Source organism: Trifolium pratense, linkage group LG1 (assembly GCF_020283565.1).
Source record: "Trifolium pratense cultivar HEN17-A07 linkage group LG1, ARS_RC_1.1, whole genome shotgun sequence".
Taxonomy (NCBI): Eukaryota; Viridiplantae; Streptophyta; class Magnoliopsida; order Fabales; family Fabaceae; genus Trifolium; species Trifolium pratense.
In genome coordinates, this window is record NC_060059.1 from 14793433 (window position 1) to 14937611 (window position 144179).

Sequence of the window (144179 nt, forward strand, 5' to 3'; positions counted from 1 at the left end):
TGTACAATACAACTATGTTATCCTTTTTGTCTAAATTTCAGCTTGTTCATGTGGAATTTGATCAGGGGGTTCTGGTATATAGACCGAAGATAAATTCTGACAAGAATGAGGAAAACAGCACGCACCATCAATCTTCTAGTGCAGAAGCAGATTTGAGACAGCATTCTCAGCCACCACCAAGGTATCTCTTTCTGTAATAGCTGTCATTGTGTATCTTCTGTCGCTGTGTTAGAATTTTAGTCTCATTCTGTAGTTATAAAGCTAAAAGAACACGGTGGGAATAAAGGAAAAGTAAGAACAAAAACAAAATCTTTCATTTGGTGTAAAACTTACACCTACTGATCATCCTTCTTTCTGAAAGGGACAATACATAAGTTATGCCTAATGTCGACATTAGAGGTTTATTGACTATATCAGTAGTATATTGCTCTTACCAGTATTGAGATATTTGATTTGTTATGACCATTAGATCTAGAGTTCACTCAACATTGTGGATACTTGTTTTTGACCCCGGAATAGATTGTTTCAAGAAAACTTATATGGTGATGTAGGTACTGGTTTTCTCTAAAAACTATAATATTTTGACATGAAAAGCTTTGAGGCAGTCATGCACATTTTTAGCGAAGAACAACACCCATAGTACTTTAGCTAAGTTTAGTCCATTGTTTAATCTTTGTCATCTGACTCGTCAAATTCCTCCAAGTCTTATTATGGAAGCATACATAAGTGATTTCAATTTTTATCCCTTTCTATTTGGTTACTGCATCTTTGTGTATCTTGTCTTGAATCATGTTATGTATCAGTCAAACTAAAGTTGATCATTTGTGCATTCATTTGTTACCTTCTTTGTTTGAATGCAATATTGCTCTAGCAACTAAGGAAACATGCCAAATTCACAAATGGTGGTTCATTCATAGCTGGTAGGACATACTACTCATGAATGAGGCCTCAATTATTTGAACAATTTCATTACATTATCTGTCTTGTTTAGCTCTCTTAAGTTCTACATTGGCGCCACAACAATTTCTGAATATCAGTCACTTTCTCTGCTTACTTTTAAAATAGATAAGTAGCTTTGACTGAAAATAGCATAAATGGATAATTTATTCATGCTTGTTTTCTCTTCATTATTAGATTTTTGCCACGACGTTGAATAGCTTGAAGCAATAATCATGGAAGGAGTCTGACTTCTCAGAGCCCGATTGTGAATTTATAACCTAGTTAATGGATTATTTCTTTTTAGGTTGAATTGAAATAAAGCTTGGAAGTGGATGCTCACTTGAATTGGTCTTGATGCTAGAGTTTGTAAACCATACTGATTTTATGTCGTTTCTCACTAAGTGGTAGAGCTCAGATTCTTGTATATAGTAGTAGAAAATTGTGGCATATGAATAATTGCATCATGCATATATAAACTCAGTGTTGCATAATGTTAGATAAGGATCTTTGGTGGAATCTATCTGGAATCCATATCCATATTCACTTTGTATGATTCCTTTAAATTTATCTTTCTTTAAAAATTTATTGAGAATTTTATCTAAATTAGCTCTTAGTTGAAGACTGTTTCCAGAATATATAGTATTCAAATATGCGCCATTGCTTTTCAAGTTGTATCTAAATTGGCTGCAGTTTGTGACTATATTTTGGATCTGCATTGTCCCAAAGTGGTTCACCGCAATTTTTTGGATGGTTCCACCAGTAAAACCCGCGATACAAACTAGTATGGTGTATTATAAGCTCTGCATTTTGCACTATTAGTGTTCTCCAAATAAGGCACATAATATGATACTAATGGGAGTGTGAAAACTTTGTGTTGGCGTCATTGGATTTAATTCTGATTATAGTGTAACAGTTTTATATGTATTGTCAAAATGTTAAAATAAAATTTTCACTAGCACATCTGCTAAGGAAGAATTCTAATCTTTTTCAGAAGAAATTGAGATTACCTTGTTCCTTGTAGTGTTACAGTATTGCAATTTGGGAGTATCTTTTCCCACTATGTTTTCGAAGAGCAAACTTTGCCAAGATCATGTTGGATAAGCTTTTGGAGAGTAAAAGTGATTTTGAAGACTTGAATAATTGATTTTAGTATGTTTGGAGTTCTCAGATTATAATTGATTTTGGCTCTAAAATTATTTCTACTTGAATTTAGAAATTACAGCTTATTTCTTGAAATGTAATTTTACACTTAAATTAACTCACTTTCACGTGAATATTTTCAAACAATAACCTTAAAACACACTTTTACTTAAAACAAATCTTACAATTAAATTTGTCATCTTAGAAGAATAAAACACACTAGTGCATGTAAGCATGTTTTATTCTGCAGTGACAAAATTTGATTTTAAATTGATCGATTTTGTAAAATTGATTTTACATAAAAGCAAGTTGAATGTAAAATGGTTTTTTTGTTACAAAAATGTAAAATGGTTTGTTTGAATACATTTATGTAAAATGGTTCTTATAACAAGTCTCGTGATATTTATTTACGGTTCATAATACAAAATTGCTAACAACACACATGGCTTCAATCATACTAGTACAACATGAAAAGTTCATAAATAATTAAACACGAATAAGTATGACATGCATTTATTAACTCATTAAATGTATAGTTTAAGTTAGAAATTGACTATAAGCAATCATAAATTATTGAGTCAGTATGCATATATCATGTAGTAATTAGCATTTTTGGGGAAAGTTATAAAGAGGGGGTGGGTGATCAGGGCTTAACCTGTACAGAACTACATATCAGATACGACTTAAATAAAACACATTACATGGCTCAACTTCAGTTCTAATTTCAACAAAATCATGACAATTTTTTCTGATAATAAATATAAAAATTTGTTGTTTCAACATCACACTCATTGTCTCAACAAGATCTTCAATAGTTTTTGCCGTGGATGGCAAAGGTCCAACCGCAGCAACTGAATACAAGTGTGTCCGCTAAAGTAAGCAATTAAACTTCCTATGTCATATTGACTTTGTTCAGCTGACGACTTTCTTTAACACATCTTCAGCATGATGCTCAAAATTTGGTAAGGCCCAGTCATGCTGCGTAATGTCAAGATTGTCTTTCTCAACACTCAGACCCTGAAAACAACATTAAAAGGAAAAAAAAGTAAGATTTGAGAATTCCTTTGTTAGAGACTAAACTAGGTTTCCTTTGGCACAGATAGACCTTTACTCTGTTTGAACAGACAAAGCATTTGTCATATTTTAATGTATTTTCCCATTTTTCAAAGAATCAAAGTTGCTGATGAAAGTGCAAAGCCAAGGGGAAGTGTATCGTATCCGGACCCCTTTGATTGTATATCTAATCGCAAGGCAAATTAACCAAATACTCAGCTTCTTTTTAACTTTTTCTTATACACTTAGTAGAATGCACCTACATTTTGCTTCTCTTTGTACAAGTGTTCAATTTTAACTTCAGTATCATCCTCGGTGAAAATGTAGTCATTCTACAAAACCTCAATGGATACTATATTCCCCCTTTGTGATATGCAGAAAAGGAGGGGGAAAACTATTCGTGGAATAAAACTATAATTTCCAAGATGGATTTTCAAAATCATGAGAAGTATACAGTAAATCATTCATATTTGTACCTTTGAAGGATCAAATCCGAATCCACCACCCATTTGCATCATTCTTTGTGTATCATCTACAGCTGCATGAAAGAAAAAAAAAAAAAATCATAATGTGTAACTAGTGTGTATCCAAAATCCCAGTTAAAATGGAAAAACCGATAAAATCTGAATAGTAGTAAAAATTCATATTATGAAATTGATGAGATAATTAAAAATATAGATATAAAAATGCTCAATGTTCAAGTCATTAAATACAAACCATTTTCTTCCCCCAAGATGAGACTAAACAATCCTCTTAAGCCAAACAGATTGAGGAAGTACCTGAAATGCAATCACGACAATTAAAACAAAGTACGAGTGAAACAGGTAAAAATCTATGAAAAAGAAGATTACCAAGAGCGACTGCTGACGTAGCTAACATCAACTGTGCTGAGGTCTATCCCATTCTGTAACATGGACCTAAACCTCTGTGTCAATGGAAAGGGTATCTTGGCTGCAAAAAAATTGAAAATATTTGAGAAGCAAATAATAGAAGCAGGAAATACAAGGGTGTTCCTAGCAGATGACTATATAATAAAACAACAACTAAAGCCTTTTCCTACAAGCCATTGATATCGAGTTATGTTCTGTCTGATGGTATTCTGTACTGTTTCCTTGTAGCTTATAGCTCACATATAAATCTGATAGTTATCTTGTCTGCTCTGTCAATTAAGGTTTAGTTGAATAACTCGCAATAGCTGTTACTCAGTAATAGATTTTTCATTTAGGGGTTTGCACTGTAGACTCACATTGTACCTGTATGCAAGACTGATGCAATGCTTTCTCATTCAAGAAATAATCATATCAAACTTGAGAAATGCCCTTGATCTCTCGTTCTCTCTCAAATACTCTCAACTCTCAGATTTCTTCATGGTATCAGAGCTTGAATAAGCTTCAATCATGGCGTTCGATTCCTCAACTCTATTGTTACTCAATCTGTGCTACTTCGTCACAAGCTTAGGCCAAGTCCTTCAACAATTGTCAATAACAGACAGAGTCTGTTCTAGCCTAATCCTGGTAGCTTCCGTGGCCAATCATATTGTGGCCGTGGAGGAACAGAGTTGGTCAGGCCACAATACAGTGTCAAGTTTGTTCTAAGTTCGGTAAAAGTTATACATATCTATGATGTTTCATGGTTGTAAAGATGGGGGACACAGAGGAGAAAGAGGAGGGGGGATGGGGAGGGGGAAGTGGTGCAGGGGCAACCTTGGGATATGCATAGTCTTCCGGGTTGACTGCTAGAGGAACTGTTGGTTGGGGTGGTTGGGTTCCAACATATGGACACACAAAGGAGACACAAAGATTGCTGGGAGGTGACAGGCGGCGGCCAGGGAGAGGGGTGGGGGCAGAGGAACGGAAGAAGGAAGAGGGGAGAAAAAGGAAAAAATCTAGCAAGGGAGGTCTTTTGTTAAATCTAGTGGAACTTCAACATCCAACGGCTATGAAACGAGGTCCATTGTGGACAGCCTATAGCGGTAATCTATGATAGTATTCATACTTAAAATGTGAGACTTTGGTATTTATGTGTTAGAATATTAGAAAATATCTTATATCTTTGGTATTATATTAGTGTATCTTCAGTTATTTCCTAGGATTAGTTTATAATCTTAAGAGTATTTATCTAGCAGGATTAGATTTTATATCATGTATTTTTATTATGATCTGTTCCTGATTTATGATTGAGTATGTGTAACACTAGAAATAGGGATTAATGTTTAGTCTATGGTATCAAGTTAGAATTAAGTCATTATCAATAATATTGAAAGTTCTTATTATTTTCAATCCTCCTTTTATCTACTTCAACATTGTGTATACTCTGGTTTTTCCTATGATTTGGGATGTGTGCGTCTTGCTCAACTTGCATTTTGTATACTCAATTTTAGTTCAATAAAATTGCTAATTGTTTGTTTTTTAGGCTTATCACTAAATCAGTAACTTCCCTTTTATTTTATCTCACATCCTCCCATTTAAGACTATATATCATATGCAAAAGGCATGTGTCGAGATAACATCTTTTGGATATGTTAAGCAAGCATCTCTTGAACCAAGAGAAAAAAACTAAGTATCAAAGTTGACCCTTGGTACACACTTATGGTTATTGGAAATTTTTCTAAATTTCCACCTTGTATTCTCAAACTAGTTGCTACAATGTAAGCAATCCACTAGGTACTCTATCATATGTCTGGTTTGATTAATTGATATTTTTCCATCAATCTCGGTAGCAAGTACACGGCTTCCATAGTCAATAAGTCAAGATAAATATGTGCTTATCAGGATGCAAACTGTATATTTACAAACAAAAAATCCGGCATCGCAACACCGTAAAATGACAGACATAAAAAGATCTTGAAGGATATGAATTCATGTAAAGAGAAAACTACCAATCTACCATTATTAAACAATGAGGGGAAAAATCAAGTGTTAAAAATTACCTGCTACAAATCCAGAAAAGAAAAAGTTCACAAAAGCAAAAGTAAGAGTCTGCCCAAAAAGAGTAAACAATACAAATTAGTACGGCATTTCATAATTGGCAAAAAAGTATAATAATAAGCAAGGAATATGATCCAAAATCTAATGAAAGAGTAGCATCAAACTCTAATTAATCTCAACACCTGAGGTATGATCATCGAAAGATTTTTCTTCATCATATCCATAGCCATGTTCGGATCAGAAAACATCTGTGCTTGCGGATTTGTCGCTTGACCCTTCGGAACAAACAACAGACCATTTTCCTTTAACAAAAATTGACAAACAGTTAGTTGACTGTTGAATTAGTTAAGCAAACGGTTCTGTAAGTTACTACATAAAGCTTGTGATATAGGGTCTGTTTGGATAAACAACTTATTTGCAGCTTAAAACACAAACATTTATCATGATAAAGTGCTGATATATAAGCTTAGGTAAGCTGTTTTTGGGCCCGTTTGGAGTGGTTTATTTTTGAGCTTATGTGAAACAACTTATGCAAATAAATAAGCTTTTATGTATTATTATAAGCTTTTCAAGGTAGTTTATGAAAAAACAACTTATAAAGATACAATTTTTATTAGTAAAAACTTACGAATTAACATAAAAGTTTATTTATTTGCATAAGCTATTTTCATAATCTCAAAAATAAGTCAACCCAAACAGACCCATAGTTATTTATTAACTTCTGATGAGTTTTAGAGGTGTTCTAAAAATGTCAAATTTGAATCAATTATCCTCTCTAAAGGATCCAAAGAAACAAATTTTAAGCACAAAAAAGCTTAGAATCCAAGAAACCTCACATCATATAAACTAAGCAAACAGCCATTACATTTTACTTCAAATTTCTACCAAATAAAAAAAAACATAAATTTATAATATAATACACTAAGCAAACAAACCTCATTACAATAATAAAGCTTGCGAGCACGAAACGCCTTGGAAGGAATAAAATTAGCCGCGGTACGTAAATTCCGAGCTCTAAGCATCACTTGCCTGTATAAACATCATCACAGAATTCATATAAATATCAAATTAAAAAGAGCTTAAAAAAAATCAAAATCAAAAGCAATACAATCATGTAAAAAATAAAGGTCGAAATTACCCTTCTCTGACAATTTTGGCATCAGGAGTTTGAGAAGAACGCATAAGCTTAGAAACAATATGGCGGAGAACACCGATTAGAACCATAACGACAGATAAAGGTATCAAAACCCAATCTCTGATTGCAGTATCGAGAACAAGATCTTCCGCCATTGAAAGTGAAAACCCTAAATCTGAGTATATGGAAGATCGGGAAGAGGGGAGAAGATCGATGATGATGTTACACAGCCGGATAGTTAAACAAACAGTTTCACTTCACGGTGTACTTTTGACTAAAAACCTCTTTCCATTATATGTGTTCTATTTTTTTGATAAAAGTATTTGAATTTAATATCATAAAAAATAAATAAATAAAGTATTTGAGGCTCTTTTTTTTTAATCATATAACATTTAGTAAAAGAAGATACTATGGAAAAGTCCTTGCTACCCTTGCTTGCCATTGTTAAAAAATTGCCACATTTCTATTGTAAGGACAATTCAAGTCATTGTGCATCAAAATTATATCAAATAATAATTTTTTTTATAATTATTCAATAATAATTTTTTATTATCTTTATATTTTTTTTATAAGCTTATTATTTTTATATTGATTGTATTCTATTATCTTATATTCTTCTATATATTTTTTTTAGTGAAATTACAATGAAAATATAAACTTGCAATGTGGTTAAAAGTAATAAAAATAAATCAGCAATTTTTATGGTAATCGATTTTAATATATTAGTAGTAGACTATATTTTTAACAATATTTAAGGCTCATTATATATATATTTCGATCTATTTTTTTATGTAAAAGAGAACAAATAAAGATTTGTTACTTGACCAAAAAAAAAATCGTTACTTGATGGATTAAAATTTTTTTTGTTAGAGCACCAATATCGGTTGACAATTGGTGTGACTACACATAAACCAATGAATTTGTGTCAGTGTGTATTGAATAATTGACAAAAGTTAGGGTGGCCAAAGTTGGCACCGTGGTTATGCATAGCAACGGTGCTTTGCTGCACTTCTTTACTTTTGCATTTTATTTATTTATTTTGTAAGTTAGTAATGCACAATTTGGATATACAGTATAGTGGGGTCAGTGGGACCCAATTTAGAATTTTTGAAGAGTGATATTGATATTTAGAGAAAATAGTTGAGTTGTTTAAAGAGTGGAAAAATATAAAATAATATTAAAAAATGAGTGGGGCCCATTTAGGCAAAGTGAGTGGCATGGATGTACATGCTCTTACTTGATTGACGAGTACTCCAACCAACTTTACTATTTCAAATCAAAGCTTTAGCTTGATCTCATAAGATCTTGCTTAGCTGGATCTCCGTATATATTAAGTATTGTTATGCTTAGGTGGCCATAGACTTACCAAAAAGCAAAAAAAAAAAAAAAAAATTATGTTACCGTTATGATTAGCTAGCCATAGACTTACCAAGAAGTCAATAAATATCTAAAAACATTACTACAGTTCTAATAGTTAGTGAATCAATCGAGTGAAACTATCTTTTCCAACAAGAATGGAACTTCTCAGTTCATTGAAGAAAGAAGAGATTTTAGAGGTCCTCTCTCATAGTGGCTTCGGTCATTGCTGTCAAACTCTTGTTCACGATCGAATCATCATAACCCTTCATAAAAGTAACAATCTTTTCCTCTGTTTTTCATTATATGTTTGTTTCTGCAATTTTTTTTTTGTTAAATGAGTTTTTTTAGTACTAATGGTGAACTTAAGTACTGCTATGCTTAGGTGACCATAGACTTACCAAAAAGCAAAAAAGATTTGTTTTATTTATGTACTATTATGCTTAGCTAGCCATAGACTTACCAAGAAGTCAATAAATATCTAAAAACGTTACTACAATTGTAATATTTAATTATAATATTCAGTGAATTAATTGAGTGAAACTATCTTTTCCAACAAGAATGGAACTTCTTAGTTCATTGAAGAAAGAAGTGATTTTAGAGGTCCTCTCTCATGGTGGCTTCGGTCATTGCTGTCAAACTCTTGTTCATGATCGAATCATCAGAACCCTTCATAAAAGTAACAATCTTTTCCTTTGTTTTTCATTATATGTCTGTTTCTGCAGTTTTTTTTTTGTTAAATGAGTTTTTTTTAGTACTAATGGTGAATTTAATGTAACGTTTTTATCTTTTCAATGTAGGAAAGCGCGGTGAGATTTCATATGAAGATTTGGAAGATATTAGAAGGAAGAGTCTCAGGAGGCATAGCAGTCGCAGACACAATTTTGATTATTTTGATTTATCTGATTTGGAGAACCAAAAGAGCTTATAAGATATTCAGAAGTTCACCGAAAAAAAAGACTTCACCTACATTGAAAGGTTAAATGGGAGAGACATAAACTTGTTACAGGGTCTTGAACTTCACACTAGTGTTTTCATGTGACTTCTCATGAATCAATTTTGGATCATATGACCTTTAATTTGTACTATTTGTTGTTCAGAAACTTATACTTATTTTGATCATCAAAAAGGTAATTTAAATACCACAAATTCATATACACTTAAAAATCCTTTCTTGTTTTAATGTATGGTTTTTATTTAACATTTGTCTTATGTTGCAGGATTTCTATTACCTTTAGAAAGATGGATGAAAGAAAGTTGCCCTATAATTTTTCACCTGATCCTGAGCTGGTGGGAATCAAGCCACTTATCAATTCACCTCCAAACAAAACCAGAAAGGAATTCAGAAACACATGACAAAGTATAGATTGATTAATGTTAGCTAGTAAACCAATTGTATTAGTTAGTTAGTCAACTTGCATTACAAGCAAGTTAGCTTTTGGTTAATTAGATGAGTTAGTTAGGAGTTTGTTAGAACTTTAGAAGCTAGCTCATCTATATATATAGCTCATAACACTTGTACACTTGCTTAATTCAATCAATCAATACAAATCCTTCTTTTATCTCTTTGTTATCATCTTCACGCTTGAGCTCGTTATCTCCAACAATGGAGTTTTATCTTACATTTTTGTTGTTATCAGTCACATACTTTGATATGGTATCAGAGCGTCTCAATTGAGAGCTCTGCTGCGCCATACTTCTCACTTTCTTCTTCTTCCTCTTCTTCTGTTTTTCTTTCATTTCTTGCTTTTGATTCATCATGGTGCATCGTTCCAATAATAATGTGGAAGAAATTCCTGCAATTCCTGCACTTACCGATCCATCCCAAAATCCTTACTATGTTCATCCTAATGAAAGTGCCACTGGTGCACTTGTTTCTCCTCTTCTTGATGGCAAGAACTATCGTTCATGGTCAAGATCCATGATGGAAGCTGTGATAATGAAGAATAAGCTGCGTTTTATGGATGGTTCTTGTCCTAAGCCAGATCAATTTGATCCCACCCATGAGCCATGGATTTGTTGCAACAATTTGGTCTTATATTGGTTGATGAATTCCGTTATCCCTACTATCTCTCAAAGCCTCGTGTATACTGACACTGCGTCTCAAGCATGGGATGATCTGAAGGCACGATTCGCGTGCACCAATCGGGTACGAGTTTCTTCTTTACAAAGGGAAATGTATGCTCTTCGTCAAGATACTTGTTTTGTCACTGAATTCTTTACCAAATTTAAGGGTTTATGGGAGGAATTAGAATTGTATCGCCCTGTCCCTGATTGTACTTGCACTTTTCGTTGTATGTGTGATGCCATGCGAAATGCCAAGAAGTTTAAAGAAGAAGACTTGGTTCTCTTATTTCTCACTGGCTTGAATGATCACTATTGTATGGTAAGACCATATATTCTTTTAATGGAACCTTTTTCTCACTGGCTTTGATGTCTTTGTTGAGATCCAATACAAGAAATGCAGGAGAAGGGTCTTCTCAAGTGAATAACATCACCAAGGTCATTGTTTAGGAACACATGGATTTTAGATAGTGGAGCCACGGATCATATATGTGCCTCATTAAGTTGTTCACCACATATAGAAAAGTTAAAGCTATTCCTGTAAAATTACCTAATGGTAACACAGTTCTCACTGATATAGTAGGAGATATCAGCATTATTACTGAGCTTATTTTGAAAAATGTCTTATATATGCCACATTTTAGCTTCAACCTCATATCTGTCTCAAGAGTTGCACAAGATTTGGACGGTATTTTTGCCTTCACTGATAACCTGTGCATCATCCTACTCCCCATGGACATAAGTCCATTGAAGGAAACTCTAAATGAAAACTTACCAGACCTGACATTCTTTTTCATCATTTCATCAAAAACTACTTTGGCTTCATACATTTGTCTTGCCTTAGCTAGGCCATCCATCAATACGCAGTATGGCATCTGCATACAGATCCAAACTAGGGAAATAAGACAGTAAAAAAGAGAAAACATAGAAAAGGTTAAAAGGATCTATAATTTATGATATTAATTTAAATTTAGGCACAATCTTCGTCTTAAATTTAGGCACAATAAAAAGTCAATTTTTAGATAAGAAATAAAAAGCAGGCAGAGAATATTAAAGACATGGAAATTGATAGTTCCCTTTTATTTATAAAAAAAATTATTGCTTCAAGCATGCAGAATTCAATTAGTATAAGGAATCAGAGAACCATTACTGAAGTGAAAAATACTGTAGATTACACCCTTGAAATACATTTTAGCATTTATTATAGATAAACAAAAACACAAAAACAATGGAGGAAAGAATTACATACGGTGCTATAGGTAACAAGATCCGGAAGTAGACTGTTAAGAATATAGATAGTTAGTTAATCAACTAGAGTTAGTTGATATGTTACCAAGTTGGTTATGAGGTTAGAAAGTTAGTTAGGGAGTTAGTTACTCCAAATAGTCCTATAAATAAGCTACTTCATTGTACATTTTACTCATTCTTTTATCAATCTATATTCATTCAATATGAATTTCTATGAGTATCTTTCTCATGAATACTCTTATGCACTCTGTCTTGCCGACATCTATGATCTTTATCCCTTTGATTCCATGATTCATAACATAGACCATCTTGTTTCATCTGCTGAAAGAGTTTAATGGCAACTAGTTAAGAAATCTTGAATTATTAATTTTTTCTCATTTCACCTGTTAACACAACAACAAGATTCTGGCATTGAGAACTGTTAACACAATGCATCCAAGTACTTATAAGAGCACCTAAATCCAAATGATGTTCATTTTCCAAAGGTGAGGGAATGTTGTTGTCAGTTGTCACCGCTCAGCACCGATAAACAAATAACCTTGTGAGTTGGGTTAAGTGTTAACCTTCAACTTGTCTGATTAATTTGGTACACTGGTAAGGGTCAGAGATATTAAGGAGGCCTCAAAATGACTTCAGACAAGTTCGGGATTAACGACTTTCAAAGGTTCAACAACAAGAAAAAAACTTGTAAAACGGAGCTACCTTTTGGCCAAAATAAAGAAGAAAAAAAGAACCACTCCATAACCACCTGGCATCAGTATTATAAGTACAATTAACATCCAAATTGTCAAAACTAAAAATTATTTCTTAGGAATGAAATTTTTGAAAATGAAGAATTGTGTAGTAGTGCATCAACAGACGTACATTGGTGAATTACTAGAAAAATTTGAAATGAATGGTTGCAATTCGTTGTCAAATCCATCATAGACAAATTCAAAACGTGACGAGTGCAACAATGAAGAGAAGGTTGATTCAACCATGTTCAACAAATGGTTGGCTTATTGAGATATGTGTGTAATAGTAGGTCTGATATTTCAGTTTGATCTGCTAAAAAATAGGGGACTGGACAGGACAACTTTTATTGTACCCTGTTTGATTTGAAACTGGTTATGGGACTGGACAAATTAGGTAGCAAGGGACAGGACAAAAACAAGATTTTTTGTCCCTTACTAAATCACGGGACAACTTTTTGTCCACAGTACAACTATAAAAAAATACGAAAATACCCATTTTATTTTCGAATATAAAAAATATTATCGGCCTATATCTCTCCGGCACAATTTTGTCCTGTCCTGTATTATCTTGTTCTGTCTCGTCTTTGTTGTTTTACGAATCAAATGCATGTGATTAGTAAATTTATGCATGATCCTAGAAAACCTCATGTGATAGCTGCTAAGAGGATTTTTTAGGTATCTCAAAGGCACATTGGATTATGGCCTGTTATTTCATAATGGTACAAATGGAGAAGGGTGTACCTTAGTAGGATATTCTGATAGTGATTGGTGTGATGGCATAACCGATAGAAGGAGCATATCTGGTTATGTGTTCAAATTCAACAATGCTGCAATATCATGGTGCACAAAGAAACAACTAGTGACTGCACTATCATCTATTATGAAGTTGAGTATATTGAAGGGACTTTTGCAACATGTCAAGCAATGTGGCTAAATTCAGTGATAAAAGAGGTTAAGTGTGAACCAGTGAAGCCCTTGATACTTAGAATTGATTAGAAAATTTGCTATAAACCTTGCTAAGAATCCAATCTCCAATGGCATGCACATTGATACTTAGAATTGGTTGTTAAGTTAGTTTCTTAGAGTATAGGGCTTTTGAGAATCTAAGGGGAAGGGGGATACGATGAAGTTTTCTTCATTTTTACTAATTTCTTTATTTTAAGGGTTGGGTTAAAAATTATATGACCCCATCATGACTTCATAAGCTTGTACAATAATATTGACATCTCTGTTTTTTTTTTTGGTAGAGTATTGACATCTCTGTTTTTCTCCTACAATTTTATAATTATATATACTCCCTCCCTCTATTGCTTTTTAAGTGTTATTTTGAATACTCTCTTCGTCAGGCACGGATCAAGCCAGGGGTAAGCAGGGGCTTGAGCCCCTCCCTCCCTCTTGTTCATTAGCTTTTTATATACATAAGACTATGAATATTATGAATGAATATACATGGACAATAAATTGGTTTAAGTGAATAAGAATCTTATATCTTTTAAGCAAGTAGTCAGAGTTCGATCTATTTATGTTTTGTGTATGAAAAAATTTGGTTGGGTTGAAAGAACTACATTGTGTACTCCAGAGGATTCTCAATATATAGAGATTAGTCACTGCTAAATAATGGTAAAAACTTCGTACCAATAACATTGTAACAAAAAAAAAAAATTTCTTTCAAGAAAATATTAAAGCCACTAAAAATTAGAAAACAATAGGGAAAACTTTGTATCAATAACCTAGTAACCAAAAAAAAAAAATTAATATAGATTTTTCGGCCCCATTTCTAGATCCGTCCCTACTCTTCGTACCACAATATAAGTCACTTTGCCACTTTTACACATATTAAGAAATGTAATTAATGTTGTATGGAAAAGATCGAGAAATAATGAGTTGATTTACAAAATTGTCCTTCATTTATGGTATGGAAAAAATAAATTGAAGAATTGAAAGAAGAGAGGGTAATAAATAGTTGAAGGTATAATATGAAAAATAACATTAAATGTTTCATCTGTAATGTAAAACAACTTATAATTTGGTACAAATTTTATCCTCAAAGTGACTGATAATTTGGTACGAAGTGAGTAATAATAACACCAAACTAGCGAAATATATTTTTGTTCATTTTCTTGTTATTATACCCTTATTTTAATCCACTAATAAATTTCTATTTTTTTCACACACTTTCTCTTTTCAATAAATTTATTATATTATGTACCAAAAAATAATAATTTAATATGTTATTTTTCTTTCTTAACTAACTTTAGTTTTCCAAAAATATAGAATATTAATTAGTTTTATTGAAAAAGATAAGAATAATTGACAAATGATATAATTGTCAATTGTACTCTTAAAATACTAAAACGACAATTAAATAGGAACATTAAATCCATAGTTAGGGAGTATTGACATCTTTCTTTTTCTCCTACGATTTTTTAATTATATATAATTTTATCTATACAAAACAAGAAAATTGCTTGGTAAAAAAAAAAAAACCCGTATTTTCTACGGATAATGACACTAGCAACAACATCATTTGGATGGAGAAAACAAGATTTAAGTTGTACTTATTAAGCCTAAAAAGGCTAGATTATAGTTTACAATCAAATATAGAAATACATCTCACTATAGCTGTCATGAACGTAGTAAGGTTGTTTTTTTTCCTCAACTATATATAGTATTAAAATGAAGATTTTTCTTACTCAATAAATAATTGTGATTTTTTTTCTTCCACAGGAGACAAAAAATGAAGATGTTATCATCTTTAAAATTTATTCTTACAATCTTGTCTATTGTTGTTTTGCTTTCCAATTTGTCTCAAGCTCAAGGTTTGCTATTTCTCTTCTTTTGTTTTACAATAGTTTTATATTTTTTTTGGTAGAATTGTTTTTTTAATAATTTCTACATAATATATATATATATATATATATATATAATCTCTACAATGCTGTAATTACTAATTAACTTCTCAATATAAATGAATATTTTATTTTTAACGTATGGAGAGATAAATTTTTATAAGAAAAAAATCTAATCAAGGACAAAAATTAAAGATCCAATTTTTGTTTTGAAATTGGTAGGGACATCAACATTTTATATGGATGAGTCGGGGTTCGAACCCCGAACACTCTATTTATTCATCTTAAAAATGTGAAATTTCTAGCCAATAGGCTACCTGATAAAGAAAAAACTATTTTTTATATAGAGAAGTTAGATTTTAAAGTTTATAAAAGAATTTTCTATAAATAGTTGTTTTATTGACAATAATTATTAATTTTTTTTGGGTACAAAACAATAATTGTTACTCCTTCCGGTCACTATTATAAGCAAAAAATCATTTTTTAGGTTCATTGAAAAATTGATGTATTCAGCATATATTATGGACTAGATACATCAATTTTCCTGTAAATCTAAAAAGTAATTTTTTATTTATAATAGTGACTAGAGGGAGTAATTATTTTGAAATGAACTCAATATATGTATTTTGTTTTCTATTAAATCATATTTCCAACACTTATTTTTCATATATTACAGATACACATCTTAAAAAGAAATCATCACTTCGAGGTGACTTGTTAGCCGGTTCTAGGCCTCCTGCTCCAATACAGGTGCTCATAATTAAGTTGAATACATTATTACATTAATAGATAACATAGTTAACTAGCAACTTAACGCACGGGGACGCGCTTTCAAGAAAGGATTAGCAACGCATCTTATTGTCTGGTGGTCTTTTACTTAGTGTAATCAATTTGGATATAATAATATTTAATGCTTCTAAAAAAAATTGTTCAACAAAAATAAAATAAAAGAGCTTATATTAATTCATTAACATGTAATAATGGTTGAATATTATAGATAGGAGAAGAATATCATATTTCGTTCAAGAGGTCTCAAAATTCTTCAAGTTTTCCGAAACGAGCATCATTTCCATCTGATTTTCTTTTTGGTGTTGGATCTTCTGCCTTACAGGTAAATGTTCATAATTTGTAGATTAATAATACCTTCAAATTTATTAAGTGTTTTTTTCCACTGCTAGAAATAAAAATTAGCAACAAAAGTTAGTAACAAAAAAATATAGTAGTTTAGTATATTGTACTAAAGCTAGTTATGCATCTAGTACAAAAGTATTGAAAGATCTATTATTAGCATAAAAATGTACAAAATTCGTCAATAAATTTATTTATTTTTTTGTCAAGTAGTGATTGTTGGATCTCAACATCCTACAACTATTAATTGACTTGAACTTGTGAGACGATTCATCATTTACTTTGTTTATTCCCTAGTTAGTGACTAACAATTATACAAAGAAACATAAAGTTACAACATTTTTAGACTATTAATTGGAAAACTTAGGTTTAGTTACAAATTCAAATTTAGAGAGAATTTCTCGTTTTTTTCTCTCTAAATTTCCTTCATTAATTTAATTTAATTTTTCGTAGTAGTTTTTGAATGGTTTAAATAATTTATCATTAATAAGTTATAATTGTTGATTTTTTTTTTGATAATGTTAATTGTTGAATTTAGATTGAAGGAGATTCTCTAGAAGGAGGAGGTGGAAAGGGAGTATGGGAAGATATAGTTGAACGACACAAAGGTTAATCAACTTTTTTTTTTTGATAAAAAAGGTTAATCAACTTAATTTGCAATATTTATGCTATCAACATTTTGATATGTTCTTATCTTTTTTTTAAAAAATAAAATAAAGATTAATATGTTCTTATCTTTATTTAGAGATAATATTACACAATACATATATTAATATTATGCGTGACATGCTCAAATAATCACATCAACTTTAAAAATGAAAAGAAAAATATCGTGAAAAATAGTTAGACACTTAGAAAGAAACAGATAAAGAATTACACATAATTATCGAGTTTTTTTGTCTTACCCATTATTTATTTAGTTTGCTTCCTTCTTTAATAACCTGCAGAAAGGTTTCTGGATGCTGATAAAGTTTACACAATGATTGAACATTACAAAAGATACAAGGTGAATAAGGATTTAGTTTTCGTATCATATATCTTCTTTTATCGATCATAGTCTCATATATCTACCAATTGTTGTGTTCTAATTTTGATTTTTTTCTTTCTTATGATTTTATAGGAGGATGTGAAACATTTGAAATATCTTGGAGTGAATTCTTACAGAATGTCCATTTCATGGAGTAGAATTTTGCCCGGTAAATTTTGAAAATAAAATAATATGTTAGGGATGTCACGGGGCGGGAAGTACTTTATTACACAATTTCTCACCATTTAAAATGATCTTCATTCCCATCCTTATTATTCCCCACTTCGAAGTATTCTTCCTCCATATCCCACCTTCTATGTAATGTTATACTAATAAGCCCAAAAATAAATCAATCCAGACGGCCCTTAATAAGTTTTACAAGAAATAGCGCAATAGTTTCACTTATATTTTAACAATATTTTATAACAAATTTTTAAATAGTTTATTCTAAATAAACTTTTTACCTTAATACAATGACAAACTTAAATATCGAATAAAAGTCAATAGACTCGTGCGAATGCACATGTCTCTAAACTAGTAACATATAATTATATCCCCATACCCAAAACTCCTTCCGAGGATTTTTTCCTCCATTCCCATCCACGGAGATGGGGAAAATTTTTCCGTTTACGGGTCCCAAACGGAGCAATTCCCATGGAAAACCTCATTTACAAATCAAATTTGATTTAAGTTTGATTCTTGGATGAAACAATTTTTGGTCAAACTTTACTTACCTTGTGGTCGGCCGAACTCCGAATTACTAAGTTCCCTTCCTTAGAAACTGGGTTAACACCAATTCATTTTACTATATATTGCTTCCTTGTCGAATATATTTAACGGTAACACTTTCTCATTATTTTCAACAATCAAATATAGATGGAACCTTGAAAGGAGGTATAAACAAAGAAGGTATCAACTTTTACAACAATTTGATCAATGAGTTACTTGCAAATGGTATGAACAAAAAAAACCATATTCCTTTGCATTAATTATATTTATCGAGAACTTTGTTTAAATACATGTACATAAATTTATTTGTATTTGTTTTACAGGTATTGAGCCTTTTGTAACTATTGTGCATTTTGACTATCCAGTAGCCATTCAACAAAAGATTGGTGGCTTCTTAAATCACACTATTGTGTAATTAATCAACTTTCAATATCATTTCATCTCAACATTCTATTTTAAAAAAGATAATAGGTGTTTATCCTTGCAATACTCTTTTTGGTTTACCCTCCTATAATGTAAAAATTCTCTCGTTGACCTCTCTCGTGAAATATGTTGACTTAAGATTCCATAAAAATCATGACGTGGCATGGTCAGCGAGGCAGTCAAACAAAAATCCGCTAACATTACATGGGGCAAAATGATGAAATCTTAAGTAAACATATTCCATGAGGGTGGTAAACGAGTGAATCTTCACATTACAGGGGTAATCCAAAAAAATAAATATTATAGGGGCAAAACCAAAACTCGCCCACATTGCAAGGGGTAAACCCCTATTAACCGTTAAAAAAATTATTATTTTTAATGTGAATTTGTCTACATAAAACTTATAGAATTTTATCATGCAAATTTGTTTATTTAAAATCAATCAAAATTCAGGAAATATTACAAAGATTATTGTAATCTACTATTCAAAACATATGGAGATAGAGTAAAGCATTGGACAACAACAAATGAACCACAAGTCGTGGCTATCTACAAATACATGCATGGCTATGATAATGATGCTGCTGAACCATGCCAAGATACAAGAATATGTTCACAAGCATATACGGTCCTTCATAACTTCCTCATTTGCCATGCTACAGCAACACATTTATATAGACAAAAATTTCAAGTATGTTTTATATATTATATTACAAATATAGTATAAACTTCATTTTTTAAAGTTAGTATAATATCTTTATATCGTGACCTTCAAGTCATTCAGTGAAAAATATTATAAAACTCGGATAAAATTCCACATTTGACATAATATATCAATAGTTCAACAAAAAATCTTAGTTTTGTCTTATAAACTAATTCTTAAAAATCTCAATTTTGAACAAAAATCGCAGTTTTGTCCTAAACAAACTCCTAAAGCGACCAAAATTTTTGGCCAGAATCCGGACAACTGCCCAAGCTTTCTGGGCCTTGGCTTCGCTATGAAGTCATTGGTGGTAATGAATTAGAATGTTGAAAGAGTATTACGAAAAAGGTTTCCAATTAAAATCTCTAACATTTGTCTATAAAAATCATCAAAAATCATCAAAAATGCATTAGAACGTTTTCTCTTATGGCTTGACTTTGATTATATTGAGGATTTAGAAGGAAAAAAATGTATGGTTGCACAATTTTAAAAGAAATTAATAGATTAATTTGACATTAAATATTATTAGAATGAAACTAATTTGTTTATATTAAATAAATTTAATTAGGTTATGTTAGGATGTTTTTAAATTTCATCAAACATTTGATGCAGGAAACACAAAGAGGAGATATTGGAATTGTTATATCATATCAAGGTTTTGTTCCCTATAGTTCAAAACCAGAGGATGTGGCTGCTGCTCAAAGACTAATGAATTTCTGGTTGGGATGGTTAGTGAAATTAATTTACCATATGAACCACACCTCTATATGTTGTATTAACTTTTTCAAAAGAAAACCAAGAAGGAGAAAGTTAATCATTTCACAAGTTCATCAAAAAATAAATAAAAAATCATTTCACAATAGTTTTTTTTTCTTATTCGTATCTGACGGACATATCACAATAGTTGATTTAAACTTTGTCCTTGAGGTTACAAGACTAAACACTTATCATGGAACTTTTACCTCATAGCTAGTCATTTGTGTTATGTTAATTACTAGTGTAATGTTCTCCAACTTAATTCATACATACATTATACATACATACATAATAACATCGAGTTTTCATATTTTTGATCGAACAGGATTTTAGAGCCATTGTTTTATGGAGATTACCCACAAATTATGAGAAAATTAGTGGGGAATAGGTTGCCCAAATTCACTAAAAAGGAGAAACATATGATCAAAGGAAGTGCAGATTTTATAGGAATAAATTATTATACATCTCAATTTGCTAGATATGAACCAAATAGAACAAAGATTAATGGTCTTGACAATTTTGATGCCTTTGCTACTACATCAGAAGGTAATCTAATTTTTCTCGCACTATATTTTAATTATTGGATAAGCAAAAGAAAAAGAAAATTACACAATCATATTTACTAATTTTTTCCCTCTATTTCAAAATTGTAGAATTTAATATTGAAGGAAAACCCCTTGGTCACAAGGTGAGATAGTTATGAATAGAAAAATGTTGTACCTTAAACGAATGAGATTAATTTAATTTTTTCAATGACACTTTTATTTAATGTTTAAAATTTGTAGGATCAATACAGTGGACGTTATGTCTATCCCAAAGGATTGTATGATGTTTTAATATTTATAAAGGAAAAGTACCAAAATCCTATCATCTACATCACTGAAAATGGTTTGTGGAATCGCTATTGTATTTGTTTTTAAATTTATCACATTATAAATTATATCAATTAGGAAGAAAAAAATTGATATTTAAATTTTTTTCCATAAAAGAAATTAATCAATATTTTTTTATTTGAATTCCTCTTTATAAAGGTACTCCTTCTTCTAACAATCTAAATCCATTGAAAGACGAACATCGAATTTCTTATATTACAGAACATATAAACGCTACTAAAGCAGCAATCAAGTAAGTAATCCATTTTTATCTCTGTCATTCTACAAGTACATACATATATAATAAACTCTGGAAGATATGAAACTAATTTTTAATATTTTCATCAATAGCAATGGTGTAAAAGTTCGTGGTTACTTCGTCTGGACAGCATTCGATACCTTTGAATTTGAAGCGGGCTATTCTGGATATTGGGGACTTTATCATGTTGATTTTAATAATAGTCTGAAGCGTATACCAAAGGCTTCTGCTGAATGGTATAGAAATTTTTTGAAATCGAATGGTGGACACTAAAACATTATTGAGCTTGGTTTTAACCAAAGATGTCATTTGAGCAAAACATAGAAAAATAAAAATGATTACGAGGAATATTGTATTCTTTATTGTACAAAGTTACTAAATACTTGCACTTTGGTAGTTTAGATTTTTATGCTCAATTGAATTTGTGTAACCTAAAATTTGACAAGTGGATCATAAAGAATTGTGTGCTATATTGTGTCTGACATAAACAGCTTCAAATTTACATTAAAACATATGCAACCAATAACCAAGAAATTGTATATATAATAACAAAAAATATCCATAACGTAATTATATACGAGATACAAATTTCTCACAAAGTATAATGATATTACAAACGACTTAACTTCTACACAACAACAAAGAAAAACTATAAAGAATTCACACACTTCCACATAGGTCAAAATTATTGCATTGTTGCCAATAACTTTAAGAACCATTATTAGCTTACCATTTTCAAAGGTATAGGCACAACAATATCATATGCTGATAAATATGATCTAATTTAAGATGCTGCAAGTTTGGTGTTTGGGTTGAAAGGAAGCTGCTCAGCACATGTAAGGACGTCATGGATCCCAGCTTCATGTAAGGACGTCCTTACATGTGCTGAGCAGCTTCCTTTCAACCCAGCCGACACCAAGAAGGTCAAGATAATATAGGTAATGGGAAACGATATTGCTCATTGATTCAACATCACCCTGTCCACAAACACCTTCGCCATAGAGAATGTTCATTGTAGCACCGAAGCCAGGAACCCGTTTCCCTAAAGTGTCGTTCTTGGTAGGCTTCCAGTTGCCAACGCAGCCTGGAAAGCAAGTGTTGCATTCTACTCTAACTCTATGTATTCCGGATGTTCAAGTAGATTCACGTTCAGAGCTTTTCCAGCAGCTTCATAATTGTAGTTCCTATATTGATGGTACCAAAAGTTAAGTCATAAACCATGCCAACCTTTTAAGATGTGAAAAAATAAATACGAAACCAATGTTTTTCTTAATTCCTATTCTACATTTCAAGGTTCTGTTTGGATAAATAAATTAGACACTTTTAGCATAAGTGCTTATCATACAACTGCTTTTGCATAAGCTATTTTTGTAAAAAAAGATAAAACAAAGCCAAACTATTTCATATATAAGCTTATTCCATAAGCTATCCTAGAGATCTTTCGAAAATAAGCTGAAAACAACTTATGGACATAACATAAGGTCTTTCCATAAAAAAACAATCACAAGTGCTTATTCCAGTAATCAATAAATAAGCTTAAATAATCTAATCCAAACAGAACCCAAAGCAGGCTCCATTACACATACAAATACAACTGCTTAATATGAAAGTGCACATGAAATTCTGGTTTCAATATGCGCATGAATTTCATCTTTATACGCTTGACAATCATGCTACTTAGGGTCTGTTTGGTTCAAAATAGGGGGAGGTGAGGTATTTTTATAGAGGGGAGGGGAGGGAAATTTTTTAATTACATATGTGTTTGGTTCAAAAGAGGGGAGAGGAGGGGAGGTGAGGTATTTTAAAACACTGATATTTTTAAAACTAATATCTCTTTATTATTACATCAAAACAAATAACACATTTTTCAAAGAAAAAAAAAATCACATACACGAAATGGAAAAACAAGCTCCAACTCCTTTGTTGGAATCTGCATCGAGTATAAATATTCACTCAGGTCTGCATAATACCTGTGAATTTTTACGCTCTATTTACAGATTATATATAGAGGCATAAACAAACTTCCACATGTAAATAACCAATTGAAACCCCTACTCTAAAATCTATACGTTAGTAGTCAAAAACTAGTGACTGCTATGAACAATTGCCTTGAATTGATCCTACTGTCATCATTAGATTTCCATCTTCCATATCATCTTCTCAATGCTGCAATCTTGTGATTTCTCCAGTGCAACAACTTTGGTTCGATGTACTGCAAGTGAGTTCTTTCCTCTTTCATCATGAGGAAGTTCACAAGCTTCACTAGTAGAACCTGTCTTCAAATCGGCGGGGGGATGAAGCAATCTAAAGAGAGACCTGGAACATTGACAGAGATGGGGATTTTTGACGTTATCTCAAGGAGTATAGGCAATACACACAACAAAGACCTAATAATAAAAATGGTAATAAGGATAATATTGGAATTCTAAAATATATTGAAGATAATTTTGTCAGTTTAATAAACTTTTAAAAAGCTTCCCTCCCCTCCCCTCTAAATCCCCCCAATTTGGGGGGAAGCGAAAATTGAGTTTAGGAGGGATTCTGCTTACCTCCCCTCCCCTCATATCCCCTCCTAAAAATTAAACCAAACACAAAAAAATTAAAATATTACCTCCCCTCCCCTCCAAAACCCTCGAACCAAACAGACCCTTAATCTCACCATTGATCAATTATTGCACTCATAATATCTTTCAAAACTTTGTAATGATCAATTAACTCATATCTTTCTTGAGGATGATTTGATGGATCTATAATTGAAGGCTTTCACTTCTTTTAATCATGTGGGTCAAATGCGACAGTTACAGAACAAAGTTCAAGCCAATACTTTTTAACTAGATCGAGTTCAACGATCACAATTAGTGAGGTGCTTTGAATGAACTTATTAATTTTAATATTTAATATTAATTAATCTATTTATTTGGATTGGGCTTTCTTGTTTAAGGACTCCTCAACTATATGTTTTGCTAGATACACCACCCTTTTATCAACCCGCATCCTTACGATACCACTTTGAGCCGGGGTTGACCTTGTAACTTGTAAGGAAGGTGAATTGTTTTTTTTTTTGGTTAAGTAGTATGAAGATTTATCTCCCCACCCGTTTCTTTTTTGGTTGACCTTGTGCTTTTTCGAATTTGAACTAAAAAAGCTTCGGAAAATGCATTTCGAAGTTTTTATACAAGGGAAAAAATAGAATAATGGAGGGTAGAAAAAAAACACAGCGGGTGGGAAGAGAAAAATTCAACTAGTATAATGACATGAATTTTATCAAGTGAATGAGTGGAGCATCCAAAATTTGAATTTAGCTGAATTATATTTACAGAACGGTGAATTGAATTTCTATCCCACGGTTTAATGTCGGCTTGAAAAAAAAGGAGAATTTTTATCCTCCAAAATAAGTGTTGATTGAGAATTGTTATTGTTCATGCACAAAAACATTGGATACAACATGTGAGGTGTTTTATGGAACTGCTTAGATTGCCAAAAAACAAATCTTAGGAGAGCTAAAAAATTATTATAAACTGAGCATCTTTTTGGTCATCAAAGCATATTATGTTGTCATCCATCGTCTATTACCTATTGTCTAGTACAAGTACGACCGCTAAGTGTGGAGTCTATTTGATTAGGGAATGAATTATTTTAATTAATAATAAAAGAATGTAGGAAAATTTACTTCATGACCTTAATCTACAATTTAGTTCTTTATTATATTTTTTTAGGTCATTTTATGTTTGAATGGGAACCATTGTTTTGGAGTGTTCTAATCTAATTTCTAGTTTTAATAACAATGTTATTGCACATGTTAGGAGAGAAGCTAATCAAATAAGAGAAACCCACCTCAAATTACCCGATAAAATGGTTGTGATTCACTAATCCCAACTTCAAGTTCTAGTTCCAGCCTCGTTCTTCCATCCTTTCCGATACCGAGTCTTCAACTCCAACTCCGATTCTAACTCCTCTGCTGCAAGGTGTCAATAACAGTTCCGGGATTCGACGAAAAGTGAAATCCTCAACTAGAACAAACGAAATCCGAAACCAGTTTTTCTGCACAAACATAGCAACAGTACCTCAACTTTCAAAATTTAATTTAATTTAATTAAAATACCAAACGATGTCCGATTTGAGTAAACGACCACTCATTGGAAAACTTAGGGTGTCAAGATTACAAATATAATTTTTGTTTTGAGGGTTAACTATCCAATTGGTTCAGTTTGACAAAAGATGGGTACTGGTACAGAAATAGAGCAGAAAACTTTTCTCAAACTTGTAGGTAGATTTTCTCATTCTATACTTAATGAAATTTAACAATTCCGGTGTCAATCCTGTAGTAAATTTTGTCTTCTTTACACTAAATTAAAAATCATTAGCATACGACTTATATTCAGAAAGCTATGCTAAATTTACCACAGCTACACGATTTTTCACATAAATCTTTCTTCTTCCATATGAACTTGCAACCCAAACATATACAATCTACTAATAACCAAAACAAATCCATTTTAACTTATAAAACCCCTTTCTTCTATTAATTAGGGCCTTAGAGTTTGGCAACCAATGAAACAAAATAGAGATGTGGTTTGATTCTTCTTACCTTAGAAATTTTAGTGAACATCCAAGAGGCTTAAGGAATTAGCTACGAGTTCTTCCAAGTTCTTCAAATCCATTATGAACCATGTCATCCTTCTTGTTCCACCTTTTCTTCAGTTCCTACAACCCAATCAAAATTGCCTGTGGAGTTTTAGTACTTGAACACTATGGAAATGAGGAGTTCGGGATGAAGTTTGGAGTTTGAGTGAAGGAGAGTGAGGGTGAGGCGAGTTTGGAGTTTGAGTGAAGGAGATTGAGGGTGAGGAGTTTGGAGTTTGGAGTTTGGAGTTTGAGTGAACGAGAGTGAAGTTTGGAGCTCAGCAAGGTACGGGGATCGATACCCCTTCATGAAGAAACAAGCAGAATCCAACAACAAGGATAGTGAACCAACCAAAATTTGTAGCAACTTCATGGTCAATGCATTGGCTATATATGGAAAAACGTTGTACAAATTTTTAGTAATTGAAGAAGTAGATCATTTTGTATATTCTATCATTGTTATTTGTTGTGTAGGATTGGTTAAATCAGTGTTAAGCCATTAAACAAACAATACTACATGGTATACATGTAATATTTTATGAAAATGAAAACAAAAAAAATGTAGCAGAAACTGGTAAGAAACAGCAGAAGTTGAAAAAATGAGAAAAAACAGAAGTTGAAAAAATGAGAAAAAACAGCAGTTGAAAAAATGAGAAAAAACAGCAAAAACATGGAGATGCGGGGTATCGATCCCCGTACCTCTCGCATGCTAAGCGAGCGCTCTACCATCTGAGCTACATCCCCATTTGACGTTATTTCTCTGTATTTACAGTAATTGTAGTGTTTCTAATAAACAATACTCTCTCACTTGCTCAAAAGTCTCTCTATCCTTGATAATCTTCTTACCCTTAAACTTTAATCATCAATGGACAGCCTTATTAAAAGAAAAGAGTCTGCCACAAATTCAAACACACTAGTAATTTTTTTGAAAGGAATAAAAAGTTTACTATCACAACGCTGAGTACCACCCTTCAATGAATTTGCAAAAGTCCAACAAATTAAGTTCATAGAAGTCGTCATTTTAAAACATGATACCTATCGTCAATTCAATTTCATACGAGCTGTCATTTTATAGTACAATATCGTCAATTCAATTTCAACCGAGCCACACAATACCGTCAATTCATTTCATGTAAGACACAATACCATCAATTCAATTTCAATTGAGCCATCATTTTAAGTCACGTTACCGTCAATTCAATTCAAAATTGTTGCAAAATATACCTTGAGAAAGAACTGCAACTTTCTAGAATACCGTTAATTCAATTTCAACCGAGCCATCATTTTATAGCACAATACCGTCAATTCAATTTCAACCTAGCCATCATTTTAAAATTTTGTATCCAAAAGCAATTAGGCATAATACCATTATCCTTCAATTCAAATATCATTTAATGACATTCGATTTCATGTAAGACCAAGATTGTCAAAACCAGACCGGACCGGCCGGTCGGACCGTGAACCGGAAGGTAAAGTGGTCCGTTTAAGCCTGAAAAACGGACAACAAAAGAACCGGTAAAAAACCTTTCGAACCGGCTCGGAACCGGGCCAAACCGGTGAACCGGTCGAGGCGGTTTAGCGGTTCTGGTTTTTTTTTCTTTTTTCAAACGGGTCAAAACACAGTATTTTTAGTTGATATTTTTTTTTAAATGAAAAACACCATGGACGAAACAAACACTCGAGGAAAAGGAAAACAGAAACAATGTTTTATTTTTTATATACATGATTTGTTTAATAATTGATAAAGGTTTTATCTCCATGATTGATTTACAATTAACTTATAGCAAGAGTATGGATTAGATGGATGAAATATCAATTTTGTTGAACTTTTTGTTGAATTGGGAAGCTTGAGACTATTAACCATGGTGAGTGAATATTGATACTAGATGGAGTTTTGTTATGTACACAAGCATAGTACCAAAAAGAAGAAGAAGAATAAACAAACAGAGAAGGACACACTTCATCAATCAAAGAAATTAGAGATGAGTATTAAGAGAATATAGAAAGAAATTAGGCATAATACCATTATCCGTCAATTCAATTCAAATATCATTTAATGACATTCGATTTCATGTAAGACACAATACCATCAATTCAATTACATTTGAGTCAATCTATTAAATTACAATGCCGTAAATTCATTTTCATATTAGCCATCATTTTATATAGCACAATACCATCAATTCAAAGCCACACAATACCATCAATTCAATTTCAATCGAGCCACACAATATCATCAATTCCATTCATATAAGACATAATACCGTCAATTCAATTTCAACCGAGCCAACATTTTATAATTTTGTATCCAATAGTATTCGGGCATACTACCATTATCCTTCAATTCAATTCAAATATCATTTAATGACATTTGATTTCATATAAGACACAATACCGTCAATTCAATTTCATGAGTCATTCTTCTAAGTCACGGTGCTGTCAATTCAATTTATAAATCAAAATATCAAATTTTGAATTCAATATCAACCAAGCATAATACCCATCAGTCTTCTTCCATTTTTCCGAATTTAGAACCGTCAAGTTCAAATATTATATTTTCCAATCAAGGGTCATTATCCAACTATTTTTTTTTGGTAAGAAAGCTAAAGAGTACAAGGGAAAAGAAAAAAAAAAGACAAAAAAGAAAGACTAGTCTCTTTGGAATAAAATTCCTAAAGCATCGTTTTTGAGCAGATCTTGAACGCCTTCTGGAGGACAGTCATAGTTAGTGAAATCAGCATCCGAGGAGGCTCCTAATTTTGCGAAGAAGTCTGCGCATTGATTACCTTCTCTAAGAGTGTGACAGAGGGAAACATTACTTTGGGAAATCAAATCCTTTATGTCCTGGATTAAAACTGCATGCATATGAAACTTAACTTGGGGACCTTTTATGAGGTTAATACAGTGTAAAGAATCTGAATAGCAGACAAGTTCGTCAATGCCCATGTTTATGGCCAACAAGAGGCCCTTGTAGATAGCATAAAGTTCAGCATACAAGATATCAGAAGACCCTTGAATGTAACCAGAAAACCCAGCCAAATAATGACCAAAAGTGTTTCTAATGATTCCACCAAAACCTGATCGGGTTGGGGAACCGAGACAACTTCCGTCAACATTAAGAATGGTACAAGAAAAATTGTTGTTGTTCCACTTGATAAATCTATCAACTGAACCACCATTAGAAGTGATAGTGAAGCAATTCTTGAAAGTTTCAACCATAGACCTGATGTTAAAGGAGAGTCGGCTCAAGGACCAAGTTTCGTTATTGAGGCTCATCAAATTGCGGTGTCTCCAAGACCACCAGACACCTGCTGAGAAAATGAGAGAATGGGTCCCGACGGTGCCCATCTTGATCCAATCATAAACGTCCATGTTAGAGAAGAAATCTGGGTTGGTAAACCCAATATAGTGCCAAAGGCTACGAGAGAACTCACAGTCTCGGATGCAATGAAGGAAAGTTTCATCTTGGAGGCCACATCGAACACAAGAAGCAGAGGGGTTCATCTTGCGGTGGTTAAGCAAGGAGAGAGTGGGCACAGAGTTGTGGCAAGCTAACCAAAAGAAAAATTTGATCTTTTCAGGAAGATGGAGCTTCCAGATCCAAGTCCAGGAATGCGAGGGGTTAGAGGTTATTCCTGGGTCTTGTAGTGAGAGAAGCCAGTCATAACCGCTTTTGGTAGTGTAAGAGCCATTTTTGTTGTTGGTCCAAATGAAGGTGTCTTCAATGGAAGCATTGAACTTCATGTGACTGTTATTGATGGTGTCAAAAATCATTGGGGGGAGTTGAGTATAGAGGATTTGGGTGTGGGGGTTGCCTGAGGAAAGCACGTCCCTAACCGAGAGTTGAAGGTCATGAATATCAATATAAGGAACAATAGTCCCAAGACGGCCGAATTTGGTCCAGTGGCTGAACCAAAAAGAGGAGGATCCTGAACCAGCACGCCAGGTGTAACCATCTTTTAGGATGTTTTTAGCCTGAATTATAGAAGACCAAGTTGGAGAACCGCTAGAAGAGTTGCTGGCGAGAAAAATAGAAGGCCCATCAACATAATTACTGGAGAGAATATCAACCCAAAGCTTTTTTGAATGATGAACCATGTCCCACACCAATTTCCCCAAAAGAGAGATATTAGCTTCCCTTGCTGGTCGAATACCCAAACCACCATATTGCTTAGGACGAGCAACTTTATTCCACCCCACCAAGTGAATTCCTTTATTGTTGGAGTCTCTCCATATGAAAGTACGAGTAGTTTGGTCTATGCTATCACAAATGCTTTGAGGAAGCCAAGCAATTTGCATGTAGTAGGTGGGAATAGAGGTAAGGACAGAAGATGCTAGTGCCAAACGACCCGGTTTGTTAAGCAGTCTGTTCTTCCAAGAAGCAAGCCGAGATTGCATTTTATCAATAATAAAGTGAAAATCACTTCTCTTGGCTCTCCCTTTGAGAATAGGAAAGCCTAGGTATTTGTCAAGGGAACTAGTGCTCCTGATGCCAGATATGGAGGTAAGTTTGTTGATCTTGGCCTGAGGGATACCTCCAGAGTAAAAAGCTCGAGACTTCGACAGATTAATCTTAAGACCTGAAGCTTGGCTAAAGCGGGCAAAAAGGTCATTTATGAACCGAAGCTGAGAGTTTTTAGCCTTAGTGAAGAGGAGGACATCATCCGCAAAAAAGAGGTGAGACAAACGAGGCCCGTTATCAGATATGTTGATAGGGGTCCAGGCACCATGTTGGACCGCATCATTGATGGCGATTGATAACTTCTCCATGCAAAGAATGAACAAATAGGGAGATAGAGGATCTCCTTGGCGGAGGCCATGCGAGGGCTTGAAAGAAGGCATTTTGTTCCCATTCCAAAGAAGAGAGAGATTAGAGGAGGTGACACAATGCAGTATAAGACGGATAATATCGTCGGGGAAGCCAAAATCGTGGAGGCAGGTTTTAAGAAAATCCCAGTTAACATTATCAAAAGCTTTCTCAAGATCGAGCTTAAAAGCAACAAAGCCTTTCTTCTTTTTTGACCTTCTCATAAAATGGATAATTTCCTGTAGGACGATGGCATTATCAGAAGTACCTCTACCTGGAAGGAAACTACTTTGACAGGGACCAATAATGGAGTCCAGGATTGGCCTTAGGCGAAGAACCAAGACTTTCGTGATGATTTTGTAGACAATGTTGCACAAGCTAATAGGTCTAAAGTCTTTGAAGCTTGTTGGCGGATCAACTTTGGGAATGAGAGTTATCAAGGTTTCAGAAATGGCAGGGTCGAAATAGCCTGTGTGGAAGGCTGTTTTGACCATGTTGAAAATATCATCCCCCACAATGTGCCAATATTGTTTGAAGAAGATACATTGAAAGCCATCTGGACCAGGGGCCTTGTAAGGCTTCATGGAGTTTAGAGCTGCATACACTTCCTCTTTAGTAACAGGTCTAAGAAGAGATTGTCTTCCTTCTTCATCAACAGTCGGGTGAAAGCCATTGAAGAAAGGAATGGCTTGGTTGAACTGATTGCTACTGAAGAAATTCTTGTAATAATGGTGCGCCTCGCTTTGAAGGACGGAACTATCAGTAGTCCACGTCCCATTTGGTAGTTGGAGTCTATGGACACGGTTACGCTTCCTTCTTATGATAGTTTGAGTGTGGAAAAAAGCGCTGTTTTTATCTCCAAATTTGACCCATTTTTCTCTAGACTTTTGGTACCAATGCATCTCCTCTTGGAAGAGGATGTGGTTGTACTCACGTTGAAGGTCACGCTCAAGAAGGACATGATGGAGGGAGTCAACTCTCTCTAGATAAAGTTGAACTCCTTTCAGTCTATTCTCAATGTGTTTTTTCCTCTTGAAGATATTTCCAAAGACCTCGTGGTTGAAAGTGATAGAGTCCTGACGGACATTATTAAGAGCAGTGATAGTGTTATTATTGGAAGACCTCCATGCGCTCTCTACCAGAGCAGAGTAATCATTGTGATCGGTCATTATCCAACTATGTAAACACATGAAATTATGCATTTCAAATTTTCATGTTTTTAATGTCATTCTATTAAGGGTCGGTGAAACATGAATATGCGTTATGAATATGTTTAAAAGAACCTTCATCATCTCAACTTTTAGTGTTTATATGATAATTTCCATTAAGGGTCATTATAACATGAATTTCACGTTATAAATATGTTTCAGAGCATTGCAGATTAAAGTCAATTCAAAACAACAAATATTTGTCAATAAAAGACAAACATTCAAGATCATCCTATTTTGCATCAAATGTCATCCTATTAATATTCTAAGAACACAACAACATAGTACTAGGATTTCACACAAAAGTACCACAAATAACAACAATGTCTTCCTCTCCACCACCTCTAGTGAATAATCCTCCTTCCACCACAATCTCTCAAGAACAACAGACACAATCCTCATCACCACATCCCTCATCCTCATCCTTATCATCCCCCACCACAATCTCTCAAGAACAACAGACAGGAGCACCTTCCTCCTCCACCACAACAAACATCACCACACTAACCTCTCAAGAACAGCAACAAGATCTTCAACAATCCTCACAACCAAGAACATCTACAAAAGAAATACATTCATCTCCACAACATACACAAACTGGTTTATCTTCCACCACCCTTATTCCACGACAAACATCTCATTCTCCTTCAAGTGAACAAATCGTCAGGATAGAGAACCCCCAACATCAATAAATTTCATATTTTCTCTCCAATATTTTTGCTTGGCTTGGTTTAGCAGTTATGTTTATAGTTTCTCTCCTAACACACACACACACACAAAAAAACTCAATAAGTTAAGTTACATTTTTTTGACAAAATAAGTTGAAGTTACATAAAGTGTGTTAAATCTAAATACGTGACTGATAATATAATTTAAAAAAAACAATTTATTTGTAATTTTGACTTTTTTTTTCTTGATATATAAAGATTATGAATTTCCAAATGTGCATTTATAGTAAACAAAGTGTTAAAGGATTAGTTGAAACTTACCCAGTAACACAAGCCAAAATAAACGTCATGCCAGGAAGAGTATTGCATAATGCTGATGCTAGGGTTGTCGTGGAGTACTTCATCCCTAAGAAGTATAGATCTTGGTCCATAATAGGTCTGTTCATTAACAAAATAAATATTAAAGTTAGCAAAAATATGTTGCATTATTTAATAAGACATTATGTTTAGTTAAATGACCATATGTAATAAATTAAACTTACCCTAGCACACTGAGCGCCAATATCTTCATGAATACTGACCATGTCATTTGTGACCAACGATCCCTGTTAAATACAAAAAAGTAAAATAATGCATTAGATTTCAATTTTTTTTTACCCAAAATAAAGATTTCTGCTACAAAAAATAATACTAATAAACCAGTTTTTAGAGACTTGGGGCTTGTTTGATTTAGTTTTGGTTTTAAGTTTTTAAACACTATTTTGCAATTCAATTTTTAAAAACTATTTAAAAAAATGGTGATACCAACATGAAGACTCATATGGCTCTGTCTCAATTCATTCCTAACATGAAGACTCATAATTTTCTTAGAACCACCTCTGAATTGTTGTTCAATGAAAACAACAGGTACACTTGATTTAATCCCCATTTGAAGCAACTCACTTTCAATGTTAGAAGCGAATTAAGAGGACTCTTGATAAATGTACTTTTATACTGTGCTAAATATGTGGTAACACAAGTTGGTTAAGTTCAATCTAATAAATTCAATTTATCCAAAACAATATATCTTCAAGAATAAGATTCATTCTTAGCATATTATAATTTTCTTCTTATCATAACAGTGTGATATTAACAGTATGTTTAATCCACTAGTAGTCTTCTAAGATCACATATTTTGTAATCTCTCTATCACACAAATCATATATAGAACAACTTTTTATAAGATAAATGTGTTAGGATTTTGGACTTGTTTGCTTCAATTTCAGTTGGAAAGGGATCAGTTTTCACATTAATATATCTTCAAGAATAAGATTCATTCTTAGCATATTAAAGAGTGAAAATAATATTATACCTTTCAAGATAAACCGCAAATGGTGCAATGACCAGACATGCAGGGATGTTGCGATATGCAACAAACACATAGTTGCTCATCCCGTTGTTCATTGCCAGCTTTGTTGAGAAATTCATGATGGCAAACACGAATTGCAATAGGATGACTATTGCATATGGTCTGGTTCTTTGCCACCAATTTTGATGTTGGGGGTTCTCTATCCTGACGATTTGTTTGTTCACTTGAAGGAGAATGAGAATGAGATGTTTGTCGTGGAATAAGGGTGGTGGAAGATAAACCAGTTTGTGTATGTTGTGGAGATGAATGTATTTCTTCTGTAGATGTTCTTGGTTGTGAGGATTGTTGAGGATCTTGCTGCTGTTCTTGAGAGGTTAGTGTGGTGATGTTTGTTGTGGTGGAGGAGGAAGGTGCTCCTGTCTGTTGTTCTTGAGAGATTGTGGTGGGGGATGATGAGGATGAGGATGAGTGATGCGGTGATGAGGATTGTGTCTGTTGTTCTTGAGAGATTGTGGTGGAAGGAGGATTATTCACTAGAGGTGGTGGAGAGGAAGACATTGTTGTTATTTGTGGTACTTTTGTGTGAAATTCCTAGTACTATGTTGTTGTGTTCTTGGAATATTTATAAAAAACAAGTAGTATGGAATTGCATCCTTATCTCTCTATGTGAAATTGACTTCGGATTCTACGCACCGAGACAAATTTCCAAATGTGCCACCCAATTTATAACCTTGTAAACTGTCCGGCGATTTTGACGCATTTACCATTTCCATGCTCAAAGAGCCTGTCCGTGTAGCATTGAAGGTGACAACTTCATTGATGAACTATCACTCACAACTGGTAGCCTTGATTCAGAAGATTTTTCTTTGGGAGAAAAAAACTTATCAAGTTGCTGCAATATTTTTGTAGCCATCTCACTGAATTTTGAGGAAAAAGGAGGAAAGCTCGTACTAGCTTTAGTTCCGTTCACATTTTCTTTAGACTTGTGCTTAATTTCATCTGGCAGAACAGGCTTCCGCAAGGAAGATGAGGGTTGCTGAGCAGTAACAATACCCGATCAGTTCCTATAGACAGATAAAGCACTGCCAGAAAGAGGTGAGCTGGAACCTTTAGAATATAGAAGATTAGACTTATGACGGACTCGGCGTATAGGACCAACAGATCCAATATTATTATCCACTGCTAAATTTCTACACTTTATCCCCTGTAAAAATAAGGAAAAAACACCACAAAATCTAATAAGCGATCTGTAATATACACTGAAAGACAGGACTATAACTAAAAAGTACTTATACCCCTCATGTAGATCCCGAAAGCATGTCAAGATTCATTGCAGACTGAGTTGAAGATGAAGGCTCTACTTGAACAGCATTCACAACTCCCTGTAGAAATAGAGAAACTAGATCAGGAATTTGATCCAATAAGCATTTTGATGCAAAATCAATCAGGAAAAGGCAAACCTTGAGGGTAGAGGTTGGATAAACTCTGGAATACTGTGTACGAGCCATATTGTATATTGCAGATCTGCCACGAGGTCTTGGGGTCACAAAATCATTTTCATGAACTGCAGTTTGTCTAGTATCCCTTGGCACAATCGATGTTATAGGGGATTTATATGGAGTATTTTCAATTTTTAGAAGAGTTGGGTCTTCCCCACGAGAAGGATTTTTGCAAGCTCTGCAGGTGAAGCAACGTCCTCGATAGGATCCTATGGATATTACGAAGCAATTAATGTGAGATAGCTCAGAGTGGAGAAATCAGTAATTTCAAATCCACAAATTACAATCAAACAAATAGATTAAGTCTTTGAATTATGAATATTGTTTGATATGATTGATAATTATGATTTGTAACAAAAAGAATACGCAGTTAGCCGTGCACAAGACTCCAAATACCAATTACATAGGAAAATAATAAACCATGATAGTAACTATGAAATATGGAAACTAATCTTAAGGAATAATATAAGATACACTAAGAAACTACTAGAAAACTATTCCTATGCTATAACATAACATACTCCAACATAGTATCAAGATATTGTGTGCCGAGATGTTTTTATAGCTCTTATGTTAAGCCTTTTTCTGAAAATAAAATTACCAAATGTGCAAAACAATTAGTTTCAACAACTAAAAACCAAAAACAATTATTCCTCATCCACAGAAATACAGGATACAAAACATGCCTGCTGAAAGTCTTCTGCTTTAACAGTTTCTAAAGTTCAGTCGATCCACCTTGATCCGAGTCAGAACAATTAATTTGAACATTACTTTCACCAACAGCTCCTTGTTGAAAGCCAGAAGATTCTTCTGCAACCTGCTTCTCATATACGAAATGAACAAACAGTGAGATATCAGTAATAACACTGCAGATCATCTAGGTTACTAAATAGTATAATTCACAACCATACCAAGTAGCAACACCTATGGAAAAAATAATAGGGAGAAGTAAGCAAAAAAAATGTCAGTAGAAGCTCTAGCACACATTAAACAAGAGTTCTACGTATCAACAATACAAATTAAGCCAATTTTGCAATGCAACATGAACAAATTAATAGATGGTGCATATCCCATACGTCGAACCTGACTCTCATAGCATCTTAGAAATGGACTTGGGACTAACTCATCCACACAAAGCTGTCATGTACGGTAAGGGATTCCCGCCACTTATAAAACACAATTACGGTCATATCACTGTCAAATTTGGAATCCTCAACATACACTCTTCACATTCAGGATATGACATCTAGAGCTTGACACAAGTGGCCCAACAAATCTAGAATAGACTCTAATATCGATTTTGGGTGTAACTCTTAACTCAACCACACAAAATCAGCTTTTAATGTGAGGATTGTCCAAGCCTTATGAGCACTACTACTTAAGCCATATCTTCATTCAATATGGGACTCTCATCAAGATGCATATTCTGACCTTTAAAGCTATCAACTCAACCCACAACTAAACATATACACGGACATGAATAGAAACAGAAAATGCAAAAATTAGGAGTAAAGAATAAAATATTTTTTTATTTAAATGTACAAGGTAGTAAGTTTTACACAATATTAAGCTGTAATGAAACTGAGAATTACCTGACATGATTAAATATTAAAATTAAAATGACACAATTTATTATTAAATCAGATGCACGCACATCACATCCCAAAACAATAATCCTTCAAGATATGCAAATGGTGTTAAAACATATTGAGAGCATGCATACATACAGGCTACAGCTTCTTCTTGATGATTGTCCTGCCTCATTTGTTGTTCCATCTCTGTATCATAAAAAAACACATATCAGTGAAGTGTATGATAATGAAGAAATCATGGAGTCATGTGATTACTTTCATAGAAGAGAAGAACAACAACTGACATGAAAAGTGGGGAAAATTGGAAAACCATGGAAAGTTACAACCAAGAAGTTACTTGCGATAATCAAAGAAAAAGCATATAAATATACAATAGTGAGAATAAAAGATAAACATGGTAATTAGCACGTTTAAACCTACAGTAAACTATAGGCCTACATCCACAAGATAACTTGTAAGAGACAGACGGCATTCAGCATTCAATACATCAATAAAGATTACAAGAGTAGTCAGGTCAGAACATGCCCTTGCCCGAGTACACCCAAACACTCTCTGTGACCGACACTCGCAAAACACTGCAACCTGACAGCTCAGTCTCTCTGCTTCCACCACAAACCCCATTGAAAAAAGTCAACAAGAAACTTTTTAAGCAAAAAAAAAAAAATCTTGAACTTTGACCTACTATCAGCAAACAAAAATATGTATAATAATACATTTTATTAAAATTTTGTGGTTGACCTTGGTCATTCCACTAATAGCATTTGTTTGGTTGGCCTAAGCCACTCCACTACCCGAGATGAATAACACCATCTATAATTTAATACTACTTCCCTAAAGCAACCATTGTCGATAGACAATTAATATCGAAGAGTTAAACACCCGAAACAATAATTTGTACACAAGTTATATCTTGTGCTAAACCTTTTTATAATATATTCATTTGGCTTATTCAAAAAAATAAAATTTGGACACACAATTTGAATTATGTTAGTAAGCATCACATTGATGGTGATAACAATGATGAGAATCACACTACCACCTTAACAATTCTGAAAACATTCATTAATAAATAATTAACAAGTAATTAATAAAATGCTAATAACTGTAGCAAGAACTAAACAATTTCCTTGTCATAGTTTATACCATGACAAGTAATTAATAAAATGCTAATATCTGTAGTAACTGGAGGGGATTGTCTCCCATGACATTACCCTCCATTGAAATCTCATCCATTCATTTTTTCTATCACATCTTATTTTAATTATTTAAAAAATTATACAGGGTGAAGATATACACTTTAATCTCTCATGTTGGATTCTCACGGGAGAGAACCCTTTCCCCATATAAACCCTAACAACAATGCCAATAACAAAAAATAAAATAAAAATCTACCTAAGCCAAATACAAAATTTCAATTTAGGAGCGTATAATTAGAAAACACGGTAACCAATTAGAAGCAAAAAATTCATCTTTTTTTTTAAAAAAAGATAACAGAGTAATAATTCAAACGAAAGAGGGAAAAAAAGTGGAAACCTGAAAAAAAGTGTGGAAACCTGAAGAATTAACCGTTGTTGTTTCTGTTAGGGTTTAACCTAAGGCACGTTCTAATTATATCCGTTGAAATTTAAACAAACAAAGATACGTGGTAAAACAAAATACACGAAAGAAAGAAAGAAAGAAAAAAAAAAAACCTAGATTCCTAAATTATATGCTAGCGTGGGGAAAAAATTAAACCAACCTTGAAGATTTTGATTTCTTGTTCTTCTCAGAAACTGGTTCGGTGAAAAATTGGTGAAAGAATCTAAAAATTTGAAAGGGAAAGAGAGATTTTGATGTTGGTTTTGTGGATGTAGAGAATTTAAATGGATGCAGAAGAAAAACGGTGGCTGGCGAGAGAGATAAAGAAAGGAAGAGGAGGAGAAGGCGATTTTGTTCGTTCATCCTCTGAACCTCAAATTCAATTCTTTCCGTTTAGTTGTATTGTGTTCCTAGAGCTTACTGTAGAAAAAAAATAGATAAATTTCGCTTTTATTCCCTAACTAGTAGTACACCAAAAGATAAATATACTTTGTCATTTTTTCGGTGAAAATAATATATTCGATCGATCTCAATTTATAAGGAAAAAATATTACATTTTATTTTTTGGGTGCATATATTACATTTATTTTTATTACTAAAAATAGAATATGATAATTTGAGGTATGAATTTTTGTGTTTTTATTAAATATAAGTTTTATGGAAAGATGTAAATAGAATTTTTATTAATTAACTAATCATTAGTTGGTCTGGTTGTGATTGACGCCAGACTTAGTAAGAGGAATCACAGTTCGATCCTTCATAATTACGATCGAGAGATGACTAAAACCACTTGATGTGTCTGAGATAACCCCGAACTAGATTAGACGGTTCAGTGGGCCGGATACTAGTGGTGAAAACAAAACAAAAATATTGGTTATTGATTAGAGGAATAAAAGAAAAAAAGTAAATTAAATGCAAATTGAGAATAAATAAAAGTAGATTTTGAAAATGATAAAAATTAATTTGCATACTTATAATTTAAGACAAGAAAATGTAATTTTCAGCTTATTAATTTGGATGAATAACTTATTTCCATCTTATTCTATAACAAAAGATTAAATTATGTTAAATTATTTTTGTTTATAATATAAGTTGTTTTCGAAAGATTTCATACTATTTTATTTTAATAAGTTTTCTCAAAAAATCTCACAAAATTTATACCAATAAATAAACTTAAATAAGTCAATTAAAAAAAATCTAATGATTGACATAATAATAGTGAAAATTGAAATTATTATAAAAAAAAAATAGTGAAAATTGAAATACTGGAAATTTAACTAGATGTATCACTGATAACAGTTTGTGTGGATGAGACTCAACATCATCCATGTAGTAGTTAGTTGAAGATATCTTCAGTTGTGTTTCAGTTATCTTTGAAGGAGGGAAAAAAATCTAATGAAAAGTAAAACTAAACAAACATTCTGAATCTAAGAAACTTATCATCAGATAAGGCAGCACCCAAACACTCCATAATCCATTCTTCAATAATCACTTCACAAAAATGCATTCTCTCTCACCATGCATCACTTCTATTACCACTCTCAATCTCAAATCTCTCTATAACAACAACAGAAACCTCCTCATCTCATCACCATCTTCCTCCATTCACCACCGTCTCAAACCCATCTCCGCCGTTCTCAACTCTTCATCAAACCGCAAACAACAACCACAAAACCCACAGAAAAAACTATACCAACCTTTCCGACCACCACCAACACCTCTCCCACCAAAATTCGACAACCTCGACATTCCAGCTCGAATCGACATCCTCGCTAACCGTCTCGGTGTCTGGCATGAATACGCTCCTCTCATCACTTCCCTTATCCGCGAAGGTTTCTCATCTCCATCCATCGAAGAAACCACCGGAATCAGCGGCGTTGAACAGAATCGTATCATAGTCGCAACTCAAGTTCGTGACACTTTAGTTCAAGCTAACACTGATGAAGAAACACTCTCTTTCTTCGATAACGGTGGCGCTGAAGTTTTATACGAAATTCGTCTACTTAGCACTTCGCAACGCGCTGCTGCTGCAAGGTTTCTTGTTGAGAATCGGTGTGATGGAAAAGGCGCGCAAGATCTCGCGCGTGCGATAAAGGATTTTCCGAGTAGACGTGGGGAGAAGAATTGGGAGAGTTTTGATTATACTCTCCCGGGAGATTGTCTCTCTTATATGTATTATAGACAGAGTAAGGAGCATAAGAATCCTTCTGATCAGAGAGATTCTGCGCTTGAATTAGCGCTTAGCGTTGCGGAAAGTGAGAAAGCTAAGAAAATTGTTTTTGAGGAACTAAATGGGAAAGCTGAAGCGGACGAGGAAGAGGTTGAAGTTGTTGCGTTAAAAGTGCCGGTTCCTGTGGTGAGGTTACAGATTGGTGAAGTGGCGGAGGCTACTTCGGTGGTTGTTTTACCGGTGGTTAAAGCGGAGGAAGGAGTTAAGGTGATTTTTGAAGCACCTTCTGAGGTAAGAAATGAAGGGGAGTTCGGCATTGTGGTGGCGGAGAAAGGATGGGAGAAATGGGTGGTGTTACCGGGATGGGAGCCGGTGGTAAGTGTAGGGAAAGGCGGTGTTGTAGTGTCGTTTTTGGATGCGAGAGTTTTGCCGTGGAAGGCGAATAGGTGGTATAAGGAGGAACCTGTATTGGTTGTTGCTGATAGGAATAAGAGGGTGGTGGAGAATGATGATGGGTTTTATTTGGTGGTTGATGAAGGTAATGAAGTTGGTTTAAAGGTTCAAAGGGGTTTGATTTTGAAAGAAAGTGGTGTTAGTGAGTGTTTAGGGAATGTTGTTTTGGTTGTTAGGCCACCTAGTGAGAATAATGATGATCAGTTAGGTGAGGAAGATTGGGACTAAAAGGAAAGGGTAAAAGAATTGGATTAGGAATTATAGTCAACTGAGTTTCAATCTTTTTTTCCTTCTTCCTTACCTCCGGCGGAATATGGCTTTATTAATTTGGGTTTAGTTGCAATTTTCTTTTGCTTTGCCTACTTAATAGAAGGACTTGATCATTTTTGTTTTCTCTATAGCTTATATGCTATCTTTATGTGGTTATAAAAGGTATATAAATATAGCCATTTGTTGCATTAAACATGTATTTGTTCAGTTTAGTTAGTTGTCTTTGGTTCAGAAATTTAGTTAATCATATATATGTGTGCTGCTGGATGAAGGAGTAAGTTTGAGCTGCATTCTGCAGAAGCTCTTTGGTGGACTTGTGATATATCAGTGGAACTCAGATTGGTTCAATATGTTATCTTATTACTGTAAACGGGTGGTAGTATTGTGTTTGCGGGAACTTCAAAAAAATATTAAACACAAACTTCTTCATAAGGACAATTATTTTTCTTTTCAATTTTTCTATACTTGAGAAAGCGGTAGGAATTAGTGTTTGTCACAATGTAGTAGTGTTTTTCCTCTAGAAAGGGAAAAACTTTGAACCTTTTGGCCGAGACGAGAACATACCATAAAAACAAGATGCTTATCTTATGTCCCGAGTCCAAACATAGAAAACGATGAGCACAGTGGGAGTGAGTATCAATAAATAAATTATCAAAGGCAAACTAAAACCCCAGTATAAACCAAAGCTGGTTCTGAAGAGGCGAAATCTAAGTCACTCAAGCATAGGCAGAGATAGAGGATCCGATATAAGTTAATTAGAACTACTTGGCACAAGCTTTGAGCTCACAGGTTTTGAAGAGCACCTGCAAGCTAGCCTTTGGTATGTGCAAATGTCATTCTCCCACTATAGAATTTTGGAAAGATTTATTATCAATTGGGAGATGGATAGGGGATTGATTCGGAAATGGGAGGGAGTTGATATATACAGAGTGGAGTTACCTTGATCGATCCTGATGCTTGCTGATCGTTGAATGAACCATTTGGCCTTTGTCTCAAATGATTTCAGACATACCTAAAGCAGCTACCCAGGTCCTACGGTTTACTGAAAAACTAAACATCAAAATTATAAAATCAAGCATAACACATGTGTTAAGCACGTGAATTTGGACAGTGTACTTCAGAAAGTAAAAAACACTTCAGCTTCAAATATCAACAATATTATTTCCAACTGTTTTATTGTATTCAATAATAAAATGTAATCAAAATGTTTTTATTACCCTGAGGACCTTAAATATTCATTGATAATTATATTGAAGTTAAGCGATAACTTTTGAAATTGAAATTCTAAATTGATTGTCAGAATAAAGTTCAAGTCTTTTTGCAACAGACATCTAAAGGTCAGTTTTAATCAACTTGAGGACAACCTTACAACATAAATTTGCAAACAGGGGAAAACCCCATTTTATAAAGTTTCTACCAATGATTTTGAGGAAACTCAATCAAGAGAGATGTCTAAGACCTATTATAAGTTACAACACTAGCAATGAAGTGTGACAAGAACGCTCACTCTCCTCATCTTGACCACATTGAAGTAGCCATCATCCTCTCTATTTCTTACATAAAATGGCACAAGAAAACTTAACCAAGCCATTGTGTGGCACGACGATCTCCACTACCTCCAACAGAATGTCGAATGCTAATCTTCTCGGTAGAATATTTTTGTTGAAGCCATTCAAAAGCATTCACATCAAGCTTTCCATTAACCGACTTTCCTTGCTTCCTACGAGTTTGCTGTTCCAGTATGGATGCCCACAATTTACCTACAGCATCCCTTTGATGAGCTGTAAATCTTGCCACATTATCAAAGGCGTGCTTCACTAAAATATCAATTACAGTTTGGCACCTATATATAGAGAAAATTCAGATAAGGACAAATAATGTAAAATGAAAAAACACAAGCAAAAGAAAAATACATCAGAACATAGTAACAGTATTTACCAAGGTGTTTTATACCGCCGAGCAGCAATCTCTAGACAAGTTATCAGGGCTTTTCTTTGTAACTGAAGGAATCGCTTAGTTTCTTCCTCGTCTTCCTTCCTTAACTTCATAGCAGAGTCATTTTTTGCCTTAAACTTTTCCCCTTTCTTTGTGGATAGCAGAGAATCAAGTCCAAATGGGTCAGCTTCCTCCGCACCATTATTATCCTCATTTGGGGGAAGGGTTTGACCACCTTCATCTACCATAACTGTGCTATCTTTAAGAGAAATTGCTTCTTCCGTGTCATCCTCCTCTGTTGCAACAGGAAGGTTGGATATAGCTTCCTTGATTTGCCCAGCTGCTTTTGAGAACTGCATAAATATTTGAAAAGAAAAGAATGAGCAAGAAATAGACAATCCTTAAAGGCCCACAAACATTCAAGGTAAATCAGGTCAAAATAGGCAACAATATACCAAATCTAAATCCAACGACTAAGCACAAGATAAACACATTACAGATGAGAAATCCAGATTAAGTTTTCACAGCAATTGATTTAATGCATTATAGTCTCTCTAAAATAAATGAAGCCAAACATCCTCTAGCAGAGTGGCAAGCTGAGAATTCATCGATCTAATTGTGATTTATTTTTTATAAAGCTAACTGTAAAACTTTATCATCACTCAAAAGAAGAGTGTTGCACCTTGCAACTAGGCCAAACTTCTGATACCCCAAAATTTTCCATTGCAGTCAGTCCAGGTATCAAGATTGAAAGGGTAACATATTTCAGGCACCGATAACCTCCCATCACTCACCATACATCTGTAACAAAAAGCATGGCATGGATGAACACAGTGGATGACTGTATAGAGAATAATGAAACTTATTAATATGCCATCCACTCACTTAACAACTTATCTCAAAATCCCTTTGGAATAATTTTCTTTCCAATCTATCTTGACTTTTGCCAGTAAAATAAAATCTTTAAAAGACTACATAGACACATTTAGATCCATCTTTTGTCAAATTTGATGTACACAATGAACTGATATGAGAAATGAAACTTTCAAAGATAGCTACATCAAAGCAATAATAACACAGCATGACATTACAAATTATATAGAAAGAAAAGAACAGTACATCTATGACGGCGCATTTCGTTTGCGATGAACGGAACAGCATTATATCTCAAACCCTACTGCATATAATTCCAATGTGCTTCTCATTGCCTTGAATAAAAAGGAAACTACGATACTACATATTTCCATGAGTTAAAAATAAATGTTCAGTGAGACTGAGAATCATACCACAAAGCTATCATCTGTAAATAAATCATTTGCGACCACAGCACTTATTGTCCACGTTGCCAGTTGATTCTTCTGCTTCTTATTAAGGTGCTACAAATAAATAAACAAACATAAGAGTGTCAATAAATCTTCAGTGCAGTCTTTAAAATATTAAGGAATTTGTTTTTGCTAAAACTACTAATAGTTTGAACAAATGTCAATCTTACTTCTTTTGCATTTTGTGCTGCTGAGAACAACGCATGATAATCTGCCCGTACGGAAGCATCTGTACTAGATACAGGCGACGACATTGCAGCTTCTAATATAGCGAAAAAATAATCACTAACACCAGACTTAACACTTCCAGCCTCAATCAACTGAATAGCAAGCTTAGCAGCCTTGCTGAATTTCGCAGGATTGTTAATATGCGACGATATCTTCTGCATAGCATCAATAACTTGTGCTTCGGAAGCATCCGTCGAGGTTTTAAATTTCAAACTCTTTTTAGGCGCTGCAACTAAAATCACAACACAAAATAAATAATCAAATTTCAAATTAATGTAAAAGTAAATACATAAGCAATAACTGCATAATTAACATAAAAGAACAGAAAATCATCTAACCTAGGGTTTAAGAAAAATTAATGAATTAATCGGAGTTAATTGTTTGAATAAGTAAGTAACCCTAGAATGTGTTTACCTTGTGTGTTATCGGATGGAGTAGAGTTGGGTCGTTTGAGGGAACTTTTGAGGATTGGTTTTGGTGCGGAAGGAAGTGAAGAGGAATCGGGAAGAATTGGTTGCGGTGGTGGTTGGTGGTTGAGAGCGGCGGAAGAAGGAGGAGGTAATCCTTCGAACAAATCGTCTGCCATATCTCTGTTCTTCACTGATTCTTCTCCGATTCGGAAACAAAAGGTAAAATAAAAGTTCAAACACAAACGACGTCGTATAAAACGACGACGTAATAATGATGTACATACAATGATCCCTCGCGCTAGCCCGCGCAACCAGTTTTGTTTTCCTTCCTAAATTGATTTCTGCTAGTTACACCTCTTTAATTTCCAGTTACACCCTTCTCATACATTTTAATTAAATAATGTTAAATGATATTTTGCATTTTCGTCTATTTTTATTGTAATTTAAAAGTTTTTTTTTAAAAAAAAAAATTGTAATTTAAAAGTTAAGTAGGCTTCATTATAAAAAAAATAAAGTTAAGTAGGAGTACTCTTTAGTGAGTTGGACACCACATTCCTACAAAAAACCTTAAGGTAATAAGTTTATGGATCTTCTCACTTATAAAATGTTTAACCTATACTTTTCTAGCAATGCGAGACTTAACTCACTAAAATGTTTTTTAGTCAAAACAAAAAAACTCACTAAAATGTTCAACCTCCATTTTTCTAAGCAATGTGAGACTTAACTCACCTCACACTTGCCACAACAATTTCCCTCTCAAATGAGTAATCCAGCTCATTATGTTCCCCCTCAAGCGAAAACTTTTTTTTCGTCCATTACTTGTACTGCTGTTGTTGTGCTCAAAAGGATTCGTCGCCCGATCACCTTTGTCAATAATACTTTCGATACAACTAGCCGATCGAACCCTTCGTCGAACCATCGACTCTGATACCACTGTTTGGTCACGAAGGGTCAACTAGGAAGATCATCCACATTGGCTTAAGAACAACAATACATGTGAGTTTGACACCACATTTTTACCCAAAGCCTTAAGGTTTTTGGTTAAAATGCGATGTCCAACTCATTTGTAGAGTTGTTCTTAACCCAATTTGAATAATTCTCGGCTACCTGTAGAGTTATTCTTAACCCAATGTGAATGATTCTCGAGTATCCCCTCGTGGCACAACAATAAGTTTTGTTGCTGAATTATATGATGATCAATAAGAGTCTCCGAGACCTAATAAATGTGGCCCATACAATCTAAATCCGACCGAAAACCACTCATTTACGGAGGCTTCTCATGCAAGCCAATTGTAACAGATACAATAACTACTGTATATCTCTTGCAATAAATACACATTTTACATGCTTTCGAAACTGTTAGATCCATATCAACGATATCTCACAACTAGCATAGAGATATAATTCTCATGTGTACATATAATTCTTAAATTTAGATTCCATGCATTTACAAAAAAGTACACAATTTCCTATTATAATTAATCTAATTGCTGATTAAAAATCAGACTACTTAAATTATAAATCATTAAATCAATTACAAATTATATTACCATCAATTTTATGTAGAAAGGTCTAAGTGGGTAACTCCTTCACATATTTACGACACCAAATCCATTTCCATAATTCTTGATGTTGAGGTTGATATACAAGGACAAAATTGAATGAGTCAAACGATTTAAAATTAATTAAATAAAACAAAAGAAGCAAATCAAAACAAGGCTAGCAGGTTCAACCACCCTAAGCCCTTATCGGTTGATCTGGCTACTTTGTCTATACTGATGTGATCTCTTGGTCTGTTGGTCATTGAGTATGAGATCATTCATTTTAAAAAAATTGAATTACTAAATCAATTATTAGAGTCATCCACGATGGTAATTATATTTGTGATATTTTAAACATGAGTTAAATGTCTAAAATTGGATGGGAAGAGTTGAGTAAAAATAAGTGAAAGGAAATATAAATATTTGATGTTTAAGATTCTGGATGAAATTGTTGAAAATTAAATATATTGAAGATTTAAATGTTGAAATTAGGAGAAATAAAATGATTTGTGATGTACTTCATCCGTCCCAAATTTTTAATCTTTTTAGCTTTTTAATTTTGTCACAAAATTTTAGTCCTTTTAAGAAACCAATACATATTTAGTGATACTTTACTATTTGCACTCTTACAAAAGTTAAAGTATTAATTAAATATATTTTCTTTTTCTTAATAAAGTAAGGGTAAAAATGACTTTACTTGTTATTTCTTAATCTCTGTGCAAAACTCCAAAAAAACTAAAATTTCGGAAAGGAGGAAGTAGCTTCTCACACTTGAAAAAACCGGAGAGAATTCCACTCCCTTGGATCATAGGCGCTGAATTATTATCATGAAAGAGGTTATAATTCGATTTCTTATACTTACAAATCTACTAACAAATTAATCAAAACATTTACCTATCAAAAATCAAAGTTGTCCAATTTTTACTAAAAATCAACATGAATGGATCTGTCGGAAGGAGTTCACAATATGACAAACCAATATTTAAATACTGATGACAAAAATATCTCATATTTTGTGTTCGATACACTTTAAGAAAATTTATTCAAAAGAATCAAAATATAAAACTTTATAATGTATTACATCAAATTTATTTTCGAAAACTCTATATATTTGACCGAAAAGACCGACTAATTCAAAAAACCAAACTCAATATATATTGACTGAAAAAGACCGACTAATTCGGAGAAACAAACTCTACTAACAAGCATTCAATTGAAGCCAAGCAGAACAAAACTTTGTACATCCCCTCACCCTAACTTTTAATTTTATCAAAAAAAATAAAAAAAGCTTTGTATATGAATAAATCAATAATTTTTTTTTCTTATCGTATCCTGCTGGTAACTCAGTTCAAATTTAGCATAATGATTTTAACTAGAGAAATAGCATAGGATAAGTTTCAGGATTAACTTATTATATCCTGTTGTGTCACCAAACACTGAATTGAGACATGATATGATACAATTATTCTATCATGTCTCTTATCCTGTGCACCGAACATATCCTAACTGACCAAAATATTACTATTACTCCTTCTTAGGTGGAGAAGCAAATGCAACAATTCTGCAGAGCAGAAAAACTGCAGTAGAGAAACCAAATAACACAGGATAAGTTTCAGGATTAACTTATTATATCATGTTGTGTCACCAAACACTGAATTGAGACAAAATATGATACAATTATTCTATCCTATCTTTTATCCTGTGCACCGAACAGATCCTAACTGACCAAAATATTACTATTACTCCTTCTTTGGTGGAGAAGCAAATGCAACAGTTCTGCAGAGCAGAAAAACTGCAGTAGAGAAACCAAATACTACATCGGAAATTGTTTTACTAACAGAGTACTACTAGTTCTTCTGTGGACCAAATTAATAACTTTAAAATTCATTTTACATATAGAATCAAAACCTCATTCTACTACTACTTTAATGCATGTTCTTTCTGGATTAACCAGTTCACACGTCAGAAAGTAAGCGGAAAATTAGGAGTGTAGAACGGAGAGAGAATATAAATCCACCGCAAAAGAAAAAGATGGCAGATTTAATTAATTAATTAATTATTTACTTAATCATGACATTAATTAATTATTAACATGACAGAAGAGTCACAAGCAAAGAATCATACGACCGCACCCAAATTAGCTAGCCAACAATCAAAAAGATGGTACGTGGATGACTTTATATTAATATTTAATTAAAAAAATTATTAGGATTTCATATAAAATTATCAAAAATGATGATTAATTAAAAAAAGTTTAGAGTTTAAACTAAAATTAGGAGTACTTAAGCATCCAATCAAAGATTATTCCCTCTAAATAAGAATTATATATCTCTTATCTTTGAGTTGATAGACTGTTTCTTTGTCGTCGCCTAAAACAAAAGCAAAGAGAGCCTAAATAAAATATTAGGTCATTTCGTCAAAAAAACAAAAATAGGTCATTTGATGTTGAAAGCATACATGGTGGTGGGAAACAATTGACAATTGTCTATGATCTATATTAAAGATTTATTGATAAGTACACAAAACATATAAGTTAAACAATAATGTACAAGATGTTGAATATTACTAAAAAAACTTCAACATATTGTATGTATTTAAGAGTCCGTTTGATTCGCTAAAAATAAGGGACTGGACCGGACAACTGTAGTTGTACTGTGTTTGATTGTAAAACTGTTTCAGGAACTGGACAAACTGGGAAGCAATGGACAGGACAAAAACAAAATTTTTTGTACCTCACTAAACCACAACACAACTTTTTGTCCGCAGTACAAGTTGTCTAAAATGCCAAAATACCATTTTATTAACAAAATATCGTATAAGACAAAATATCACAAAAGTTTGTTCTGTGCTGTTCCGTCATGTGTTGTGCTGTTCTGTCTTGTACTGTTCTGTCTAGTACTTACCCTTTAACAAATCAAACACACCCTAATACTTGACATTTTGAAATTTCTTTAAAAATTATTCCAAATTAATGTTATCAATTTGGTTTAGTTAGTTAAAATATAGTACTTTATTCATATTAATTAAATTTTCGTTGCTAATTTATTGATCTTCTAATTGATGCATACAACAAAGAACCTATGAAGAGGGAGAAAACAGAGAACCCTAACGAAGCTAGGCAAACCATGATATTCCCAATTGAGAAAAAGGAGAACGCGTAGAGCAAAAAAATCACTCCACAACGCTCTATCTGAGTATGCCAACCACACAAACCACTATCGACACCAACAGAGGAAATGTTCCACTACCCACTCATAATGGAAACATAGATTACCATCTTGTGATCAGAAACCTGTAACACATCTGCAGGGTCGTATGTCTGGAACTGTCGTACAATTTCGGCGATTCAAAAAGGAGTATATCCCTCTCCCTTAGTGTCTTTCCACCCACTTCTCTGTCGACCAGTTGCTCAACTTCTATTGTATTCCCAAAAAAATTAGATCATTTTGTGGGCTTCCAAATGGACCACACAACTGAATGTCAAATCAAAGGCAACCCTAATTTAATCCTATACTTATCCCCTAAATCTACAAAAACAGAGAAGAACCAGCTCCCAACCTAACCAGTTACAAACACATACCACACCCTAGATCCAAAGTCACACATAACAAAAAGGTGATTTCCCGATTCTCTCAAGCACCCACAAAAACAAGCACAAACTATAAATATATCTATTTGCGTTCTTTGAATCTTAAAACCTCTTTAAGTCGAAGAGCCCAACACCGAACACATTACCTAAAATCGTAAAACATTTATTTTATTAAAAAAGAAAGTTATCTTGACAAAATTCCTCAAAAAAATGGTCAAACATCAAACTCAAGGTCACTGTAAAACTACATATAATGTATTGTATCCCTAATAATTGACAAATGTATCATGTATGCAATGAGAGACTTGAAAACAGTTTTGTCCAACAAACAAATATAGTAGTATAGTTTATATATTTGTCTTTTTCCCAACACTCGCATGTCATTATTCATTGTCGGGAAGTGAGCAACGGCGTGCAACCCACCCTCTTTCCCGCACATAATCCTACCCCACTATAATACAAACAAACAAAATACACATTACCAAAACCCTAATTAGCATATTCTTCCTCCATTCAACCAACATTATCATTATTATTTTCTTTTTTTTTTTGACAAAAAAAAAAACCAATCAACAACAATAATATCATCAATCACCTTCTTCTCCCTTAGCTATCTCTCTATACCTTCTTTCTATTTTACTTTATTTTATATCTTCTTTTTCTTCTTTCTTCACTCACTCATTCACACCTTACAATAACCCTTTACCTCTTCCCATCACTCACTACCTAGCTAGCTCATAATTCAACCATTTCTCTTCTCTCTCTCACTCTCTCATCTCATCTTCTTCCAAAACCTACTTCTTTTTTTTTTTATGAATTCTTCCTAGCTAGCTAGTTATTAATTATAATTATTTTCTAGATCTAGTGATCAAGTTAGTCAATCCATCCACACACAAGAAGATAAAATTATCAGAATCCAACTCACCTAACCTTTCTGTTATAAATTATAAACAATAATTTTTGCTTGTCTTACGAAAGATAAGCTAGGTTTAAGATTTGTAGTGACTGGATCAAGCTCAACTGTGATGGCGAACCGGTGGTGGACCGGACCGGTAGGTCTAGGTGGGATGGACAACTCAGTAACTTCCTCCCCACTTCAAAAACCAGATCTGGGTTTCTCCATGAATGGAAGTGCCATTACAGGAGGAGGTTTGAACAACAACAATAATAACAACAACAACAACAACAACAACAACAACGAAGATCAAGATGAGAAAGAAAACAGCGACGAACAAAAAGGAGGAGGAATCGAAACAAACACATCGACGCGCCGTCCAAGAGGACGACCATCAGGATCAAAAAATAAACCAAAACCACCAATATTCATAACAAGAGATAGCCCTAATGCACTTAGAAGTCACGTAATGGAAGTAGCAACAGGAACAGACATATCAGATTGTGTTATTCAGTTTGCTAGAAAAAGACAGAGAGGTATTTGCATTCTAAGTGCAAGTGGAACCGTCGTTAATGTTTCTCTCCGGCAACCTACAGGTCCTGGAGCTGTGGTGGCTCTTCCTGGTAGATTTGATATTCTATCGTTAACTGGTTCTGTTCTTCCTGGACCTTCACCTCCTGGTGCTACTGGTTTGACTATTTATCTTTCTGGAGGTCAGGGACAGGTCGTCGGCGGTGGTGTTGTTGGGCCGCTGGTGGCGGCTGGACCGGTTATGTTGATGGCAGCGACTTTTTCAAATGCTACTTATGAGAGGTTGCCTGTTGAAGATGGTGATGATCAGGAGCAAGGACAGGGTGGTGGTGGTGATGATGAGTCTCCGACTGCTGCGGGGATGGGACAGTTACCGGGTGGATCTGTCGGAGAAGGTTCGTCGGTTTATAATAATTTGGGTGTTACAAATGGAGGACAACAACAGTTGTTGAATAATCATGAAGCTTATAATAATTCTCCTTGGAGTCATGGTAGAACACCATACTAATTAACAAAGGTGATGATAATCCTGTTAATTATTATTACTGTATTATGAAGCTTGATTAATTTCACTTCCTTTATATGTATTGAAACTTTTTGTTGTTAATGTTGATTAGAATGATGATTTGAGAGACTAAAATATTGAATTGCATTATGATTATATGTATATTTATCTTATAAGCAGTTATCACTAGCTTTTACTGAATTAAATCATTTATAGTTGATTTGGGTTCAGCTAGCTATACTACTTCTGATCTCATCTAAATTAATAAGCTAGCAGTTCCTTGAATAGTGAGTGACTTGGTCATGTTGCATATTTCTCTCTTTTTTCTTCAAGTTAATTTACTTATGTGCTATATAGGCTGCTTAGCTAGCTCCAATTTCCTTTCTCTATATCTTCCAAGAAAGTGTTAAATTTCAAGATATATAATGAAAAGAAAAAATAATTTCAAAATGTTGCTATACATGCATTATAAGCTTTTTCTAGATGATCTACATGGATTATTAAATTAAGGGTCGTTTGTAAATATTAAACAGAACAACACAAAGCAAAATAATACAGAACAAATTTTGAAGGTATTGATTAATTTTTCGTCTTGTATGATGTTTGATGAACAAAATATGTTATTATTTTAGACAATTTGTATTTGAGATAAAAAGTTATCATGTAATATGTAATTTAGTGAGAAAAAAAATTTCTTTAGTTTTTGTTTAATCTCTTGTCTCCCATTTTTCTAGTACATATTAAGTTATTATGTCCGGTCCTTTATATTTTAGCAAATCAATCAAGCACATTTCCTAATACAATTGAAGGAGGGGGAATCGGGAAATTGTATTATTTTTAAGTTAATTTCTAAATCAACCACATTGCATAATATTAATTAATTTATATATTTTATTTGTTACATGAGAAAAAAGTTTTTATTTTAAAAAAAAAACAACAAAAAGTAAACTAAATCTTTAAAATGGATACGACCACAATCAAGAGTGTCGGGTCAACAGTGTCGATGATAAAGTAGGCGGGGAATTATTCACCAAATTAGGTATTGAAACTATTATTAGCGCTATCATATTTCTGCTAAGATATCCACACAAGCATTCTCTTCACGAATGCTGAACTATGAAAACACATTCTTTGGTCTTCAACAAGTTGGTGCAATGATGGAAGTGATTATCATTCATGGTTACAAGTTGAACTTTGATCCTTTCTCGATATGTGATTTGGATGATAAGGCGGTGGAAGTCACTGTGTAAGAACTTTAGCTAGTTGTTGGTAGTGGTTGTAGTAAAAGTGTTCCTCGGTAGTTGTTGAATCTGGAGATTTCTTGAAGGAATCTCTTGGTTCTTCTGTGGTCGACCCGCCAACTCAGGTGATGACGACGATGATGTCGTTGTACGTCCACCATCTGGTTTGCATAGATGATATCGTTGGCCAGACGATGACGAGCATTTGATAGTTCAATATTTCTTAGGTGGTTATTAGCGTGACGGTCAGTCGTGTTTTTACCATAAGAAGGTGGGTGAGTGATGTCCCCAATGAAGTCGCCAATGATCCTCTCTGGACTTGAGATCTGGATGATAAGGCGGTGGAAGTCGTTGTATAAGGACTTTTAACTCTTTTTTCTTTAATGACAAATAATATTATATATAATAAGCAAAAAGAACAAGAGAAAATTCAGATTACAAATGGGTATCAAAAGTACACTCCGCCAACACCTAACAACTTCTAATAAACACACACAACCCTACAAGAAGGCACACGAAAAACTAAACACTTATAACCCACCACTATAAGAAGATCCAAGGACCCCTCAGAGATAGAGACAATGATCAACCACCAAGAAGGACAGACACAAGAGACCTCCAATCAACTAGACCTTGTGAAGACCTACCTCAAAATTCCGACAGCAGATTCTACCGGTTCTAACAAAAAATAGGATGCATACCCCACTCGTAAACTGCATGATTTTTCTACAACAATCTAGAGAAATGCTATAGTATCCCTTAGCAGCTGAGTCGTAAAAGGATTATTGTACTTTATGATTACATCCACATCAAATAAACTTTCGAATGGTTTTGTCCAACTCTTTACATGCATATTGTGGGAGCTATTGGATTTACATGATGCAACTTAGAAAGGAAAAAAAAAACCATTGTTCAAAACTCTCCCCTTCTAAGCTGCTAACTTAGAAGTCACCTTATCATAGATCACAAGGGAAGGAAGTCTTCTTTCTTGACTCTCTCATAACGCAATTTGAAACCTAAGTACTTTTTCAATTTATCGGTAAAAATTATAAACCCATGTAGATATTCAAAATGAACCCACCTTTTTAATCTTCACAATTTTCTCAACGGAATCTTATAATTAAGGATAAAGATAATATTAAAGTTTTTTATATTACTACATGTAAATTTTTAATTTTAAAAGACTTAACTTGTATCTCAGGGAACATATTAACATGATCATATATTAAAAAGATAGTGAAAGTTTACTAGATTATTAATTATTTATTAAAAATTATATTTTATTTTGGTTCAATATTAAAATAAGGGAAAATGCTAAACAGTGCCTCCGGGGCACTAGTTAAGGATGCAAAAATAGTAATTTGGCATTGGAATTCGTGCAGTCAACTTCTCGAAAGTTTAAAAAGTGTTATTTTCTTTTCAAAACTTTCTAATTTTGGTTTCCTTAACCAGTGCCCCGGGAGCACCGGTTAGCATGACCCAGCATGACCCAAGTTATCCTATGGCTGAAATGATCCACACATCCAGCCGGAAAGCGTAATTGGCATATTGTGATTTTCAAAAGGAGCAAATATGTTTCATCCTTGAACTAACTACTTAAGGAAAGAATTTAATTGTATCAAAAATCATCAGAAAACACTATCACAATTCACAAGACCATTATGTATTGAGCATTATTTATGTCTTTTCTATGTCAAATCAATTTATGTCTAGTTATGTGAAATAGGACTCCCAATCTAATCCTGTCCATAAAGTCAGGATTTTGATTTCGGTGATAGGACTTTTGAATGAACCTTCATTGACCCACTTATGTTGTCTCATTATGGTTCCATCATTCAGTCCTATTCAAATTCATTTACACTGTGTTTGGAACAACAAAAAGTGGAAGGAAAGAAGCTATGGAGGATGGAAAGTTTATAGAGAATTCAGCTTCCCTCGTTTGGATCAGCAAGGAAAGAGGGAGGAATGATCAATTTTGGTGAGGTCCATAGCAAAAATTATTTCCGTCCACAATTGAGAAGAAAGCTGGTGGAGATTGTTTAATTTTCCAAAAGACACTCATGCCCTTGCTTTGTTTTGCTTGCATAGCTAATTTTCAATGGTGTTATACTACCAAGTTTATTCTCAAACAAAAACTCAATAATTGGATTTGCATCACCTATTTAATGGAAACGTTATTTCAATAATTTAATTATAAATATATTATATATTAATATTATATTATATTATAAAATATAATATAGAAATCTAACTATATAATAATATATACTATATTTTTACATTAATATTTTATTCTTATTTAATGTAAGGGTATTTATGTCATTTATCAAATATATCTCTTTCTTTCCATTCACTTTCACTCCAACCAAACAACTAGAAAATCATCTCACTTTCCCTTCACTTTCTATTCACTTTCAATCCTTCAATATTATTTCCTCTTTACTTTCTTTCCTTCAACTTTCTTTTATTATCCAAACGAAGCCTTAATATTTCATTAAAAAAATTGCTTTAATATTTCATTTCAATCTTATCGTGTTTGGTTTGAGTGAAAGAAAGATGGAATGAGTCCTCCCCCGTGTATTTTTCAATCTTGGTCATTCAATGTTTTTTTAATAGTTTAGCAGCTTGCAACAAAAATAAATATGTGGTTTAGATTTAACTGCACATTATTAGACACGGGAGAAGATCTGCTCCCAAAGATGAAGGAAATACTACTAAAAAACACAAAAATCAATGGATAAATTTGAATTAGGGTGTAGTTCACATTTGTTAATTAGTTTATGTGTTTTTCTTTTCTCTTTCTTTCTCTCAAACCAAACACACTATAAATTTTGTTGTCTCTTCATGCATTTTCCTTATGAATGATTTTTTATTTTTGTCAAGTAGCCTAGCGGCTAGTAATTTCACCTTTAAGGTAGATAAGTAAGATGACCTGAATTCGAACCCGCCTTTGAATATATAATGTAATGTCTCTGTCAACTTAGCTAAGCTGACAAGACTTTTATTTATGAATTTAATTTGGTTATGTCGTATAGGGGATTTGGTTATGTCGTATAGGGGAGGAGCGTGACATTGTTTTCAAATAAAATCTGAGCCATCCAGTTTTTCTAGCACATGCACTTTTAATTATTAAAAAATAGCATGTATGGTGTGGACGACCACCGGAGCCCCTCCGGTTCAAATCTCATGGGAGGCAATCCTACCCTGTCGTATAGATAGTGTGGTTTTGCAACATTTTAAATTGCATTTAATGAAGAGAAGCTCTGAGCCCACATAGATAGTGTGGTTTTACAACATTTTAAATTACATTTAATGAAGAGAAGCTCTGAGCCCACGTGGAATTTAAAAATCTATCTGATTCCCTAAATATTGTAGTTAAATAAATACAATAATTTCTATGAATAGTCGCAATAAATTTAAAATAAATATTCAAAAGTTTATTTTTGTTGCCAAATAGCCTAATAGCTGAAATTAATAGAAGGAGCGAGAACTACTAGTATATGATTAGATGGTAAGTTGCAGGGAAAGAACGTTAACACCTGGATCGGGAGTCACCTAGCGACAAAAACGATTCTACGGCGAGATGACCATGTTGGACGGTAAGTCGTTGTGGAGCCAGTTCGGTGAGTTGGAGAATTTAGATTCACATCAACTATGGCGACATCATTTCAATTCAAACGTGACGGATCTGATCTTCGAAGTTGTATTTGACCTTTTCTTATTCCAAGCTTTATCAAATAGTATTTGTCCACAAATTGTGCAGACTCAACATTGTATCCAAATCAGCAATTATAATGTCCAAAATGAGCATCACCAATTGGAAAAAATCAATATGAAAAGACAATATATCAAGCCATTCATTCAATAATAATCAAAGAATAACATAATGTTGGACAAGATAATGAGAGTTAGAGACCGAAACCCTATAACATAACTGAGGGAAGAAGAGGAATATATGTATTATATGCAGATTCTATAATCTAATAGTGATCACATATTTACATATAATAGCAAACTATCCTCATACTTAGTTAGAGCACTGCAGATTTGAAATATGACTTGGAAATCAAACCTTTGTTTGAACAAAACTAGATAAATCATTATTATTTACACTTTTAAATTCAAGTTTAGATAAATCATTCATGTCTCTTTTCCTCATCAGAAAGCAGTATCATGTTCAAATTGCAGGGGATAGTGAGAATTGCAATTGACAAAGTAACTAAGCTAATAGTCGTTTCACGGGAAGTACATATAATAATTGAATATGATATCCAAATTATAACTTTTTCTTCATTTCCCTTGAAAGGGTAATACTTACATATAACAAGTATCTCTATTGTAAAAACTTAATCTATATTGGTAGGATTCATATTTCATAGTAGCCCATTAAAGCAATAATTAAGATTCATTCGGTGCAGTAAGCCACAATTTTTCTCTTCATTTTACATATGTGTTGTATCATGACTAATTTATGTGAACACATCTTATGCTAATTAAGATTTGAATAATTATTAGACTAAATCATACTTCTTTGTTAGCAAAAACACAATACAAGTCGGCAAACTTTGCGGCACTACCACAATTACCTCATGTCATTATAAAATATTTTCTTAGGTTAATTCATAAACCAAATTCGATTAAGTATTTTAAAACTGAATATGCATCATAATTTCATATAATATATATATATATATATATATATATATATATATATATATATATATAAGTAGGCATGAAAATAAAGTGAGAACCGTTTCATTCGTATTCTCCATGTCGCTTGTTGGTCCTTCCATACGCTTCTCCCACCTTTCAAATTGACTTCTAAGTTGAGAAACCCTATGTGCTCGCGGGAGTGATTTCCTCATAAACCTGGCGACGATACGGTGTTTCCTACACGAATCAAACGATGACACGACGATTCCTTCACAAATCCGACGGCGACACGACGGTTCCTTCACAAGTCTGATGGCGACGTGACAAGCACGGTGCGGATGAACTGCTCCGTTGGAACCTTGAATGCGTTCCAAAACCCTTTATCATTAGACGTTGTTGTTGTTATCAAATGAAACTTGAGGCCCAGGAATCGTTTTACCGGGCCCCACGGTGGGCGCCAAAATGTTCTGATGAACATTCAAGATTGATAATGGATAAGTATAATCAAAGAAAAAATTGATTAACTTTACAAGAATGAATTATGGTGGTTTTATCAGAATGAGAGTCTCCTGTTCTCTTGAGGAAGATCTTATTTATAGACAAAATATCTCCTTCTTGTTGCTTGATAACCGCCCTGCTTGTGGAGGAATTCATGGGTAGTGGGCGGTTTCTTCTCCTTCTTCTTCAAGCTTCTTTTCCTTCTTCTCCAAGCTATGGTGGATCATGGAGGTGGTGGTGATCTTTACGTGTCATAATCATGGTGAGAAACATGAGATATTTTGATGTGAACCTTATGGACTATAATTGATTGGGCTTTTTCGTATTGGGCCTTAACAAATCACCCCCTGGTCCATGGCCCGGTACAACCTTCAAATCGAAAGGGGTTTTCGAATCATAATATTCGAAGAGATTCTGGACTTAGAATTATTTTCATTATTTTCAGCAGGAAATGGCAGAAGGTTCGAAGGCTAGTTTCGAGCGACAGTTGAAGCTAGGAAGCGGTTACTCTTTTCAAGCAAAGCCAAGAGATCGTGAGATCATGGGATTAGGAAGCTGGCGAAGCACGTTGCACAAGCAGTTGCTTACTCTTGTGCCTATAAATAGTAGTTTCTTCATTTGAAATAAGGGTCACAATTCATATACTGAAATTCACAAAAGCCTAAAGTATCCATGCGTTCGAGAGAAAATGGTGAAGTGAAGAAAATGTATAAATTCGTACACCATTTACTTTCTTTGTAAAACCTTTACCTTCTTAATGCAAATTTAGTCTTTCTTTTTGCAATTCTTTGTTTTAAAACTCTTTAGTTCGTGTGAACTTGGTTTAATTTACGTTTGTTAAGTAAATTACTTTTTCAAAAACTGGTTTACCAAATGTTTGTTGCAATGATGAACATTAAAATTTACACACCAACATGCCCTAGGATTTACTAGTTGGTCCCGCTAGTAATCAAATTAAACTAGCTGTTGTTTACGAAAATCAGCGCAAACACCGTGCAATTGCACATGTCAGTTATACTAGTAATAATTTAAGGTAATCTAATGTGTAATTCAAATTCAAGGCAATCCGAATATCTATGTATTTTTTTTTACCATAGACTCATTGATTCAATAAATATTAAAAAAATCAAGGCAAAAAAAAAAAAAGATTTAAATGTAGTTTTCAAATCTATTTTGAAATTCATATTTTTTAAAAATTCATATTTATAGGTTTAAAATTCATATTTTTTCAAATTTTTTTTTAAATAGATTTAAATGTAGTTTTCAAATCTATTTTTTTCATTCACATTTCAATGTTTCAGATTCTATTTTTCAAAAGTATAAGTATTTTGAAATAGTTATATTTTTGCAAAATAGATTTCAGAAAAATATAAATTTTGAAAAATATTTTTTGAAAAACCGAAATTATAATGAGGGCAAAATAGAAATTTGAAAAAGAGATTTGTTCCAGAACCACAATATCTTAACTTGTTCATTTTCATAGATCCTTCTTGATGTCCCAGACAGGGACGGATCCAGAAATTTTAGTAAGTGGGGTCAAAATTATAACGTAAAAAAATATAAATTGTTATTTATATAATTTTAACATTTTCTTATACAATATTACTTATTTTGGTTTATTATTCAATACTCTTAAGATACTCATTAGTATTATAAATTAGTCTTATTAATTTTATATTTGTTATAGTGTAATAAATTGACTATATAAAAACGATAATACCAGATATATGGGGTCACATAGCATAAATAAGACTAGTATTAACTAAAAATATAATAGACAAGTGGGGTCGGCTGACCCCACTGCCCCCACACTAAATCCGTCCCTGGTCCCAGACAGAAGTCACTTGTTCATTTTCATAGATCCCTTGATGTTCCAGAATAATATATTACCGTAGCTGATTGCTTCCAACTTCAAGGTAATTATTTTTGTATAGCTTGTTTTTCATAAGCCTTCCTTGTGATGTGCTAGATATCATTTCCGAAAAACTAGATTTGGACGACCTCTTACATTTTTCTGGTGTGTGCAAGAGTTGGAGGGTTTCTCACAAAATTTACTGGACAAATTTCTTGGCATCCCAAGCACCATAACTTATTGAAATTTGGTGTGATAAACATAGCAAACCATCATATTCCTTTAGAAGCCTACCCGACCAAAAAGTTTATTGGTGGAAGATGGATCAAAAGTGCTTCAGGCCGATTGAATATTTTACGTATTCTGGTGGATATTTTATCATGGGGAAGGACAATAACTCATTAATGCTAATCAATCCATTTACAAGAATAAACAAGGTAATAAATACCTCAACCTTTCAAGTTAAACATGGTTGTCATGCTTTGCTTGCTTTTGGCAAATGCTCCGAGGAATTTGCCTTCGTGGTTTTAGGCGGATGGTCAAAGAGTTTGCATGTCTATCAATCTCGAAATTGTGGTTGGGTTACTTATCCGACAATGGAAAATGTAGGGAAGGTTATTGACTTTGTTGTTTTGCATAATATAATATATGTTGTCACTGACAAGGCCAACATAGGGGTACTCAGCTTGAATTCTGCAAATATTAAATTTCTAAAACTAAAGAGTACTCCCAATATAACACCAAACCCGGGCTTTCGACCGCACCTTGCGTTGGTTAATTGTGATGAGCAACTATTAGTAGCTCATTTTAAGTACATCGAAATAAGGGATGTATACAAGATAGACTTCTCAACGATGAGTTATGCCAAACTGGAAACTTTGGGAGACAATGCATTATTTTATTCTTGGGACAAGAGTTGTTATTCTTTGAGCAACCAGAACAAGTGGGGATATGAGAGCAATTATGTTTATGTCAGTAGTCTTTCACGCGTATCACCCGTAGAAGTTAGTGTGTATTCAGGGGATGATAAAAAATGCACTCCATTTCTAACTCCTGATGAAAGTCATTCATACACTCATTCCTTCACACTCGATTGGTGTTTTAGACATGTACAATATGAGGTAGATTATTCTCTAGTTGAGTAGATTGTTCTCTAGTTTGTATACAGTTTTACTTGTGGTCTTTATGTTTCCACATATTTCCTTTTTGTTTGTCAATAATTTCAAAAGTTGCAATGGTTTGTAGTTTCAATATTTAAACAAGGATTGAGGTAAAACAAAGAAGGTGACAACTTCTCTACCCATTCCATGAAAATGGGCAGAATTATCCCATCCTAGTTGGCATTAATCAAGACCATTCATTTCATCTTTCATCATTTGTGATATAAAAAACATGGAAATACTAAATTAAAATTAGGGATGACAATGGATAGGGTATAGGTAGGGTACTATAGTACCCATCCCCATACCCGCGGATTGGAAAAATACTCGTATCCATCCTCATACCCGCGTGGGTAACAACTTTTCCCCCGTCCCCATACCCTTGGGTACCTAGGTAACATCATTTGTGAGAAATTCCGTTAGAACTAATTAAAAACAAAACAAGAAATTTGTAAGACGAAAACATGAGATTTTTTATAGGGACGAAAATCAAAATCCGCTAATTTTATATAGAAGAAAAACATATTTAACCTTAATTTTAATGATCTAAATTTTCTCAATGACCGACAATATAAAAAATCTATACATCGGTATATAAATTAAGGGAAATGTTAGAACAAGTAATTTTTGATAACTTCCTCTCTAATACTCACATTATATTCTTATTATCTTTCTATTTTTCTCTTTATTGTTTTTGTACAACAGAATCGAAGAAATAAAAATTATCTCAAAATTGTCCTAAAATTATTGTTCAAATAACACTTATAAATTAAATTCGAATATTATTTTCAGAAGTTGTATAAAGTATGCTTTATCCTAATTGTACTTGGCATTTGGCAACTTGATCTTTTCATGTGGAATTTGGTCTATATAGTACTACTCGGTACTATAGTAAGTTAAAGTCAAAATTAAACAAACCAACCAACTATAAAGTTAAAGTCAATTTTGTCAAAAAAAAAAAAACCATAAAGTTAAGGTCAAAATTAATAGGTATGTTTTGTCGGAATAAATACAAATATCTAAGAGAAATTAAATAGTTTTCTATATTATAGTAATTTAAATGGAATATAATGAGGTGATTTGACAAAATATATAGTTATTATATATTGCATAATGAAAAATACTTGTATAGATACAAATACAAACTATATAAATTAGGACAAATATACAAAACTTAAATAAAATTAGATAAAAATAATAATTAATTTCAATTGATGTAATTAAACTAATATGATTTAATTTTTATAATTTATGTCTTGTTCAAAAAATAATAATTTATCATTTATGTGTGTGTATTTTTTTTTACAAATGTATGATTTAATGGATTTGGGTATACTCAAGATATAATTGCTCTTGAATAACAATGTAAAATAGTATATACCATATTTCTTATATTTAAATAGAATTGTAGAACGATAACTAAAAGTTTACTTGTCAATATCAAAATTGTTATGCTGGATTTTTTTATGTGATTATTTAAATTCAAATCTAAAATCTTTTATTTGTAAGTAGTATATGGAGATGAATTGTCTCCACTATCCGGTGATAAAATCATCGGAGGGTGTCCAATTAATGCATCAACCTTTCACTTCATTTTAAATTAAAATTAAAGTTACTAAAATAAAACAATGGATAACTGTGAAAATGTCACAGGAACCTTTACTCATGCTTGACAGGGGTCCGGATACTAGTTATGTTATATGTATGAGGGTAAAAGAATATCGCATTTAAAAAGCATGCATGAACCACTTTTAAAAACCAAGGTATTAATGGTGCTTAATAAACATCAATAATTTTTTCCTCCAAAAACATCAAAATAATTAATTGGTTTCTTTAGTCAGCAATTGAAAACTGAGTGCATGTTTGCATTTCATTGTCAAAGTACTTGATGCTTAATCTACTTTTTTATTAATTAATAAAGCAGAAAGCAGTGGAGTACACGGGTGTTGTTGTAGAATCAGCTATTGACATACGCATGTATGTATCTAAGAGGAATTTTGATGCACACAACCGTTTAGTCATACATTTAATTATGGTTTAATTACATGTTTATTTTAGATTTCAATTTGATTCCTACGTTTAAAAAGTATTAATTTGGTTTCTTACGTTTATTTTATGTTTCAAGTTAGTCATTTCCGTTAGTTTTGTCACTAACACTGTTTGAACAATACACGTGTCAGTGTGTACAAGTGTCACATGTTTGTCCACATATGCAAATTGGCTGTCAGATGTGATAAAATTGACGGAAATGACTAACTTGAAACCTAGAATAAACGTAAGGGAGCAAATTGGTACTTAAATGAATACCACATTTGTGGAAGGTTTTGGCTCCATCTAGAGTGATTGTTTTCTCCTAATAAGTCAATTTGCTACCAAACAGTAGGTCTGAGCATCGGTCGGTTTCGGTCGGGTTCGGGCCGAAAATTACTAAATCGATAAAAACCGCGACCAATTAATTTGGACCCAATTTCGACCGTCTATATCTTCGGTTTGTTCGGGTTCGGGTCATACGGGTGGCGAGTTGAGCGGGTCGGTTTTTACAGGTTAGATCAAAACTTTGTTTACATCTAAAACTCCTCTATTATCCAAAAAATTCTAATTTTCGAATAGTTTAATACCTCGTACACAATGCAACAAAAGATAGACGAAGTAAATTAAAAAACAAAGAGGGTTAGATGCAGTTACTTTTTTTCAATATGTAGATCTAAAGACAATAAAATATCAAGTAGAAGAGACGTAGAAATTAAAATAAATCTAGAATATATATTAGAATATCTTTCTCACCTTCTTTATCACCATATTATTAATTATTAGCTTTGTAAAATATAACATTTTTATCTTATATCAAATATGGATAAAAATAACAAAGAGAAGAGTATATTAGATTGAAAGGGAGAGAAGGAAAAAAATTAATTTGCATCTAATGGTTGTTCGGTCGGTTTCGGTTATGAAGAGATAGAATTTTAGAGACCCGCACCCGCCCGTATGCAACCGTTCATGCCCGGTTTTCGCAATTTGTTGACCCAAGACCCGACCCGCACCCGACCGAATACTTCAATGTGTTGTCGGTTATGTCGGTTTCGAGTCGGGTCTCGGATTCATGCTCACCCCTACCAAACAGACAGGTGTGTGAGGCACCTATAGTGGTACCTTGTCGTAGCTTTCATCCCAAAAGAATTCATATTCAATTCAACAAATGAAAACAAATTCATAAATAGATTATCTAATTGCAAAGATATCTTCTATATTATCTTTTACAGTAATAAATCTTTCAGATTCTCTCAGCACATAAAACTTTAGGAAGGTATGCAGAAACAACAGTTTTATTTTTTCTACATGTATCTCTTTTTTTATAATCTTCGGGGTGCCGATAAACCGGATTCCACAATGCTCGCCAAGAGAGATCATCTACAACTACTGCAGTGCAGGCTTTTGGAACTTGCCGTGAACCCACACTCTTCGCATACTCTTCCCTTTCTTGCGATTCACAGACTTAACACAACAATAATCAAGCTCAAGCTGCAGAGTTCACAGAAAGTCGAGTTTAGTGGTAGTAAACAGAAACAATGTGTCAGAAACATTTGACGCTCTGGGCACCACAAGAATTGTAGTAAGGTTGACGTGAAAGGCTCGGTATTTTACACAAAACTAGACCCAAAAAATATACCTAAGCTCAACTTGTATATATGAAAACTTGCAAGTAATGGACTTTATGCAGGAATACCAGTCAACCAATATCGAAATTAAATAGAATTATAATTTATGTTAAATCCAAACCTCTTCTTTTACAATCAAAGAAGAAAGTACCTCAATGAAGCCTGCACCCAAAAATAGGTTACGGACGGTATTCAAACAAAAGAAATACGACCGTGTTCCGTCTGACCGCATGTACTCCCTGAATCCCACTCTCTTGTCTGATTCAAATCGAAGCATAGTCATATCATAGAGGCCTGATTAAATAGGGTTCAATCATCGTCAGCAATATAGGTTTCAAAATAACTGTTATGACATATATAATTTACTAAAGCAGCCAATTTATGTACAGAGTAATATTCACTACATAGTAATATGTAGTGAATATTACATATTACTAAATAAAACGCTCTGACAATAATAAGATGGTAAGTTTGTTTATTACCATAATCCCTAAATAAAACCATGCCTCCTGGCTTTAATACAGTAAAACATTCTTTGATGGACTTCGGCATCCTTTCTAATGGTACTGCTGATAAAGTAAATATCTGACATTACAGATCAAAAGAAACAACATATGCAATGAGAAGTCATTTAAGTTTGCACCATTCAATAACATTCTGCTGAGTCTACAACTTATTTTATAGATTAGAGACAATTATTTTGTATGTGGAAGAAATTATAGAGCTAAAATTGTACTAACTTGTAAGATTAAACATCACAAAGGCAAGAAAATCACCGGGAAAATTGTAATGAACACTAAAGAAACTATCAAGTATATTAAGAACTAAGGAATGCAAACCACTGAGATTTTCTTTTGACTGGGAGGATGCAAACTACTGAAACTAAAGCATGTATGAATTGTATGTTCCAAATCAAAGCTAGGAAGGACAAGGAACATTGTGCAGTGTGCACCATATTGAGACAAGGAAGAATTCAGAGTGCTTGTGTAGAAAAATTAAGCAACTATAAGGCAAGACAAATACAAACTGTACAGTATGAGTACTTAAGTTACATAAACAATAAAACAGTTGGCAAATAAGAGCGACAACGACAAGTATATTAAAAGCAGGAAGGAAAAACATTGAGGTGAAAGCATGATTGTATGTACAAAGGAACTTTATGAAACATAATGAGAGAGCAATTTGATGTCAAATCACTTTCATAAGTTCATAACATAACCCAATTACTTCTGTTGAAAAAACTAAATAAAAGCATTCTTCATTTAAAGACTCAATATTTTCATTCTATTAATACTCTTGCTCTCATTCTACTAAGTTCAAGTGTTAAGAGATATGAATATAGTTAAAATGAGCAGCCTAGAGCACGAGGCTCCCACCACATGGCGTTTTAACCCTGCAAGCAGAGAGGTTGCTTCCAAGATTTGAATCTGTGACTTCCATGTCACAAGGCAACAACCGTACCACTGGACCAATATACATGAATGTTGTGAATTCGGATTGAATCACACCAATAAAATAATTGATGTGTGGAGCAAATAACGATTAAGCAATCAAATAATGAGATCGGCAATAAAAATCACAAATCAAAAGATAAAGCGATAAAAGAAAAGAACACAAGAGAATTGTTTACCCAGTTCAGTCAATGTGACCTACTCTGGGGGAGAGAGCAGCTCTCCGATCCACTATCAAACTTGTTTCTTGATTACAATGAAATTCACCACAAGAGTTACAAAATTTAGAGTTTTTCCTAAATCTACCCTAAGCCCGAATTTCTTCCCGTGACCAAGAAATTCAATATGAAAGTGTTTCCCAAGGTGATAGAATGTTTCCCTAACCCTAGAGTCTTCCCAAGATGAAATCTCTCAACCCTAGCCTTTTTGTTAGCCTTTGAAACCCTAAAATCCCCTTAAAAAAGTCAGAAAATGCATAACATATATATAGGCCCGCAGACACTACGCCTGGGCGCAGCCTCCCACGCCTGGGCGTGAGCAACCTGAGTTCAGCCCAGTTTTTCACGCCTGGGCGCCAACTCCCACGCCTGGGCGTGAGCAGGCAGAGACTACCAAAACATGATTTTCTGATTTTTTACATTATTTCAAGGCAATATTCAACAATTCTCCACCTTGCCTTTAAATCAATGGTGATGCCGACTTCTCATCAACCACCGTGCTGCTCTCTCCAACCTCCGTCTACTCTTCAACGAAGTTAATCAAGTCCAAGCAATGCTTGAACTTAGCTCTAGGTAACGATTTGGTGAACATGTCAGCTGGATTCTCCTCCGATGCAATTTTCTCCACCATGATCTCTTTTGTCTCAATCATGTCTCTTACAAAATGCAACCGAATGTCAATGTGCTTTGTCCTTTCATGATACACCTGGTGATTTGCCAAATGAATGGCACTCTGACTGTCACAATGTATCTTCACACATCCTTGACTAATCCCCATTTCTCCAATCATACCCTTCAACCATATGGCTTCCTTGACCCCTTCAACAAGGGCTATGTATTCTGCTTGAGTTGTTGACAAAGCTACAACAGATTGTTGATTGGCCTTCCACGTTACCGCTGTACCGAACAATGTAAACACAAAACCCGATAAAGATTTTCTAGTGTCTATGTTACCTGCATAGTCCGCATCCACATATCCCTCCAAAGCATCTTTTCCTGGATCAGTTCTTGTGTACTTCAGACCACCCTTCAAAGAACCATTCAAATACCTCAAAACCCACTTCAAAGCTTGCCAATGAACTTGGCCCGGATTTGCCATAAACCGACTTACCATGCTAATTGCATATGATAAATCAGGCCTACTACAAACCATGCCATACATGATGCTTCCAACCCCACTTGCATAGGGAGTACTCTCCATCTTCTTTCTCTCATCCTCGGATTGAGGACACTGTTTTATCGACAACTTTGAATGGTGACCAAGTGGCGTGTTCACTACCTTAGAATCTGTCATTCTAAACCGCTCCACCACTTTCTTCAAATAATCATGCTGAGATAAGAACAACTCACCTTTACTCCGGTCTCTCAAGATATCCATACCAAGTATCCTCTTCGCATTGCCAAGATCCTTCATCTCAAATTCACCATTTAGTTTCTCCTTGAGCTGTTGAATCTCTTGCTTGTTAGAACTTGCCATAAGAATATCATCTACATAAAGAAGAAGGTAGAGAATGACTTTCTCATTCCTCTTCATCATGTACACACAACTATCATAGTTGCTTCTCACAAATCTAGTCTTCAATAAGAAATCATCAAACCGACGATACCACTGCCTTGGACTCTACTTCAACCCATACAAAGATTTCTTTAACAAACACACTTTTGAATTGTCTTTCACAAAACCTTCAGGTTGTTGCATGTAGATAGTTTCTTCTAACTCTCCATGTAAGAATGCGGTCTTCATATCCATTTGTTCTAACTCAAGATCATACATGTTAACAATCGCCATAAGTACCCTTATAGAACAATGTTTCACCACAGGTGAGAAGATTTCGTTGTAATCAATCCCCTCAACCTGAGTAAAACTGTTACGAACCCAGAAATTATAAATGGAAATAGTGAAATGATGATGAAACAGAACAAGGAAATAGAGTTTTATTGATGAATAAGAGATGGAGAATAATACAGATAATGAGGAGATTGTGATCCTAACAATATCTGACCAGAGCTAAGCTCAGTGAAAGCAAGGTTAGACTTGCCTTTCCATTCTAACAACTTAGCTATAATCAAAAGATAATTCTCAACTCTCTATCTAGCTCCTTATATCGTGGAAGGAATGACTCTATCCTTGTACTTCTCTCTCCCCACGTCACCTCACTTGTAACTAACTCTTGACAGCTTTCCTTCTTCTAGAATAGACTAACCATTCTCTGGGTCCCACAGAATAATCATTAGCTAATGATTGGGTAGCTGAGTCATCATTTGGAGTTTGAGTCCTAACAATACTCCCTCCAGAAATCACACCCTTGTCCTCAAGGCAGAATTGAGGAAATTGGCTTCTCAACATGACAGTGTCTTCCCAAGTAGCTTCCTCTAATTTCTGTCCTTTCCAATGTATGAGAACTTGATCAACCCATTCATTCTGCACTTGCACAGATCTCCTTGCAAGAATATCTTCTGGTTCAATCAATGTACCCTGTTCACCCTCCAATTCAGGAAGCTCCTCCTCATCTTGGTAGGTCCCCACAGCCTTTTTCAATAAGGACACATGAAAAATTGGGTGTACACGTGATCCAGCTGGCAATTTCAGCTTATAGGCCACTGCTCCAACACGTGCAAGGACAGGATATGGACCATAGTATCTTGCAGCAAGCTTAGCATTGATCCTACAGACTACAGAGTGTTGCCTGTGAGCTCTAAGCTTAACAAAAACCCACTCTCCTACCTCAAACTTTCTGTCACATCTTTTCTTATTTGCCAACTGTGCCATCCTATCTTGGGCTTTTTGTAGCTGCTCTCTGAGTTGTCTAAGAGCCTCATCCCTGTCTTCAAGCTCTTTCTGTACTGCTTCCACCCTAGTTTCACCCTTTACCCAGCGTGTAATGACTGGTGGAACTCTGCCATATAACACTTCATAAGGAGTCTTGCCAGAAGAGTTGTGATAACTGGTATTGAACCAATATTCAGCCCAAGAGATCCAATTTGACCATGTTTTTGGTTGATCAGTGACAAAACACCTCAAATAGGTTTCTAAACAACGATTCACCACTTCAGTTTGGCCATCAGTCTCTGGATGATAGGCTGTACTCATCTTCAGCTGGGTGCCCTGTAACTTAAACAACTCTTTCCAAAAATTGCTCATGAAAATGGGATCCCTGTCACTCACTATGGACAGAGGGATTCCATGTAACCTTACTACTTCCCTTACAAAGGTTTCTGCAATGACCTTTGCTGTATAAGGGTGCTTCAAAGGTACAAAATGAACATACTTTGAAAGTCTGTCTACTACTACCAGAATGGCCTCATAACCCTTGGATTTTGGTAATCCAGTTATGAAATCCATGGAAAGATCTTCCCAAACACGATCTGGTATTGGGAGAGGTTGTAGTAAGCCTCCAGGTGAGCTGGTCAAGTATTTCTGTCGTTGACATATGTCACATGCTCGTACAAATTCCTGGATTGTATTCTTCATCCCTATCCAGTACACATTTGCAGCTATTCTTCTATATGTCCTGTAAAAACCAGAATGACCACCATGAGGAGTAGCATGGAATTCTGTCAATAACTGATCAATTAAAGAGGATTTGTCAGATAGCACTAGTCTCCCTTCATACAACAACACCCCCTGCCTGTACACATAACCAGGTCTGGAGTTCACATCCTTCTGCAGATCCTTAATTATTTGTTGCAGTTTTGAATCTTCTTGAATTTCTGCTCTCACTATCTCTTCATCATTCCATTGCACACTAGTAATTACTTGACACAATTCACCACTTTCTTCTACTCTAGAGAGAGCATCTGCCCCTCTATTCAGTTTCCCTGGCTTATAGATAATCTCAAAATCATAGCCAAGTAACTTAGCTGCCCAGTTTTGTTGTTCAGCAGTTACCATCCTTTGTTGCAGCAATTGTTTCAAACTTTTCTGGTCAGTAGAGACTATGAATTTTCTTCCTATGAGATAGGGTCTCCAGTGTTGTATTGCCAAAACCACAGCCATCAATTCTTTTTCATATGCAGATTTAGTTAAATTTCTGACCCCTAAAGCCTTACTAAAGTAAGCAATAGGTCTTCTTTCTTGCATAAGAATGGCACCAAGACCACACCCTGAGGCATCACATTCAATAATGAAATTTTTATTGAAATCAGGCAAAGCAAGTACAGGAGCAGTGGTAAGAGCTTTTTTCAACATATCAAAAGCAGCATGTGCTTTCTCACTCCAGATAAAAGCATCTTTCTTGGTTAACTCTGTCAAGGGTCTAGCTATTTTCCCATAGTCTTTTATAAACTTTCTGTAGTAACCAGTGAGTCCTAGAAAGCCCCTCACACCTTTTACATTCTTGGGGACTGGCCAATTAGTCACACTTATTACTTTACTAGGGTCTACAGCTACCCCTTGTCCAGTAATTAGGTGACCCAAATATTCAACAGACATTTGACCAAAACTACACTTTTTCTTGTTAGCTACTAGCCCTTGCGACTGCAGAATTTTTAATACTTCCTCTAAATGCTTAATATGATCAGACCAAGTTCTACTATATACTAATATGTCATCAAAGAAAACTAGAACATATTTTCTTAGCAAATGTCTGAATACCTCATTCATTAAGCTCTGGAAGGTAGAAGGAGCGTTCATCAACCCAAACGGCATGACAAGGAACTCATAATGCCCTTCATGAGTGCGAAATGCTGTCTTGTGTATGTCTTCCTCCTTGACTCTCACCTGGTGATATCCAGATTTCAAGTCTAGCTTGGAAAAGTAGCAAGCTCCATGAAGTTCATCTAATAGCTCCTCAATCACAGGAATGGGAAACTTGTCAGGCACTGTAGCTTTGTTCAAAGCCCTGTAATCGATGCACATTCTCCAAGTACTGTCTTTCTTCTTAACTAGAATCACAGGACTTGAAAATGCACTAGTGCTAGGACGGATCACTCCAGCAGAAAGCATTTCTTTGACTTGCTTTTCAATCTCATCCTTGTGGTGATGAGGGTATCTATATGGCCTGACATTGACAGCTTCAGCTCCCTCTTTCAAGACAATAGCATGTTCTTTCTTCCTCTTAGGTGGTAATCCCACAGGGTCTTGGAAAACATCTGCACACAAACTCAACAAGTGTTCCAAGGCCTCAGATTGATCCACCTTTAAGGTTTGAAAGACTCCACAACTTGTCTTCTCCTCTTCCTCCTTCCTCCTGTTCGCTCTATGTCTCTTGGGTTTGCAAATTACACTGTATAGTGTATCCATCAGATTCAAATGACCTTCAATACCTCTCATGGTCACCCATTGTTTGTTATACCAGAAACTCATCGTGTGTTTCTGCCAATTAACAATCATGTCTCCCAACGTACGAAGCCATTCAATACCCAAGACAACATCCACACATCCCAATTCAAACAACTGCACATCCACCTCCACCTTCATACCCTCCACATTAATTTCTAACCCTCTGCAAGTACCCTTGGTGTTGGAACAAGATCCATCTCCCAATTTGATACTCATAGGGCAACTGTCTTCAATATCCCAACCCATTTTACGCACCAACCCTTGTGAGATAAAGTTGTGTGAAGCTCCACTGTCAATTAAAATCACTACTGGAACTTCATGAATGGTGCCTTTTAGCTTAATTACCTGGGGTTTGGACTGACCATGGCGATCGAGTTGATGCAGATTCATCATACTCATCACTCCTTGAGTCACTTCCTCTTCCTTGAGTCACCTGTAACACCTTCGAACGCGACAAATCACCCATCACCGAAAGACTTCGCACCTTCCCCCGTATCTCCTCCTTCAATCCATGTAAAAAGTAACCCAGAAATTGCTTATCAGGCAATCTAGGTATTTGAGCAGTGAGATACTCAAAATCATTGATGTAATCGTCCACATCTCCTCGCTGTCGGAGCTCCGTCAATTGTTCATACACATCGCCCTCCCCATGACCTCCATATCTCTCCAATAGGGCCTGTTTCAACTGATCCCAACTCAGATTCTCATTCTCATTGATTAATGAGTTGAAAAAATGAATCGTTGGTCCCTCCATACACAGTTGTGCTAAATTCACTTTCACCTCCGATCGCGTGTTCTGGACCCTGAAATAAACTTCAGCGCGTGAGATCCAACCGGCCGGATCCTCACCGTCGAAAGTAGGGAGCTCTACCTTCTTTACTGAACGACGAAACTCAGCCAACGCCTCTCCCTCGAGATGGTTATTACTCGATTGGGTGTTGCTGTGCACCGATGCTTCTCCGGCGTTCTTGATTCCTTCGTCAACGACTCGTTCATCCTCTGTGGTAACCTTCTTACCCAAACTCTTTTCAAAAAGAGCAATGAGTTTCTCTTGGTTACGTTCCATCGCCGCCATTGACGTCTTCATGCCACTGATCTCTGCTTCCAACGAAGCAACCTTCTCATCCATTCCTCGAATCAATTGAATCTGCGATGTATTCTTAGGCATTCACTGATCCACGATTCGTATCCGGCAGGTCGGACCAAATTGTTACGAACCCAGAAATTATAAATGGAAATAGTGAAATGATGATGAAACAGAACAAGGAAATAGAGTTTTATTGATGAATAAGAGATGGAGAATAATACAGATAATGAGGAGATTGTGATCCTAACAATATCTGACCAGAGCTAAGCTCAGTGAAAGCAAGGTTAGACTTGCCTTTCCATTCTAACAACTTAGCTATAATCAAAAGATAATTCTCAACTCTCTATCTAGCTCCTTATATCGTGGAAGGAATGACTCTATCCTTGTACTTCTCTCTCCCCACGTCACCTCACTTGTAACTAACTCTTGACAGCTTTCCTTCTTCTAGAATAGACTAACCATTCTCTGGGTCCCACAGAATAATCATTAGCTAATGATTGGGTAGCTGAGTCATCATTTGGAGTTTGAGTCCTAACAAAAACCCTTTGCTACAAGTCTTGCCTTATACCTTGGTGCTTCGACCCCTGGTATACCTTCTTTTCTTTTGAACACCCACTTGCTACCAACTACCCTTTTATTTTTAGGTAATGGCACAAGCTTCCAAGTCTGGTTCTTCTCCAATGAAAGCATTTCCTCATTCATTGCCTTTAGCCAGTCTTGACTATCTATGCTTTCTGATGCTTCCCTGAAGTTCTTTGGTTCCGAGTCTTGCACTTCTTCAGCTGCATTCAAAGCATAACAAATAAGGTCAGCATAACCGAGTCTATTAGGTGGACGAATAACTCTCCTCTCCCTATCTCTTGCTAGCTGATAGTCAGGAACAGTTGTTTCATCACTTCCACTTTCATCAGGTACTTGAGTCTCATCCTCCTTTTCCCTCTCATCTGTGGAAGGCTCCACCTCAAACTGAATTCTCTCCACCCCCGTTTCTGGTCTTTTCTCAAGGTCTTTGCACTTCATCCCCATTCGGGTCTCATCAAAAGTGACATCCCTGCTTACGATAAACTTTGATCCTCTAGGCTCCATCTTCCACAGCTTGTAACCTTTCACACCTTCAGGGTAACCAATGAAAACACACTTCACAGCTCTAGCATAAAGCTTATCTTGCTTGACATGTGCAAATGCTAAAGCTCCAAAGATTTTCAAGTTAGAGTAGTCTGCCGGCTTGCCACTCCAAACCTCCATAGGTGTCTTTAGATCAATTCCTGTTGATGGACATCTGTTGATCAAATATGCAGCAGTGTTAACTGCCTCTCCCCAGAAACTCTTGGGTAATCCAGCTCCCAACAGCATACATCTCACGCGCTCCAGCAAGGTCCTGTTCATCCTTTCAGCCAGTCCATTCTGCTGCGGTGTGTATGCAACGGTCTTATGCCTCTTTATACCTAGTTTCCTGCAAAACTCATTAAACTGCTCTGAAACAAACTCCAGGCCATTGTCAGTCCTTAAAAGTTTTAGTTTACTTCCTGTTTGATTTTCTATTAAGGTATGTCATTCTTTGAATTTTTCAAAAGTGTCACTTTTATTCTTTATTATGTAAACCCATACCCTCCTAGAGTAATCATCAATTATTGAAAGAAAATATGAACCTCCCCCATGAGTAGACACAGATGTTGGACCCCAAAGATCCGAGTGAACATACTCGAATGGCCTAGTAGACTTATGCACTCCCACCCCAAACTTAACCTTATGTTGTTTTCCTAGAGTACAATTATCACAAAAGTCTAGTTTGTTCAATTTTTCTTTCCCTAGTAAACCTTGTTTAGCTAGTTCAACTAAACCCCTTTCACTAACATGATCTAACCTCAAATGCCATAGTTTAGTTATGTCTGCATTTTCAACACTAGTTACTAATGCATTAGAAATAACAGTTGAACCTTCTAAAATGTAAAGACCATTCATTTTAGACCCCTTAGCAATTACTAATGCACCATTAGAAATTCTCATTACCCCACGTTCAATCCTAGTACAATACCCTAGATTATCAAACATGCTTATGGAAATTAAATTTCTTTTAAGTTCAGGAATATACCTCACATTCTTCAAAAGGAAATCACGATCGTCATACATTTTAAGACGAATAGTACCCATACCTTGAACCTTGCACGCTTTATTGTTACCTAGACGGACGACTCCACCTTCTTTAAGCTCCAAAGTTTCAAAGTACTCCTTTCTTGGACAAATGTGATGTGAGCACCCCGAGTCCATGACCCAGCTCTTCTCAGGTTCCCAACTTGTAACTGTCAATGCTCCTGCACTCTCATAACCTTCCTCTTCACTAACGGCAATTTGAGCTGACGAAATACCACCACCCCTTCTCTCAGGGCAGTCCTTCTTGAAGTGACCTGGTTCATGACAATGATAGCACTTTAACTTGCCACCACCATCACCCTTTGACCTAGACTTGGACCTATGCTTCTTTCCCTTCCCCTTACTTTTGTTCTCGCTTCTTCCTCTCGCCACATTCAGCCCTTCTCCGCTGTCATCAATCCTCAAGTCTCTCATCTTAGTCATCTCATTGGTTCTCAAAGCCGATTGGACTTCATCCAAGGTGATAGTACCTTCTTTTCCATAGAGCAATGCATCCTTGAGGTTTTCAAATGACTTAGGTAAAGCACACAATAGGTGGAAAGCTTTGTCCTCGTCCTCCAAGTTCACATCAATGTTCGCCAAATCGTCAATAATCTTATTGAACTCCGAAAGCTGCTCAACCACGGACTTGTTCTCCGACATACGATAGAAGAACAACCGTTCTTTCAGACACTGCTTATGTGCCAAGGACTTGGTCATATACAATGCATCAAGCTTCGACCACATCCCTGCAGCAGTCCTCTCCTTTGCTACTTCTCTCAACACATTATCCGCGAGGCACAAGATAATGGCACTCAATGCCTTATCATTCATCTCGTTCTTCTCTGCTGCTGAGAAAGTATTAGGCATGTTCGTAATTCCTAACAATGCTTCTGAACACTTCTGTTGTGTTAATATTGCCCTCACCTTCACCTTCCACAACCCAAAGTCGTTACTCCCGGTGAACTTCTCAATGTCCCACTCAGAACCCATGATACTTAAATCGTTTGATCCTTTGCCCAACGGTGGGCGCCAATTGTTGTGAATTCGGATTGAATCACACCAATAAAATAATTGATGTGTGGAGCAAATAACGATTAAGCAATCAAATAATGAGATCGGCAATAAAAATCACAAATCAAAAGATAAAGCGATAAAAGAAAAGAACACAAGAGAATTGTTTACCCAGTTCAGTCAATGTGACCTACTCTGGGGGAGAGAGCAGCTCTCCGATCCACTATCAAACTTGTTCCTTGATTACAATGAAATTCACCACAAGAGTTACAAGATTTAGAGTTTTTCCTAAATCTACCCTAAGCCCGAATTTCTTCCCGTGACCAAGAAATTCAATATGAAAGTGTTTCCCAAGGTGATAGAATGTTTCCCTAACCCTAGAGTCTTCCCAAGATGAAATCTCTCAACCCTAGCCTTTTTGTTAGCCTTTGAAACTCTAAAATCCCCTTAAAAAAGTCAGAAAACGCATAACATATATATAGGCCCGCAGACACTACGCCTGGGCGCAGCCTCCCACGCCTGGGCGTGAGCAACCTGAGTTCAGCCCAGTTTTTCACGCCTGGGCGCCAACTCCCACGCCTGGGCGTGAGCAGGCAGAGACTACCAAAACATGATTTTCCGATTTTTACATTATTTCAAGGCAATATTCAACAATGAATATAGTTGAGGGGGAAAAAATACTTTGCTTTTAAAAAAAGGAAAAATATTTTGATATGGATTGGAGAGTATATCTGTTAAACATATTGTTAGGATTAGGAACATGCTAACAGCACAAGAGACATTGTCATTTGATTGCAACGCGAAACATATAAAATAATAACACTAAAACAACACAATTGACTCTAACTAACATATGCTCAAAGTCTAGAAGCGGTAGCACCAAATCATGGAACTTATGACGATTTAGAAATAGAAAAGCTCATACCAATGTTATAAAATCTACTCCTCCAACACAACGGTCAAATTCATCTGATGAGCATGACTCCCTAAGATGCAAACCATTATCCTCTTTAAAATCTGAAAGAAAACAAAAATAACAAAGTCTCTTAACATTCCATCAAGCATTAACACAAACACTCAAAACCAAAAGCATCACAGTAAAGCAAAGTAATAACCTGACAAACAACATGACTGCTTTTGTAAAAATTGATCTCTGCAAGTGTTGCACGCCAACCAATTTGGGAATCCATTAGTCGAAACATCACAACAAAATGTATAAAAACGATGCTTAAACGAGTCAACTGCATTTGCAGTTATAATCTCCTTAGCTTTCTCAAGAGTCTCATCACTACAATCGCATGCATAAACAACAATATCCTTGTTGGCCCTACACAGAAAAATTCATAAGACAACAAAAAATTTATTGCATAGGGAAGAATAAGGTTCTGTTTGGCAATGCCACGTTTTGAGCTTATGACTTAAAGCTTATAAGTTCATATGACAAAACAAAACCCGTTTAATAGCATTTTTTTTTCTCACGAGCTTATAGCTTATTTTGATAAGCTAATTTCAATTAGTTTATAGCTTTTCATTTTTTTTCCCTCCCAATTTAACTTCTGTCATTTTACTTGAAAAAATTAAATATTAATTAAACATATCTTTTTTATGTTATTTCATATTTATAAGCTAGTTCAACTGTTAATTTTACTAAACACAACAAATTCAATCAGCTAGCTTATTCGCTATAAGTTATAAGCTAGAAGTTATTCGCAATAAACTAGCTTATTAGAGTATTTATTATTTTTTGCCAAACGGAACCTAAGGTTCTATATGGCCAGACAAAATTTTGAGCATATAGCTAACTTATTTTTTCCAATCAATTTTACTCTTGTCATCTTACTTGAAAAAAATTAAATGTTAATTATATATAAAAAAAATTATGTTATTTGATCTGCATAGTTATCAAGAAGTTCAAACTCTAATTTTATCGAACACTACAAATTCAATTAATTAACTCATCTACTATACTATCATAATTTATCAACTATCTCTCTCTATCTGTCATTTTTTTTTCCAAACAGAGCCTAACTAAAACATGAAAAAAAAATGGAGATAGAGAAGAATTGAATACCGTAGAATAGGAAGAATAGTGCTTCCATTGCCACAACCAACTTCCAAGAGTTTAGGGTTAGAATTTGAGGGAGACGATGAAAGTAGTTCTGGAAACTCCTTCAACAAATAGCGTCTCTCCTTGAAGAATTTGCCGGTGGAGTGACGGGTGTGAAATTGCTTCCAAGCTTGAACGTCTGATTGAGGTGATTGCAAGGAAGAAGAAGAAGAAGATGAAGAGAATGATTGGAAATGGTGACGGAGAGAAGGATTTGATTCAATCTCTGATCGTAGTTCTTCCCATTCGAAATCCTTGCTGAAATACTCAGCTTCTACTTCGCCTTCACTGTTCATTCTCCAATCTTGTTTAAAATGTTTTCCTTTTTACAATTTAGTGACTGTATTTATTTAATCTTAAAATTTTCGGGATTTTACATTATTCTCTACTTCAAATTTTAAGATTTCATATGACCGAAGCTTAATTTCAAAATTTTATATGCCCGCTATTTAAATAAAGAACTGTATGAGTGTCAAATTTCTCATTTTTATAACATCCGCTAAAATAGCAAAAGGGTAAAAATGGAAATCAGAAGGGCACGCGAGGAAACACGTAGCGCCAAAACAAATTCATAATTCACTTGGAAAATACTCCAAATGCTCATCATTCACAATTTGATTTTCGAAGTTTTTCTTTTTCAATCCTTCAATTTTCAGGTCAATAAAACCCACACTAATATGATATTCTTTCGGGAGGTAAGTAAAACGTTGGTATGCTTAACAAGTGGCTCGAGGACCCTTATTTTATTTGGAGATTGCACTTGGATATGAAGAATTCGACCTTAGTTCAAGCACATTAATCATTTGTGCTTAACCACTTAGTTATCTATTACAGATTTATTTTATCTTTCCCAGCAACACATTTTTCATACTTAGGTTTATAATCAATACAAACATGTCTTAAAGAGTCCCAATTATATATGAACTTTGCAGGATCTTATTGATCAATTACTCCATTAACACTGCATTATTTCCTTAAAGAACATTGTATAATCGTTTTAAATTGTGAACTGCATCACAACAGTAACATTTTGATTGCGATTGTGATAATAATGGTCATGGTTGCAATCACATTGGATCATGACTACTGAACCAAGCGCTATTAAATTGTATTAGCATCACAACCATAATGCAACCACGACCATGGCCACAATCACGATTCAAAACCTGCACTGTCAAAGGCCACAATAAGTTGTGACAAAAGACTCAATCACTACATAACCGACTATTTTAAAACAATTGGTATTGTTAAAAAAATCCAAATTCTCTATACCATTTTGAGGAACTAATGAAATTCACAGTTTTTCACCCGCACGATGTAGGACAGTTCTAAGTTCATCCGCTATCTGATGAAGGAGGATTGGTTTTCGAATCACTCCATTCATTCCCGCCAGCATGCATCTATCCTTGACTTGCTCTTCTGCATTTGCTATAAGAGCTATGATCAAAGGCCAATTAGGGCCGTTGAACTTTCTGATCCTAATCGTGACTTCAAAACCATCCATTTCAGGCATGTGAATATCCAACATGAGAATTTTGAAAGAGTTACCACCAGAGCCACTTATAGCACCCAGACACTCGTATCCTGATGAAACTGTTGTTACTTGACAACCGAGCCTCTCGAGTAGCTTCTTCGTCACGATCCTGTTTAAACCGTCATCGTCTGCTAACAAAATATTGAGGCCACCAAACTGTGAATTTGAATAATCTTTAGGTGCAAGCATGTATCTTTCAAGTAATGGTCCTGTCTGAAACTTGAGAAGAAGTGACACGCCTTGCACCAAACCTCGAGAGTTTGGTAATATCCATATAGTACCTTGCATAATCTGCATAATAATCCACAACATAAATAAAGGCAGAATTACAAAAATAAAATAAAAACCATGATTAGTAAAATAATAAAGATTCATTTTCCAAAAATTGACCCCACGGCCCGACCAATAGATGACAGGCATGGTTTGTGGCAAAAAAGACAGAAATAATAATGCTTTAATAAAAGAATTGTATACCGTTAGAAGTATAAAGAAGTAAGACCCTACTTTATCAGATTTTAAGGAACAAAAGATGCTACTTTATTATTTTGTGTTCTATATAATAATACACCCACCTAATCCCGAAAAGCACAAGCCTTTTAAGAATTGGTCACCTAATCTCATTAAAAAAGAAATGAGGACTTTTGTAGTTTTGTTCATTTTGGAATTCTAAAACTAACTGGATGACCTTACAATTCAAGAAAAGACACCACAACCATTGCAATTTCTGTGTTATTACAATCTTCGTGTTTCTCTAATGATGCCTATCATGTCAGAATCTGTATTTTCAACTAGCAGGGATAAGCTCCAAATAGAGGATAACGATTTTAACGTGCCTGTGAGAGGTAAACACAAAAGGATCATTTAAACATGGGGTAAAAACATGGGGAAAAATAGCTTCTAGGCGACACTCTTAAGATAAAAGGATAGTGACTATGTTCTGTTGTTCAAAGAGTTTGGTTGTAACAGAAGAGACTTGTCAGCTCTAAGTTGAAACCAGTGCGGAGAGGAATTGATAGGACACCTGGACCTCACAACATAGATGACTCAATTACATCAGCAGATTCTACTAGGTCCACCATCTAGAAGGTTGTAGAAGGAGAGTTAGTTAGAATATTCTCCATGAATCTAGGAGAGTTTGTTATTTGACGAGGGAGAGCCTAGGTGAGAGGCATTCAGAAATATTGTTAAAGTGTTTGTTAGGAGAGTTTCTCGCTGGTAGGAGCATATTGCTCTAGCTAGGAGGTCTTAAACTCTGGTTTAACCTTTCATTTTCAGTTTCCATCGTTGTAGAGCTCTTGATCTCACCTTTACCATTCAACAAAATACAGTTTTGTTACTGTGATTTTAGGGGTTCTATCAGGAATCTACGAAAAATGTCATACATAAGTAATCAGCAAAAGAAGAGTCTTGGCACAACAGTTGGAGGCGTTGCCATGTGACTCGACGGTCAAGGATTCGCGTCATGGAATCAGTTTCTTTCAAATGCAATGTAAGGTTGTTTGCAACAGATCCATTATTTGGTCCAACCCTCACATACCGCTAAGTATTATTTTAAACATTTGTACCAAACAAAACTGTGAATGAACAAATCAGACGTAATTTGATATCCTTAATGAATGGTTAGACAAAAGAAACACTTTTCGCTAAAGTTTAGAAGCAAAACCATGCTAGCATGAGTTTTGATCCTAAATGAAAATGCAGGTCAACATTAAATTCATCAAACCAAACACTATCCTCGAAGCATAAAATGTCGACACTAGACAATGACAAATTCGATACACAAACATAGCATAGACAATGAAGGAGATGACGATGATGATGATGATGATGATGATGATGATGATGATGATGGTGATATACATAATACAGATATAATCAAATAGTATAGACAGTGATGCACCTACCTGTACCAATTTCCTGCACATGTTAAAGCTCAGACCCTCCTTAGATTCACTGTTGTGATTCAGCCTCCTACCAATTTGCTGTTTTGTCGAAATTGATTCATCTGACTGAGAACTACCAGTGATCTGAAAATCAAATTTTATATTTACATACTCAGTTGTGCTGCTTGATTTCCATATACCAAATTTTTTGTCATCCTTATCACCACCATCACTTGCAAGCAAAACCCGAAAAACAAGATTCCCTTGATCACATGTGTTCAATAAATAGCCAATAATATGCATAATTACTTGAAAAGTCCTTGCTTCGTCGCCTAAAACTTTTTCAGGCAAAGATTTCTGGACATCGGTTTGGAAACCAAATCCTTGATACACACACAAGCACTTGGCAATACAAGCAGCTTCCCTCAACATGGAATGTAGAAGGAAAGGTTTCGTCTCTAACTGGAGGCCACCATTTTTATTGTCAGAAATATCCATTACATCGTTTACTAAACTCGTGAGCACGTTGCCTACTTTCAACATTGTGTCACCAATAATCTGTTGTTCGGGATTCATATTACCCTCTTGAAACAATGAAAGCATCCCGACAACCGAATGCATAGGCCTCCTCAGTCCGTGGCTCATCACTGTCTGGAATGACTTCCTAGCCTGGCTCGCCATCATTGCATTCTTTTGAGAGTGCTGCAACGCTCGGTTTTGCTCTTCAAGTTTCTGTCTCATTAAATGAGACTCTTCGAGAACCGACGCATGAGAAAGTGCTACTGCCACCTGATCAGCAACAACCTCAACTATCTCCATCTCTGGAGCAGTCCAATCCCTAGAGTTCGAACTCGGAAGAACCAAAACCAGTATGGCATAACATGTATCAACCAACTCTGGAGTCCCTCCTTTGAAATTCGAAACATGAAGCATCGGCATACGAATAGCTGCTACAGCACCCAACTCCTCAGTACTACCCCCACCACTACTCGCAGCTCCTAATTTAGACTCCGGCCTCAAAATCCTAACCCCTTTAGTTTTCCTTATCTCTAACACATCAGGGTCATTCACAGGAATAGAATTATGATGAAAACTCTTACCAGAATCCGATTTCAATTCATGAGTCAAATACATCTCTCTCCTATCATCATTCGGCATCCAAACAGCACAATTATGCAAATCCAAAGCCTTAGAAAGCTCGACAAGAGTAGTATACAAAATAGTATGTTTATCAAGAGACTTCCTAATTTCCCTAGTAAGCATCCTAACATGCCAACTAGCTTCCTTTTGTTTCTTCATAATCCCAACCTCTTGACCCAATTCCATCACATTCTGCCTAAGAAAAAGTTCCCTAACCTTAATCTTAAGAAGTAACGGAATCAAAGGCGGAAGCGTCAATGCAGTTGCACATGACACAAGAGCAGTAAGGAACTTAGCAACAGTGATAGAAAGCAACAAATGAAAAGAAGGAGGACCATGATAAGAATAAGCATTGAGCAAATGAGTCAAACCACAAAGAACAATAAAAGCTATGAATTGAAGAAAGAGCAATTTGAAAGGAACATTAGAACGACTAACAAAGTAAAGAAGTTCAATTGGTATTGAAAAATAAGCAACTGCTATGAAAAAATCACTGACTTTTTGACCAACAAGAATTGTATGTATACTGAAAAGTGCATCTTCATCATCACAGTTACAGTGATCATATTCAGAATCAGTAGCAGAAGCATAAATAGTAAGATTAAAAAGCAATAACAATAGAATAAGAGTTTTCATTACACTAAAGTCAATGAATTTTTTTTTTCAAACCATCAAAAAAACACAGAACCTGATTGACCCAAATCAACAAAGATGCTGTAGATCGCAAACAAAACCAGACCCAGTTCTCAAAATCTTGAATTATTTATGGGTTTGAGATTAAGTTTTCAACTTGTTCATCACCACCCTCTTTCTCTCTCTCTATCTCTCTGTGATGAGATTAACATATATAGAGAGAGAAAGAGGGGAAGACAGAATAAGACAATAGGAAAAGGGAAAAGATTAAGAAAAGAGAAGGTGGGACCCACGGAGTTGCAGATTTTACTACCTCGTACTGTTGAAGGGTTGAGTTTGAGTGCATGAATCCAACCTGGACCTCGACCTTGTCAAACCATGTTCATGTTCTTTCTTTTTTCTGCATATCAGGAACCTATTATCATCGTTAACTTGTTTTATTTTATTTAATTAATTAATTTTTTATATGGAAATTATTAATTACTTTTACATGGAAATTATTGTCCAAACTTAATAACAGTTAAATGCAACCAATCTTTGTAGGTACTTTCTTTTGACTGGTTAAGTACTAACATTAATTTATTTTTGTAATAAAAGAAAATATTAATTTATTTTTTGAATGGTTTGTATAATATGTTATTTATAGAAACTTATTTTGTGAAAGAAAAAAATCATTGAAAAATAAAAGGATTTTATTTGTAAAATGTAAGGACGGGATATATAAGTATCTGATATCATAATCATAATAGTATAGTACAAATTTTTAAGGTATTTAACATGTTATTTTCAAAACAAAAAAAAACATTTGACTTGCTCCTTCCCCTCTTCCAAATTGTCGCGATGAGGGTACATCTTTTTTGTCTCATTTCTTGTTTGAAAATAGAAGGGTATAACCAAAAATCCCAATAATATCTTTAAGGTGAATAAGTGAAAAAAAAAAAAAAAAAAAAAAAAAACTTAAATTCAAACCTTAGTCTCTACATATTGCAATATCTCTACGAATTGAGTTGCGCTCACAAAATTAAACATAAACACATCTATTTATTTACTCACTTTATTCATGATTATAAGATTTTGAAGGATGAGTAATTGATTTGCAACATTGGGAGCCTTCTAGAAAAGATAAAGGATGAAAAATGAAGTGACAAAGGAAAATATTAGTAATTCTATCTTAACTTTCAAAATTTGAAACATTGTTAATGGGAATGCTTTCGTGTTTTTTCAAAATTTACCATTTTTGGGATAATGAACGGAAGAAAACTAAATAACATCAATGCTTTCATGCTGATTGTTAATGGATATTTTTCTCAATTTTGCAACTTGGAGGTGAACAACTACATCATATCACAAAATATGCTTCCACCAGTATAGTAGCCAGTAGGTATTCCAAGTCAAACATTTAGTGCAAAGTAAAGACATTCACACATGGTTGGTGCAAAACAAAGTAGATAAAATAAATGCTGAATTCTCACAAAATTATATCCTAACAACAATCATATAATTTCTAAAGGGGAAAGAGATGAAAGAAAATGTTAGAACTCTAAGAACTTCAAAAATATTAAATATACATGTCTTTAGTCTTTTCTTTCCACCATAAGTAATAGGACAGGAGAACCCTTGAACTGGATTTTAGGATGGTAGCATTACTCATACTATAAAGGACATAATGGGAAAATGACTACTAGTACTACTACTACTACTACTACTACTACTAAGAGACTCATAAATCTATCTACCATGGATTAATCTCTTCACAACCCAAAAGCCATCTTAATTAGGAATAGTCCCCGTTCTCAGGAGACTGATGTGCTCCGTGACCTGTTCTTCCTGCATACAGAAAACATTATTCTGGTTATCTCTCTTTTGAACTAACCATAAAAAGAAACGTTTGATTTGGGGGGAAGGGCGGGATTTCGAAAACCATCAAAGTTCATACCTATCAGTTCAAAGCCAGCAATTTCTTGAATCCGGACTACTTCCCCAGTCTGAGGATTGAAAGGTACCACATTTACACCATATTGTTGATGCATGAAATGACTTCCCCCAATGGGTTGGTGCTCCTTGTTTACCGGGATTGTGTTCCCGTTGGAAGAGTTAACTGCTGGGCGGAAGCCTAAATTTGATGCTGGTTCAGCAACTGGTGATGATAACTTGCTATTAGAAATATCACCTTTTATACCAGCAGTAGTGTTGATAGAAAATGTGCCAACAATGACCTGTGTAAATTAAATCAAAAGCAATTTCATATTGTCAACTGTACCAGGCCGTGTTTTATATAAATGAAAAAAATAATTATATAAAACACGCCTGGTACAGTTGACAATATGAAATTGCTTTTGATTTAATTTACACAGGTCATTGTTGGCACATTTTCTATCAACACTACTGCTGGTATAAAAGGTGATATTTCTAATAGCAAGTTATCATCACCAGTGCTGAACCAGCATCAAATTTAGGCTTCCGCCCAGCAGTTAACTCTTCCAACGGGAACACAATCCCGGTAAACAAGGAGCACCAACCCATTGGGGGAAGTCATTTCATGCATCAACAATATGGTGTAAATGTGGTACCTTTCAATCCTCAGAACTCGGGGAAGTAGTCCGGATTCAAGAAATGCCTGCTTTGAACTGATAGGTATGAACTTTGATGTCCAATGTTTAGGGGATTCAAGTCTCTTACTCTTACACTCAAACCAACGCAGTTATATCATATGTCTAATTTAAATTTCTAGTGCAATGTAAAGACATTAGATTAAGTTTGGAGATATATAGAAGGTAGAAATTTAGAAAGATTATTCAATCTAAACAAAACAAAATCTTATCCAAATCCCAAAATTAAAGAGATGACTACACTGTCCTGAATCTTATCAAAATAACAATTATGACTATTTAAATGTGGTCAAATTACTTATTTATGCTTGAGTATAATATTGTTCTTAATTTTTATTTTCTTTGAAGAGTTCTTATTGATTGTCACTATATCAACAAATATTGATTTTCTATTCTCCAAACAATACTTGTATTTATTGATGTCTAGCCTACCCATATTCTACCTAATTTCTACCACAACAAGGACATTTCAGTCAAAAGAGATTATTTGATCTTGAAAAGGAGTATTATAAATTATTTTCTTAAAATATACTATAGCCTTAAATGACAAACAAAATGAGACAGAGAGAATAATAGGCATTCCTCAATATGTCTAGTATGATTCAGGGGAGAAATTTAAATACTTCAGGATTTTCCACCCCATGCATGAAATGACTGAATTTGAAAACCATCAACGTATATATAATTGGTTCAACTGAAATACAAATACTCTAAATATGAACTTTTAGGCTATAGTTTACTTTAACTTCAATCAAATATAATAAAAATATATATTGACCATTTTTGTATACTAGAAAATTTTCTTATCAAAAGTAAGTTTATACTTTATATTAAGAATTGATCAAGACAAAAGAAGGATGCAGGATACACGTCATATTTCACAACTCTTCAAATTCAACCAAGACTCATAAATTGTTAGAAATTACCTGAACTGGACCAGCAGCTTTAAGGGGTCCAGCAATGCTTCCGCCTACAAGTTGCCCATCAGAATGAGATAAGCATACACTGAGACCACCAGAGCGACCATCAAATTCATTATGGACATAGGATCCAGTAAGTGAAATAATGTCAAAGCGGCCCTAGAACAAATATAAAAATAGTTAAAAATTGACAACTACAATACAAGCATTAGAAAAGGCCAACTCTTAACATTTAACATGAAAAGAGCTTTACCACAATGGTATGTAAATTCATTCGACTCACTCATGAGACGAGAAAAAAGATAAGAAAGCTACCAGGCATGGTCTAGTAGAATTGTGGCATGGTCTAGAAAAAGGTCAAACCCATTGTGAGTCTATTTTAGGATGTCTTACCTTACATTTACAAGAGGCTAATCTTACTATTCAAACACAAACTAGTGACCTACTAGTCACAAAGCAACAACTCTAACCACAGTGTGAAGGTCCCCTAAAAGCCAAATGCTACAAATTGACACTGAATAAAGTAGTCAAAATAATCTATATATGGACACATTTTTACTAAGATCTATGTTGCACTCTTGAAGGTGATTCAAGGCTGAAGGCAAACATTTGCAAAGTAGGGAAGTGCAAAAGATATGTACATAATAATTAGTATAATTGGTATTGCTAGCATTCCTTTAATAATATTCATTATAATTTGTATGTTTACATTCATAATCCTGTGATTTCTTAAACATCATTTGAGAAACAAGAAAATAAAGGAAGGACTGTTTTAGAAATTTATTAAGTAAAAAGTGATTATAGAGCTTTTGTCCCTTCATTAATAGTAGAGATGACTTCAGATTAGTCTGTTTTAATCACGTGAGCTGAGAGTAAGAGACAAACCTTAAAATAAACACATAAGATTAAAATATAAAATAAAGGGCAAGATATTGAGCCTGGTTTATTTTGATAGTTGATACTCTTAAGACCATACTTTTACCTAACGTTGCAGCAGAGCCCTGTTTCCTTTATAAGGTTGTTGGAAGTATAGAGATCGAAATAAAACATAAAACATGTGAGGAAAAAAAGAGCGATTTTTTTTTACCTCATATGTAATATTTCCTCCAGAGGTTGCTGGCTGACGAAGAGTGGCACTAGCGATGGAACCAGATCCAGACAGAATGCACATCTCACACCTACTATGTTTTTGCATGAGCGACATAATATGTTGGCCAATATCCTATTAAACATGTGCGCATCCGATTAGGGAAGTAACAGATAGGTAAAAAATCTGACAAATATAATAAAATTGAGCAAATAACAAACTAAACATGTAAAAACACCAGTGACCAGATGAAAGGAAAGTTCAAGCTTTCTAAAGAAGTGAAGATCAGAATGGTAAGATGCAAAAGATAAATCAAAACATTACTATGTGACTCTGTCAGTTCATATCACATTACTCATTCTGGTAGCTGAAGTTGTAGAGTTTTAGATAAAGAGAGAAGCGTAAAAATACAAATTTAAATAATGATTGTGGTTTGATATGACTGATTGTTATTTGATGATACAAATAGACTAAACTAACCTTTATTTATACTAATACATATGCAAAAATTAATCTTAATAGATATATTCTGCTATATGGACACAAATTATGATGGTAAATGAATGAATTAAGATTCTGGTGCAAGCTAATTCATTAGTACCCTTTTTTGTAGATATACATACCTGGAAGTCTATAAACAAAACATTTTGGATTGCAATTATATAGTAAGTAAATGAATGAGCTGAGGTCACTAAACTTCCTATTTTGAAAAGAGTTTAATGGATATGCTCTGTCAATGTAAAATTGTTTTACACTGACATCAAATAGAAATCAAGAATTCCTCCATGTCACATAATTAAAGTGGGGGTGTAGTGGGATTATTTGGCAGAATACATGATTGTTATTTAATGAAAGTGATTGTCTGTGCATATCCTATTTTCTCTTTTGAAAATGGATATAAAGACTAAGAAAATAGTATATGCACAGACAGTATAAATTTTACATTGTCATTCAATATTAACCGTGTATTCCGCCAAATCACCCCACTTCAACCGTATGACATGGAGAAATGCTTATTTCCCATTGGATGTCAGTGTAAAATTAATTTACACCGACAAAGCATATCCATTAAACTCATAACGAATATGCACCTTAAGTGTAAACTAGTTTTACATAAAAATCCACTATTTAACCACTTCACATCACCTCACTTCTATAACTACTCCCTCCAACCTACAAAAAAAAATACATTGCCACCAAATACATGTACTTTTATTTTCATATTGCTTATATTTAAGGCCGGATCGAGTACATTATAAAATTAATGATACGACATGAAAAAATATTGAGTTCCGATTGAATGTTAGTATAAAATTAATTTACACCGACAGCAAATATCGAATTCAATTTTTTGAAAATTTACTTTTTTTTTTTTTTACTAATTTGAAAATTGACCTAATTGAGCAAACAAATACAAGTATATCTAAGATTAGCAACAATGCATACCTCACCAGCAGGAACGGCAACAACGTGAAGATTAAATCCCTCTTTTGAATTACCTAAATCAACAAAAAAAAAAATTAAATTCACATTCCATAATTCAAACATGCACTTACTTCAAGTTACTAATAATCACTAAACAAATCTTTCAAAATCACAAAACCTAAAGAAGACGAATGAAATTTTTTCGGCTTTTGATGTTCAGAAGACGAAAACGACGTCGTAGCAGAAGCAGCAGCAGCGGCAGCCGCAGCGGCGGCAGCTTTTCTAGCGGCGATAGCTTTTCTACCGGCGAGAGCTTCTTCAGGAGACTCATACTTTCTCGGCCTACCACGTTTCTTCTTGTTCTCCGTAACGGAATGATGAAGGTCGGTGTGGGTCCCATCAACGGAACCGTTGTTGTTAACTGGAGAGAGATTAACGGTGACGGTGTTTAAGTTGTGATGTTCGAACAATGAGGTCACTTGGTTGTTGTTGTTGTTGTTGTTGGAGTCTTCCATTTAGTACGGAGGGTAAAGAAGATGAATCAAAGTTCTCTCTGTAAGGGCTAATAAATATTTTATTTTTTTAAATAATAATAGTAATTTTTGTTTTGGACTTATATAGAAGGGATTAAGGGGTTGTTGTCTGTGAATTAGGTTTACGGCAAATAACCCTTTTCTTTTTCCTTTTTAATCTAAAAAAGTTCGTTAAAAAATTGGAAATTGATGGAAATTATATTTTTATCAGATTTGTTAAGATTTTTGCATCGGAAAAGATTTGTTTAGATTTTGTTTTGGAAAAATTGTTTGGATCAGACTTTGGACTTTTTAAAGTGAATCTAGCTGCATATACATATAGTATTTAATTTGATATTTATTTTATTATTAGTATTATTTAATTTAACAAAAAAAATTTACTCAAAATTTAACAATATTTAAATATTAGTTGTTTGAATAAAAAAAAGATAATTTTTTTTTAAATATATTATAACGGAATATAAGGGTACTCAATCCCTTACGATGAAGACCACAAAATCAAGTGCTTTGAATACATGTCAAAGGATCTAAACACCAACTAGAAAAAAGGATAACAAGCTTTACGACCATAACGATTAGAAAATCATACCCAAAAAGTAAGCTTGATATCTTCCAATAACGACGATGCATCCAGTATAATTACCTTTGAAAATAACATGATTACGAAGTTTCCACATATTTCAAGTGGTTGCCAACCAAACTAAGTGACGGACGCGTCCTTTTGTCTTTCACTTTAAATAAGTCATCAAACAACAAAAAGTGATTCCTTCCTTCAACTCCCAAAGGTAATAACTTGTGAAGCCCCGATACACGATACCGATACCGATACGATGCCGATACGGCGATACGGGAAAATTTTCAAAATTCTCGATACGATACGGCCGCGATATGTTATTTAAAAATTAAATTTAAAATTAAATATATATAAATGCACAATAAAAAATTAACATTCAAATTGAACAAACAAGTAACAATATAATATACTAACAATTTGCTTATAAAAAAAATACGTACTACCCAAAGACATAGTTGGTAACATCATACTCTAACATTCAATACTTAAGAGAAAACATAAATTGTATCAGTCTCTTTTCCTACGTTTTCATCATCAAAGAGCATTAATTGTCTGATATTTTTCCCGATACGTGTATCGGAGAGTATCGGATGAGTATCGATATCGAGTACGTATCGGACACGATACTTCGTCATTTTTGGAGTATCGGGGCTTCACAGGTAATGACTTGCCTAACCAATTAAGAACATTGCTTCACATCCTGTTGCTAAAAGAGCACGAAAAGAAGAGGTGTGCGGCATCCTCAACTTGCTGAAAACAAAAAACACGTGGTAGTTAAATTTTATTGGACATTCTCTAGTTTTAGTTAAAAAAAAAAAAAAATTGGTATGTTGTGATTTCATTGGACGGTGATGTCACTATAGACAATCCTTTCTTGTTTATGTGTTTGACTGTTTTGATGATCTGATTTTAGTGTGGTCGACTTTTTTTTTATTGAACTCTTTTTTTTATTGATACGCTCTTGTCTCTAGGAATAGTGTTCATGTCTTGTTGCTCCTGCTCCAATATGAAAGAGGTGGTACCTGCAAAGAGACTACGATTTTAAATGAGTATTATTTGTTGCGAGAGAGTAATTTTTTTTGGCTTTCCCGCCAGTTTAATCTGGTTTGAGGATCAGTTCAGACATAAAATATTTTCAATCCCCTCTCGATCGCAATTACGGGGGATCGAATCATGGTTCTCTCTACCAAGTTCAGCGTCAATCACTACCGAACCCCAGTGTTTTACCATTAACATGGAGTATTCATCCAGTGTTTTACCATTAACATGGAGTATTCATTTCATTTGATTCAGGTCCTATTTTTAAGGTGCAAGTTTGCTTAGTTGTTTTGTTCCTGTTTGTGGTCTGCATTTCTACTAAAAATTAATCTATCTATTTATCTACCTACATATAAATTTATAAAAATAGGATGGTTGCATTTGATGTAATTTTTCATAAATTTTGGCCAGCATGTCGATAATGCTAACCAATAAGAGATGGTCATATATTTGGTTGTTCTATTGACCATCCATAATTGATTTTCGTGCATATTTCAAGTGCAACATTTTACCAGGGATATTTGCGGTTTGGTCGGGCAGTTTTGAGACAATAATTATCATCTTATTTGATTTCAATGGTTAAATTTATTGATCCAACTGTAAAAGCTTACTAGTAAATGATGCAAAACTTATCTCACTAAATCATTAGTACTATTTTTCTCAGCATGTTTGCCCTGAATATGCTGAAAATGATTAGCGATTTAGCTTCTTCACCTATTCTGTTCAGCCAAACTTATCATATACTAGTATAGATTTAGCATGTTAAAATGGACCAAATATTAATTTGGTTCCCTAAATTGGGCAATCAAATTTCTTAGATAATGGTTAAGAAAAACAAAGCAAGCAAACACGACAGTATTATCCCTATGATCTTAGCTGCTGGAATGACATGCTCAACGGGAAAAAAGTAAAATAAATTCTGTACCCAACTAAAAATTACACGACAAAAGTGTATCACAATGCCCGTCTTTACATTCTGTATAAATTCATGGATTTGACATTTTGTTGCATCTATACTACAACTGAAGCATTCGCCATTCTTCAACAGTAATGGCGTGCCTGAGGACACCAATTCGGTAACTATAAATGTACTCAACGAGAAAAATCTTAGTCCAAAAATGTTCTTTTTACAACATATATTGGATGTTATGGATTTGGAATTAGATCCAACAAATAACTAAGACTCCTTCAACAAATTAGAAAGTCCTCGAATATTTCCTAATCTCATACATGATTGAAGATATGGAAACAAGATCCTTGTTCAATGCAGACCCACCAGGGATCCTCTTGATGGAATCTGAGAGTCTTGTATAGTAAAGTAACAATTGGGTCAATGCAGCTCGTAAGATCTCCATACCACACAAGAAGTTGCTGAAAGACGTGATGACATCTTTGTGCATCAGCTCTATGGCCGCCTTCCACCTACTTGCAAAATCCTTCACCAGTGGCTCCACTTCCGCAACAGTTATAGGTTTATCAGGACCAGATGTTGGGTCCTCAGCTGATAAATTTCATACAATCAAGCCCATATTTTAACAAACATAGAACGTAAATAAGATGCTACAATGGTGTCATCTTGTTTATACTTACATGCTTTGGCCTTTACAAACTTGATTAAATCATTGAAATGCTCTTGGAGCAGTTCTTCCTGCAAGGATTGAAAAGCAAAACTGTAAAGTGATTGCAATTGCGAATGAGAGCAAGAGGGTAAACTAGTAATCTGTTATACCACAAAATAATCAACGGATACACTAGCTCTTTTTTTTTTTTTTGAAAATTGCATCAAGTTCACATTCACAATTGTTGTAGGTTCTTTCCTTTAGATGGAGATCAAGGTTCTGATTTATGTGGTTTTCTCATGGTTTGTTATCAACAAGTGATATCTTGACTTATCGCCCCACTTAATTTGACATGGAACTCCCAGTCTAATTTCTAATTTATTTCTTTCAGATTAGGACCCACAGCACTAAATTTCTTAAAAGAGGTTTGGTCTTGAATATGGCAATCACAGGGTAAGTCAGAAACTAAAGTTGGACTATTAGGCGGCATTTTTCCCTTTTTCTTAACCAAGAATGTGAAAAAACAGCAACTGAAAAAGTTTGTTCTCGTATACTCTTCGCATGGACGATTAAAACATACTTTAATTTGCATTGAAACCAAGTATGAAAGGATGAAATGCAATTACCACAAATAATGCTGTATTGCTCTTCAGCAGTTCCTCAAAGTGCATTTGAATTTTTCCAGCTTCAGGACCTGCTTCCTGGAATCAAGCATATGAGGAAAAACTTGAAGTTACCCTAGATATTCCAAATTGTGAGAGCATGCTGTGATAATCAATTTTGACATGAACCACACCGGCAATTTGAAATAGAGTTTTGTCCAAGTACTTTCTAGGTGCAGATATATAGCTATAAAAATAAAAATAAAGAGCCAGCTTGCAGATTCCTACCTTCAGAACAGCAATTGTCATATCATAATTGTTTATAAGAAACACCGTTTGTAGTTTTGCCTTTGTGAAGTTCTTGGCAAGCTTGATAAGTAAATCATCAATGGCCATTCTTAGTCGTTCCAGATTCAATTCAAGCTGTAATTAGTAAACTTACGGATTGGATTAGAAATTTACAAAAAGAGGAGTTGACGATTGATGGGTTTATTATACTGACCTGGCCATCTCCAAACTCAGAGTTTAAGTGGATAAGCGAAGCGGTAAACTCAGCATAACGCCTCATGACATAATGAGGATGCACATCATCTTCCCACAATGTCTTTACATTTGCATTTCGCAAACTGTTGAGGTGCATGTCAAATACCATCTTAAACCGAGGCCATAGGGAAATATTGACCTGCCAAATTATGAAGTAGCTTTAAAAATGACTCGAGGCCTATTGGCATTTGCTAGTTTATCCATTTTTATCATTGAACAGCAGAAGGATTTAAAAAATGGCAGTAAATAAAATATATTGGAAAGAATGAGGGAAATGTAAGAGAACTGAGATTGTATAAAACAAGACTTCCGACCCAGGCCAATAGAGTCTCACTATCTAGAAAGTCTTGTCTAGGAAATGTAGGAGCCTAGTCGTCTATGCCTTCCTTGGGTAGAACAGAGGCTGAAAATTGAATTTCCACAGAGAAAAAAAAACGGACAGGACGTTTAACATATAAGGTGTTTATGGAAAAAAGAACTTGAGGGTGATGTTTCAAGTGTGAAGAAAAATTTAATCCCCTCACCAATGCTCTGATAAAAAGTTGAGGTTAGTCATATTGGGTGAAAAATGAAACCTGTAATGAGGAAGGAGGGAATTGTTTTGGAATTTGAGGAGGGGTTTTGGGGTGTCAAACACCGCAGCTATATGGAGCTAATAAGTAAGGAGAACCGATTAGCAGATGCTTATTCACTAGTTCATGGTGATCAGGTGTTCAAAACTATTCTTTCTTCACCTAGCTGCTAGCTGGTTGCAGGGCCGAGACATAACTAATTCACTGATCGCTGCTCCCAATCTTGAGGGATTCAAATTATGTTTCCCATGTATGATTGTACAGATTCATTGCATGATATAGACAATCATTCAACAATTAAGTTCCAGCTAAGCAGTTAAATAGTTCTCTAACCAACACCCCAGTAATTTCAATGTTATAATATCAGAATCTACCAGCAATAGACACGTCAAAAAAAAAAATCTTGTCTAAGCATAATGCATTGCCCGGGAAGCTGACCTTGTCTAAATAAGAATCCAAGCATGGAATCCGCCTCCGAGACATAATGAGCTGAAATAAACAAATATATCAGTTTCAAATTGTTTAATGGGTAAAACATTTGTAAATGCACAAATCTTTTAACTGTGCAATGAAATCTGTTTGTGTAATATTATTCAATTATTTGGTAATTGCTTCCCAAGAAATGGTTTGTATCCCAAAATCAACAAGTCAGTTTTCATTGGAATTTCAAGAGGGTGGCTAAGATACAGATTCTTGGAACAAGATGACACCATCTTTAGGCTGCAATAGTCCTATTAGCATCAATGTGATGTTTACTTTGATATGTTGTCCTTCTTACTGAAGAAGACTGAAATCGGTCTTACAAGTTAGAACGTTACCTGATGCTGGTGTATAATGCGAATCATAAGCATTAGGCCTATAGCATCATAGCAATTTGGAAGTATTGTATTGAAATGCTCATCCATGACACCAAAAGGACCTGAATATATCAAAAAGCATATCAATTGCCGTATACAAAACCTGAATTCACATCTGCAAATAAAAAGATTAAATACAGAAAATGATAGTGGTTTTAATTTATATACCAAGGTAAAAAAAAAAAAAAAAAAGATGAGAATGGCTTCGTTTTTTTGGTCAAGTAGCCTAGTGACTAGCTGTGTAAAGGTAAATCTAATGGGCAGTAAGCTAAAAAAAATTCTTTCTGTTTACAATCTGTTGGACCATGACTGCAAACACTCTACAAAATTTAAAAACTTCATCACAGATACCTGAAAAAATTTCATAGAACATATTTTGTTCCCCAAAAAAATCTTCACAGAAATTATATCTGCAGATGAAAGGAAATAATGTCAATGTTCATTTAACTAGGGATTTTATGCATATTAGCATTTTGTAAGACAATATTAAGTGGCATAGCAAGCTGGAGTGTACTCTGAAGTAGCAGTATCCATAAGTAGCTTCTGCAAGCTCCTAAACAGAACCTCATATGGATATTTAATGGAGCTGGCTTCAGCTATATGAGGAATCAATGCCGGTTCATCAATTTCCTGAAATAATGTCAAATATAAGGCAATAATCCAATGAATGTAATGTACGATGTCTGCAGAAGAGACTCATCTAATGATGTATAAATTTCAATAGAATTTGGCTCCTCTTAAGTGAAGAGTGAAAAAATAACCGTCCGTAAAAAAATCAACATCTGAAATTGTGATAACTTTTCAATCATCATTTATAGTTTCACTTTTATCCTCTAAAGTGTGTCTCTTTCTTTAGAGGAATCAAATCCAGTCACATTAACAATACCAACGACCAAGAAATATAACTCACAAATAAAAAATAGAATTAATTACACTTTTAGTCCTCCTATTTTATCATACTCACAAAAACAGTCCCCGTATTTTAAAATCGAACTTGTTGGTCCCTCTATAATCATGTTTGTTACGGTTTTGGTCCCAACCTATATTGTTTACCCCTAAAATGGTTATTTTTGGCCTCAAAAGTTGTGATTTTTGGCCCTAAAATTTGTATTTTCTCTTCAAAATTCAAATTTACTATTTGGGCAATAAATAATCATTTTAGGGGTCAAAAATCTAAGTTGTGAAGAAAGCTGCAACAAGTGTAATAATAGAGGGACCAAAAAATTCGATTTTAAAATAGGGGGACAATTTTGGTGAGTATGATAAAATAGGGGGGCCAAAAGTGCAATCAAGTCTAAAACATATATAGCAAAGGCTCTTAAAGAAATTTTATTTATTTTCTAAAGCAAATAATTCAGAGTATAATAAATAATAATCAATTGTTAAACCAGCAACAGATCCCTAGAGGCATGAAATGTAATCCTAGTCTTGACTAAGCTTCACTGCTCAAAAGGAACTATTAATACCAATGGTAAAAATACACAAACTCCTCGGTCAATTCAGTTAGTATTAGAAAACAAAAGAATAATATGCATGGCTTTCCACTTTTTCCTAGGTTGAGTCATACCTTCAATATATTATTCCTATCCCCAAGAGCAAAAACAGCAGATCGATTCTTTAGCGGTTCCCATGCTCTTGTAAAAAGACCGCCGCTGCTTCTTGTCTCTACACCAATTAAATCATAGGATGTTGCTATATCCAATTGTAGTTTCTCCAATGCTTGTATGTAAGCGCGGAAATGAGCACTAAGAACCTGCACATATACAGGAGTATAAGGATACTTCATGAAATAATTCTCAAATTAATTGTTTCCCTGCATCTTTATACACGTTTCACTCAATACACACACACACACACACACACATACACATATTGGGTAACTGCTAAAAGCTGATAATTGTAACATGGATCAGTGATCAGACCATTTAGCTCATACATATTACAACCAAAATAGAAGTCTTCCAAGTGGTTGATCATTAACCATGAAAGCCAGCAAATTAACATAGAATGAAAGTAACATCATCCAGACAACAGTACAGCAGCTATCTAAATAATAAGTCAGGCCAACTCAAAGCTACCAAAGTTTTTTAGATGCTACCATTCACACCTCACTTTAAACTTCATTTTGGGGGGAAATGCATTTTTAGTGAGGGCTTTCTTCTGTATTGAACCTAAACTTGGGTTGAATAAATAATCGTATAAAACAAGCCTTCTGTGATAGAAACCAAGTATGAGTAATATAGGAAAAGGACTATTATTGTAGTAAAGAGTATAATGAGGTTTTATGAGTAATTAATGAGGTTTTATGAGTAATTAGTAAGTGAGATAGGGTGCTGAGTTGGCAAGTTTGTTATGCCTCTTAGTAGTAGTATATATAGTGAGGTAAGGGGAGTGCGAGGGGATTATGGAAGATTATTATTAGGACCATTATGGTTAGGCAAGGAAAGAGTCTTCTCTTTCTTTGAAGGAGCTTTGCTCTGTGGGCATTAGGATATTCATCCTCTTGCATTTATCTTTCATTTTTATATAATAATACACTGTTTTTATTATTCCTGCTTTTTAATCATTTTCTACAATATTTTATAAGTTGCGAAATTTTCGGTTCGCAACAATGGTCCGACCTACCGGATATACGATGGTTGAGCCAGTGAAGACAATGGAAGCTAGGGTCGAAGCTCTCGAAGGAGAAATTTCTGAGGTCCGATCAACACTTGTTGATGTTCAGAAAGCGATGGAGGAGAGCCACGCGAGTTTAATCGCGATGATGGAAAAGTGTTTTGGTAAGTCTATGGTGGAGGAAGAAGGTGCCAGTGTTGTCGCTAACACGACCGCGGTGCTTCAGATCTCGCCGGAGAAGACGAAAGGGTCGAGTTCTGGAGGATTAGGAGGTGAGACATTGACGGAGTTTTGCCATTCCGTTAAGGTGGGACTTCCATCGTTTACCGGGACAGATCCGATTGCTTGGATGGTGAGAGCCGAACAATCGGAAACAATTAACAGCAAATTGAGTGTGAAGATGTGTGAGATGCACAGAAGAGCAGAGCAAGTGTTTGCTCTTGAACCACCGCCGGAGCCGCCAGACCTGTCGGTCTCCGATCAACCATTGGTGGTCCTCCCACGGCGACGTCCGCAACCTAAGCCACCAGAGGCGAACAAGTATGTGGATGTGAATGGGTCGATGGTCAAGATACCACCACCATCAGTGTCACCAGTCCCCGATTCAAGTGTGAGCATCGTTGGGTCGGCGATGAAGAGATCCTCAATTACTCGTACGAAATTGATGGAGAAGGAAGATAGAGGGGTAGAACCGGTATTTGGAAATTTGAGTCCAATTGTAAGCCTAATGGGCCTGACCCAAACAAATTTTAACTTACCGGGTCAAAAGAAAAGAGTCCATGTCAACGGGCTAAACCCTATGGGTCCGATCCAAGTCACGTTTTCCGTCAAACTCGAGTCGCAGACGAGATGCTTTCTGTGGCAATCTATTGCATGCACCCTCCGGTCAGGTTCGCCGGAACCGCTAGACGGAAAACAGTTTGCAACAGTTCCGCCAAAACCGCCTGACCCGAATTTGTTCATCACAGTCGGCTATATCCAAAAGATACTTAATCTAGTTGTGACTACACAACTGCGAGAAATCGTTCAACGTGTGGTGGCATCACCAACTCCAGGGTCGTCGACCTTCGTTTTACCTGTAAAGATTGTGGCATGGCTGTCAAAGGAGAAGGGAGAGAATCGTAACTATTGCCCTTTTGATATTGAAGTTCTCATTACTAAGGCTTTGTTGGTGGGTGAAAGATTTTTTCCAAAGTCAATAAGGTGGAATTCTTTTCTCAGTGGGTGTCCACAACAAGAGAGGTACGTGGAAGTTTTTGAGCACTTCATATATATGCAATATGTTGACTCACCCTTGTTGTTAAATGAAAATGTGACACATGGATGTGTTGTGAGGATTTGTGTTAATGGGGATGGGCTTGTGCCAAACGTCAATGATAAAGGATATGGACAGAAGGGGTATGTAGACTTTGCTCTTAAGATGATGTCTTTGCATTCAGAAGACTTTAAATTGGGTTTCTTAACTTGGGTATTTTTAAATCAAGTTCTCTCACCAAAGTACTTAGAAACAAGGATTACACTCTTAACTTGTGTATTGGATGAGAAGTATTTTGAAAGGTTTTCCAAGGTTAAGATTTATAGTCGGAATGGTTCAGTCAAAGAAAGTTTTTCTGTTTCTGACAACTCTTTTTGCAAGACATTTAAGTATGCAATTGATTGTAATTCGGATCATACTGCTAATGATGGAAATGTTCACAATGAGCAACACATAAATTTGCTCCTTACTTGGTTTGATTTTCTTGTCATGGATTCTACACTAGCATATAATTGTTCTGCCCCTGTGACATCAATTCTACTCCTATGTGAGTTGACAAAAGATTATAGGGTACTGTTTCTTCTCCGGAGAGATGTTAGATTGGCAAGTTGGGTCCCCTCAATGACAAATCAGGCTAAGGAGAGTGATGCACACAATAAAACAAACCTTGCTAGTGGATATTTTTCAATATTGCATGCCGGACATAATGATGAGGGTAACCGGAGACAAAGCAGTGAGGGAAATGGTTTAAGAGCTTGGAGGATTTCCCCTAACCATCGTAGAATACTATCCTGCAGTTTCACAAATGTGGAAGAAATTCTACAAACTGAAATATGTGTTTTGTTTTTTGGAATATGGCCCTTCACTCAATCGATCAGTGATAATACAACCCTTTGCAAGAGATCTATGCTAGTAGGTGATCTGTATGTACCGAGATTAATGATTGGCGGGAATCATTCAATTCTTCTAGTTGTGATTGGTGACCTATTAATCTCTCTGAATTCAGAAGAAGGGTGCTGCAGTTGTAAAACGGTGCATGTGACTTGGTTGTTTGAAGGGGGCTTGTCAAGCTTCCAACAAGGGGATTCGAGAGGCAATGATCTGATTCTCAACTACTACTGCACCCAGAAGGTTCGTATGCAAATTGTTGCAAAGGGAGTTTTACTTGTGATCAAATTTCTTGAGAGGAAAAAGGAATATACTACCTCTAATGCTCCTATGTTTGTAATTACAGTATTAAATTCATCAACAATGGCAATAACATGGGATCCAGGGAAGTTCAATACCTTTATGACTGGAGTTGCTTATCAATGTTTGAGAAATTTCCTTTCAATCTATGGTTTGCTTAATTTAGTATTTGGCAGAGGAAAGATTTGGCTCAAAAGCATTTTGGTGCTGCTTATGTTGGTATACGATAGAGGAAAGTTTTGGTCCTCGAGCATTTGGGTGCAAGTGATGACCGACCTCATTGTCTTCCATGGCTTGATTCCTATGTGTTTCTCAAGTGAATTGAAGGGTCGCCTAGCAGCAAGAAGAATAATAGGAATCATGTCCAACCTTGAGGACAAGGTTGTTTTGAAGGGGTGGGTATTGATAGAAACCAAGTATGAGTAATATAGGAAAAGGACTATTATTGTAGTAAAGAGTATAATGAGGTTTTATGAGTAATTAATGAGGTTTTATGAGTAATTAGTAAGTGAGATAGGGTGCTGAGTTGGCAAGTTTGTTATGCCTCTTAGTAGTAGTATATATAGTGAGGTAAGGGGAGTGCGAGGGGATTATGGAAGATTATTATTAGGACCATTATGGTTAGGCAAGGAAAGAGTCTTCTCTTTCTTTGAAGGAGCTTTGCTCTGTGGGCATTAGGATATTCATCCTCTTGCATTTATCTTTCATTTTTATATAATAATACACTGTTTTTATTATTCCTGCTTTTTAATCATTTTCTACAATATTTTATAAGTTGCGAAATTTTCGGTTCGCAACATTCTGTCAACAGGTTCTAAATTTTTTATAGTAAGCTTATGCTCCTTTGAAATAGTAAACGTATAGTTTTTTTTAAAATAACTTTTCTGACATGGGCTGAGATGCTAATATATGAACTTCATTTTTTAGAAACATGCTTTTGAGCAAGAAATTTAAACAAAATGTGAAAAAGAACAAACTTTCTATTCCTCATAACATTGTTAATATTTAGGATAACATTTCGATCAAATAAAAATCTTGGTGGAATGTTCTGATTTTAGCCTTTACCTTGTTCATTGTATCAATATAAGCTGCACGAACTTCATTGTGTACTTCCTTGCCGTGTTCCTTGAGAAAGTTAATAACATACCTACACTTTTACATTTCTATTTGTTAGATTCATAAATCACCCAAAATTAACAAAAATGACCAACATGTTTTCACAATTTAAAGGCGGTTAAGGCAAGGAGGTATACAATGGTACATGTCAGATCACATTCTCTAGTTCTCTTGTTGGCAGGTCAAATGCAAACAATGACAAATAAAACATTTATAAATAAGAAATCCTTCAATAGTAGTTCAATAACAAAATTCTACAGATTAACAGATCTGTTTATAAGCACAATTTCTGATGATTTAGCTACACTTGTACATCGAAGGTTCAATACAAACAAAGCTATTAAAAATATATATTTAAAAGTAATATCCGGTCAACAAAATAACAATGAATATATTTGTGCATGACACAATGTAATACTCAAGAGTGATACATTTATAAAACACTGTATATTGAAAAAACTCAACACGAGCAAACATGTTTGGAATGTTGTCTAGTAGATACAACTATGTGTTACATGAAACTTATCAATATTAATTCAGAATTCATAGCTTATCAATCCATCAAGCTATAGCATTCTAAAGATTAATTAAAAGGACTCACTTGTACTTTAAAAGGACACTTTGTTGAAGTATTTGGATATTTGTTTTGGGTTTTCTCAATGCATAGAGTTTCTGAACAATGAAGTCAAATACCTGCAGATGGATGGATAACAATGATATATATTAAAAAAAAGTATAAACAGCTCTCAAAATAGAAGAAAATTTCTGCATTAAATTATCAATGAAAACAAAATGCCATACTAATACTATGATTGGTATAGACAACCTTTGAGACTGCTTTCTGCCTGAGTTTTTCAAGCTCAGGCTGAACATCTTTTAGAGCTTTTGATGCTTTAACCATTGTGTCCACTTCTACAAACTTCAGTTTCTTGCTCAGAATCTCAAGAGTTCTCATGTATTCCTCATTGACCTGAAAGGCATCCAAACTGAGAAAGAAAGCTATCTAAAAGGGAATATACTAGTAGGAGATAAATAATAGGGAGCAGCATGCACATCAAGTATTGGGTGGGGTAAATGAAGTACAAAAAGTACACCTCAATGTTTAAAGCGTCTTAGCTGTAGCCTAAAATGCCAAACAAGACCAAGAAGAGACATCAGACCAGCAACACTAGTCTAAGTATTATACCATTTTATATGCATGCACAGTGTATGTAATGCATGCATGCATTTGCTTGCACATCTGTGTCAAAACTAATAAACAATCAACAACAGATTTCTGAAAAAATGTCATCAAAACCACAAGAGCTAGACTCCTATGTAGTTAATTCCCTAAGGAGCCGAGACACTTGTTCGTTCAGGTTCACAAATGCCACAATCTTAGATAATAAGTGACCACTGTTCATAATGTTGCATCCAGGCTGCAGACCTTCTCAATACCAACACTGCAATATTTGTTATGTATGTCTATTTTCAAACATTAGCTAAAAAACCAAGTAGCCAACATATATTAGAGATACTGGAGGAAAGCTGATAAAAATGTAGAAAATAAGAAACAAACAATGCCATAAATTTGGGACTTAGGGACTAGATCAATCCACAAAACCGACTTATAAGGTGGGGATTGACCAAACCATATAAGTACTACCTAAGCCATATCTCTAGTCATGTACTCATGTCAGACTCTCAACAAATACTGCTGGAAATATTACATTTGTTTTGCACGCCACCACAAAAAGAAATTAATAAAACATTATTGGAGAGGAGAGAAGTAGATTACAGAGAAAGCATAATACCTCTCCATCAACAAGGATGTCCACCATCCTAGGAGGGATAATAATGTCTTCCACAAACTTAGCCAGCTTGGATTCAGCCACCTTTTGGGAGAAAAAACAAGACCAATTATACTACATATTACATATAACACGTGCAGGCAAAAAAGACAGAAAAATTTCATCGGATGGGTAAGCAGAGGAAATAAGTTCTAGAATGGTGACAATGAAACGAATATAGCCCTCATCCAAAACTGAAAAAAAAATCCAACAGTTAAAGAAATTCTAATGAACTAATCTAATTGTCAAAATGTAAACAGCCTTTTAATGCAATTTGCTTTCCAGGTCAAATTGACAATTAACTAATATTACGCCGTGCTACAACTTATGAATGTCTTCAAACTTAGCTTGCTTATACAAAATGGTCATACCTTGCGATTCTTAAGCCTCAAACCCATATCCATAGACTTCTCTTGCAGAATTTTAATGTCTGAACTTATGGAACCAATCTCAGCCTGATCAATAAAATTAACTAATTAAGATTTCGTGATTTAATATTCAAAAACAGCATAGAAATTCAAATTCAAATTGTTTGAGAAGTCCTTAGAGTCATCGAATAAATTAATATAATTGTAAGTTGTAACATTTGTGTGATATATACTATTAACAGATCCCTAGAGAAGGTATATAGACACTACATTATTGGACGGGGAAAATAATATTTCTAAAAGTTGAACAATGTAGAAATGTCACATTCAAGCTTTAGAATAAACAAAAATTGTTAAGATTGTGGTGCCACTCCAAATGTAAAATACTTGCACTATATGTCTTGTCAGAATATCAGGAAAACATGTTTACAACCATTTTTAAATGATATTATTGATTAACTAGGAACTGGTTGGTTGGTTAGTTCTGCTCATATAAATGTAAGCTTTTTCAAATTGCTCAAAGGGCCAACATACCTGAAATCCACTTAACAGAGTTTCCATATGTGACAAGATATTATCACAATCTCGAATTTGATCATGAAGTGAGACTAGATTATCACTCTCTTTAATATAATCCTGCAATAAATGGTACAGTTGTAAAATCAATCGATTATTGTACTGTCCGCAACGATTGACAAAAGCAAGTTTAATGCTAGGAACTGCATGACATGACAAACAAAATTCCATGATAAAGCAGAAGAATTTCTTTCAGAATACTTCTCTATATTAAGGGTAACAAGCAAATACAAAGCATACAAAAATAGTGGATCTAGAAAAGCCACATAATCAAATTTTTACATAATTTTTTAGTTACTACAAATCGTAGAAAGCTAGCATTCTCCTAAAAGTAAAAGAAAACGCTGCTACCAATCTTTAGCATGAAGAATAGAGATCCATAAAAACAGGCCTATACATAAGATCTGAACTACAACCAAACAGTAAAGATATGTGCTTACTTGTCATCATATCTAGCAAAGGAGACACAAAATGGTATGATTATTTAAATACTCACAATACTATCAACAAACCTGAATCGAATCCAACTCGACTTTGCGCAAATCATTCTCAACTCCCTTGGTATAATCTCTAAGTTTTGGACCTTTAGATAGTATATTTGCAACAACCTACACAGATGAAAACAACTTAGTAACTTACATGTGTGTGTGTCTAGCCAGAAGAATAATTGAAAGGCAAGGTAAATTACAATTATGCACAGATAGAACATACAATTGTTCTATCTGTGCATAATAATTTAAAATAACAAAATGAGAATGTGATGTGTAACCATTATGCACAGATAGAACATACAATTGTTCATAAAATGTAAGCTTACATGAACCCAATATAAAAATAGTAAACATGCTTAAAGTGAAATTAATTAGTGCGATAGTCTCCAATTGAAACATTAGAGTGTTTATAACTTCTTTTTTTTATATATTGAAGAGGGCTGAACGCCCGAAAAAGAAGGAAATTACAAGGAAATCAATCTAGGGGAAGAGTTTCCCATGAGATCATAGTAATACTTATCCCTAATCTGAGCTGAACACACATCAAAAAATTCAACATTATAATCAAGAGAGCATCCAAGATTAGCCAAGGCATCCGCACACATATTTGCTTCCCGATAAGTATGCGATATTTCAACAATCCACTACAACTAACATTTGCCAAATCTGCTTCAATAATGAACCTCCATTTATGCTTGGCGAACTGCCTTTCTTCACTACCCATACCACTGCTACTGAATCAGTATGCAACTCCACCCTTCTAAACCCCATCCTATGAGCATAACATAAGCCTTCATACACTCCCCACAGCTCTGCCACGAACGCACTACAAAGACCGACACACTTTGTAAAACCACCCAACCATTCTCCTTGACTGCCTCGTATCAGTCCTCCACACCGAGCCACTACATGCTCCTTGTAGCCTTGTAGGCTCCATCTGTGTTAAGTCTTACAAACAATTCTCTTGGAGGTATCCATCCAATCAAAGATATTGTTTGGTTTGTCACTGTCACAATTTCATTTGTTGTTGTTGCACCCATATACTCTCCAACCACCTTCAACACGTGTTGTTGTGGACAAATAGGCCTGACAAAATTCTCTTCAAACATCTCCTTGTTCCTCCAACTCAAAAGGCAATGACAGCTCAAAGCCCACACATCAGACCAACTTTCTTTACCATGCCATTGAATTGCATTAGAAATATTGAAATTAATCCATTGATTAAGATCACCCATATAAAATTACACTTTACAAATCCCCGGAATAACACCCCTCCACAACTCAATTGCTTTTGGGCAATCCCTCATGACATGAAGGGTAGTTTCCTCCACATTACCACAAAAACTACACATAGCATGGCTCAGCCCCATTTTACTCTTCATGACATTAGTTAGCAATCTACCATGAAGCATCATCCATATGAAAGCTCTTACTCTTTCTGGCACATTTAAACTCCAAATTTTCCTCCAACATGAGTTGTTGTCTCCACCATTGTTGCCACACAGTTTCATATACATTCCTGATACCGAAAATTGAGAGTTGTTACCTCCAGCAATCACTTTTTCATCCTTAGCATGCTCCTCACTCGGAGGTAATGTTGCAGCAATTTTTTTTAACAGTGCTGCAGGAAGTCAATCAACCATTAAGTTCCAATTCCACTTCCCCGCTGGATCCACTAACTCGGACAACTTAATTCCACGTAAACTTTGAGGGATATCAACTAGTTGCTCCAACACTATTCCTCCGTTTATCCAGGCATCACTCCAGGCATCGATGCTTTTTCCATCCCCAACAATCCAAAAACTGAATTTTTCTAGGAGAGGTTTTAACGCATCCAAAGCTTTCCAAAGGCTTGAATCAGTGGCTTTACATGGTCGAATAGTCAAACCATTCTCCCTACTATATTTGCCATGAAGAACATTACCCCAAAGTTCCTCACTTCCAGCTTGAAGCTTCCAACCAAGCTTACACAAACATGCCTTTTCATATAATCAAGCTTTCGCATGCCCAACCCTCCCATTGCTTTTGGGACAGCAATTTGTATCTCCTCCAAACAAGCCTTAGGAATGAGAGAGGAAATCATAGGATAGGTAGGTTATCGCTTCAACAGAGTGTTTATAACTTGTTTACAGACAAGCAAGTTTTGCTATTGATTACTGTAGTTAATTAAATTAAATTCAATCGTTCTCATTTACAAAGTTCATAATAATAATTTTGGTAAATAAATAGTTACAAAGAACAAGCATTGAAACTTTACAAAACTACAACCAGAAATTTTGATATAAAACATTATTATGCTAAGATCGATCAACTATGTCATTTCATCATCATAATCTAAAATAGTAGTGTTTCCAACAAAATAACGAAGTTGAATTAATAACTCACTTCATCATTCTTACATTCCTCAAGCTCCTGTTGAAGTCCTTCCAACGATATATCATCACTACAAAAACAAATTAAGCAAATTAACTAAAACTAACATTCTTGATCACAAAATTAACTTTAATAAACTAAAACAAATGATAATTTGGAACTGCAATAGTAAAATAGAGTATATTAACCCGTTTATATCTTCTTCAATTGTTAAATCACCAACAAATGCTCCAAGATCAAATGCACTAGAAGGACTCTGCAATAATTTGTCGATAACAGTGGCAATTTCAGTGTAACGGGAAATAGAAAAATCAACAAGTAGAAACGGTTGTACTATGATATGTACCATTGGATTTCCGGCAACATCAGCCATTGTTTATGCAGAAATTGTTCACCGTTTTCTTTGATTTCGATGAATTTTGAAGAATTTACATGTGATTTGGGAGAGAAAGTTAGGGAATCTAGAAGAAGAAGATCAATGAGAGAGTAATGCAGTGATCGCCATTTACGTGAGATTTGGGACACACGTCGGAGATGAGATTTACCTGACTGGAGATGATGATTCTGACGATGGTTCGGTTTGGGCCTATACGGGACTGGGCCTCTTCTTAAGACAAAAAGGAGTTGAGATCTGCTCCAGTCCACTTATGCTCCAGTTTTCCAGTCCCTTAGATAGATGACTGCCATGTGGATAAAAAACAAATCAACGGTTCATAATTAAATCAATTTTGTTTATGCAGTTGTAATGTATATTAAGAAATCTACCATCTTTTACCTTATTCCATCGGTGCGTTTTTAGAGAGTTTGCACAACGAGACATTCAACTTCCACCTACAGACGGAGGAGATTACAATGATTCTCTATGGCATGTCGTGTGTGCTGCATCTCCCCATAAAGGGACTTATGCTAGACTACACGGGGAACTTGACCAAAGATGAAGATGATCTTGATGGTGGAGCTCATTGGATCGAGATCAACTGATGTTGATAAGAAAGTCACACATACCAGAGGGGCACATGCACGATTTACATATCTAAGAGATCTCTTTTGGAAGGCATTTGGAGTGTGTGGGTCGATACACATAGGAGGGTAATGAGGAGGAAGCTGGGAAGTATCAAGACCACACCGCCGGGGTCAACTTGTTCATCCTATACAGTAGCCCTATTTTGAGTTAGTTGACATATTTACTTGGGGCGATGTTGCTTTGAAACCTCTAAAAAGCGTTCACTGTTGCCACCATATCGAGGGTGAAGGTCGTGGTGGCAAGTTATATGACACTGATCCAAGTAACTAAATTTATTTATTTATATAATTGTGTACTTAATTGTTTTATTTTTATTGATATATTTTTCTCATTACATATAATATTATAATTTATTTAAAATGTTATTAAATCTAAAGGTTTTTATTTTTGGTCAAAACTATAATTTATATTGTTTTTGTTTTTGTTTACAATGAGTCGGGAATCAGACATATGACGTATAGCGTACTACCCAAACTTCTCACCACTACGCCAAAATCTAATGACCTAATTTATATTGTTTTTAACTTGAACTTAATAAGTGATGGAGTGAATTTATTAATATGGTATTTTTTTTTTTTACAAGAATACATGAAGTTTTTCCATATAAAAAATGATGTTTCATTTGTAATAAAAATGATATACCAAATGTTAGTTGGTTCAGTGGTGATTGGCGCTGAACTTGGTAGGGAGGACCACAGTTCGATCCCCGCAATTGCACTTGGGAGGGACTGGAACCACTTGATGCCAGAACTCGCCCCGAACTCTGGACTACTAAGGCCCCTTTCCCTTAGGAACCAGAGGGTGAAAACAAAATAAAAATAAAAAATAAAAATGATATTTCATTATAAAAATATAAAAAAATAGAAATATAGTAAGGCGCCTTCTACCGTGTAAGAGTGAGATAGGTCTTGCACGTTGCACAAACATTTTTAACCGTTGGATTTCATAATTACAACATATCTATCATAAATTAATTCTGCTGAATTTTCTCTCGGTTGACTTCAAAAAGTTTCATCCGTACCGTCATCTCCTCTAGATCGCACCACCGTTACCTTCCACATTCGTTTGGAAACACCACCTCTTCCATTCCTTTGAACTTGTATTTCTCAACCTAACACACTACCCATTCTTCTTGAGATATTTCTAAAGAGTTAAAACACATCACTCACTCTAAAGCAAGTGGTCCTTGATTTTTTATTTTTTAAATTTCATTTTTTAGTTTTTTAAATAAGATTCATAATATTTTGTCAAAAAAAAAATAAGATTCATAATCTTCGATCCAATATAATTATGTTTGCTACACATAAAACTTGGGTGTTTTGTTCTTAATCGTATGAAGTAATTATAAGTAAATAGTAAGGAGAAGAAATTTAAGATTCCGATGGAGGGGAAAGAGTACAACTATTGCAGAAGCAATAACTTACGGTAGAATCACATTAAAAACATGATTTTGTAGAAAACTCAACAAGAAAATTGCAAAAGTTTTGACATTTAACATTTATCATCAGAAATGGTCAAACTTTTAAATCCATTAGAGAGAAAAAACGGACCTGGATTCCATGCAGTCAAAGCATGGTGCAGTCATGCAGTCACTGCATGTGAACCATTGGATTGAATTTTGATTAAATAAATAATATATATTAATAAATTTGTAAGGCTGAGATTAACCTGCAGTCAAATAGTGACTGCAGGGAATCCATTTCCAGAAAAAACATATTAAAAGAAACGCATCGAAGATCTAATAGAGGGAGATTAATAAAAGGGATTAGAGAGAGATAGTAATTTTAAAAGTCGAAGACATAGATGAACAGTGAACACATAGATGCATCGAAGTCGAAGACAAGGAAACACGGAGGAGAGAGAAAATGGTGAAAAATATGGTATGAATCATGTATATTATAGTTTGATGTGGGCTTTATAATCTAACGGCTAAAATTAGTCTTGCACGGTGCAAGATATCAAAAGGTTGTGCACAATAGACAAAACCATTATATATATATATGTATTATTGATTTGACACATAATAATAACATCCACATTCATGTCACTCATGTTGGTTGTATAAATGAGTCCTATATAAGGCGGATTCTAGGGTGTGCAACCATTAAATGGGTCGTACATAAGCCAATATTGTTTGTGATGAAAAGGCCAAACAAAAAGACTCCATGATTAAAGATAGTTTGTGATGAAACTTCATCTAAATTTGGTGGTAATTTGTCAAAGGAAAATGATTTGTGTGTGGATAACTCATAATAAGATTTATGTAACCTCATCATCTAATGGTTATAAATCCAATCCACCGGTGAGAGATATGCTTGGGTTGCTCATGCTAGAATCCGCCCCTACATAATACTCCTATATTATTTTACGGCTTACACTTTCTAACTATTTAAATCACTGAACCATATTTTATAAATATACATACCACTCATCCAAAACTCTAACATGGACTCCACAAAACTCTAACCAAAAGTTTCTGAAAAAAATAATAATAATAACATTTTAATATAGACTTAATCAGTAAAATGGTCCCTTAAAGATATTTTTTGTTTCAGATTGGTCCCTTAAAGAAAAAAAGGTCCGAATAGGTCCCTTAAAGAAAAAAAGGTCTGAATAGGTCCCTTAAAGACATCTCCGTTAATCAGTTTGGTCCATAAAAAAAGTCCGAATAAGACCAAACTGATTAACGGATATGTTAGGACCAAACTGATTAACGGAGATGTCTTTAAGTGACCTATTTGAACATTTTTTTTTGTTAAGGGACCTATTCAGACATTTTTTTCTTTAAGGGACCAATGTGAAATTAAAAATATCTTTAAGGGACCATTTTACTAATTAAGCCTTTTAATATATAATATAATTCCATTTTAAAAATAGATTATTGTTTATAATCCTAAATATAAATAGAAAAAAAAGACATAATTGTACATGTTTTAAAAATAAAAGAAGAAGAAGATAAAAAACCTATATATTACAAATAAAAATTGCTTAAAAAATGTTAAAAAAAAAATAAAGACCAAAATGTTACTAATAAATAAAATAAAAATTATGGTATATTTTTGCCTATAATATATGGATTTAATTGATATGAACTGTAAAATAATTTTACACTATCGACTAATACCAAACATGTTTTCCGCCATATCATCCCACTTCACCCTATTTTCTTAATATGACCTGACAAAATAATTGTTTATCGGACGATTGTATCAATTAAACTCTATAATATATTAATATATAATATATTAATATTTACAAGGGCCGGTTCATGAGCCCAAAAAACAAAGTGTTTCATTTTAGAGCGCCGAACAACAGAAACGAGCGTTAATGGAAGCAGCAGTGGCACAGATGGTAACGCCGGGAGAAGTATTAGGCAAAACCGACGACGTTAAAGCCGGAAGAGGAACATACGCGGCGGTTCACAACAACACCGTTTACGCCTCCTTAACTGGTTTCCGCCACACCATACCTCCTGCTTCGGACTCACCTGACCAGGTTCATTAATAGCTTCACACTCCCATTCCTAGGCTAGGGTTTCGTTTTCTCAATTCTGATTTGATTCCATTGAAATTACTTAGTTTGTTGTTAATTGTTTGTGATGTGATATTCAGAGACCTACTATTGAAGTAACTGGTCATAAAGCTCATGGACCTGTTCCTGAACCTGGATCTGTTGTCATTGCTAGGGTTACTAAAGTTATGGCTAAAACTGCCTCACTAGATATTATGTGTGTTGGACAAAAATCTGTTCGCGAAAAATTCACCGGCATGATTAGGTATACTTATATTTCATAGCTGATAAACTAGCTCATAACGGATAAACTGCCAAATTGAATTGAAACATTTGTAAAAATCAGTTTATATTATGTGTGTTCTGTTTGTGTAAAATTTACCGGCATTATTAGGTCTGCGGATATTATTTCATAGCTGATAAACTAGTTGATAGCTTGATAGCTGATAAAGATAAACTGCCAAATTGAATTGAAACATTTGTAAAAAGCAGCAGCAATTTAAAAAGTTTTTTTTAATTAATATTTAAATATTTTCAATTAAGTCATGATAATGAGGGTAAAAAGGATACCTTATTTATAAGATAGAGAAAGCTTGCGGGAGAAAGCCGTTACCAACAACTTTACGTTAATCATATGGGTTTATCTGCTATAATAACTATAAGTTAGTGGTTTGACTGGGCCTGTTAGGTATTAGCTTTGGGCCTAAGCCCAACAAATGTGTTGAATACGAGAGTTTGTTACATTTACATTAGTTGGGGTTGGCCCAAACCTGGTACTGAACAGAACCATGAATAAGGTTGCTATTGGTAGTTTTTTTGTTTTGTAAAAATTATCTTATAGTCTGCTCTGCTGTGCCTCTTGTAAAACTTTGGTTAACTAGATTGCTATTTTTCATAGATAATCTCTAGATTTGGTGTGATCAGTTTTTGTTATAGAGGGACTTTTGCAGTTACATGAAAAAGGAAGAAAATGGTTGTAGGAATGTTGTCAGTTAAATCTTGTCTGTTTGGTCGAACAATTGAACTTATTTACTAGATATTATGTGTAAAATTTATCGGCATTATTAGGTATGCTTATATTTCAGAGCTGATAAACTTGCTGATAACGCATACAGATAAACCTATGTTGTCAAAGCGGAAAATTGACGCGACGCGGACAACCCAAAATTGACTCGACGCAGTAATGCGGAGAATCGCGGGCGCTATTTAAGTGACGCGACGCGGACAATAAAAATAAAAATTACATAATAAATATCAAACTATCAATCAATCATCAAGATACATATACTAATAAAAGTGGCATAGGCCCCTTACATAATTAAAATACCAATCATCCAAATCCAAATACTTACTACACACAGTAGTAGTATTCCAAAGTCCAAAATACCAATAAAAGACAAGTCTTAACAAAACATAAAATTCAAGGAAAGTAAGAAACAAACAAAGACTTAAGTACTTAGTTCTAAACATCAAATATAAATTCAAGCGTCATTAAAATGAAACAGAGAAGCAGAGAAAGAAGAACGATGAAATTTTACGCGTCTTTGTTTGTCTCCAAACACAAAACGGCGATGGGGAATGGAGAGAAAGAGGCGTAACAAATAGATAAAGAATTAGGGTTTAACGAAATTTCACAATTATTCTCTAAAACGTTTAAAAATTAAGGGTAAAATCGTCGTCTTGCTGTTCAATTAAAAGCGGTGCTACGAAACTGCTACTCCTGCGACGCGCTATAGCGCCCGCTTCACATAAATATCGGCTGCTACACTCTGGATGGCCTTAGCGCCTTGGGCTGACTCGGTGACCTCCATTTTGTCGCGTCGCACTGCTATAGCGGTTGTAGCGGCCGCTATTGACAACAGAGAGATAAACTGCCAAATTGAATTGAAACATATGTAAAAATCAGCAGTAATTAAAAAGGTTTTTTTTATTAATATTTAAATATTTTCAATTAAGTCATGATAATGAGGGCAAAAAGGATACCTTATAAGCTAGAGAAAGCTTGCGGGAGAAAGGCCGTTACCAAACAACTTTATTTTAATCATGAGTTTAGCTATAAGTTAGTGGTTTGACTGTGTATTAGGTTTGGGCCTAAGCCCATCAAATGTGTTGAATACGAGAGTTGGTTACATTAGTTGGGCTTGGCCCAAATCTGGTACCTAATAGAACATGATTCCATGAAATAAGACTGCTACTGGTAGTTTTTTTTTTTTTTTTTTTTTTTTTGTAAAAATTATCTTATAGTCTGCTCTGCCTCTTGTAAAGCTTTGGTTAACTAGATTGCTATTTTTTCATGGTTAATCTCAAGATTTGATGTGATAATTTTTTGTTATAGAGGGAATTTTGCAGTTACATGAAAAAGGAAGAAAATGGTTGTAGGAATGTTGTCAGTTAAATCTTGCCTGTTTGGTCGAACAATTGAACTTATTTACTACTACATCTGTGCATGACTTATCATGAATTCACGCATCATTTCTATATAATTCCTGTTTTATGTTTTAAAATGCACGACTATTCATAAATCTTGTTTTGGCAGGCAGCAAGATGTTAGGGCAACTGAGATTGATAAAGTAGATATGCATCTATCTTTTCGTCCTGGTGACATTGTTAAAGCTCTTGTGGTACTATTACTGTTCTAACAGTTTAATAAGTTGATTTCAAAACTTCCAAATTGCCTTCAGATCAATTAGTTGCTACTTGAATAACGCCTTAACTTAACTCAATCTGTTTTTATTAGCTTTCTCTTGGAAATGCACGGGCGTACTTTCTGTCAACTGCAAAGAATGAGCTTGGTGTTGTTTCTGCAGAAAGCACTGCTGGTGAGATTATGTTCATATTCTGGGAATTTCACCCTCATATATTTTTTAGTCTGTTGCCAATTCCCTCTAAGTTTATGTTACTGCCTGTTTATATGGACTTGAACTTCTGCGTTCTCTAGTCTAGTTGACTGTGTGGAAGCATTCCCACTTTCCCAGGTCTATTCAGCGCCTTTCGTTTCTTCCTCTGCTAGTTTCTCTTTAGCAGGGGCAAAAAGCCCCCTCTAAGTCGATTCCCTCATCTTTTATCATATATCTTTGTTTTCTTTGATATGATTTGAATTACATCAATTTATTAGATAGTAGTTTGCACAATAACAATCATAGTTTAGTATGAGGGAATAACCAAATAGGTTGGTGAGGTTGGGGTAGGCTTTGGACTGCTATTTTAAGTATAGTTTTGAACTGATGTGATAATTTAAATTGGAATCTCAATTACTCATCATGAGTGAAATAATGTAACTAGAGAGAGATAAGCTTGGATTTGTTTTATATTTTACTTGTTGTTAGACACTAAAACTAATGTAAACTGGTTTTACAGAGTTAGTTATTAGAGTTACTTGTATTTGAGGGAGAGTTTGTTAAAGTAACACCCTGCATATAAACATGTTTCATTACTGTGATTAATGAGTTTCGTTATTGTGATTAATGAGGGAGTGGATTGGTTTACATCCAGTGAAGTGTAACGCTAGTAATTTGGTCTAGGGACATGCTTTAATTTTAATATTTTTCATGCACTCCCTCATGAATTGCTCCCTTATGTTCTATGCACCTAATGCCATTTCTTCCTATGAGAAGCGAGCACTGAGATAGAATCTATTAATTGCTATTATAAGTTGCAAGCTTGCAGCTTGTTAGGTCTATGCACCTAACAAGTAGAGATTTTCATATATGGCGGACAATGTGGAAACAAACTGTTAGATTATGTTCATATTGTGGGAATTTCACCCTCATTTTTTTCAGTCTGTTGCCAGTTCCCTCTAGTTTATGTTACTGCCTGTTTATACAGACTTGAACTTCTGCGTTCTCTAGTCTAGTTGACTGTGTAGAAGCATTCCCCCTCTCCCAGGTTTATTCAGTGCTTTTGCTTCTTCCTCTGCTAGTTTCTCTTTAGCAGGGGCAAAAAGCCCCTCTCTAAGTCGATTCCCTCATCTTTTATCGTATATCTCTGATATGATTTGGATTACATCAATTTATTAGATAGTAGTTAGCACAATAACAATCATAGTTTAGTATGAGGGAATATGTTGGTGAGGTCGGGGTAGGCTTTGGATTGCTATTTTAATTATAGTATAAAGTATTGAACTGACGTGCTAATTTAAATTGGAATCTCAATTAGTCATGAGTGAAATAATGTAACTAGAGAGAGATAGGCTTGGATTTGTTTTATATTTTACTTGTTGTTAGACACTAAAACTAATATAAACTAATTTTACAGAGTTAGTTATTAGAGTTACTTGTATTTGAGGGAGAGTTTGTTAAAGTAATACCCTACGTATAAGTGTATGTTTGGTTATGCGTTTTTTTATCCCAAACGTGAGTCTGATGCTCAAACGTGCTTTCAACCTTTTCATGTGATGTTTGGATAACTGCAAAAGTGAATCCCTAAACCTGCTTCTGTAGCCCCAAACGCGAGTTAACTAAAAGCTACAAATTGGAGCTTCTGAGTTAAAGCAAAATCGATTCTAGACTATCAATTTTCAGTGACATGTATACTTACCCAAATACCCATAGCTTCTACAAATTTTCTACACATAAACAACTTTCTTCTTCTTCATCACTGCAAGCTTTTCCAGATCTGGGGTGAAAAAAAAAAAAATTAAAGTGGAAGAGGAAGAGCAAGGAAAACACCCAATCTTCACAGAAGCTCCAACCAAATAGCAATGAGAACACAAATGAAAATTTTAGAAATTTTGGCAATCTAAAAATAGAAAAAAAGGGTCCTGTCAAAAAAGAAAAACTAAAATAAGGGAATAAAGGATGATGTCATCCATAATGTTGAAGAAGAATGGGAGATGGGAACATTGAAGAAGAATTAAACAAGAATGGGGGAGATTAAATTTTGTTAAGGGAATATGGTACTAGAGTGTTCTTCATCGTTTCATTGAAAATGAATGTCAATCAAAGAGACTTATATATTTATTTTTTTTGTTAATTACTAAATGTAATTACCAGTTCTAGAGAATTCCTTTTTTTTTTTATAATTATTTTAATTCATGAGATGGGTCACGTTAAAATTACTAAATAGAAGGAATATTTTATCTTAAAAAATTGTCTTGAATAAAACCCATAAATCAAATTATAAATGAAAACTAGTTTTAGATATACACATAAAATATTAATACCCATTTTGGTAATTATACAATTAAAAGCAATTCTAATTCAAGATATCCAAACAATATGAATCGACAAGAATCACTTTTACTGTGATGTATCCAAACATAAATCAATTTACAATCAACTCACTTTTAACCAAAATCAATTCTGTCAAACTCAATTCTACCAAACTCAATTTTAATCACCACCAAACCAAACACACACTAAACATGTTTCATGATTGTGATTAATGAGGGAGTGGATTAGTTTACATCCGATGAAGTGTAATGGTAGCTAGTACTTTGGTCCAGGGACCTGTTTTAATTTTAACTTTTCATGCATTCCCTCATGAATTGCTCCCTTATGTTCTATGCACCTAACACCGTTTCATCTTATGGGAAGCAAACACTGAGATAAAATCTATTAATTGTTATTATAAGTTGCAAGCTTACAGCTTAACAAGTAGGGATTTTCATAATTCATGAATCATATATGGTGGACAATGTGGAAACAAACTGTTTGGTTTTAATTTTTAAGCTTATGTGACTGTGACACTCTATGCAATGAAGTTTTATATATCTTTTTTTTCCTTTCATGTGTGCCTCAACCTGTTGTACTTTTTTTATTTAGGTGCAACTTTGGTTCCAATAAGTTGGACGGAGATGCAATGTCCACTATCTGGTCAAATTGAACAAAGAAAGGTTGCAAAGGTTGCAAGCTGATAAGATTACTAAATACTATCAAGTTGGAAACTGTTATCCCCTTTGGTGGAAAAAGTCTTGTAGCTGTAGAAATCTACTAACATGCCTCCTTGTTAGAGTGAGAAATTACATCTAAGCAGTTTTGTAGGCATACAAGAACACAAGCTTGTATTTTATTTTCTTTTAGATTGCAAGTTGTTTTACATACAAAATAGCATAGACACATGATTTGATTGTGAGCAAGGATTTAAATTTTCACTTCTCCATTTGAAGTCTAAGCATCAATACTGTCTAATAGCATTGTAAGACATGTTTCAACTCGTAATAGAATTAGTTTTGTTTTCATTCCAACGTATTTCTTGAGTTCAATGCGTCACATGTTTTTTTCCCAAAACGCTGTGCCTTGTTTGGCGCTTTGCTACTGGAGCAGTACTGCTGCTTATTATTATTGAAACATTTCTGCTCATCAATTATAACTCCTGTTGCATGTTTTGAGCTTCGCCAAAAAATGTGTTAAACAAGAGGTGATTGTCCATGTTTCAACAACTTATGTGTGTGGCGAGAGAGGAGGACTCATATCAGAGGATCCTCATTGTTTTGGTGTGTCATTAAATGGAGTCTCTGTACTAGCCATTGATATAGAAAAGAAATTGGTCGAGGAGAAATTAAATAAGCTTTGAGCAGAGGGAGCAATAGAATAAGACATTGAAGTAGCAATGAAGGACTTGGGTATGAAAAGAACAATTGAATATGGATGGCCAAACACATACACACATACGTATTTACAAAGGCGATGAGAGAAATGCTTGTAAAAACTTTCAAAGAAAACATATCTGTCGTTATTGTTTGTCCCACGATTGTTACTAGCACTTATAGAGAACCTTTCCTTGGTTGGGTTGAAGGCTTAAGAATAAGAAGTAAGAACTATAGACAATATAAGTGTTGCTTATGGTAAAGGAAAATTGACAAGTTTTTTGGCAGATCTCGATGTTGTTTTCAATGTGATGCAAAAAACTGATAATGGTTGGCGATGTTAGTATGTTTAGCAACTTGGCTAGTTTCCGCATATACATGTTCATACTTTACTTTGTTTTTCTTTCTTTCTTTCTTTTGCTGTCCAAAAGAAGAACAACGGTTTGTTTGTTACTTCCTTCCTTTTAAAGTGACTAGAGGTGTTCTTCAAAAAAGTGACTAGAGGTGGCCAATACAATTTTATGTCGGAATATACCATCATAAAAATAGCAATTTAAGTTTTTTTTTTCTTCCTTAATTAATTAAAAAAACACGTTATCTAGTTTGGGATAAGTGACATGCAAATTTAACATTTTGTGTATGAGTTTCAGTGGCTGAAACACAGTGTTGCATAACTTTCAATGGCTTCTCTTCATCTTCTTCCTTCTCTCTCCAAATCCTTGTCTTCAATATCCCCTCTTTCCCAATATCACACTCATCCATTCGCTTCCACAACCTCACTCAGATTCGCCCATACCATCACTTATACCAATACCCGTTTTCCTACCAAACCTCTTTCTCTGCGTTTTGCTCTAACAGAGTCTAACACCCCTAATTCTACACAACCTGACCCCAAAACTCTTCTCCAAGAAATTGCCGTAAGCCATTCATTTCCCACTTTCAAATTTTTAAACAAGTTAATTTTTTTTTTCTTTCTCTCTATTTGAAATTTCCCAATTCACGAGTTCATGTGGTTTTTTTTTTTTTTTTTTTTTACGTTGCAGGACAGTTTTGATCTTCCTGTTGATTACTTTGCGCAGTTTCCAAGTGATCTTCGATTAGATGTAAGTGTAGTGCAATCTTTTGACCCGTTTAGCTTAACTTAAGACTAAACATTTTCATGTAATTAGTTTCAATTATTAACAAACAGTAATTTAACAATGTTCTTTTGCTATGGAATCATGTCTTTGATCTGTAAAAGCTGAATGACGCTGCGTTCGACCTTTCAAATGGACCTATCTTGGACGAGGTTGGTACTTGTTAATTGCATTTGTACGTACTATGTAGCACCAACACTTCAGATTGAAGGTGTATTTGGTGTCCGACACATACTATATATGTCATACATTGCCACATGTATTGCATTCAACCACTTTCAATTTTTAAAATTATTGTGTGAGTGTCGTGACGGGTGTCTATGCCTGTGTTAGTGCTTCATAGCTTGCTACCTCAGATGCAAACATTAGGATCCTGTTAATGTTATAATGCTAATAGAACAATCCAATTTCTGATATTGGCGTCAAACCTAATTGATAGCTGAGTCTGAGTGTTTACCAAATTACCCCTCTTAGTTAACTTACCTAGCCGGTTTCTTAGTTGTAATATACTGATAAGGTGCATGTATATCCATTTCTAATTTCTTCATTTGCAATCAATATGTTCATGGAAAATTAAATTGAGGCATTGAAGGTTTGCGTGTACTTAACTGGGTGCTAATCCATTGATTGCCTCTTAAAGACGCCTTTAATTACTATATGCGTTTATGGAGTATTTCCGATTATAAAATAGAATGATATATTTGTTTAATGGGGATGAATATACTTTCTTAGTGTGGCAAAGAGTTAGGAGAGATATTGCTAAACCTCTCTCGAGCATGGGAGCTTGCTGATACTTCCACCTCCCGCTCTTTAGCAGCAAAGCTTCCATTGATAGAGGCTAATTTGACAGGCACTGCCAAGTCAGGTAAATCATGAGCAAATTATCAATGAGCTTTTAATAAGACACTCCTTCAAATAAACCTGTATCTGAAAATTATGAGGAATTTAGCTTGAAGATCTCTTTGTTCCCTTTGCTGCTTAGCACTTGGAAGGCGTTTGGTATCTGCTGGAAGAAGGTTTCAGTCAATGGGACAATATGGCCAAGGTGAGACACAAAAGGTATTTACACTACTCAATATGTGTTGTTGGTTCTCTAGCTTCTTTGAAGTTAATGTAATGCGAAAATGATTGACATCTTTGAGGAATAACTAACAGATATCCAAATAGAATGATGGTGGGTTCTGCTCTTTTGTTGCATTCGTTTTAACCATTTAACTAGAGTTAGTATGAATAACTTTTCAACAAGTATGTAGAGGAAAATGAAAGTTGAAACAATCTTCCAATGACCATAAGTTTGCTAAATAGTAGTTTCTCGCAAAAGTTGAAATAAGCTTCTATAATCAACTTTCAGAAGCTATCTCATCTAGCTTTTCTGTACCAATAAACTTAAAAGTTTTTTTTTGTTGGTTAAGAACTAGGTTCTAATTTTTTTTATGGGATTATTTATCCTGTATGATGCAATTTTAATTTCCTTTACCAGTTATTTTTTTCTCTTTGAAAACATGTATTGTATTGAAACAAATTTAGGCTGTCAAGTTGTTATTAGGTTCAAATGTGGGAAACCAATGAACCATAAAAGTATTTATGTATGGTTACTTCATTGCTTAAGGTGTCATTATTTAATCTTAGAACATCAAAAGAATATTAGTAGAAGCGTATTGATTTCAAATAAGGTTAGTGATTTCCAAAATGCACCCAAAAAGTTAGGGATCACAGTTACTCCTTAGTTACCAAAACTCCATTCTGGCTTTTTATTGATAACATAAACTGATGTAAACTTGTACATATGGTGTGTGTTATTTAATTGAAGAGAAACATTTTTCATTGCTGGGCCATAAATGCAAAACATCTCATGCTTCTGCAATGACTAATTGTTAACACAGAGCAGACCAATCATCTGACTAAATACTATTACCTATGTTTACAATAAAACATGGCTAAACAATTAAATTAATACATAAAATCAATGTTGCCATTATTTGAAATGGTGATTTTTATCTAAGAAACATTGACATGTGGAAATTTTCATAGATTGCAAAAGCAATGATTGCGGCCGGGAAAGCTCTATCTGCTAGTTCAACTTCTGCAATAATAGATAAAGAACCGAAAGAAGAAAATAGGACTCTGAAGGTCGGTAATTAATGTCTCTATTTACGGGATGTTTAAGGGAAGTTTCCTGAAATGAAAAACTATTACTACGATTCTGAAAAATTAGTAACCTTGTTGCCCACTGCAGTTTGGAGCATTGCAGGTTGAAATTACACCTACTAAAGCCAACATTGGCGCTGCAATTGCATTTGTGTTTGGGTAAGTTTTCCATCTTAAAATTTTATCAGTAAGAGGATTGCGACCTAGAAAACTTAGTTCTTCTCTAAACTTTGAAATAGGATTCTTACATGGGAGATAGCTCAAGGACTTCAAAACACTCCAGAGAGTTCTTTGCAGTATGCAAATGACAATGCTTTGTTGCTTGCTAAGGTGCTTTGAAATAACTTCTTACTCACAATACCTCAACTTAGTTTTGTTAAGTACTGATTTCTAATGCCTTAAGTGTCTAAATATTTGGCTGCAGTCTTTGAGGGGAACATTGCTTGCTCTTTTTTACGGCTCCACGTTGTTGTCCGCACTTACTTCAGGGGGGCTTGTTTTACTTGGTATACAGCTCAAATCAGAGAAAAATTGAGCCTTATGCGTGCTTCTTTCGCTCAGTTTTGCTTATAATTGGTGGAGGTTCTGCACAGTCTAAATTTGTGAGTATTAGTATACAATCATAATAATGTATCAAACTCATGACATGACTGGAAAACAATGCTTATAGTAGCAATACTTTTGTTTAATGTTGCCCTAAGCATCCAGATTGATTGAGTTTCTTTCATCTTTCCTGCCAATATTCTAATGTCAAAACTTTATGTCATGTAAATAGACATATTCAGTTATAAATTTCTTATGGATGTGTGTAGTTCACGAGTTTTTCTTTTTTCTTTTTGTGTGCAAAGTGAGTTATGTTGTTTATTATCGGAGAAAAACAGAAAACCATTTCTTACATTGTCATATTCTATGTTTCCGCACACCTCGAGACCTTGTCCTTGCTTGCTGCGTCATTGTCAGGAGTCATAACTTGCGAGGAACCTTTCTGTATGCTGTTGAAAAAGTCCAACGTAACTTGCAAATGCTTCTGCGTTTTTGGAGGAAACGCAACAAAGTCAAGACAACTCGATAATGTATCTGACTATCTTTTTTCTTGTGAATCGAGTGACTCACATGTAACTGTAGAGAGTAGAGACTATTCCCTTGAACCAGATAGGATCACAATGAGTGGCTAAGTTCTTTCTCAGGAGCTTTAATGATGTTGCCTTCTTATGGGTGGGTTAACCCATAACCTATAATTAATTAAGGAAAATGCTAAATAGTGCCCCAGGGGCATTGGTTAAGAATTTAAATTTAGAAGGTTTTTCTTCAGTATTGTGTAGTCAACACATGAAAAGTCTAAATTTTGATTGTTTCAATGCATAACTTTTCCTTTATTTCCTTTTTTAGTTGAAACCATTAATTAATTATTAAGTTGAAAGAGATGCAAATCATCTGATCCAAGCTTTAGCATTAGTACAATTTTTCTAGTTGGTTAATGGACACAGAACTGTTTCTCTGTCATCTCAAGCGTTATATCTTCTATTTAGATCTATCAAGTACAAACGCTCCTCGAATTAGGCATGTCTTGCTATATATACGTCAGTGTCCGACACCGACACATATGATTACATTGAATTCTATCATTTTTTTTCAAATTATTATTGGTGTCGATGTGTCAGTGTCATGTCCGGTATCTGTGTCCGTGCTTCATAGATTTAGATGATGATACTAGGATCAATGTCATATCAAAGATCCTGTATGTTTGAATAGACATTGAGATTGATAAAATCTGATTTTATCAAAAACTAAACTTTAAAACTTAAATAAAATCACGGTGTCATTGTGATTTTGTAAAATTCACAGCATATATCTAAACATACACTTGAATAATTGTAATATAGATTTCCGGTAATCTATATTACAATTATTCAAGTGTATGTTTAGATATATGCTGTGAATTTTACAAAATCACAATGACACCGTGATTTTATTTAAGTTTTAAAGTTTAGTTTTTGATAAAATCAGATTTTATCAATCTCAATGTCTATTCAAACATACAGGATCTTTGATATGACATTGATCCTAGTATCATCATCTAAATCTATGAAGCACGGACACAGATACCGGACATGACACTGACACATCGACACCAATAATAATTTGAAAAAAAATGATAGAATTCAATGTAATCATATGTGTCGGTGTCGGACACTGACGTATATATAGCAAGACTGCATAATTATATAGTTAACCAGTAATGGTAGTTGTCATTACGTCATAAATTGATCAGGCACGTCGCTGCTACTTTCAAGATTCTTGTTTAAATATTTTGATCACATTCATGCTGATTCTTGATTCCGTAATTAATTATTTGAATTTGTAAATATTTTATGAAAGTCTACTCTGCCTAAATGTACGTATGTGCATTATTTTAGTTTTGAGGGGTAGATAGGAAATTGACAAAGGCATAAAAAAAGAAAAGGGAAACATCAATATATTAACCAATCATAAAGAGTAGCGTACTAGTGTTTTCTAAGGCAATCTACCAAATACACCATATAATATTGTAATAATAATAATGATAGATCAGTATCGTGTTAGTGTCTGACATCGACACATGTGTGACATTGGGTTGGGACACATAATTTCACAAGTGTCTTTGCTTCATAGTATAAGCATACTAGTAGTTCAGGAGTGGATTATCTGAATTGTAAACGTAGTTTGAAACGTTGTTCGTAATCTGAAACGTAGTCATCTGAAAGTAGTCTGAAACGTAGTTCGGGAGTGGATTCTCTCTCCGGTGACATTTACACTTGAGAGAATCTTCTCCCCTAACTAGTAGTTCATAGTTCCTAGTTCCTACATGTATAATTTAAGGAAGGATCTTGAATTTGATGACGAGGGTCTTGGGGGAGATTGTCAATCTCATTAAAATAACACTTTGCTTTTCAAGACTGTCCAAACTATTTAATAAGAATGTATGTTAGGCTCAGAAATATAAATAAGAAAGGCCAAATGATGGTTGGAGTTCAACCCCTCTTCTCCTATAAGTATGATATATTTTAATGGTTTCAGTGTCCATAGCATTACAGAAAGGGCAATCCTGTAGTAAGTTAATTATTTAATAATCATCAAAGGTTGCATATTTCCTTTTCGTATCCTTCTTACTCCTTTTGTCAACTTCTAGAATATTTTATATAGCTATAATTATGTTATATCATTATATGCATGAAGTATCTGATCCACTGCCGTTTAATAATGACTAATTTTGTCGGAATCTTTTGGACATACAAGATTGACTTTCTCATCAGATCTTAATTATTGCTACATGACTAGTAATAGATACTAGTAGTATGTATGTTCCTTTCCCTAGATTGTGCTTTTCTTTCTTCTCTTATATGGACTAAACTAACATGCAATGTGATAACTGATAAGTACTTTTCTTTCTGTTAGGCTGTTTATACTTTCACAAACAGTCAGTACTTAACTCTTTTACAAGAGTAAATTTCTTATGCCCTTTTAAAATTGTTGGTGACACTTATATGCTACTTTTTATTAGTAGAAATGGTGTTATAATATTGCACTTTAAGTATTATCCAAAATATATATACTGCAAGTGCACCTCAATATTAATTTAAAATAACATAATAACAATAATATGCATGCATATAATTTAGTGGCCGTTGGGAGGGATTTTTCGCGAATGATTGACATATATTCTTCGGTTGCTAAAAGGTTGAAGAAGTGTGGACCAAAGCGGGACTTGTGAAAAATTATAGGTGACAAATTGGAAACAAAAATGATTTTGCTACTCTATGGTGTATATGTAAGCGTAGAAACAATAAGCTCTATAGAACGACGCTGAAATACATCCTCACGTGGCTGTTAGGCTAAGGCGCAACATTCTTCTAGAATGGCGACGAGTTTGGATAAACAAGGAACACGCTGCTGCAGCTCTAGGCACAATGGCAGATTGAACCAACAAACATGGCTTGGTGAATGAGGATGGTAGCAGGCGAAATTAAGTGTAATGTGGATGCCACAATTTTTACGAAGCAAATGCGTATGGTATTGAGACGTGCCTGAGATATGAACATTGCAAATTTATAGCAGCAGAGACATATTGGTACCAAGGATCACCAAAACCTCGTGATGCAGAAGCTTGTGGATTAAAAGAGGCACTCATCTGAGTTGGTAACATGAGTTTAGCTCGAGTGTCAAATGTCAATTGAACTTTGTTTTAAGCAAGTGATTGACGACATTTGTAGCAAATTTAGTACCAAATTTGAGTTTCGAGTTATTTTAAATATGTGTAATACTTCTCATAATCGATTACCAAACTTTAAGATAAATTTTATCCCGGAGACAAACAAATAATGTCACCCATTTGTTAGTAAGAGCGTCATTGTTGTATGCTAGTTTCCAAATTCATGATTATATACCATTTTATATTTTGGATGCAATTATGAATGAAATGAGTTATTAATTGTGTTTAGAAAAAATAATAATTTAGTGGTTGTGCATACACACACACAACACAAATATAAAATGTATAAAAGTACAAAAAGTGGGACACAGAAATGTGGAAATGAGTAATGATCAGGACAGAACAAGTTTCTAACCCCAAAAACACTATCATTGATAATTCATTCCAATTTAAATATCCTTTTTGATGTTATGAAAACCACTAAAAATAGTTGAGGTCATAAAGAGATAAACAATTTTGCAGTGGTCCTTAGCTCTATTATAAAATGAATGGCATATAGATAGCTTCCACTTCACCATATCCATTCATATTCACTTCAAATCACTTGTGTCCATTTCTGTCTGAACTAACTCACTCTCAGTATGGCTTCTTCCTCTTGCTCCGCCACAGACCTCACCCCACTTCTCACCGCCGCCGCAAACGCAACTGCTGTGGCAAACTATCTCTGCACCCAATTTGATGCCATCTCCAAAAAGTTCAGTGATACCACCTATGCAATAGACAACACCTACCTTCTCTTCTCAGCTTACTTAGTCTTCGCTATGCAGCTCGGTTTCGCCATGCTCTGCGCCGGCTCTGTTCGAGCCAAAAACACCATGAACATCATGCTCACCAATGTCCTTGATGCAGCTGCCGGTGGACTTTCCTATTACCTCTTCGGCTTTGCTTTCGCCTTTGGAGCACCCTCCAACGGCTTCATTGGACGCCACTTTTTTGGCCTAAGGGATTACCCTTCACCCGCCGGAGACTACAGCTTCTTTCTCTATCAATGGGCTTTCGCCATCGCCGCTGCAGGCATCACCAGTGGCTCTATTGCAGAGAGAACACAGTTTGTCGCATATCTCATATATTCTTCTTTCTTAACCGGTTTTGTTTATCCCATCGTTTCACATTGGGTTTGGTCCGCTGATGGATGGGCCAGCCCAACGCGAACCGATGGTGATGTCTTATTCGGGTCCGGAGTAATTGACTTTGCCGGTTCAGGCGTGGTTCACATGGTTGGCGGTATAGCAGGTTTATGGGGAGCATTTATAGAAGGTCCAAGAATCGGCCGCTTCGACCGGACCGGTCGGGTTGTTGCATTAAAAGGACACAGTGCATCGTTGGTAGTGTTGGGTTCATTTTTATTATGGTTCGGTTGGTACGGGTTCAACCCTGGTTCATTTTTAACAATTGTAAAAGGTTATGGCAATAACAAAGGAGATTATTATGGTCAATGGAGTGCTATCGGAAGGACAGCTGTCACAACGACATTGGCGGGATGCACCGCAGCTTTAACAACATTGTTTAGTAAACGGTTATTGGTTGGACACTGGAATGTGACTGACGTGTGTAACGGTTTACTTGGCGGTTTTGCTGCGATAACTTCGGGCTGTTCTGTTGTTGAACCATGGGCTGCGATTGTGTGTGGGTTCATTGCAGCATGGGTTTTGATTGGACTTAATAAACTAGCCGTTAAGGTGAAGTATGATGATCCTTTAGAGGCGGCGCAATTACACGGAGGGTGTGGCGCGTGGGGGGTGTTGTTTACAGGATTGTTTGCGAAAGCGGAATATGTTGATGAGATTTATGGGATTGGGAGGCCGTATGGATTGTTGATGGGTGGCGGAGGAAAGTTGTTTGCGGCGCAAGTTATTGAGGTGTTGGTGGTATGTGTGTGGGTTACAGTGACGATGGCACCATTGTTTTATGGGCTGAATAAGATGAAATTGTTGAGGATTTCAAGGGATGATGAAACCGCGGGAATGGATTTGACGAGACATGGTGGATTTGCTTATGCATATCATGATGAAGATGATGATGAATCGATCAGGAAATTAGGGTTTATGATGGGTAGAATTGAGCCGGCTGGGAGTGTAACTCCCTCCGCCACCGGACATGATTCACAGATGCCAACCACTACACCACCAGTGTGACACATCATCATTTAATTACTTCATCATTTGTTGAGGGCTATGGGATATTCATGTAATCAAATAGTAACTAGCTAGTTACTAATTTAATCGAATATATTCGTAGACATGATCCATTATTAAGCGTGATGGAATGAAAAAAGAAAAAAAGTGTTGTGGTTAGTATCTTGTCTAGCTATTGTTATTTATAAACTATCCTTAGTCTGGATTTCTAAATAATATGAGATTTAACTTGTGTTGTAATAGTGTACCGAAACAAGATATCATAAATGAAGTCGTTTATGAGATATATGAACAATTATACGAGACTAAGCAAGTTTTTCCTCTTTAACCCTCCCTCTTTACTTTATTTTTGCGGTTCAATTGACCAAGTATAAGAAAGCTTAGCAATACTCATTTAAACCAACAATGTCATCTAATTAAGCTTAAAAAAATGTCATCAAACTACTGAATCTTGTCTCCAGCTTCCAAAAAAAGGAAGTAATGGATTGGGCCCATATATAGTTTTTAGGGCCCATATATATTTTTTTTTTGAGTTACTTTTGCTGCCCTATCATTTACTCAAATATTGTCATTTTATCATTTTATAACATCCGCTACTTAAGTAGCGGATAAATAAAAATAAGGCACGTGAGTAACCGGTAGAATGACAATAATAATTTTTCATTTTACAATAGGGCCCATATATAGTAGAGGACTTGAAAATTGTACCTTTTATACCCGCACGCTTATATCTTTATCCCTACAAAATTATAAAAAATTTAAATTTTACCCTTTGACATTTCTCACCCCATAAAATATTTTTGGCAGCAAAAGTTTTACATACCGAATTGATTTTTGGAAAATTTTAATTAAATTTTTTTAGTAGCCAAATTTTTTGCCACGGTGGCTAAACTCCATAGTCTACATGAAATTACAGCACTGGAAAACTTTTTCTCAATATTCGGATTTTTTCACGTATGACATATATCTTCCAAAGTGAACAAAACAAGGATGGAAACAGCAAATTAATAATTCTTTGATTACGTACAAGTAAAGAATGTAACAAGAAAATAAGACATTACTTCAACGTAAGACAAATTTAAAACTGAACTATACTTGTCCAATTGAATTTATATATACGTCAATTAAAAATCATGGACACTGAGGATTATTCCCAGGCCCACCATAATAAAAATATGTACCCCATTCATTGCTATAGGAGTTTTCAATATCATAACAATTTTTGTTTTCAGCTAAGGTTGAGATGCTTTGTACTGAGCTAAGAGTGTTATCAATGTCTACAATCTCGAGGTTCCGAAAGTAGCTTGCTTTCCCGAAACCATCTTCGGCAAAGTGGCCGGAACCCATCTGGGTGGAGGTGTGCCGGCCGTTGGACCGCGAGTTTACTACCTCCCCGCCCCATTCCACCATTGTGGCGTGATCGGCTAAGTGTGTGAATAGCTCCGCTGGCCAATACCCTACCAATGTGTTGTCGCCATAACTCATCCACCAATTTCCTACTCTTGGATCCTAATTCATATTCACAAAACAAAAATGTTAAAAGAATATCCTTTGATTTACGAAAAGAGTCGGATGTTTTTATTTTTTAATGAATTTGTATGTGTTCATAAAAGTGTCAGTTCAGTAGTAAGAATTTAACCTTATAACTTCAAATATATTTTAAAATGTCAGTTCAGTAGTAAGAAATATCGACCTTCCAAATGAGGATTGAAATGTCATATTGGCTGCCAGCATAGGAAGAGACAGGAGAAATGGCAGCTCCAATAGCTATCTTGTTATTTGTTTGAATGAATCCAGCACAAAGAAGATTGTAACATCCTGTTGCTTGATAAGAGTCACTCTGCATCACCAAAAACCTTTTAAAGATTTATATAAAGGACCACAAATTTTCAACTTAATTAATAGCTAAAGTTTATTTGCTCTTATAAAGTTATAATGCCCTTTAACTGAAACCACTTGATGTCAGAACTGATCCCGAACCAGATTATGTGGTTAAGTTATAATACCCTCTTCTCTATCATTCCAATTTAAACCCCTCCCTAAAATATAATAATCAAAGTTGATTTGGGCTAACAGATAAATAATCTTTGGGCCTAATAAATTGAATTTGACAAGTAACTACTTTAAAATCAATAAAAATATGGTAGTCGTTCTTCTCTCTTGTGTTGCTCACAATAGGCAAATACACTAACGATATATTTTATGGTAGGATATACATTATCGGAAGATATCTTCTAAAAAAATATGGGAGGATTCCGGGAAACATGAGAGGAAAAAAATTAACTATATGTATAGAGATACACAAAGGATGAACGAAGAAGAAAGAAATCCTGACCGTCCAATAAGTGAATAATCTGGGTCTGCTATCACCATAAAGCTCCGGACTGACCTGACTAGTATAATAATCAAAGCATCAGATACCATTTCGTTAAATTAATTAGTAGTATTTCATTGAATAAAATATGTGTCGTGTTAATGTAAGTATCACACATAATCTAATTAATTCTATAATGTTCGGTTGCTTCAAAGCAAAAGACTGAAAATGAGTGTCTATAGTATAAATATAGCACCATCAGAAAATAAATTATACTATATCTGAATGTTGCAAGTTGGAATTTAAAATTGAATTTGAAGTATGCTAGTTGCATGACATTTGATATGTTGAGGCGCACGCAGGTTAGAAACTCGCAATTTCCCAATTTTAACATTAAAATGTGTAGGTTTTGCTATCAGAACTAGAAGTTAGAAGGAGTACCTGCCATCCAGCTTCGATGCTATTAAGATCAGGACCATCGAAAGATCCCGAAAGAACCCAAATTTGCGAGAGACTGAACTCGTTCATCACTTCAATAGACGGATCCCACACGCTTATTGATGCTTTTGCACCGTATATCTCTTGCGACGATCCTGTGTATGCGATCGCATGCTACACACCAACAATTTTATTATTTTAATTAAATGAATACATGTAATTAGTGCAAAGTCTTCTTCAATCAGAAATAATAAATTACAAATTATTATTAAAATATTACTATTTTCCAAATCACAACAAAGTTTAAGAGTGTATGAAAAGATAATTTGAGTTGAAGTACAAAGAAAGCAATGTTGATAACATTCAATCATGAATTAAAAATTTCTTAAGACACTTGGGCCTCTTTGATTTACAACTGTATGGAGTGATGAAAGGAAAAATTGATCTTTGTTGACATTTTTTCTTATTATTTTTTTAAAAAGTTGCTTAATAAAAATAATGAGAAGATAACAACTTGAAGTTTAATTAATCAAGGATTAACTATAGAATCATTAGCTAGCTAGATCTATCTGTGAAAATTACATTCTGTATGAAATTTTATATTATTTTAACCCTTGCACACATGATTTAGTTATCATTATCTCTAAATCTTTAATCATACGAATCGTCATATGGTAAAATTATATGAAAGAGATATCAAACACTTTAAAAAGTTGAGTATGAATCTTCTCTGTTTCTAGAAGAAAAAAATGGAGAATTTTATTACTATAGTTTGAGTATATAAATAATATAAATCATACATTTTAAAAAATTGATGACATTTATTAAATATTTATTCATCCATGCTTAATTTTTTGACATACTCTTTTATAGAGAGATGATTTTATGTTCATATATAACTAGGATTGGAATATGGAATTGTAACTGATTCATCTAAAAAGAGGAAATTCTGACTATTAAATTACTCGACAAAAAGAGAGATCGAGAAAAGAATCTCAGCTCGGAGATTTTGGAACCTCTCTATTTTTCATCTACATTTCTTTTCTTTATACTAAGGTTTGGACTAAATTGGAAACCACCTAATGTTACACTATGATGCTTATACTATCATGTAGCTTCATCCCTAATTATTAACCTAGAGCAGTCATTTTCAATCAGAATTACCCTAAACTATGTATGTACTGTATTTGGATAGATTAAACGATCAAACTATAGACATGTAATAGTAGAATTATTGTAGGGAATAAAAAAATGTACCATCTACTCTTGTTAATAAATTTTGCTTATAAAAAAAATTATTGTACAAAATCACGTACACACCTCGTGACCATTGCCCGAAAGTACATCAGGGGCCTCACTGTGGCGAGATAGTGGAATTTGTTGCCGTTTCTTACCATAGTCATACAAAGATTTCGCTCTCAAAACATCATGCACGGTACTCCTACGTATCGGAACCGTTCCCTTTGGACACCTTGTCCCATTTCGATGCCACATTTGCCACGAGTCTTCTCTTACCCTCCCTTCTCCCCCCTTCATATCACTAGCATTTGTGTCTTTACTACCGCCGTTGTCATCTCTCTTCACTTTCATCCATCTTGGCATCTCACTCGGCGCTTTCTGTATTAAAGAAATAACATATAAAAAAACTATCATGTAAGATTAAGTTAAACACAATATGAAAAAAATCAAATATACTAATATATTGTGTTACATTAATTATGGAATCATCCAATAGTCAACTCCAATAGAAAATATAGAAAGTAGGGAAATTGAATACTCCAAGTAGTTGTACCTGGATCTTGTGATTCTTTAAAAGTGGGTGATCCAAAGCTAATTGTTTTCTTTTATGAACACAATCAATAAGATCTCCATCTGGGCTCTGAAATTAATATCATCCAACACCAACAAAATTAATAAGGATGAACCCTAATTTTATCATTAAAATCAACACATTTAATCATTTTTTTAAGAATCGCCCTCAACCTAAATATGACATGTTTTATGAAACGGATAATATAAAAGAAAACATGATTAACAAAAAGAAGGAAAATAGTTTTTGGCTTGTTCAGAAGAATCCAAGTTCGATTTCTGATGGGAATAATTGGTCAGATTTTATTTATCTTATAACTTGAACTTTGAATTACCGAAGTCCCATTCCTCCAAAAACCAGATGATTAATGAAAAAAAAGGGGAAAGGAAACTAAAACATTTATTTTTGAGCATTGTCATTAAAATGTCAACCAATATTACATACACAAACAAACATACAATATAAAACATTAATGTCATTAAATAACATTACCTTAATTCTTGTCAAAAAATAAAAAATAAAAAATACCTCAATGGTGAGAACAGGAGCCTTGTTAATCTTGTCCAAGTGATTATTAATCCTTTCAAGCCTCAAACTACTAATTTGTCTATACTTTGTGTAATTTAACATGTTTGATTCAGCCACAATAATACTACTCCTTTGTAGAAGTATTGCCATGAAGAAAATCAGAAGAGGAAAATGCAGAGTAGAACAGAGAAACCTTCTTTTTCTCCCAACAATATCCATATCTTTCATGAAAGGAAGAACATAAAACAAGAAATTGAAAGAAAGTTTGGAAAATGACTTGTTTTCTATGTTTCTGTGGTAATAATATTAATGATGAGAGAGTAAAGTTGGTGAGATGAATTAATTAAGATGTTGTTCAGAGACCCTTTTGATGTTTCAGCATCAAGATCATCATTGACTCTGCATTTGATTCATGATGAATTGATGGTTCATGATGAAGTGGTAGCAGAGATTTTGATCATGCAGTTTGAATTGAAGGGTTTGTTTTTTGGTTTTGTTTGAGATTGAACAAGAGGAAAGTTTGTGTGAGGAAGAGAGATGAATGAATGAGTTCAAATTAAGTATTGAAAGCATTCTCCATTATGACCTACCCAACTGAAACAATTCACCTTTTATTGCACTTCTTCAATGTGTATCTGCCACCATATACTTCGCCATTAATACTTCACAACTTGAATTTTTAGACTTACTTGTCCCATTTATTTTCTCTGTTTTTTATTATATATATTAGGTTTGATACGCGTATTGTTGTATGGAAAAAAATCGGTTGGAAGAGGTAAAATTATTGTGTGTGTCTTATATTCTCTTAAGAAAATTAGTTATCTAAATGATGGTGAAAACTTTGTACATATAACATAGTGACCAAAATATTTAGTATAATATAGGGAAATGCGGATTTGGATTGAACGAAGTAACTGATGTTAAGCCGTCCATCAAAATTAAATGGTCAAGATTAAATATTGATTTAATTGTCAAACTAGTAATGAAAAAATCTGAACCGTTTGATCAAAAGTGTACGGTTGAGATGATTTTTTTTTTTGAATGGCTAAATTATATTAATATCGCAACTAAGCGCAAGACGAGCATAATGTGTAAAACAAAAACATACGATCACATTAAAAGAAAGAAAATAAGCTAAAATAACACCTAAATCCACAAATATCCATAGCAGGCCCTCATGGTGAGATGAACTACTGCGTAGAACTGCGTAAAAATGCTACGGCGGCCAACCCTTATCCAGGAAATACTATACAAACACACTACCTTCTTCCATTTAGAAACTCACACACTAACTATGTATTTCCGTGTTCTAGCATGTCAAATATTTGTGCAATTGTTTTAGTTGCACTAGTGTAAATACTACATTCTTTCATTTTTTAGCTTAATTAGTTGGAAGATCGCATAATAAATGCAGAGGTTGGGGTTAGAACCCCTACCACCCCATTTATTCATCTTAAATGAAATTTTTAGTCACTAGACTACTTAACAAAAAAAAAATTAGATATCAACAACACATGACACAATAAATTCCTTAACTATTGGGAAGAAAGTTCGATCTCTGATCGTTGTATATAAAAAACATAGTTGCGCGAAACATAACCGATATGAGAAAAAAAAAAGAAGATAATTTTCCCTAATGTTTCGATTGAAAAGCGCACACCAACTTCTCTCGCTCTTTTGTGGCTTTGCTTTCCTTCACAGTCTCTCCATCTTTTAGCTTAACCTTTTTCTTAAAATCTGACGAATTTAATCATACTCAATTGCTGGAGAGGTGTATACACCTTTAGAGTTTTCCACGTGGGGCTAACTTACTTTTCAATTTCATTACCTGAATTATTTTTTTGGTGTATCATTACCTGAATTTTTATAAACATATATCCACTTATTCACCTCTCAAATAGGGGTTTAGTAATCTCTTACTAACTAACTAGTACTTGATAGGTGAATAAATTTTTTATATAGTACACAGAGTCGGAGGGAGTATTAAAGAGATTATTAATTAGTACTTGTTTAAAAAAAAAAAAAATACTAGTTAGTAATTTTTTAATACTCCATCTGACTCTATATATAAAAAATTTATTTTTAAGATTTATTGTAAAATTAATGTATCTAAATAAATTGTTTATATACATCAATTCTAAAATAAATTAAAAAATAATTTTTTTCGTATACATACGATTTACCTTTTTATGCATATGCATGAAGAACTAGAGATGGCAAAATTATCTCAATTATTATGTTTTTTTAAAAAAAAGAAAAAGACTATTTGAATTAAAGTATTTGAATTTTTTGACGGGTAAAATGAGTTTTTTGATTAACTAAGATATTTGGCTCAAGTGGTTAATAAATTCTTTCTAGAATGAATCATTTGGAAGGAAAAACCAAGTTCTTTTCCTGATGGCAACAATTCTGCTCAGATTTTACTTACCTTGTGATCAAACTCCGAATTACCAGAAGTCTCATTCCCTAGAAATTAGAGGGTTAATACCAAATAATAAAAAACACTGTTATTGAGAGATCAGAAGAGTTGGATGAATATTCAAGTCCTTAAAGCAAACTTGATTCTCTTTTAACTTGTTTTGAGAATGAAAATTAATTGTAAAAAGAGTTTGTTTTTTTGACACTGTAAAAAGAGTTTGTTGGTTGGTGTTAATGTGGCCGAGACTTGGTTAGCTGATGTAACATTTGCGCTTAATCCTTGATGGTAATCCTTGATGTCTTTATTTTTGGTATCCCTTGATTGATCGCATTAGGAAGAAGCTCTCCGGGTGGAATGTTCGTAACTTGTCTATCGAAATTCGAAAGTTCTCTTGTGTTAATAAAATATCTCTTGTCTTCGTTATCGATCTATACTTGCTTTCCTTCTTCATGGCTCCGACATATACTATTTCTTCTATTTCTTCTAAGAAATCCTTATTTAAATCATTTCTTTAGGGAGAGAGTATGGAAGAATTTCGGGTGGGGAAAGTAAGGCGTCTACGTGGTGGAGAGATTTGACTTATGTTAGTTGGGGTCAGTCAGGTTGAGTACTATGGGTGATTTGGTGATAATATTAAAAGGGTTATAGTTAACGGGAAGAACACTATTTTTTGAAATGATATGGTTATAGGAAGATCCCCTATATGATAGGTTTAGAAGACTTTTTGAGTTATCTCTAGATAGGAATATTTCGGTGTCTAATATGTATAGATTGGATTGGGGAGTTGCTCATGGAGGCGTCGTTTATTCACTTAAGAGGAGGAAAAGTTAGAGGAGTGTTGTGCGGATTTGGCTAACTTTATTTTGTAGGTACATATTCTTGATAAATGAGAATGGAGTCTTGGTCCTAAGAATGTGTATTCTATTAATGGAATTTTTTATGTGATTTTTTCGAAGATGTGTATAGCGCTTTAATTAATGTTTATGATCATGCCCTTCAATTTTGCATGTCTCACTTGATTGAATAATGTATATAATCAATTGTTACAATTGATTTGCTTGGCTTGTAGCTGATTAGTTCCAAGGGATCAGCTTGTGATCAATTGGTTAGTAGTCAAGCTTCTATTCTATCGTGCTTGTGGCTCAAAACTAAGAAAAAAACTTTTGTTGTTGATTTTAATTCTTGGTGGTTTGCTTAGGCTATGTTTATTGTAATCACTATTTCGATATAGTTTTTTCTTGTTAGTTGCAACTTTTCCCTTTTACAAATATTTTGTGTTTAATTGGTTTATTAATATATATTTTTTGCTTCTTAAAAAAAATGTCTGCACCGCTAACTCAAACTAACAAATAACATGTTAAAATATGCTAATGAAAAAGAAAAAAAACACTTAATATATTAGATTTCAATTATGAGTAGTTAAGTTCTACATCGACTATGAATGAAAATAATGTTTGATTTATAAGACACATGATTCATTAGCCTAATGCCTTAAATTTTTTTGGTGAAGATGTGGCGTCTCATTCTATTTTGGTCCTGAAGCATTTGAACACTCGGTTTGGTGGAGGAATGGGAGTGGAACCTGGTATTCAATCAACTATAAGATGTGAGAACTCTCTCTCTCTCTATACTCATGAAGCATTTGATCCTATTATTTCTCCCGAGCTTCTTCGAACTGCCCAACATAATCAACTTAAATCTTGGAGCCAGCTTAACATCCATTTGTAAATTCATTGAGATTAAGTCCACTTAAAAAATCATGGTTAGCATATTTCTTTCTCACCATAAAGGAAAAAAAATGATTATCTCATGAATGGAAAAAAAAAGATTACAAAATATTGATGATTGAAGACAACGTAGACATTGTGACGCTATATCTATGGAATGCAAATGGAGGTTGTTTTATAGGTGTGAGTATCTATGAGTTTGGTCTAATTTTTAATATGGAAATTAAATGACGAAATCAAATTCAACAGAGTGAGGAAGCTTCCTTTATTTATTTATTTATTTTGATTCAGCCTGTGGAACCTTCGTCAGCTATACTCCGGATTTTAAGGTTACTTGAGAGTTGTGAGTTCTATTTCAAGATATGTTATGTTACAAAATGCAATGTCATCAATGGTCTCCATTTTTTTGCCTTCATGTTTCATGATCTCCGACTTTAAAATTTACTTTTTTCTAAATTCTCTTTCTCTCTTCTCTGCAATTGATGATGTAGATATTATTTAATTTGTTTTGACAAATTATGATGTAGATATTATAAGAGAATATATTCTTCTCACCAAATGGATGGTGACATATAAATAAGGGTTTTGCTGATGGATGTTTAAGGGCATATATTAAGCTATGAAGTTCCGATATTTAAAAGATGGCCAAGTATTGTATCCGACGCGTATTCGATATCGATATGTGTTCGATACGTTCCGATATCCGTATTCGAGAAGTATCGGACAATTAATATTCTATTTTTTAAAAAAATGACCGATACGTGTATTTGATGATTGAAACAAAGGAGATGATACTTATAGAATCCGTGTTTTCTATTAAGTAGTTAATGTTAGAGTGTGATATTCTTTATGGATAAACAACTATATGCGATAGTACTAATTATGTCTTTTTTGGGTAGTACTTAATTTTTTTTTTTATCAAGTAGCCTGATGGCTAGAAATTCCACCCTTAAGGTTGATAAGTGGGATGACCGGGGTTCGAACCCTGGCCCTGCATATATAATGCAATGTCCAACCGACTGAGCTAAGCTCACGTTAACTTTATCACCAGTCTAAGAAAGATGTCTAAACTCATAATCATATAACGAATAACAGAAAATAAAGTTAACATTTTTTTAAGAAAAACTAACGAAAAGAACCAATATGACAAATAAAATTAAAATTAAGAGATTAATTTGTAACGTTAAATAGTTAATTAGGGACCAATATGATAAATAAGTTAAGGGATCATTTAACCAATTTACCCTAAAAAGTAAAACATTTTAGTTTTTAAAAAATTAATGAATATACAATTTTTCTATATTAATTTTATTATCGTGTGCTCTTAGAGTCGATCTTACTACGTGCAATATGGGCTATATTACACAAGGCCTCGAAATTTTAAGAATTAAAATTCCACCAAAAAGATTAAATAAGAATGTTTAAGGTCTAAAATTTATTAAATCTAAAATTCAAAATATAATTATATCAATAAATTTCAAATTTTTAAGAGTTTTAAAGTGCTTTAAAATCCAAATTTTTGTAGCATATATCAATTTTGAAGGGTCCAAATACTTGTATACCACAATATTGACGTCCAACATTTTAAGGACCGAAATTTGATGTCCCGGATTTTAAAACTAAAAGTGTTGGTTGATGTTATTCGTACCAAGTAGCGAGATAATTCAGAGTTTTTTTCAATCATTAATGAGATTATTCTTTTTATGTTATCATGTGTGAACTTTAAAGTTATGTTTATTAGGAGACACGTGAATTCGGTTGCTCACACTTTAGCTAGGGCGGCCAATTCTTGGACTAGTTTTCATAGATTTGATATTATTCCTTCATGTATTGAGCTTTTGATAATTAACATTAAGTTTGTTTGGTTAAAAAAAAAAACTAGAAAAGAACCTTCAAAATACTTAAGACGACCTATATATATATATATATGGCTTTGTCTAACATGCACCACTTGATTAAGTGGTGCATGGTGCACAAGTGTTCGATATTTTTATAACGAATACGAATTTTACAAAATCTACCGTTGGATAGAAAGTTTATATTGTTTAGATCATCCATAAATTTTTTAAATTTTTTTGAAAATCATTTGATATGTTATTGAGACCCATCAAGATTAACGGTATTGAATAAAAATCCATAAACCGTTAATTTTGACGGGTCTCAATAACATATCAAATGATTTTTAATTTTTTTTAAAAAATTTATGGATGATCTATACAATATAAACTTTCTATCCAACGGTGAATTTTGTAAAATTCATATTCGTTATAGTGTTTTCGGTAACTTGTGCATGGTGCACAACTTAACTCACTTGTGCACCATAGACTTTGCCTATATATATATATATATATATATATATATATATATATATATATATATATATATATATATATATATATATTTGACAAAGGAGACGACCTATATAGTATAAAAATGACTTAAAAAATGTATTTCCTTTATAATATGATACGAATGTAGTAGTATATCTAAGATTATAGTAATTTATTAGATTAGATCTAGATGAGATTTATTGTTCCGTGCTTGTCTACATTATTAAGTGAACTAGCTTTAAAGGCAAGGTACGTGGTTGTAGGAATAAAACTTGTGACATAGGTGATGTGAATTACTCATCAATTTGTGAAAGTTCAATCTCTTAACAAACCACCACTCATATATATAGTATACATTAACTGGGAAGCGAAGTTAACCGTGAAGCTTTGGCAGCTACCAAACTTGGCCTCATGGCTTCCATAAGAAGCTCGTTTTCAAATATACTTCATTCGTCCCAAAATATAAAAGGAAATTGATCAAACAAAGTTGATATATTTATTCCAAATTTTTAATCAAATACATCAAATTTTTTTTTTACCAAGTTTCCCTTATATTTTGGGACGGATGAAGTATATTAACAATAATCTCCTATTACAATATTCAACCACATTACGACATATATAGACTTAGGATTAATTAATTTGGATATAAGCCTCCAAAGTTTGATATCCGGCACCCACACACATTTTATCAATTCTTTTTTTTTTTTTTTGGTACAAACACATTTTATCAATTCATCTTTAAACAAATTGAAGTATTTATTGCCTTCTATTTTTTTTAAAGTATTTATTAGGGATTATAGTTACTCCCTCCAATTATGATAAATATAAATTACTCATTAAGGGCGCTAAATGAACTTTGGCCGAAAGATATTCCATCCAAGATTGGCGTGTTTGGTTGGCGCTTACTTATTAGTAAATTGGCAATTAGGGAGGATTTGTTCAATAAGGGAATCATTACAGATATTATAAATAGGTCCTATGTGTTTTGTTGCCGCACATCAGTGTCTAACACTTTCTCGAGTACACCACATGAGATGAAAGTGACAAAATAAATTTAGTGTTAGCTGAATTTATGGTTTTTGTCCTTCATTTATCACATCATAGTTGTCACATGTCAAGTCGTTAGCCACGTCAGCATTTTTTGGAAGACAGATGACGGGATGGACGAAAACCAACATGATTTGCACATGCAGGGACTGTTTTAAACAAAAAATAATACAGAGACTAAAACCAAAAAAGCGGGAATATACAGGGAACCAAAAAAGCGGGAACATACAGGGACAATGTGATATTTAAGCCTTTATAAAATAATATACTCTCTCCGTTTTGGTCAATAAAAGTGAATCTATTTGGTCTAAATCTTTAACCAAATATATCGAATTTTTTTGACTCATTTTTGCTTATATTTTGGGACGGAGGGAGTAACTATTTAACCTACACGTTGAAGAAGCAGGTTGAATACTAATTTACACAATCAATAATAATCAAACCTGTCCAATATATATGTTCTCGAATAAATGTTGCGAACCAACAATGATATACAAACACAAGACAAATACAAAAATAATGTAAGGAACTACTACAATAGCAGTTTATTATTCATAAAAGAATCAAAGCTTTCAAAATCCAAAAATAAGAGAATAAATAGAAATCGCATGAATTTGTCAAAAAAAAATAAAAATAGAAATCACATGAACTAATGCAAACTCTCCTAATATTTTGAACACCGAATATTTAGTTAGAATTTTGGTGTTTGATTATTTATTGAGTTTTTGGTTATTAAATTTTCAGTTTAATAGCTCAGTCTACGATAGGATTGTCCATCTTGTTGGTTTGAGTTTGAACCGAGTTTCAAATTGCTTACTCTATCGCGCTATCTATAAAAAAAAAGTACGTCCATAAAAAAACTCTAAAATTGAACAAACAAGCCCTCATTTTATTTTCCAAATTGGTTTGCCAAAAGATAATATTTTCCAGCTTTTGTTGGATGACTTGATGGTATTCTACATTATGATTAAGAAATAATAAATAGAGACCGTATTTAATTTATAATTCTCCTTGCATTTTCCTAGCTGAAGATTGCTTTTTAAGCCCTGCCATATTCCTCCCAGGCCCCCCAAATTGACCGGTTTACCCTTGAAATATTTCGGTAGGTACAAACCAAAACAACATAACTTCGGTAATTGTGTACCGAAGGTATGTGACATTAAGCTAAGGCCAGCATTATAAGCAGATTCATCACAGTATGACATGATTTCGGTACTTATCTACCGAAGTGAGCATTTGACCTAAAAAATTTTTAAGTTCGGTAAATACGAAGCGAAAACGCTAAACTTCGGTCCGTATCTACCGAAAACGCCAAGTTTCGGTTCGTATCTACCGAAGTTGCCCTATATAGAGCAGATGACAGAACCTGTCATGTCATAGCCTCTTCTACACTCAATCCGGATTGTTGCGCCCTAAGGCGATTTTGGGAGCTTTGGAAGGCATCAAATCAACGTTTCTTCACTCATAGAGGGATCCTAATCTCATTTGGAGTCATACAAAAGGTAATCTTTGCTTTAATCGGTTTTTTTTTTCAATTTTAATGGTGTTTCTATGAAATATGTTGAAAATAATGTTTGTCACTATAGAAGCAGATCCAGCTCCATATCATCTGTATGCTACCTTAATCGTTTAGGTTCTTATCTGTTGTTTTGAAATTAGTAGTTTTCTCTTCAATTATGTAGTGTTTCAAGTTGTTTCAAGTTGTTTCAAGTTGTAATTTTCTTCTCTGTTCACTTTCCCTGCTTAATGACATTTCAACTCTGTTTCTGTGTTATTTCGGCACGTATCTACCGAACCCATATTCTACTGGCCAAATATGCACAGATTTCGGTTCGCATCTGCCAAATATGCAGCGTTTTCGTCACGTAATTACCGAACCCAAGCGTGTTCGTCACGTATTTACCGAACGCAATTGCTTTCGGGTTGTATTTACCAAACGAAACTGGTTTCAATTGCGAGGGTATTTTGGGATTTTAGGGGGGTTTGAGAGCAATCCATGGGGCTTAAAAAGCAATTTTCTTCCTAGCTTGGTAATACTTCTCTTGGGCCTTCCTTGCACACTAGGCCCAACAACTGGGCCCATATCACATAAACAACTGGGACCATTTCAAATTGGACTTCTTTTCAGTTTGAATGAGCTCACTTCGAGTAAAGTTTACCTCAATTTTATTCCTGCATCCATTAAATAAATAATTAGAATATGATCAGTCTGCACAGTATTCTGGATATCAAGCCAAAAGCCACACAATATTCTGAGAAAAGTTTGGCCTCTTCAATGTATCAGGTTTTAAATTGCGTTATGCATCCGCAATTGTTGATGCAGTAGCCTCCGCATCGCACCGCAATTGCGGTGTAATTTTAATTCAAGTGTACGGCCGCATCATACCGCATCAGAAGTCGCATGAGACAATTTTGTTCGTTCAAATTTTCTCACAAAAAAATAAAATTTATGAACTTCAAGTCTAATTTGTATCAAATCTAATGAAAAATCTTAATTTTAACAATCTCCCAACCATGTATTTTAAGCACTTTCAAATTAGTGTTTATAGAATAAACTAAGAATCTACAATGGTGGATAAATATTGTAGTTACATAGTAATGACATTTTATATAGTTTGTGAAATTTGAAATTGATTTCACGCCGCAATAACC

At 34.3% G+C, this 144179-nt stretch overlaps 11 protein-coding genes, 1 long non-coding RNA gene, 1 other non-coding gene and 2 pseudogenes across 16 annotated transcripts in view; 6 read left to right on the top strand and 9 right to left on the bottom strand.

The window, feature by feature from the left end:
• LOC123903171 overlaps window positions 1–1485 on the top strand; it is a 4310-nt gene extending 2825 nt beyond the window's left edge. The window contains exons 7-8 of one of the 2 annotated variants that reach the window (XM_045953088.1): window positions 66–181; window positions 1135–1485. In XM_045953088.1, the coding sequence (XP_045809044.1) occupies window positions 66–181; window positions 1135–1153 (135 nt within the window). In that variant the 3' untranslated portion in view covers window positions 1154–1485. The remainder of the gene's footprint in view (window positions 1–65; window positions 182–1134) is intronic. The other variant, XM_045953089.1, reaches the window with a different exon arrangement.
• A 1150-nt stretch (window positions 1486–2635) lies between these two features.
• On the bottom strand, window positions 2636–7514 carry LOC123903173 (ER membrane protein complex subunit 3). The gene is made up of 8 exons (XM_045953090.1): window positions 7198–7514; window positions 6995–7088; window positions 6242–6361; window positions 6062–6110; window positions 3984–4083; window positions 3850–3911; window positions 3609–3670; window positions 2636–3096 (listed from the first exon to the last, which is right to left on the bottom strand). Exons 1-8 carry the CDS (start codon window positions 7347–7349, stop codon window positions 2992–2994), a joined length of 744 nt encoding a protein of 247 aa, XP_045809046.1. The 5' UTR covers window positions 7350–7514; the 3' UTR covers window positions 2636–2991.
• A 2795-nt stretch (window positions 7515–10309) lies between these two features.
• On the top strand, window positions 10310–21650 carry LOC123888899 (beta-glucosidase 24-like). The gene is made up of 17 exons (XM_045938064.1): window positions 10310–10936; window positions 13252–13436; window positions 15324–15415; window positions 16122–16195; window positions 16443–16556; window positions 17112–17181; window positions 17521–17579; window positions 17694–17769; window positions 18477–18554; window positions 18653–18740; window positions 19206–19443; window positions 20068–20183; window positions 20537–20757; window positions 20865–20899; window positions 20997–21099; window positions 21243–21336; window positions 21435–21650. Exons 1-17 carry the CDS (start codon window positions 10310–10312, stop codon window positions 21613–21615), a joined length of 2451 nt encoding a protein of 816 aa, XP_045794020.1. The 3' UTR covers window positions 21616–21650.
• A 4986-nt stretch (window positions 21651–26636) lies between these two features.
• TRNAA-AGC lies at window positions 26637–26709 on the bottom strand. Its single transcript has one exon. It is a non-coding gene; the product is annotated as a tRNA-Ala (tRNA).
• Window positions 26710–32215: 5506 nt separating this feature from the next.
• On the bottom strand, window positions 32216–39103 carry LOC123903174. Its single transcript, XR_006807849.1, has 8 exons — window positions 38826–39103; window positions 37223–37273; window positions 35457–36315; window positions 35292–35378; window positions 34000–35200; window positions 33191–33253; window positions 32970–33086; window positions 32216–32738 (listed from the first exon to the last, which is right to left on the bottom strand). It is a non-coding gene; the product is annotated as an uncharacterized LOC123903174 (long non-coding RNA).
• An 850-nt stretch (window positions 39104–39953) lies between these two features.
• On the top strand, window positions 39954–41906 carry LOC123903175 (rubisco accumulation factor 1.1, chloroplastic-like). Its single transcript, XM_045953091.1, has one exon. The coding sequence runs from the start codon at window positions 40167–40169 to the stop codon at window positions 41514–41516; it is 1350 nt and encodes a 449-aa protein (XP_045809047.1). The 5' UTR covers window positions 39954–40166; the 3' UTR covers window positions 41517–41906.
• A 920-nt stretch (window positions 41907–42826) lies between these two features.
• LOC123903176 lies at window positions 42827–45870 on the bottom strand. The gene is made up of 5 exons (XM_045953093.1): window positions 45458–45870; window positions 44986–45275; window positions 44780–44869; window positions 43497–43846; window positions 42827–43401 (listed from the first exon to the last, which is right to left on the bottom strand). The coding sequence occupies exons 1-5, from the start codon at window positions 45627–45629 to the stop codon at window positions 43137–43139; spliced, it is 1167 nt and encodes a 388-aa protein (XP_045809049.1). The 5' UTR covers window positions 45630–45870; the 3' UTR covers window positions 42827–43136.
• A 5096-nt stretch (window positions 45871–50966) lies between these two features.
• Window positions 50967–52799, top strand: LOC123903180 (AT-hook motif nuclear-localized protein 19-like). Its single transcript, XM_045953098.1, has one exon. The coding sequence runs from the start codon at window positions 51609–51611 to the stop codon at window positions 52515–52517; it is 909 nt and encodes a 302-aa protein (XP_045809054.1). The 5' UTR covers window positions 50967–51608; the 3' UTR covers window positions 52518–52799.
• Window positions 52800–53620: 821 nt separating this feature from the next.
• Window positions 53621–61903, top strand: LOC123888916 (annotated as a pseudogene).
• Window positions 61904–65118: 3215 nt separating this feature from the next.
• On the bottom strand, window positions 65119–79704 carry LOC123903179 (tRNA N(3)-methylcytidine methyltransferase METTL6). Of its 2 annotated transcripts, none has more exons than XM_045953096.1 (6): window positions 78827–79704; window positions 77871–78082; window positions 77681–77772; window positions 66057–66159; window positions 65726–65868; window positions 65119–65437 (listed from the first exon to the last, which is right to left on the bottom strand). In XM_045953096.1, the coding sequence occupies exons 1-6, from the start codon at window positions 79156–79158 to the stop codon at window positions 65333–65335; spliced, it is 987 nt and encodes a 328-aa protein (XP_045809052.1). In that variant the 5' UTR covers window positions 79159–79704; the 3' UTR covers window positions 65119–65332. The 2 variants fall into 2 exon arrangements, with proteins under 2 accessions (XP_045809052.1, XP_045809053.1); XM_045953097.1 differs by having other exon boundaries at window positions 65726–65832; window positions 78827–79192.
• A 71-nt stretch (window positions 79705–79775) lies between these two features.
• On the bottom strand, window positions 79776–84580 carry LOC123903177 (protein EIN4). 2 transcript variants are annotated; one of them, XM_045953095.1, is made up of 3 exons: window positions 84366–84494; window positions 82301–83641; window positions 79776–80687 (listed from the first exon to the last, which is right to left on the bottom strand). In XM_045953095.1, exons 1-3 carry the CDS (start codon window positions 84396–84398, stop codon window positions 80157–80159), a joined length of 1905 nt encoding a protein of 634 aa, XP_045809051.1. In that variant the 5' UTR covers window positions 84399–84494; the 3' UTR covers window positions 79776–80156. The 2 variants fall into 2 exon arrangements, with proteins under 2 accessions (XP_045809051.1, XP_045809050.1); XM_045953094.1 differs by having other exon boundaries at window positions 82301–84580.
• A 901-nt stretch (window positions 84581–85481) lies between these two features.
• On the bottom strand, window positions 85482–90753 carry LOC123903178 (annotated as a pseudogene).
• A 2435-nt stretch (window positions 90754–93188) lies between these two features.
• Window positions 93189–108872, bottom strand: LOC123903181 (vacuolar protein sorting-associated protein 52 A). Its single transcript, XM_045953100.1, has 20 exons — window positions 108530–108872; window positions 108372–108439; window positions 108196–108253; window positions 105832–105927; window positions 105278–105379; window positions 104747–104830; window positions 104340–104420; window positions 103373–103516; window positions 103148–103239; window positions 102496–102577; window positions 97939–98124; window positions 96886–97001; window positions 96723–96781; window positions 96333–96433; window positions 95953–96003; window positions 94902–95081; window positions 94688–94822; window positions 94424–94498; window positions 93829–93886; window positions 93189–93739 (listed from the first exon to the last, which is right to left on the bottom strand). The coding sequence occupies exons 1-20, from the start codon at window positions 108554–108556 to the stop codon at window positions 93435–93437; spliced, it is 2100 nt and encodes a 699-aa protein (XP_045809056.1). The 5' UTR covers window positions 108557–108872; the 3' UTR covers window positions 93189–93434.
• A 3600-nt stretch (window positions 108873–112472) lies between these two features.
• On the top strand, window positions 112473–129239 carry LOC123888921. The gene is made up of 16 exons (XM_045938087.1): window positions 112473–112702; window positions 112819–112982; window positions 115254–115338; window positions 115455–115536; window positions 118480–118568; window positions 119918–120160; window positions 120287–120346; window positions 120484–120531; window positions 121112–121244; window positions 121362–121438; window positions 122411–122509; window positions 122616–122686; window positions 122767–122857; window positions 122952–123040; window positions 126688–126699; window positions 127357–129239. Exons 1-16 carry the CDS (start codon window positions 112535–112537, stop codon window positions 128909–128911), a joined length of 3066 nt encoding a protein of 1021 aa, XP_045794043.1. The 5' UTR covers window positions 112473–112534; the 3' UTR covers window positions 128912–129239.
• Window positions 129240–129904: 665 nt separating this feature from the next.
• Window positions 129905–134709, bottom strand: LOC123903182. The gene is made up of 7 exons (XM_045953101.1): window positions 134002–134709; window positions 133456–133542; window positions 132984–133280; window positions 131667–131837; window positions 131247–131300; window positions 130605–130751; window positions 129905–130420 (listed from the first exon to the last, which is right to left on the bottom strand). Exons 1-7 carry the CDS (start codon window positions 134227–134229, stop codon window positions 130043–130045), a joined length of 1362 nt encoding a protein of 453 aa, XP_045809057.1. The 5' UTR covers window positions 134230–134709; the 3' UTR covers window positions 129905–130042.
• Between the last annotated feature and the right edge of the window lie 9470 nt (window positions 134710–144179).

Coding starts and splice junctions, on each gene's coding strand:
- LOC123903181 (XM_045953100.1), bottom strand. CDS start 108,556: ATGGCTGATGTTGCCGGAAATCCAATG. Junction 105,928..108,195: donor AGGAATGTAAGAATGATGAA/GTGAGTTATTAA, acceptor TCATCTGTGTAG/GTTGTTGCAAATATACTATC. Junction 98,125..102,495: donor ATATTGATACAATGAACAAG/GTAAAGGCTAAA, acceptor GTATATGTGCAG/GTTCTTAGTGCTCATTTCCG.
- LOC123888899 (XM_045938064.1), top strand. CDS start 10,310: ATGGTGCATCGTTCCAATAATAATGTGGAAGAAATTCCTGCAATTCCT. Junction 15,416..16,121: donor CAATTTGTCTCAAGCTCAAG/GTTTGCTATTTC, acceptor CATATATTACAG/ATACACATCTTAAAAAGAAA. Junction 20,900..20,996: donor GAAAACCCCTTGGTCACAAG/GTGAGATAGTTA, acceptor TAAAATTTGTAG/GATCAATACAGTGGACGTTA.
- LOC123903177 (XM_045953094.1), bottom strand. CDS start 84,055: ATGAAAACTCTTATTCTATTGTTATTGCTTTTTAATCTTACTATTTAT. Junction 80,688..82,300: donor TGTGCAGGAAATTGGTACAG/GTAGGTGCATCA, acceptor ATTATTATGCAG/ATTATGCAAGGTACTATATG.
- LOC123903180 (XM_045953098.1), top strand. CDS start 51,609: ATGGCGAACCGGTGGTGGACCGGACCGGTAGGTCTAGGTGGGATGGAC.
- LOC123903175 (XM_045953091.1), top strand. CDS start 40,167: ATGCATTCTCTCTCACCATGCATCACTTCTATTACCACTCTCAATCTC.
- LOC123903182 (XM_045953101.1), bottom strand. CDS start 134,229: ATGAAAGATATGGATATTGTTGGGAGAAAAAGAAGGTTTCTCTGTTCT. Junction 131,301..131,666: donor GCATCGAAGCTGGATGGCAG/GTACTCCTTCTA, acceptor TATACTAGTCAG/GTCAGTCCGGAGCTTTATGG. Junction 130,421..130,604: donor TTTCAATCCTCATTTGGAAG/GTCGATATTTCT, acceptor AATATGAATTAG/GATCCAAGAGTAGGAAATTG.
- LOC123903176 (XM_045953093.1), bottom strand. CDS start 45,629: ATGGCAGACGATTTGTTCGAAGGATTACCTCCTCCTTCTTCCGCCGCT. Junction 44,870..44,985: donor CAGCACAAAATGCAAAAGAA/GTAAGATTGACA, acceptor ATTTATTTGTAG/CACCTTAATAAGAAGCAGAA. Junction 43,402..43,496: donor CGGCGGTATAAAACACCTTG/GTAAATACTGTT, acceptor CTCTATATATAG/GTGCCAAACTGTAATTGATA.
- LOC123903179 (XM_045953096.1), bottom strand. CDS start 79,158: ATGAACAGTGAAGGCGAAGTAGAAGCTGAGTATTTCAGCAAGGATTTC. Junction 78,083..78,826: donor ACTATTCTTCCTATTCTACG/GTATTCAATTCT, acceptor TTTTCTGTGTAG/GGCCAACAAGGATATTGTTG. Junction 77,773..77,870: donor GCAGTCATGTTGTTTGTCAG/GTTATTACTTTG, acceptor GTTTTCTTTCAG/ATTTTAAAGAGGATAATGGT.
- LOC123888921 (XM_045938087.1), top strand. CDS start 112,535: ATGGAAGCAGCAGTGGCACAGATGGTAACGCCGGGAGAAGTATTAGGC. Junction 118,569..119,917: donor AGGTTGCAAAGGTTGCAAGC/TGATAAGATTAC, acceptor AGTGTTGCATAA/CTTTCAATGGCTTCTCTTCA. Junction 122,687..122,766: donor GCAATTGCATTTGTGTTTGG/GTAAGTTTTCCA, acceptor ACTTTGAAATAG/GATTCTTACATGGGAGATAG.
- LOC123903173 (XM_045953090.1), bottom strand. CDS start 7,349: ATGGCGGAAGATCTTGTTCTCGATACTGCAATCAGAGATTGGGTTTTG. Junction 3,912..3,983: donor TACGTCAGCAGTCGCTCTTG/GTAATCTTCTTT, acceptor ATTGCATTTCAG/GTACTTCCTCAATCTGTTTG. Junction 3,097..3,608: donor TCGGATTTGATCCTTCAAAG/GTACAAATATGA, acceptor TGTTGTTTTCAG/GGTCTGAGTGTTGAGAAAGA.